Source organism: Equus caballus, chromosome 7, assembly GCF_041296265.1.
Source record: "Equus caballus isolate H_3958 breed thoroughbred chromosome 7, TB-T2T, whole genome shotgun sequence".
NCBI classification, from domain to species: domain Eukaryota; kingdom Metazoa; phylum Chordata; class Mammalia; order Perissodactyla; family Equidae; genus Equus; species Equus caballus.
Window position 1 is genome coordinate 53,881,927 of NC_091690.1, and position 144,179 is coordinate 54,026,105.

The 144,179-nt window shown below is 39.6% G+C and overlaps 8 protein-coding genes and 2 pseudogenes across 9 annotated transcripts in view; 2 read left to right on the forward strand and 8 right to left on the reverse strand.

The window, feature by feature from the left end:
* Positions 1–17,497: 17,497 nt before the first annotated feature.
* Positions 17,498–18,436, reverse strand: OR7D4I (olfactory receptor family 7 subfamily D member 4I). Its single transcript, XM_001493735.3, has one exon. The coding sequence runs from the start codon at positions 18,434–18,436 to the stop codon at positions 17,498–17,500; it is 939 nt and encodes a 312-aa protein (XP_001493785.3).
* A 6,452-nt stretch (positions 18,437–24,888) lies between these two features.
* Positions 24,889–28,238, reverse strand: OR7D4H (olfactory receptor family 7 subfamily D member 4H). The gene has a single exon (XM_070274159.1). It carries the CDS (start codon positions 27,791–27,793, stop codon positions 26,750–26,752), a length of 1,044 nt encoding a protein of 347 aa, XP_070130260.1. The 5' UTR covers positions 27,794–28,238; the 3' UTR covers positions 24,889–26,749.
* Positions 39,849–40,856, reverse strand: OR7D29P (olfactory receptor family 7 subfamily D member 29, pseudogene; annotated as a pseudogene).
* OR7AK1P (olfactory receptor family 7 subfamily AK member 1, pseudogene) lies at positions 52,677–53,305 on the reverse strand (annotated as a pseudogene).
* On the reverse strand, positions 69,844–70,907 carry OR7D2 (olfactory receptor family 7 subfamily D member 2). The gene has a single exon (XM_014741530.3). It carries the CDS (start codon positions 70,821–70,823, stop codon positions 69,882–69,884), a length of 942 nt encoding a protein of 313 aa, XP_014597016.2. The 5' UTR covers positions 70,824–70,907; the 3' UTR covers positions 69,844–69,881.
* A 7,767-nt stretch (positions 70,908–78,674) lies between these two features.
* OR7E228 (olfactory receptor family 7 subfamily E member 228) lies at positions 78,675–79,531 on the reverse strand. The gene is given in 2 exon segments (XM_067053911.2): positions 78,675–79,454; positions 79,457–79,531. Coding segments are annotated over 2 exon segments (855 nt in total).
* Positions 79,532–89,714: 10,183 nt separating this feature from the next.
* Positions 89,715–90,653, forward strand: OR7H3 (olfactory receptor family 7 subfamily H member 3). Its single transcript, NM_001390937.1, has one exon. The coding sequence runs from the start codon at positions 89,715–89,717 to the stop codon at positions 90,651–90,653; it is 939 nt and encodes a 312-aa protein (NP_001377866.1).
* Positions 90,654–107,084: 16,431 nt separating this feature from the next.
* On the reverse strand, positions 107,085–118,048 carry ZNF317 (zinc finger protein 317). 2 transcript variants are annotated; one of them, XM_023645505.2, is made up of 7 exons: positions 117,835–118,048; positions 114,275–114,397; positions 113,571–113,710; positions 112,974–113,100; positions 112,458–112,553; positions 111,275–111,357; positions 107,085–110,467 (listed from the first exon to the last, which is right to left on the reverse strand). In XM_023645505.2, the coding sequence occupies exons 2-7, from the start codon at positions 114,303–114,305 to the stop codon at positions 109,148–109,150; spliced, it is 1,797 nt and encodes a 598-aa protein (XP_023501273.1). In that variant the 5' UTR covers positions 114,306–114,397; positions 117,835–118,048; the 3' UTR covers positions 107,085–109,147. The 2 variants fall into 2 exon arrangements, with proteins under 2 accessions (XP_023501273.1, XP_070130262.1); XM_070274161.1 differs by having other exon boundaries at positions 117,514–118,046.
* A 10,269-nt stretch (positions 118,049–128,317) lies between these two features.
* On the reverse strand, positions 128,318–129,307 carry OR7G60 (olfactory receptor family 7 subfamily G member 60). The gene has a single exon (XM_001493926.7). It carries the CDS (start codon positions 129,305–129,307, stop codon positions 128,318–128,320), a length of 990 nt encoding a protein of 329 aa, XP_001493976.6.
* An 8,767-nt stretch (positions 129,308–138,074) lies between these two features.
* Positions 138,075–144,179, forward strand: part of LOC100062381 (zinc finger protein 431) — a 12,681-nt gene continuing 6,576 nt past the window's right edge. The window contains exons 1-2 of the mRNA XM_070275001.1: positions 138,075–138,317; positions 142,847–142,973. Coding sequence (XP_070131102.1) covers positions 138,075–138,317; positions 142,847–142,973 — 370 coding nt within the window. The remainder of the gene's footprint in view (positions 138,318–142,846; positions 142,974–144,179) is intronic.

Genomic DNA, 144,179 nt, shown 5'->3' on the forward strand with positions numbered 1-144,179 from the left:
ATAGATAAAAATATGTAAGAAGACTGCTAGTTACAGATTCAACTGCAGTCTTACATCAACAACCATCAGAAGAAATCTAAGATTAAAAATAGTTATAATTGCAAAATGATTATAAAATGCTGAAGAGGGGGACCAGCCCAGTGGCACAGCGGTTAAGTTCCAACCTTCCACTTTGGTGGTCCCGGATTCACCAATCCAGATCCTGGGTGTGGACCTATGCACTGCTTGTCAAGCCATGCTGTGGCAGGCATCCTACATATAAAGTAGAGGAAGATGAGCATAGATGTTCGCTTAGGGCCAGTCTTCCACAGCAAAATGAGGAAAATTGACAGCAGATGTTAGCTCAGGTCTAATGTTCCTCAAAAAAATATAAATAAATAAATTTTTAAAGTGCTGAAGAGTAAATCTAACAAAAGTACACAATATTTTTTGAAGATTAGAAAATATTGAATGTCTTTGAAGAAAAACACACGGAAAGATAAACCTTCCTTATGGATTAAAATTCCAATGTATAAAACCTTCTAATTCTCCCTTCCTCAAAATGATTTAGAGATTCACAAATGAAGTGTACGCACTTAGAAAAAAATAAATAGGCCATTTTAATTAGAAAATTCAGGCAACAATAGAATAAGATATTACACACCAATGTTACCAAAAACAACTGCAAAAAAACTTCTCCAAGTTATCAGTAATGGAATAATTCAGGCATTTTAAAAAAGATAATTCAGGAGCCAGCCTTATGGCCTAGTGGTTGACTTCAGTGCTCTCCACTTCAGTGGCTTGGGTTTGCAACTTTGGATCCTGTGTGCAGACCTAAACCACTCATCAGTCCTGCTGTGGCAATGTCCCACATACAAAATAGAGGAAGATTGGCCCAGATGTTAGATCAGGGCTAATCTTTCTCAACCAAAAAATGGGGAAGATTGGAAGTTGGGAGATGTTAGCTCATGGCAAATCTTCTTCAGCAAAAAAAAAAAAAAAAAGAAAAAGTATTATGTCCTAAGTTAGATTTCCAGAATTACAAGGTTGATTCAACATTAGAAAATCAATGCACCATATTTAAAAACACACAGACATGTATATGCAAATCTGACCAGTGACAGAAAAGGCACTGTAGAGAAAAAAATAAAAAATGATCTTTCAATAAATGATCCTGGAAAGTTTTTTATCCATGTGAAAGAAATGATTAGAGATATAGTGACACCCTATTTAAAAGTGCATTCCAGCTGGATTAAGCACATAAATATAAAATTAAAAACAAGGTAACAGAATATATGTAAACAACAACGTAGAAGAAAATGTCTGAAGACATCAGTGAAGTTGAATAAATCTGACTTTCAAAAAATTAAGAATTCTTTTTCCTTAAGACAGCATGACAAATAAAAAGACATTACCTTGACTTCTGGAAATTTTTCTCATAAATATATCACACTGTCATCCACTAACCAACAGAAGTTGGGAGCAAATCTGTTTGATTTCTCTCATACAGTATTTAGTAATGCTATTGCTAGGAGTCCAAGCAGCAGGATGAAGCCAACCTGCAGGATTGACCTCTCCTATGTCCCCTAAGGACTTGGAGTAAGTCAACTGTGAATAAGACTCAGTAGAACTTGTAGGTTTTATTGCAGATAATAAATCATGTCATCTAAACCCAGTCTGTTATACATTGCAGTCCACACGAAGGAGTTAAGACTAACCCCATACCCAAGAGAATCACTTCATAACCCAATTTTCTCCAAATACAAATATAACATAAGTATACCCAGTTCACATCTGATCAGGATTGAACACTATATTTGATTTTGAGTGTAATACAAATCACTATTTTGAGTAAGTTTGAGTAAGCCCTATGGGAAGTGGCACTAAGCAGCAACAACCTCCATGGCCATACATGACATAATCGAAGGCTGCTCAAGTGTGAGAAGGATGTGATTTTTTAATCTTTAAATTGAAACAAGTGAGAGATCTCGTCAAGATGGCAGCATAGATGGGCTCTGAACTCACCTTCTCCGCCAAACACAGCCAGGTTACAACTATTCTTGGAAAAATGACCATGGAGAGAGAACTGAACACTGGATAAAAAGAACCCCCATAACAAGGGAGAGTCCTGACTGAGGCAGAAGAGGCAGAAATTCCTTCTGGAGAGAAAAAAAGCAACCTTCCTGAGCTGTAGAGCTTCACAGCTGAGCAGGAGCCACCCTAAGGTGCACAGCCTTCCCTGGAGAAGCAGAGACCATAGTGGGGGTATGTTACCACTATAAGCACCCTGCAGACTCAGCATAACTGAGATGAGTGTCATAATATCTGGCTTCACTGGCTATTGGCTGCAACAGGGAATACCCCCAGAAAAGCTGTTGGACGTAAGCCAAAAAAAAACTGAGATCTTAAAGGGCCATGCACAAATTCACTCATCTCAGAGAGCAACCTAAAATCACCAGAAAGAAAGGTGAACAGTCCTTTGTGAAGAGACTCACCTGGTAGGCTCTGGGTGCATCTCAGTGAGAGGTGAGACCTCTCTGGAGACTGAGACATTGGCAGCAGCCATTGTTGTGACTGAGTACAGGAATGCTGACACAGATGCTGACAGATGCCATCAGAGCTTTTCCCCTTGCCTCTTAGCCCAGGGTTCTGCCAAACCCACTAGAGCACAGATTTAATCAAGTTGAGCCAGGGCAGGCAACCCACCCTAGGGACAGGCCCCACCCAACAGCAAGCCCTCAGGCTACTTGTCGGCCTGCATAGACTGGGTGCCTCAATCCTCTACAGGCAGGCAAGTGCCTCTGCCTTTGTGTGGCAGGGGCTATGTGAGGAGCAGGTGAACTATGAGGGGCATTGGTGGAAGTGTGGAGGCCTCTGCAGTGGGGCGACTGAGTATATCCCACGGGATGGGGAAGTGTTCACAGGCCAGGACAGTGTTGACAGTTGTGTGTGGGCATGTGGATGGTGAAGCTTATCAGTGGGAGAACATCTGTGCTTCAGAAAAGCCATAAACAGGATTGTCTCCCTTTCCAAAACCTGATTTAATTGAGTGCTCCCATGACTGGGGCCAGCCCCACTCAGATGCAATCCTAAGAGAGCTGACAACAGCCTTGCAGGCCTGAGGCCTACAGCAATTGTAAGCCCCTGAACCTAGCAACCAGCTACACTGGCTGCCTACTCACTTAACCAAAACACTGCAACAGGAGTGTGCTATTAGACCTTGCAGCCAATGGTGCTGGGGCTCCCCAAACCTGATATACAAACAGCCAGCCAGGGAGGAAAGCCTAGACTCCCTTGCTACCAGCAGCGAGAGCAGCCCTGCCACAGCAGAAGAGTACACATGGCCCACACAGGGGTCACTCTTGGAACGTTTGGACTGGTGACTAGAGGAAAGCACACTTCTGGGCCTCAAAAGGCATTACTTACATAAGGCCACTTCTCCAAAGTCAGAAGACATAGCTGACTCATCTAATACACAGTTATAAGCACAGAGAAAGAGGCATAATGAGAAAGCAAAGGAATATATTCCAAGCAAGGGAACAGGACAAAACTCCAGAAGAAAAAATAAGCAATGTACCTGACAAAAAGTCCAAACAAAAACTCACAAGTATGCTCACTGATCCTGGGAAAACACTGGGTGAATACAGTGAGAATGTCAACAAAGAATTGTAAAATATAAAAAAGAACCAACCAGAAATAAAGAATACAATACTGGAAATGAAAAATTCACTAGAGGGACTCAATAGCAGAGTAGAGGATACAGTAGAATGGATCAGTGAGCTGATGACAGAATAGAGGAAATCACCCAAGCTGAACAGATAAAAGAATTAAAAAGAAGGAGAATAGTCTAAGGGAACTCTGGGACAATATCAAGCAAACTAACATTCATATTATAGGTGTCTCCATATAGAAGGAGAAGAGAGAGATAAAGGGACAGAAAATGTATTTGAAGAAATAATAGCTGAAAATTTTCCTAACCTGTGGAAGGAAACAGACATCCAAGTACAGGAAACACAGAGAGCACCAAACAAGATAAACCCAAACAGGCCCACACCAAGACACATTATAATTGAAATGTCCAAAATTAAAGATAAAGAGAGAATCCTAAAAGCTGCAAGAGAAAGGCAACAAGTGACATACAAAGGAAAGCTCATAAGGCTATCAGTGGACTTCTCAGTAAAAACCCTACAGGCTAGAAGACAGTGGCATGACGTATTTAAAGTGCTGAAAGGAAAAACCCTACAGCCAAGAATACTCTATCCTGCAAGGTTATCATTCAGAATGGAAGGAGAGATAAAGAAATTCCCAGACAAGCAAAAATTAAAGTTCATCACCAAGAAACAAGTTCTACAAGAAATGCTGAAAGGACTTATTTAAATGGGAAAGAGAAGACCACAAATAAGCATAATAAAATTATCAAAAAAAAGACAACAAAATCACTGGTAAAGGAAAAAATACAGTAAAGGTAGCTGGTCAACCACCTAGGAATATAATATGAAAGTTAAAGACAAAAGTATTAAAATTAACTATTTCAATCATAAGAGAGTAATGGATAGACACAGAATAAGAGATTAGATATGATTTAAAAAACATAAAATATAGGAGGGGAGTAAAAGAGTAGAGCTTTTAGAAAAAGGTCAAAATAAGAGATTATCAACTCAATATAGATGGCTATATACATAGAATATTATAAATGAACCTCACGGTAATCAGAAACCAGAAACCTATAACAAATAAACAAGTAAGAGAAAGGAAATCAAACATATTACTAAAGAATGCCATCAAACCAGAAGGTAAGAGATGAAGAAGGGAAAAGAGAAGAACTACTAAAACACCCAGAAGAAAAGTAACAAAATGGCAATAAATACATATCTATCAATGGTACTTTAAAAGGAAAAGGGTGGCTGATTGGATAAAAAAACAAGACCCATATATGTGCTTCACACAAGAGACACACTTCAGATCTAAAGACATTCAGAAGCTGAAAGTGAAAGGATGGGAAAATACACTCCATGCAAATGGCAAGGAAAAGAAAGCAGGGGTAGGAATACTTAGATCAGACAAAATAGACTATAAAACAAAAAATTTACTGAGAGACAAAGAATGGCACTAAATAATGATAAAGGGAACAATCCAACAAGAGGATATAACACTTGTCAATAGCTATGTACCAAACATAGAAGCGCCTACATATATAAAGCATTTATTAACAGACATAAAAAGAGAAATAGACAGTAACACAATAATAGTAGGACATCTTAACATTTCATTTACACCAATGGATAGATCATCCAGACAGAAGATCAGTAAGGAAACAATGGCCTTAAATGACACATTAGACCAGATGGACTTAGTAGATATATAGAGAGCATTCCATTCAAAATCTGCAGAATACACATTGTTTTCAAATACACATGGAACATTCTTCAGGATTGATCACGTATTAGGCCACAAAATAAGTCTCAATAAATTTAAGAAGATCGAAATATTAGCAAGCATCATTTCTGACCACAAAGGTATGAAACTAGAAATCAACTACAGGAAGAAACCCAGAAAAGCCACAAAAATCTGAAGATTAAACAAAATGCAACTGAAAAATCATTGGGTTAATGAAGAAATCAAAGAAGAAATAAAAAATTACCTGGAGACAAATGAAAATACAACATGCCAAAATCTATGGGATACAGCAAAAGCAGTATTAAGAAGGACATTTGTAGCAATTTAGGCTTACCTCAACAGACAAGAAAAATCCTAAATGAATAATAAAACAGTGTACCTAAAGTACCTGGGAAAAGAAAAAACAAAGCCCAAAATCAGCAGAAGGAAATAACAATCAGAGCAGAAATAAATGAAATGGAGACTAAAAAGCAATAGAAAAAAAGTCAATGAAACCAAGAGCTGGCTCTTTGAAAAGATGAAAAATAAATAAATAAATAAGGACAAACCTTTGGCTAAACTCACCAAGAAAAAAAGAAAGTTCAAATAAATAAATACAAAAGTTTATAAGAGAATACTATGAAAAGCTGCACGCCAATAAATTGAATAACCTGGAAGAAATAGATAACTTCTTAGAATCACAGAACCTTCCAAAATGGAATCAAGAAGAAGTAAAGAATTTGAATCACCAGTAAGAAGATTGAAATAGTAATCAAATCCTCCCAAAAAATAAAAGTCCAGGACCAGACAGCTTCTCTGGTGAATTCTACCAAACATTCAAAGAAGACTTTTTACTTATCCTTCTCAAAATCTACCAAAAGACTGAAGAGGAGGGGAAGTTTCCTAACTCATTCTACAAAGCCAACATTACCTTGACAACAAAACTAGACAGGGAAAATGCAAAAAAAGAAAATTATAGGCCAATTTCACTGATGAACATTGATGCAAAAATCCTCAACAAAATGCTAGCAAATCGAATGCAACAATACGTTAAAAAGATCACAAACCATGATCAAGTAGGATTTATTCTAGAGATGCAGGGATGGTTCAGCATCCACAAATAAATCAACGTGATACACTACATTAACAAAATGAAGAATAAAAATCATGTGATCATCTTAATAGATGCAGAGAAAGCATTTGACAAGATACAACATCTATTTATGATAAAAAGTCTAAATAAAATGGGTGTAGAAGGAAAATACCTCAACATAATAAAGTCCATATATGACAAACACACAGCTAATATTGTTAACAATGGAGAAAAACTGAAAGCTACCCCTCTAAGGACAGGAACCAGACAACGAAGTCCACTGGCACTATTCTTATTTAACGTAGTATTGGAAGTCCTAGCCACAGCAATCAGGCAAGAAAAAGAAATAAAAGGGATCCAAATTGGAAAAGAAGTGAAACTGTCACTATTTTCAGGCAACATAATTTTATATATAGGAAATCCTAAAGGATCCACTAAAAACTTTTAGAAATAATAAATGAATATAGGCAAGTTGCAGGATACAACATCAACATACAAAAATCAGTTGTGTTTCTATACACTAAAAACGATGTAGCAGAAAGAGAAATTAAGAATACAATCCCATTTACAATTGCAACAAAAAGAATAAAATACCTAGGAATAAACTTAACCAAAGAGGTGAAAGATCTGTACATTGAAAACTATAAAACATTGCCAAAAGAAATTGAAGAAGACACAAAGAAATGGAAAGATATTCTATGCTCTTGGATTGGACGAATTAACATAGTTAAAATGCTCATACTTCCTAAAGCAATCTATAGATTCAGTGCAATCCCTATCAAAGTTCCAACAACAATTTTCACAGAAATAGAAGAAAGAATCCTAAAATTTATATGGAACAATGAAAGACTCCAAATACCCAAAAGAATCCTGAGAAAAAAGAAAAAAACAGGAGGTGTCACACTCCTTGATTTCAAAATGTACCACAAAGCTATAGTAACCAAACATATTTACCATAACATATAGTACCAAAACAGCATGGTACTGGCACAAAAACAGACACACAGATCAATGGAACAGAATTGAGAGCCCAGAAATAAACCCACACATATATGGACAGCTAATATTTGACAAGGGGGCCAAGAACTTACAATGGAGAAGGGAAATTCTCTCCAATAAATGGTGTTGGTAAACTGGACAGCCACATGCAAAAGAATGAAAGCAGACCATTTGCTTACACCATGCACAAAAATCAACTCAAAATGGATTTAAGATTGAATGTAAGACCTGAAACCATGAATCTTCTAGAAGAAAACATAGGCAGTCTGCTCTTTGACGTGAGTTTTAGCAGCATATTTTCAAGTACCAAGTCTGACTGGGCAAGGGAAACAAAAGAAAAAATGAACAAATGGGACTACATCAAACTCAAAAGCTTCTGCACAGCAAAGGAAACTATCAACAAAACAAAAAGACAACCTAGCAGTTGGGAGAAGATACTTGGACTGAGGTCAGCAGGCCTGTTACCTGAGGCATGAATGGACATGACTCCTCCCAGGGTCTTGGTGAGTGCCAGCAGCAATAGCAATGCCAAATGCAGCTGCAGCCAAGTCCACATAGGGACATGGCTGTTTCCAAGTCTGTAGTTGGCATCATGGTCAGTGAGCCTGCCATGTGAGAATAGGTCTGTCTTCTCAAAATGGCCCTTCTTGTTCACGGGCTCTCCTGGAGTTTTGCAATCTTCTACCTGTATCCCAAAACTTCCACATAGCCACTTTTGTCCATAGATGGCTGCCAAATTATTGTTGCTGTGGGAGGATATGAGTGGGGGGCCTTGGACTCTGCCATCTTGCTGACATCCCAGGAATTTAACTGGGTTTCAACTTTAGGAAATCTTTTTACATTAATTTATCAAATTAATTGGCATAAATATATTAAAGCAAAAGAGGGCAAGTCTAATAGAATATATATGTATTTGATGATTTTTAAAGCTATTGCTGCAAATGATGGTGTACATGTGTGTGGTGAGAGAGGGGTGGGATGAAGACCCTCAAATGAGAAAAATAAGTACATATCTTTAAAATCATAAATAATGTTGATTTTTTAAAACATAAGTGATAACATTCAATTGATCAGGGAAGCATTAAGAAATGACAATAAACATGCAAAAAATCGCTGTTATGAACCATAAGTTTTTAATATTATTGTGATAACTCAAACATGCATAAGATGGAAAAATAAAGAAAATATAACCATTGTAAGCTCAAAAACACAATTAATTGTAGATAAGACTTGGGAGGTGGAGAGCCCTGAGATCTCTGAATATGAAGCCCTGTGTGGAGCCTTCATTGTACATTTCAACAAGGCCCCTAGGACAGTTGGTTTCAAATTTTAACCATGCATAAGATCTACCGGGATGGCTTATAAAACACAAATGGCTGAGCCAGACCCTGGAGTTTCTGATTCAGAAGAACTGGGATGAAGGACAATTCGCATATCAAACAAGCTCCCAGGTTACGTTGATGCTGCTCCTCTGGGGACACCTTCAGAGACAGTTGTTCGTGTCCCTAGTACTCTGGCCTAATAAAAGTTTTCCCTCCACTATTTCCATCTCTTCTCTCCCACCCTGCCCTCAGCCTTTAGTAGGTTACATTGGTTCCTTCAGATGTTCAGATAGCATGATGGAGACCCCTGGTGACCCTGTCTCTTTCTCTTACAGTGAAATTTCCCCAGAAAGTTCAGAGAGATGCTTCAGGCAGAGAATTCAAAACCCACATCTCTGAGAGGCCCAAGATGGTTTGCCTTGGGGCATTGGAAACTTATTTAAAGTTTCCAGGACCTTGGGGGCTGAATTCTCAGGCATCCTCATTAAATAAATTGTTCTTTTGTCATTCTACTGTTTAAACAATTAAGCTTCCTTGGAGTGGAAGGAGATTAATAGAAACAAAACTCTCTGCCACTTCTGTTTCCCTGAAGATAGCAGGGAAGATATCTGTATCTCTCTCTCAAGAGTCAAATTTCTTTCTTTCAGTTATTCCTACTTTATCTGGTACATGCAACATTTGCAGTCAACAAGATCATTCTGGAGATGAAAAGTTTCTTTATCTTCCTTCAAAGGAGTCTCCCAGGGCTCCTTGGGATACTGCCCTAATTGTTGCCTCCTCTTCCCATGATTTAATTTCAAAATTAGGTGTTTCTCCCTGAGGGATGTGTTAGAATTACAAGGAGCCCAACAGACTTGACCTTTAGAATTGTCAGAAAAATGAAATGCATGAGAAAGGTCCCTATTTCCAGAAGGAGATTGCAGCCATTAGTGATGTTACTACAGAAAAATCAAGAATTTTTAAAAATGAAAATAACCCTGAGAATTTATTGGGCATATGACAGTCTCGGCAGACCACAGGGAGAACAATTGTGATGGAGGTAGAAAGACTCCAGATGAGATGGTTGAAGAGAGAATGAGCAAAGTAGAAACGGAAGTGGTAAGCATAGACCAAATTCTCCAAAACTTTGGAACAATACCCGAAGGGGAGTATTTTTCCAGGAGAGAGTTTCATTTTTGTTGAAAGAAATGGGAATGTGGAACATTCCCATGACATTGGAAATTACAACCATATATACATAAAATGGAATATACAGAATAAAGAAAGCATAAATTATAGCATAAGTTCCCCCCAGCATTAGGAAGGGATAGAATTCAAAGTTCAGACAGAGGTTTTGAAGAGGTAGTCATTAACAAAATAATTATACGAATAATTATTTAGTTACAATGGTGGCTAATGTTGTAATGGATTATATAGTGTCCAATTCTTACTGAGTCAAAGTGGGTTCAGCTCCTCGTGAGTTAAAATAATGCTTTCCACCAGACATAGTTGTCACACTAAGTATATATGCAGCAAATAGGAGGCTATGTGAAATCATTTCCAAAGTCTTGTCTGTCAGCCAGCACAGGAAAGCAGGGGTTTTGTCATTTTGGGTGAGGAACACATATTCAAAAGGGAGTTGTGGGTATTCACTTGCTTGCACAAGCTCAGTTGGAAAAAATGCTTCCACATACACTGAAGGTTATGATAATAAGGCCTAAGCTTCTCCCTAAGAGGAGATATTAGTGTTAAAATTGAGGTAGAAGACCCAGGCATTGCTCCTGTGGTGGGGCTTGGTCTGGTTCAGGGTGGTTGGTGATTGCATCTCCTAACATAACAAAAAGAAAAAACAATTTGGAGAAACCATTAAGTAGTCTGAAAACTTCCTTGTGTTCCTTGGGGCAATTAGTCACTGACACAATGACAGCATATATCTGGTGATTCTTTATAACTGAGAACTGAAAGATCACGTACAACACTCAGCCCAGCACCAACTTTCTAACTCCTGATTTGCTCAACAAGAACTTCTCCCTCTTTCTGTACAGCTACTTGATTTGTGCTGCCGCCTGCACAGACTGATGGTTGCCAGACCAACACGTTAGACCTCTGAGATCATAGCACCAATGGGGTGTTCTAGACACTCCTCACCTCAACCTTTACAAGATTCAACAGATGTTTTATCCTCCCTAAAATGTTACTCTTTCTGTTATTCTCACATTGTGAAAGTGAACATAATCAACACTGACACCCATGGAATTGTTCTACTACAGTGGGACTCAATCCCACTCATTTTTACCCTTACAGGACAACTGGCAATGTCTGGAGACAATTCTGGTTATTACAACATAGTGTTGGCATCTAGAGGGTAGATGACAGGAATCTGTCAAAAATCTTACCACACACATAATGACTCCTCATGACAAATAATTTTATAGACCAAAATGTTAATATTGTGATGGGTTAGAAATCTTGATAAAGAATGTTGAAGACAAACGTTAAAATTTTACCTAAAAAAAGCAAATGATTCTCTATTACTTTATAAGGATATAGACAATATTAGAAAGATCTCAAAATCTTTCTCCATTGTTTTGTTCTACATCATCTTTGTTATGGTGGTTAAATTTATGTAACATATAATGTACTGTTTTAGCCATTTTTAAGTGTGCAATTTTGTACACTTGTCATTAAGTACATACACATTATTGAGCAACTATCTCCACCCTTGGTCTCCAGAACTTTTTCATTTTGTCAAACTGAACCTCTGTCCCCAGTAAATGCTGTCTCCCTATTTCCTCCATTTCCCATCCCCAGGCACCCACAATTGTACTTCATGTATCTATAAATTGACTACTATTGGTACTTCATATAAGTGGAATCATATAATATTTATCCATTTGGAATATCTCAATTTTGACATTTTAAAACCTGAACTTCTGATATCCCCCTTCCTTGCCAAATTTGCTCCACCCACAGCTCTCCTTGTCTCAATGGATGCAATTCCATTCTTTTAGTTCTCCAGGCTCCAAACCATGGACTCATCCTCTCTTTCTCTCACATCCGTATCCTCACTGGCAACAAATCTTCTTGACTCTACTTCAAAATTATAGACCAACTGACCACTTCCCAACCCTTACACTACTGTCTCCGCTCAGGCCCCAGCTACCTGTATCTCAGCTGGCTTGCTGCATTCAGTGCCAAGCGGGCTTCCTCACACCTTCAAATCCATTCTCAACCCAGCAGCAAGAATGATCTTTTAAAATCCTCATTATGTCACGTGTCTGCTTAAAACTGAGCAACGACTCCCCTTGTCACTCAGAGTAAATGAAAGCAAAAGCCCTTCAATGGTGGAGAAAGTCTCACATGATCAGTCCCTGTTACCTGTCGATCTCTTCTATTGTGCTTCCCCTCTCTCTCTCCGCTGCAGCTACATTCCCCACAGTTATCCTACTGCCCCAGGTTTTTTGTATTAACTTTCCCCTCTGCCTGGGGCACTCAATCCCCAGACATGCACTCACCTAAGTCATTCACTGCCTTTACAAATGTAGCTTTCTCAATGAAGTTTATGAAGACCATCCTTTATAACGTGACAACCAACACTTCCGACACTCCTGACTCTCTTTATCCTCTGGAGTTGAGCCTAAAATACTGACTGACACATAGTAAATACTCAGTATAAGTAGATTTGGTTAATTGAATAAACAAGTGTGGTTCAGAAGGGGCTGCCAGTGTCATTGTCTCCTGAGCACAGTTAATTGGTCCAAGGTGGGAAGAGGACATGACTGTGTCAATTTAAATAGTTTTCTGAGGTATTCCTTTACATACGAGGAGATAAAATAAATGTTTATTAGTGAAGCTATGAGGCGTGAGCTGTGAAAGCTGCTGGTTTCTGTGTCTCTTTCCATGTGGGGGTATCTAGTCTGAGAAAAGAAACTTGATAATCTGACCAGAAATCTTCAAAATGTTTGAGCCCCTCTGTCCAGTGTCCAGCTGAGCTTCTGATGAGCCATGTTCAGAGGGACCAGGAAATTGTCTTTTATCACTTGCCAGCAAAGCAGACCTGTCAGTGCAGCCTTATCTCCACCTGAGCCAGGACTATGAGATGATTATCGTGTAGGGGGATCAGAATTGCCATCCCAAAGTGTATCTCTTTTGCTTGATTATTTTTAAGAACAAAAGTAACAAAAAGAAACTTTGACCTTCCCATAAACTGCCTAAAACAATTTAAGAAAAAAGGCCTGTCCTGATTTTCTGACAGATTGAGCCATCACCATACATAACTCTAAGTGTGGTAAAGTGAGAAGAAACTTGCTAGGCCAATTTTTATCAAAGTTCTCTCTCAGGTCACATTTTCCATAGACGGCCCAGCAAAAATTTGTTTATCAAACATTTTCTTCTCCATTTTCATGTAAATTGCCTTCCTCCTCTTTGAAGTTCCAAGCCACTATTCCCAATATACTCCTCTGTCTTTGACTAAAGATGGTATTTAAGGTGGGGGCTTCAGCCATTTTAGTGACTTACTCAGTTTTCCTAGGTTTCTCCTACATATACAAGCTATTAAACTTTGTTTCATATTCTCTTGTAATTCTGTCTCATGTCAATTTAATTATTTGACCAGCCAGAATAACCTAGAGGGTAGAGAAATAGTTCTTCCTCCTTTTCAATAATGCATAATGGAAATCAGCAAGGAGTGTCCTACTGGACCCTACACTATCTCAGCTCAAGGCCTTACTGATCAATTATTGGCAAATTCTAACTCACACACATCTCTTGTGGTAGGTTGTGTAATAGCCTCCCAAAGATGTTTGAACCTGTGAATATGTTCCTCAGATGGCAAAAGACCCTTGCACATGTGATTAAGTCAAGAATCTGTAGATGGAGAGATTATTCTGAATCTGGGCTCAATGTAATCATAAGCATCCTTGTAAGAGGAAGGCAGGAGGGCTAGAGAGAGTATTGAAGATACTATGCTGTTGACTTTGAAGATGGAAAAAGGGGCCACAAGCCAATGAATGCGGGGGGCTTCTAGAATTCAGAAAAGGCAAAGAAACAGATTCTTCCCCAGAGCCTCCAGAAAGAAAGCATCTCTGCTGACCCATGTTAGATTTCTCACCTCCAGAACTATTAGATAATAAATATATGTCCTTTTAAGCCACTATGCTTAGGGAAAGTTGTTACAGTAGCAACAGGTAACTCATACGTCTTTCTTCCAAACACTTCTCATCTCATTGTAACAGGCTTAAATCAGATCCTTATGATCTCTCCCCTAGACTATTTCCATAGCCTCCTAAATGTTCCCTCTTTCTCCAATTGTTCCCACTCAGGACAATCTTAAATTCCTCATATTATAAGTATGATTACATTATGGCTCTGGTTCTCAATTGCTTATAAAATCCTTAGACTGTCAAATTAGATTCTCAATGATCTGTCCTTCATCTATGTATCCAATCTTATTTCTAATCTCTCAGTCATACATTCCATATATCCTCCTGATAGGCCTAACTTTTTAATGTCTCTTGAATATCACCCAAATATATTTCCCAGTTAAGTTTCTACTCATTTTTTGTTATCCAACATTCAAGCATATTCTCCTTTCAGAAGTTTACCCTGAATACCAAGTGTTTGCCAAGATGTGGAGAAACTGGAACCTTCATGTTTTCCTGGTGGAAATGTAAAGTGGTGAAGCCAATTTGGAAAACAGTTTAGCAGTTTCTTTAAAAGTTAAGCATAAATTTACCATATAGCGCAGTAACTGTACTCCAACATATCTACTCAAGAGAAATGAAAATGCACCTTGACACAGAGACATGTGCACATATGTTTATAGCAGAATTATTCATAATAACATCAAACTGGGTACATCCAAATGTCCATCAACTGGTACCTGGATAAGCAAAATTTGGTATAAACATACAATAGCATTCTATTCTGCAATTAAAAGGAACAAAATATTGATACATACTTCCACATGGATGAGCCTCAAAAACATTGGTAAGTAGGGGCTGGCCCTGTGGCACAGCAGTTAAGTTTGTGCATTCCACTTCTTGGTGGCCTGAGGTATGCCAGTTTGGATCCCTGGTTCGGACATGGCACCACTTGGCAAAAGCCATGCTGTGGTAGGCGTCCCACATATAAAGTAGAGAAAGATGGGCACAGATGTTAGCTCAGGGCCAGTATTCCTTGGCAAAAAGAGGAGTATTGGCAGTAGTTAGCTCAGGGCTAATCCTCCTCTAAAAAAGACATTGGTAAGTAGAAGAAGCCAGCTAAACAAGACCACATATTGTATAATTCCATTTCTATGAAATATTTGAAATGCACATTTATGGAGGCAGAAAGTGATAGATGGTTTCCTAGGGCTGAGGTGGGGGTGTGAATTAACTGCAAACAGACACAAGGGTACTATTTGAGGTGATAGAAATATTCTAAAACTGAATTGTGGTAATGATTGCATAACTGTATAAATTTACTAAAATCCTTGAATTTACATCATAATGGGTGAATTTTAATGCATATAAATTATGCCTCAATAAAAATGTTAAATAGATAAATATCTAAAGGTTTTTTTTCTGAAATTACTCAAGATGAGTTGAAAACTTTTACCTTTGTTTCCCACAGGATCTATTACATACCTATTTTACTATGCTCAAGCCCCTATATTGCAATCATTTGTATCTCTTTGGTCCCCTCTTCAATTTGTACGCATTAGACAACAAATGCACATTGGATTAAACTTAATGGAATCAAAGTGAACTGAAGCCTCATCAAATAAGACTCGTCTCTAACAAATTATAACTTCTGAGTAATTTTGCAGTCCTTACTTTGTCTCCAATAATTACTTTCATTTTTATCTCAAATTCCCTAAATATTTTCATGATATTGTCTTTATACATCACAGTCCTTATTACCTGTGTTAGTTTTTGTTCCCACAGAAAAAGACAATGAGCCAAAGATTGGTGTACAAGCACTTTGTTGGAAGGAGCAGTGAACGGACAGGACAGAGGAGAGGTCGACACAGGAAAAAAATTACGTCCAATAAAGCTTGCATTAAGTCAGCTATGATAAGAAGTAATCAGAGTTTTCACCTGTGTGGAATTTCTGGAAAATGGTACAAAATCCAAAGCTCAGAATTATCTCAGCTAAAGGGTGAAGGAGATGGCATACCCCATACCTCTCCCTCAAGGGCTGTCTCTGATAGGGCATAATTCCTTGTTACTTCTGCCACCACATATTGGGTAAAGTAGGTTACAACTGCTATTGGCCATTGGCAATAGTCAATAGAGATGGTAAGAGGCTCCCAGGGAAAGTGGGAGGAATGTTGACAACATCTGCTTCTCCATCCTTCCCCGAAGACTCAATTCTATCAACATTCTTCTCAAAAGGTAGACTAAGTTCTCAACACCTTCCACATGCATGTGACTATGATTCCTGATGGCACTTCAAGAGAATCCCCCCCCAAAAAATTAAGCCTTGAGGAAAACCAGCTCTAATTCTATTGCATTCAATATTACATGTTTTAGGATCTTATAAGGTGTATCTCAAAAGTGGAATAATGGGAAATAAAGGTCAAAGAAAGGAAGAAAAGAAAGGAAGGATCAAAAAGAATGAAGCAAAATCTCAGAGTTATTCTAGGTGGTATATTTCTATTAATCATCTGAATAAACCAGCTTTAAACCTGTATTCCTACTTTCAAGTTGAAAATCACAACACTGTTCTTATGAAAAGTAGGATAGAAAAGTCACTGTCAGCTATCCAGATTAGAGTCCAACATGATCTCAGTCTCTTCTTTTGAAAAGTAGAATGAATAAGAGAAAATATCTCAGAGAAATATTTTCAAGATGAAATAAAGTCGTACATGCACAATCTTGATTTGATAAGTACTTTGTTGTGATGACTGTGTGATTTTAATTCCATTTCTTGGGGGGAAGACAAGCACACAACCAAATGAAGGTGAAGAATTTCAATGTTTGAGAGGATAATTTTGGGGAAGCAACATCAGCACTTGATATGATAAGTGCTTTGAATATAAGTTAAAAATCTTAAGAATGACTGCAAGAACATTATACACAATAGCCAAGACTTGGAAGCAACCTAGGTGCCCATCAAGGGACAAATGGATAAAGAAGATGTGGTGTGTATACAGAACAGAATACTACTCAGCCACAAGAACTGATGAAATCCAGCCATTTGTGACAACATGGATGGTCCTTGAGGGTATTATGCTAAGCGAAATTAGTCAGAGGGAGAAAGTCAAATACCGTATGATATCTCATAAGTAGAAGATAAACAAACACATAGCAGTGGAGATTGGATTGGTGGTTACCATAGGGGAAGGGGCGGGAAGGGCAAAAGGGGTGATTAGGCTCACATGTGAGGGGATGGACTATAATTAGTTTTTGGGTGGTGAACATGATGTAATCTACACAGAATTTGAAATATGTTACAATGTACACCCGAAAGCTAAAAAAAATAAGAAATAAAAAATAAAAATAAATAAATAAGAATGGCTGCAAGAAAGCTGACCAACTTGGAACTTTATGGACAGGATACAAGCAAGAAAAGTTAAAAAGGAATTACTGAGGTGGTTGTTAAGGAGAAATCAATACACAAACAAATAAAAGTGAAGTCATAGGTGCTTTGGGAATTGAAGAAATCAATCATGTCTTTTAGGTGTGATAAGGAACCAGAATATTTATATTTGCAACAATTGCTTTTGGGGTCACAGTGCCCACTTAGTTCTGAGGCCACTGATCCATCACAGACAGGAGGCTGTTCGCCTGAGCAGCCTTCCCAGGGCCCCTTTCACATCCTTGTTCCTCAGGCTGTAGATGAAGGGGTTCAGCATGGGGGTGACCACGGTGTACATCACTGAGGCAACTGAGCTTCTCTGGGAAGAATGAGTCACAGCAGAACTGAGGTAGACTCCCACACCTGTCCCATAGAACAAGGAGACTGCAGAGAGGTGAGACCCACAGGTGGAAAATGCTTTATACTTGCTCTCAGAGGTGCCCACCCTCATTAAGGAGGAGACAATCTGAGAGTAAGAAAAGAGAATCCCAGTGAGAGGAAACACAAACAGCAGAGCAGTGGCCACATACAAGGAAATGTTATTGATGAGGGTGTCAGAGCAGGCCACCTTGAGAAGCTGAGCCAGTTCACAGAAGAAATGTGGAATTTCAGTGCCTATGCAGAAGGTCAGCTGCACCATCAGTAGAATATGAAACAGGGAGACAGAAAAAATGACCGACCAACACATCAGAACCAAGATGCAGCAGAGTCGTGGGTTCATGATGACCACGTAGTGCAAGGGGTGGCAGATGGCCACAAATCTGTCATAGGCCATCACAGTCAGGAGGAAATCATCCATTCCAGCAAAAACCATAAAAAAATACACCTGACTGAGACATCCTATGTAGGAGATATCTTTGCTCTGTGTCTGGATATTCATTAGCATCTTTGGGATAGTGGTGGAGATGAAGCAGATGTCAACAAAGGACAGGTTTGAGAGGAAGAAATACATGGGGGTGTGGAGGTGTGGGTCAGAGCTGATGGCTACGATGATGAGCAGGTTCCCAAGCACGGTGACCAGGTACATGGACAGGAACACTCCAAAGAGCAAGGGCTGCAGTTCAGGATCCTCTGAGAGACCCAGGAGGAGGAATTCTGATACTTCTGTGTGGTTTCCTGCTTCCATGCAGCTAGTGTGTCTGCCAGGAAAGGAGATAAACGCAATGTTTAATGAGCATCCAACTGGCACCTCAGCTAGTGAGCACCTCATGATTCCACCTTTAGGAAACTTCACACTTTGTTGAGTTTTTCCAATGACAGTGATTCATTCAGCCAAGTGGTAGCCCATTTCCACTTTAAATGTGTGTGATCATTCAGACTTTCCTTAATTTAGCAGAAATCTCTCTCTCTTTTCTCCCATTCCCCAAATTTAACTCTTTTATTCAAATCTACAGACATAAACCGATTTTGTCTTTGATAAAATTATTGTGTTTGGAATTTGGAATTTAGAAGACAATGATTTTGTCTTCCAAAATTATTGAAGACAATGGAGAGCTTTACTTTGGTAATCTTCACAATTCCTTCATTCTAAGAACTCTGTAATAGTGGTTAAGACACAGATTTTCCACTTAAACAACCTGAATTCCGTGACCTGATGGTTCCTATTGATGTCACAGTTAATTCTCATGTGTATCATTTTTTTTTCCCTAAAATTGCGGTTACTGCTATTACCTTCTGTGTAAGGTTTAGAAATGCCTTTGTACATAGTAGGATCTCAAACAGTGATAGCTTTTGTTATCATTATTAATCTGTTCTTTTTTAATCACATATTTTATTTTTTAGTTTTTTGGAGCTTGGCCCTGAGCTAACATCTCTTGCCAATCTTCCTCTTTTTATTTTTCTCCTCAAATCCCCAGCAAATAGGTGTATCCTAGTTGTAAGTTGTTCTATTTCCTCTATGTGGAATGCTGCCGCAGAATGGCATGACCATGCCTAGGATCCAAACCAGCAAACCCCAGGCCACTGAAGTGGAGCATGTGCACTTAACCACTCAGCCACAGGGCCAGCCCCAACTGTTCTTTTTAAGGTAATTATTCGTAATATATAACTCTCCCATAGTACGGTACAGACCATGATTTAGAAAATGGGATCTTGAATCAGACTTTATAGAATTTTCCTCCACCACCTACTATCTCCGTGACCTTGAGGAAGTTATTTAATCTCTCTTAGCTACAGATCCTTTACCTCTACAGTGGGAGTAGTAAACGCGCCCTATATTGTTAAGACTGTTGAGTCAATTAAATGAGATGATGTATGTAATTTTTCTTGTTATTCCTGTGACATACAATGGACACTTGATAAATGTCAGCTTCCATTCTTAACATCACAATAAATCTGTCTTTCATGGCTATCACTTATTAAATTTCCCTTAAACTGGAGCTGCCAATCAAGGATGGAATTCTGATCATTATAAAAACAACAGGGTTGTTACCTCTTTTGACCACCTTGCAGCACTAATTAGTGAAGATACCTCTGGCTTCCTCTTTCCTAGACTGCTGCCAGGCAGATTCTTCCAAGAAGAGGAAAAGGTGTGTGGACTACATATAAGAGGAGGAAACAAAATCTCAAAAGTATTAAAATAAAATACAAGGCGTGTGTGCTCATGTGTACATGTTCAGAAGGGGAGATGTGTTGTATTAACGATCAATGCACTTAAATTTAAAAAGAATATGATTGCTATATTGGACAAAAAATATTTAAAGTGTCTATAAATCATATCATCCAAAAAATTGAAAATTTAAGATTTGAAAATAAATATTTGTATTCTCTGGGGGGGGGAAGGTCAGTGTTAATTCCTAGAGAATGCTAAATAATTAGAGAGAAAATATCATTGAGGACCAATTTATTTCTAGGAAGGTGGGTAGAAAAGACTTCCCTAAAATATGAATATTTGAGCTATGAAAGGAAGGATGGGTAATTTTTAATCAGGGGAAGTAAGGAAAGGACCAGCATTTTGGGCTGAGAGAACAGAATTCCTAGTTGCCCTGTGGGTCAGTGAGCTTGAGAATGGAAGGATTTGAGAGGCTAGTGAGATGGAGAACAGAGAGTGAGGGTCAGGAGGACAGAGTGTGGAGGCCCACAAGCCCAGCATCCTGTACCATTCCTTGATGTACCTCTCATGTTGGTAATTTTACATTTATTTTGGGGTGCGAGGATGTGAGTGCTTTTGCTCACGATTGTCTTTCCAGGGACTTACGTGTTGCATGACACATAGCAGGTGTTCAACACACAAATGTTAGATGTGTAATAAAGACTGAGGTGCAAAATGTCAACTGTAAAAAAGTATACAAAAAATAATCTTCATGCTCACATATACCAGAATACAGACACAAAATTTAATAGTAAAATTAAATGGAGGGCTTTTATATGTATTTTAAGAAAATATTACATCATCAATAAATAATACTTATTCTAGAAATGGGAAGTTGGTTGAATACTGTGATGTTTGTTCACATAACTCATCACTAAAATAGGTCAATGAAGAGAAATCATAATCATAGTTACAATAGAAAATGCATTTGGAAAAGTATAACAGTCATTACTGTAGTTAGCAGCTAGGATAGAGCCTCTCATTAAATGAGGAAACTGAGAACAATTTTTAAACTCAATAAAGAATAGTTATATTAAATCTGCAGCCAACAGGATATTCTACATTAAAACACTAAAATATTTGTGTTAAATTCATAAAGAGACCAAGGCAGTTGACTCTAAATTCAATCACTTCATATTCCTCTGAATATTTCAAGAGACTGGTAAGATCAGTAAAGAAAATTGGCCTGAGTACACAACACCAGGAATAATTATGTTATTTGAGATGATATTACGGTCAGTAAAGTGAAACAACAAGAAGAAGAATCAATACAGAACTATTAAGTGCTAAAAGTGAGTCAAATCTGTTGCAAAAAATGGTCAGGGCACATAGAAGAAAAATACAGTCACATTAGGAGCAAAGTAGAAAATACCTGGTGCATAATAGATCTCCAGTGAGTGGTTAGTGAAGAAATTATTAGACACAAGAAATCCAACAGGAGTCTACAATTACGGGAAAGAGTAGCGAAGAAGTAGAGACTCTCTGGAAAATAACTCTTATTGGAGAATTGCTCTAGATTCCAAAAAGTGTGAGAAGGAAACAGAAAAGATCTGGTTCAGTAGACATAAGATACCTTCAAAATACAGAGACCGCACCTTCATAGACTAAATAAATATGGGACTGTCCCAGTCTCATTACTCTTGAGGGAAAGCCCAGTACCCATATTCTCTCCTCTTTGCCTTCTTCCTCCACCAGCCTTCACTGGGATACACTGACCCTCTCTGACGGTTATCACTGGAGTTTTCTGTTCTCTGAGGTCTGTCCCTAGGAAGCCCAACTGGGTTTGCATTGGGCTGAGATTACATAATTATAGGTAAAGGACAACAGCAAGATGTTTAGAGTTTCCAATGTCTCAAGGGTTGAATTCTCAGAGCCTCTCATTAAAAAAATTGTTCTCTTGACTCTCCTCTCGGCAAACAATTCAGCTCCCTTGGGGTACAAATATAAGAGAATGGACAATTCAGCCAATGAGTCTGGATAGGCAGCAAACGGGGAAACTGAATTTATTTCCTTCAAGGAGAAACTCTTCTTAATTTAATTTGACATAAAAAATACAAGGTGTCTCAGAAGGAAAGTTTAATTTCTGCAAGAACCAAACTCAGGAGACAGCTTTCTGTGATGTTCTTCTCTTGGAGTCTTTGGAGATTTTGTGGCTCACTTGGTGTCCAGAATGTCATGAAGACAAACAGATCCTTTCTGAAGAACAGCAAAGGGGTTAACAGTTTTGGTTTTGTTGAAAGGACTAATCAGATGAGGATGAAAACATCCCTTGATATTTGCTGGTGACATGGAAACTTTTGTTGATATTAGTGAGGGATCCACTTATGACCTCTCAATAGAGGGACATGGTGGAAGTAATCAGGGAGAGTGGGTTGAAGAGTGAGTATTGAGGAAATATGTGTGGCAAACATAAATCATATAGAAAGTTTGTCCAACAAACAGAGGGCAGTGGTAAGACATATCCTGAAGTGAGTATCAAGTACGGGAGAGTTAAAAAACTTGTAATGAAAGATATTTAAGTTCAAAGAGAATGATCGTATTTCAGTGGACATTTGACTACACAGGAGGTGTTGACTACATTATTCACAGGATGCAATGTACACTCCAAATCAAGGACAATCATAATGTGCTGTATCTCCAAATTAGAGAATATATAGGTCCAGAAATCAACCATTGGAAGTAGAAGCAACCCCATCTCACATCTCTCCCAGTGAGCCACTTGGAGAGTTTGTGCTTTAGGTTTTCACAGTTCTGACCTCTGTGTGTTTAGAGGTCATGACTCCTAAAGGGCTATCACTTCCCGAAGTATGACAAAAGTCCCAGTAAACGTCAAGCTATCTTGCTTCTTGGCATTTCAGGTCTCTCATGCCAAGAAGAGGAGTCATTGTCCCTGCAGGTGTAATTGACTCTGGTCATCTGTGTCATTGTGTGACCATGAAAATGGACATGCACTGGTACTCTGCTGTGTTCAGTCAGTGGCTGGGAGCAGCCCAGGAGCAACCTCAGTGCCAACACAGTGGGGGATGCAGATGGCTGTTGGTGAGTTATGCTCCCACAGTAAGACATCTGAGTGGTGCGACCTTGGAAGAAGCAGATTCGTTTAGCTGAGTTCAATTCTCAAAGAGGGCTGAAGGCTGAGGGCTGTCAGATGGGTGCAACCCCTGAACCTGGAATAATAAGCCCTTAATCTGGAAGGAGGATCTGGGCACGGCAGCATGGAATTCACTAGAGTCCATCACATGGGACAACTGAATACCTTTTTTTTAATTGAGATACAGTTGACATACAATATTATATTATTTTTAGGTGTATACGATGAGTCAACATTTTTATATACTGGGAAATGGTCACCACGATAAATCTAGTTAAGATCCATCATCACACAGAGTTACAAATTATTTTCCTTGTCATGAGAACTTTTAAGATCTACTCTCTTTGCAATTTTCCAATATACCATACAGTATTAGAAACTATCATCACATGCTGTATATTACATCCCCATGACTTATTTACTTTATAACTGGAAGCTTGTCCCTTTTTATCACCTTCATCCATTCCTCCCACACTCTGGCAACCACCAGTGTGTTATCTATATCTATAAGTTTGGTTTTTGTTTGTTTTTTCGGCTGTCTTGATCAGTATGTTAAAGAACAAGAGGTCAATAATTCTTACCACAGGAATTTAAATATGTTTCAACTTTAAGAAATTTATTTTCATTAATATATTTCAGAAATATATCAATACAAAAGCTGGCGAGTCCAACTGGAATCAAAATGAATTTGAGAATTTTTAACAGTCATTGCTGCAAATAGTGGTGTGTATGTGTGTGGGCATGGAGAAATGCAAGCTCTCAAAATAGGAAAATAAGGATATATCATCCAAATGAAAAATAATGTAGATTTTTCAATGAGATTTAATGTTCCATTGAACACGGATGCCTTAAGAAATGACAATAAACATGCAAGAATTGCTACTATGAACCATATGTTGTAAACATTATTCTGACCATGGAAACACATGGATAAGATGAAAAAAGGGGACATAAGCATTGTAAAGTAAAAGACAAGTGTATCATTATTAGGAGACAAGACTTTGGAGGTGGAGAGGCCTGAGATCTCTGAAGATGCAGCCCCATGTGGGAGCTTCATCATCCGTTTCAACAAATCCCCTAGGGCACTTGGTTTCAAATTTTAGCCATGTTTATGATCCACCTAGATGGTTTATTAAACACAAATAGCTGGGTGTGAACTTGGAGTTTCTCATTTAGTAGAACTGGGATAAAGGACAAGAATTTGTGTATCTAACAATCTCCCGAGGGTTGCTGGTCCTGCTGGTCTGGAGACACTTCCAGAGACACTTGTGTCCCTAGCACTCTGGTCTAAGAAAAGGTTTTCCTCCACTGTTTCTCTCCCCCTCCTCACCCTGCCCTCAGCCTTTACTGGGAAACACTGGTTCTTTCAGATGGCATCTGAAACCCCTGATGGTCCTGTCTCTTTCTCCTATGGTGGCTTTTCCCCAGAAAGTGCAGGGAAAACCTCCAGGTAGGGAATTCATAACCCATATCTCTGGGAGGCCCAAGATGGTTTGCCTTGGGGACACTGAGACCTTATTTAAAGTTTCCAGGACACTGGGGGCTGAATGATCAGACCTCCTCATTAATAAATTGTTCTATTGTCATTCTACTCTATAAACAATTAAGCTCCCTTCAGGTAGAAGGAGAATAACAGAAACAAAACTTTCTGCCACCTCCCTTTCCCTGAAGATAGCTGCAGAGAGAGATGGGTTTCTTTCTTCCAATTATTCCTTCTTTATCTGATACATGCAACATTTGCAGGCAACAAGATCATCCTCCTGGAGATTAAAAAATTTATCTTCCTTCAAAGAAGTCTCTCAGGTCTCCTTATGTTCCTGCCCTAATTCTTGCCATCTCTTCACAGGATTAATTTCAAAGTTAGGAGTTTCTCCTTGAAGGATGTGTCACTGTTACAAGAAGCCCAATAGACTTGACTCTCAGAATCCCATTGTCACAAAAATGAAATGCTTAAGAAGGGTCCCCTTTCCAGAAGGGACCTCCAATAATTACCTTCTTTTGTATCTCAAAGTACCTAAATATTTTCATGATGCTGTCTTTATACATCAGACTTTATTACCTGTGTTTGTTTTGGTACCCACAGAAGCAGACGCTGAGCCAAAGATTCATGTACAAACACTTTATGGGAAGGAGCAATGAATGGATGAGAGCAGCAGAAGTGGATGCGGGGAAGAAAATACATCCAGTAAAGCTTGCATTATGTCATCTACCACAGGAAATGAGCAGAGTTTTTATCCTGTGAGTAAATTCTGAAAAATGGTACAAACTTCAAACTTCAGAATTATCCCAGCTAAAGGGTGAAGGAGAGGGCATACCCCACAACTCTCCCTCAAGGACTGTCTCTGAGGGAACATAATTCCTTGTTACTTAATCCACAACATACTTGGCAAAGAAGGTTCCAGATGGTGCTTGCACTTGGCAGTCATGCAATGGAGATGTTGAAAGGATCCCAGAAAACATGAGACGACTGTCAACAGCATATACTTCTCCATCCTTTCCCGCAGACTCAATTCTACCAACATTCTTCTCAAAAGCTGAGCTAAGTTCTCAACACCTTCCACATGTGTGTAACTATGATTCCTGATGGCACCTCCAGAAAGTCCCCCAAAATATATACAACTGAATGATAAAGCAACTCTGATTCTATTATATTCATTATTACATTTTTTTAGGATCTTAGAGGGTATATGTCAAAATTGCAATGATGGAAAATAAAGGTCAAATAAAGGAAGTAAGGGATGCAAGGAGGGAAGAAATGAAGGAAGGATGGAAGGAAGAAAGAGAGTAATGAAGGAAGGAAGGGGATGAATGGAAGGAACACAAAGAATGAAGCAACATCTCAGAGTTATTCTAGGTGGTATATTACTATGAATCATCTGAACAAACCAGCTTACAAATGTACATTCCTACTTTGAAGTTGAAAATCTCATCACTATTCTCATGAAAAGTAGTGTAGCAAAGTCATGGTCAGCTAACCAGGTTAGAATCAAACACAATCCCAGTCTCTTCTTTTGAAAAGTGGGGTAAATGAGAGACAATATCTCAAAGAAATGTTTTCCAGATGAAATAAAGTGATACATGTGAAAAGACAAGCGCAATCCTGATGTGGTAAGTGCTTTGTTGTGATGACTGTATTATTTTTATTCCATTTCCTCTGGAGAAAACAAGTGCACAACCAAATGTAGGTGAAGAACCTCAACAGTAGAGAGGATAATTTGGGAAACCACATCAGCACTTGATATGATAAGTGCTTTAAATCTAAAGTTACAAATCTTAAGAACGACTACAAGAAATCTGACCAAATGTGGAACTTTAATGCACAGCATATAGAGAAGAAAAGTCAGAAAGGAATTACTGAGGAGATTGTTGAGGAGAAACTAATACAAAAACAAAACTGGGGGCCGGCACCGTGGTCGAGTGGTTAAGTTTGCGCGCTCTGCTTCCGTGGCCCAGGATTTCGCTGGTTCAGATCCTGTGTGCAGACATGGCACTGCTCATCAGGCCATGCTGAGGCAGCATCACACATGCCACAACTAGAAGGACCTACAACTAAGGATACACAATTATGTCCATGGGTGTTTTGGAGAGAAAAAGGAAAAATTAAAACATCTTTAAAAAAATAACTGAAGTCATAGATGTTCTGGGAATTGAGGAAATCAAACATGTCTTTTAGCGAAGAAAAAGAACCAGGAGATTTAAATTGCAGCACTTGCCTTTGGGGCCCACAGGGTCCACTTAGTTCTGAGGCACGTGACTTATCACACACAAGGGGTTGCTCGATTGAGGAGCCTTCCCAGGGCCCCCTTCACATCCTTATTCCTCAGGCTGTAGATGAAGGGGTTCAGCATGGGGGTGACCACAGTGTACATCACTGAGGTGGCTGAGCTTCTCTGGGAAGAATGGGTCACAGCAGAGCTGAGGTAGACCCCCAGGCTTGTCCCATAAAACAAGGAGACTGCAGAGAGGTGAGACCCACAGGTGGAAAATGCTTTATATTTTCCTCCTGCAGAGGACATCCTCATTAAGGAAGAGACAATCTGAGAGTAAGAAAAGAGGATCCCGGTGAGAGGAAATGCACACAGGAGGGCAGTGGCCACATACAAGGAGATATTATTGATGAGAGTGTCAGAGCAGGCCACCTTGAGAACCTGAGCCAGTTCACAGAAGAAATGTGGAATTTCAGTGCCTATGCAGAAGGTCAGTCGTACCATCAGTAGAATATGAAACAGGGAGACAGATAAAATGATCAACCAACACATCAGAACCAAGATGCAGCAGAGTCGTGGGTTCATGATGACCACGTAGTGCAAGGGGTGGCAGATGGCCACAAATCTGTCATAGGCCATCACAGTCAGGAGGAAATCGTCCATTCCAGCAAAAACCATAAAAAAATACACCTGACTGAGACATCCTATGTAGGAGATATCTTTGTTCTGTTTCTGGTTGTTCACTAGCATCTTTGGGATTGTGGTGGAGATGAAGCAGATGTCAACAAAGGACAGGTTTGAGAGGAAGAAATACATGGGGGTGTGGAGGTGGGAGTCAGAGCTGATGGCCAGGATGATGAGCAGGTTCCCAAGCACGGTGACCAGGTACATGGACAGGAACACTCCAAAGAGCAAGGGCTGCAGTTCAGGATCCTCTGAGAGACCCAGGAGGAGGAATTCTGATACTTCTGTGTGGTTTCCTGCTTCCATGTAGCTAGTATGTCTGCCAGGAAAGGAGATAAAAGCAACATTTAATGAGCATCCAACTGGCACCTCAGCTAGTGAGCACCTCGTGATTCCACCTTTAGGAAGCATCACCCTCTGTTGAGTTTTTCCAATGACAGTGATTCATTCAGCCAAGTGGTAGCCCATTTCCACTTTAAATGTGTGTGATCATTCAGACTTTTCTTAATTTAACAGAAAACTCTCTCTTTTCTCCTACTCACTGATTTTAACTCTCTTATTCAAATCTATGGACATAAGCCAATTTTGTCTTTGATATGACTCTTCCAAAATCATAGAGACAATGAATAACTTTACTTTGGTAATCTCCACAATTCCTTCATTCTAAGCACTCTTTAATAGTGGGTAAGACACAGATTTTCCACTTAAACAACCTGACTTCTGTGACCTGATGGTTTCAATTGATGTCACAGTTAATTCTCATGCGTATCATTTTTTTTCCTAAAACTGTGGTTACTGCTATTACCTTCTGTGTAAGCTTTAGAAATGCCTTTGTACACAGTAGGATCTCAAAAAGTGATAGCTTTTATTATCATTATTAATCTGTTCTTTTTTATCGTATATTTTATTTTTTATTTTTTTGAAGCTTGGTCCTGAACTAACTTGTCTTGACAATCTGCCTCATTTTATTTCTCTCCTCAAATCCCCAGCAAATAGGTGTATCTTAGTTGTAAATCATTCTATCTGCTCTAGGTGGAATGCTGCCATAGATGGCATGACTGTGCCCAGAATCCAAACCAGCAAACCCCAGGCCACTGAACTGGAACATGTGGACCTAACCACTCGCCCATGGGGCCAGCCCCAACTGTTCTTTTTATGACAATTATTTTTGATATATAACTCTCCCATAGTACAATACAGAGCATGATTTAGAAAATGGGATCTTGAGTCAGACTTTATAGAATAGAATTTTCCTCCACCAGCTACTATCTCCATGACCTTGAGGAAGTTATTTAATCTCTCTTAGCTACAGATCCTTTACCTCTACAGTGGGAGTAGTAAACACGCCCTATATTGTTAAGGCTTTTCAGTCAATTAAATGAGATGATGTATGTAATTTTTCTTGTTATTCCTGTGACATACAATGGACACTTGATAAATGTCAGCTTCCATTCTTAACATCACAATAAATCTGTCTTTCATGGCTATCACTTATTAAATTTCCCTTAAACTGGAGCTGCCGATCAAGGATGGAATTCTGATCATTATAAACACAACAGGGTTGTTACCTCTTTTGACCACCTTGCAGCACTAATTAGTGAAGATACCTCTGGCTTCCTCTTTCCTAGACTGCTGCCAGGCAGATTCTTCCAAGAAGAGGAAAAGGCGTGTGGACTACATATAAGAGGAGGAAACAAAATCTCAAAAGTATTAAAATAAAATACAAGGCGTGTGTGCTCATGTGTACATGTTCAGAAGGGGAGATGTGTTGTATTAACGATCAATGCACTTAAATTTAAAAAGAATATGATTGCTATATTGGACAAAAAATATTTAAAGTGTCTATAAATCATATCATCCAAAAAATTGAAAATTTAAGATTTGAAAATAAATATTTGTATTCTCTGGGGGGGGGAAGGTCAGTGTTAATTCCTAGAGAATGCTAATTAATTAGAGAGAAAAATATCATTGAAGACTAATTTAGTGCTGGGAAGGTGGGTAGAAAAGACTTCCCTAAAATATGAATATTTGAGCTATGAAAGGAAGGATGGGTAATTTTTAATCAGGAGAAGTAAGGAAAGGACCAGTATTTTGGGCTGAGAGAACAGAATTCCTAGTTGCCCTGTGGGTCAGTGAGCTTGAGAATGGAAGGATTTGAGAGGCTAGTGAGATGGAGAACAGAGAGTGAGGGTCAGGAGAACAGAGTGCAGGAGGCCCACAAGCCCAGCATCCTCTACTATTCCTTGATGTGCCTCTCATGTTGGTAATTTTACATTTATTTTGGGGTGTGAGGATGTGAGTGCTTTTGCTCATGATTGTCTTTCCAGGGACTTACATGTTGCATGGTACTCAACACACAAATATTAGATGCATAATAAAGACTGAGGTGCCAAATGTGAACTGTAAAAAAGTATACAAAAAATAATCTTCATACTCACAATACCAGAATGCAGACATAAAATTTAATAGTAAAATTAAATCGAGTGCTTTTATATGTATTTTAAGAGAATAGTACATCATCAATAAATAATACCTATTCTAGAAATGGGAAGCTGGTTTAATACTGTGATGTTTGTTCACATAACTCATCACTAAAATAGGTCAATGAAGAGAAATCATAATCATAATTACAATAGAAAATGCATTTGGAAAAGTATAAGAGTCATTCCTATAGCTAGCAGCTAGGATAGAGCCTCTCATTAAATGAGGAAACGAGAACAATTTTTAAACTCAATAAATAGTTATATTAAATCTGCAGCCAACAGGATATTCTATATTAAAACACTAAAATATTTGTGTTAAATTCATAAAGAGACCAAGGCAGTCGACTCTAAATTCAATCACTCCATATTCACCTGAGTATTTCAAGAGACTGGTAAGATCAGTAAAGAAAATTGGCCTGAGTACACAACACCAGGAATGATTATCTTATTTGAGATGATATTATGGTCACTAAAATTAAACAACAACAGCAAAAATCAATACAGAACTGTTAAGTGCTATCAGTGAGTCAAATCTGTTGCTAAAAATGGTCAGGGCATATAAAAGAAAAACACAGTCACGTTAGGAACAAAGCAGACAACACCTGGTGCATAATAGATCTCCAGTGAGTGGTTAGTGAAAAAAATGATTGGACACAGGAAATCCAACAGGAGCCTACAGTTATGGGAAAGAATAGAGAAGAGGTAGAGACTCTCTGGAAAATAACTCTAATCAGAGAAATGCTGTAGATTCCAAAAAGGATGAGAAGGAAACAGAAAAGATCTGGTTCAGTAGATATAAGGTACCTTCAAAATACAGAGACTGCACCTTCATAGACTAAATAAATATGGGACTGTCCCAGTCTCATTACTCTGAGGGAAAGCCCAGTATCCATTTTCTCTTCTCTTTGCCTTCTTCCTCCACCAGCACTCACTGGGATACACTGACCCTCTCTGATGATTATCACTGGAGTTTTCTGTTCTCTGAGGTCTGTCCCTAGGAAGCCCAACTGACTTTGCATTTGGCTGAGATTGCATAATTATAGGTAAAGGACAACAGCAAGATGTTTAAAGTTTCCAGTGTCTCAAGGGTTGAATTCTCAGAGCCTCTCATTAAAAAAATTGTTCTCTTGACTCTCCTCTCAGCAAACAATTCAGCTCCCTTGGGGTACAAATATAAGAGAATGGACAATTCAGCCAATATTGTGTCTGGATAGGCAGCAAAGGGGGAAATTGAATTTATTTCCTTCAAGGAGAAACTCTTCTTAACTTGATTTGACATAAAAATACAAGGTGTCTCAGAAGAAAACTTTAATTTCTGCAAGAACCAAACTCAGGAGACAGCTTTCTGCGATGTTCTTCTCTTGGAGTCTTTGGAGATTTTGTGGCTCACTTGGTGTCCAGAATGTCATGAAGACAAACAGATCCTTTCTGAAGAACAGCAAAGGAGTTAACAGTTTTGGTTTTGTTGAAAGGACTAATCAGATGAGGATGAAAACATCCCTTGATATTTGTTGGTGACATGAAAACTTTTCTTGATATTAGTGAGGGATCAATTTATGACCCCTCAATAGAGGAACAGGGGTGGAAGTAATCAGGGAGAGTGGGTTGAAGAGTGAGTATTGAGGAAATATGTGTGGCAAATATAAATCATATAGAAAGTTTGTCCGACAAACAGAGGGCAGTGGCAAGACATATCCTGAAGTGAGAATCAAGCATGGGAGAGTTAAAAAACTTTTAAGGAAAGATATTTAAGTTCAAAGAGAATGATCGTATTTCAGTGGACATTTGACTACACAGGAGGTGTTGACTACATTATTCACAGGATGCAATGTACACTCCAAATCAAGGACAATCATAATGTGCTGTATCTCCAAATTAGAGAATACATAGTTCCAGAAATCAACCATTGGAAGTAGAAGCAACCCCATCTCACATCTCTCCCAGTGAGCCACTTGGAGAGTTTGTGCTTTAGGTTTTCACAGTTCTGACCTCTGCGTGTTTAGAGGTCATGACTCCTAAAGGGCTATCACTTCCCGAAGTATGACAAAAGTCCCAGTAAACGTCAAACTATGTTGCTTCTTGGCATTTCAGGTCTCTCATGCCAAGAAGAGGAGTCATTGTCCCTGCATGTGTAATTGACTCTGGTCATCCGTGTCATTGTGTGACCATGAAAATGGGCATGCACTGGTACTCTGCTGTGTTCAGTCAGTGGCTGGGAGCAGCCCAGGAGCACCCTCAGTGCCAACACAGTGGGGGATGCAGATGGCTGTTGGTCAGTTATACTCCCACTGTAAGACATCTGAGTGGTGCGACCTTGGAAGAAGCAGATTCGTTTAGCTGAGTTCAATTCTCAAAGAGGGCTGAAGGCTGAGGGCTGTCAGGTGGCTGCCACCCCTGAACCTGGAATAATAAGCCCTTAATTTGGAAGGAGGATCTGAGCACAGCAGCATGGAATTCACTAGAGTCCATCACATGGGACAATTGAATACCTTCTTTTTAATTGAGATATAGTTGACATACAATATTATGTTAGTTTTAGGTGTGCAACATGATGACTCAACATTTTTATGTACTGGGACATGGTCACCACAATGAACCTAGTTAACATCTGTCACCACACAGAGTTGCAAATTATTTTTCTTGTCATGAGAACTTTTAAGATCTACTCTCTTAACAACTTTCCAATTTACAATACAGTATTAGAAACTATCATCACATCCTGTACATAGGATTTAATTTCAAAGTTAGGAGTTTCTACCTGAAGGACGTGTTACTGTTCCAAGAAACCCAATAGACTTGACCCTCAGAATCCCATTGTCACAAAAATGAAATGGTTAAGAAAGGTCCCCTTTCCAGAAGGGAGAATGCAAACACTAACAACTTTGGTACTGAAAATCAAGCATTTTGAAGAATGGAAATATCCTGAGAATTGACTGGGCACATGATGTTACTGCAGAGCTTGAGGAGATCAATTGTGATGGAGGTAGAAAGACACCAGATGAGTTGGTTGAAGAAAGAGTGAGCAGAATAGAAATGGAAGTAACAAGTATAGACCAAATGCTCCAAGAGTTGGGAGCAATACCCAAAGGGGAGTATGGGTCTATAAATGAGTGGCATTGTCGTTGAAAGAAATGGGAATGTGGAACATCCCCATGATATTGGAAATTCTTACATTTCAAGAAGACATTAGTATATACAGGATAAAGGATAAGGGAGAGCTGAAGTTCTGCCCAAAGTTAGGAAGGGAAAGGATTCAAAGTTCAGCCAGACGATTTTAATAGACAGTCATTAATAAAATAATTATCCAAATAACTATTTAATTACAATGGTGGCAAATGTTGTTATGGATGGTGTCGTGTCCAAACAGTTCATATATCTAGGTGGCCCTATAACTGAGAATGGGAGGATGATGGGTAGCACTCAGCCCAGCATCAATTTGTCTAACTCCTGACTTTCTCAACAGGAACTTCTTCTTTCTGTGCAAGTATTAGATTTGTGCTACCACCAGTGCAGACTGATGATTGCCAGACAAATACATTTGATCTCTGAGACAATAGCACCAGCACCACTTCTGTTCCCCCCTCACCTCAACCTTTTCAAGATTCAACTGATGTTTTATCCTCCTCAAAAAGTTGCTCTTTCTGTTCTTCCCATACTGTGAAAGTTAACACCACCAACTGTGGCACCCACGGAACTGTTCTCCTCTCGTGGTTCTCAATCCCACTGATTTTTACCCCTACAGGACAACTGGCAATGTCTGGAGACATTTCTGGTTATCACAACTCAGTGGTGGCATCTAGTGGTTAGATGACAAGTATCTGTCAAAAATCTTACCATACACATAATGGCTCTTCATGATAAATAATTATATATAACAAAATGTTAATATCATCATGGGTTAGCAATCCTGGTAAAGACCATTGAAGACTGATGTTAAAATTTTTCCTAAAAAAACTCAAACGATTCCCTACTATTTTGTAACAATATTGAAAATATTAGAAAAATGTCACAATCTTTCTCCATTGATTTCTGCTACTTCATCTTTTTTACGGTGGTTAAATTTATATAACATACAATGTACTGTTTTAACCATTTTTAAGTGTGCAATTCTGTACACTTGGCATTAAGTACATTCACATTGTTGAGCAATTATCACCACCTTTGATCTCCAGAATTTTTTAATTTTCCCAAACTGAAACTCTGTCCCCATTAAATACTAACTCCCTATTTTTCTCCCTTCCACAACCCCTGGCACCCATAATGGTACTTCATGTATCTATAAACTTGACTGTTATTGATACTTCATGTAAGTGGAATCATATAATATTTATCCATTTGAAATATCTCCATTTGGCATTTCAAAATCTGAACTTCTGATGTCCCCCTTCCTTGCCAAATTTGCTCCACCCACAGCTCTCCGTATCAATGGATGCAATTCTATTCTTTCAGTTCTTCTGGATCCAAACCATGAACTCATTCTTATTTCCTTTTTTCCTATCAGATCCATATCCAGACTGGCAATGAATCTTTTTGACTCTACTTTAAAAATATAGACCAACTGACCAATTATCAACCCTTACACTACTGTTCCCAATCACACCTAGATACCTATATCTCATCTGGCTTGCTACAGTCAGCTCCAAGCTGGCTTCCTTACACCGTCAAATCCATTCTCAACCCAGTAGCCAGAATGATCTTTTAAAATCCTCATTATATCACTTGTCTGCTCAAAACTGGGCAATTAATCCCCTTGTCACTCAGAGTAAATGAAAGCAAAAGCCCTTCAATGGCAGAGAAGGCCTCACGAGATCAGCCCCTGATACCTGTCAGTCTCTTCTACTGTGCTTCCCCTCTCTCCCTCTGCTGCAGCTACATTCCCTCCAGTTAGCCTTTTACTCCAGGGTCCTTGTATTAACCTTACTCTCTGCCTGGGCCCCTCATTCCTCTGATATACACTCCTCTAAGTCATTCACTGTCTTCACAAATGTTGCCTTCTCAATGAAGTTTATGAAGACCATCCTCTACAACATGACAACCAACACTCTCTACACTCCTGACTCTCTTTATCCTGTGGAGTTTAGCCAAAAATTGTGACTGACACGTAGTAAATACTCAGTAAACATAAGTTTGATATATTGAATACATTAGTGTGGTTCTAAAGGGCTGCCAGTGTCGTTGTCTCCTGAGCACAGTTGATTGGTTCAATGTGGGAAGAGGTCATGACTTTCTGAGGTAATTTTTTATACATAAAGAGAAAATAAGTCCCATTCCTCTTTATTAGTGAAGCTATGAGTTATGAGTTGTGAGAGCGGCTGGTTTCCATGTCTCTTTCCATGTGGGAGCAGCTGGTCTGAGAAAATAAACCTGATACTCTGAACAGAAATTTTCATAATGGTTGAGTCCCTCTGTCCAGTGTCCAGCTGGCTTCTGCTTATCTATGTACAAATGGACCAGGAAATTCTCTTCTATCATTTGTCAGCAAAGCAGACCTGTCTTGTGCAGCCTTCTCTTCACCTGAGCCAGGACCATGAGAGGATCATGCTGTGGGAAGATCAGAATTGCCACTCCAAAGTGCATCTCTTTTGCCTGATTTTATTTAAGAACAAGGACTCAGAAAGAATCTTTGACCTTCCCATCAACGGCCTAGCAGAATTTAAGATAGAAGGCTTGTCCCAGGATGGAGCTAGCACTATACATAATTCTAAGTGTGGTAAAGTGAGAGGAACCTTGCTAGACCCTCTTTTATCAAAGTTCACTCTCAGGTCACATTGTCTATAGACGGCCCAGCATATATTTGTTCACTAAATATTTGCTTTTCCATCTCCACGTAAATTGCCTTCCTCTCCTTTGAAGCCCTGAACCACTACACACAATGTCCTCTTTTGCTTTTAACTAAAGGTGGTATTTAAGGTGGCTTCAGTCATTTTGGTGAATTACTCAGTTTTCCTGGGTTTTTCTCCTGTATACATGTTATTAAACTTCATTTCATTCTCTCCTATTATTCTGTCTCATGCCAATTTAATTCTTAGACCAGCTGGAAGAAACCAGATGGTAGTGGAATAGTTTTTCCTCCTTTACAATGCCCAGTGAAAATCAGCAAGGCATGCCATAAGAGACCCTCTACCTTCGTAGCTCAAGGCCTTACTGATCAATTGTTGGCAAATTCTACCTCACACACGTCTTTTGCGGCAGGTTGCCTAATAGCCTCCCAAAGATGTTTGAACCTATGAATACGTTACCTCTGAGGGCAAAAGGCACTTGAAGGTGTGATTAAGTTAAGAATATGGAGATACAGAAATTATCCTGAATCTGAATGGGCTCAATGTAATCACAAGCATTCTTGTAAGAGGAAGGCAGCAGGGATACAAAGAGATTTGAAATGCCTTACTGTTAATTTGAAGATGGAGGAAGGGGACAGAGACCAATGAATTCTGGGAGCCTCTAGAATTTGGAAAAGGCAAGGAAACAGATTCTCCCCTAGTGCTTCCAGAAGGAAAGCATCCTTTCTGGCACATATTAAATTTCTTACCTCCAGAATATTGGTTTAATAATAAATTTGTATCATTTGAAGCCACTAGACTGATAGAAATTTGTTACAGCAGCAGTAGGTAACTAATACGTTTTTCTTCTAAACTCTACTGATCTCATTGCTACTCTTCTTGGTCAGGTCCCCATCATCTCTCCCCTGGACTATTTCCACAGCCTCCTAACTGTTCCCTGTGCCTCCAATTTCTCCCACTCAGGACAATACTAAAGTCCTCATATTACACACATTATTACATTATTGCTCTGGTTTTCAATTGCTTATGAAATCCTTAATATGTCAAATACACTCTCAATGGTCTGTCCTTCATCTACATACCCAATCTTATTTGTAATACCTCAGCCATATGTTCCTTATAGCCTCCTGATATGCCTAACTTTTGAATAGCTCTTGAACACCACTCAAATATACTCTTCAGTTAAGTTTCTACTCATTTTTTATTATTCACCATTTAAGCATATTCTCCTTTTAGAAGTTTTTCCTGAATACCAAGTATTTGCCAAGATGTGGAAAAACTTCAACATTCATGCTTTCCTGGTGGGAATGTAAAATGGTGCAGCCACTTGAGAAAACAGTTTGGCAGTTTCTTAAAAAAATTAAGCATACATTTACCATATAGCCCAGTAATTGCACTCCAAAGTGCCTACCCAAGAGGAATGAAATGTATGTCAACACAGAGACACATACACAAATCTTCATCACAGCGTTATTCATAATAGCCCCATGGGAAATATCCAAATTTCCATCAGCTGGTAACTGGATAAGCAAAATGTGGTATACACATACAATAGAATACTATTCAATTAAAAGGAAAAAAATATTGATGCTTGCTTCACATGGATGAACCTCAAAAATAATTGTAAGTAGAAGAAGCCAGATAAAAAAAGACCACATATTGTATGATTCCATTTATACAAAATATTTGAAAATGCAAAGAGCCAGAAAGTGATAATTGGTTTCCCAGGACTGAGGTAAGAGTGGAAATTAACTGCAAATGGGCACAAGAGTACTATTTGAGGTGATAGAAATATTCTAAAACTGAATTGTGGTAAAGGTTGCATAATTCTACAAATTTACCAAAATAATTGAGTACATTATCATGGGTGAATTTCATGTATGTAAATTATACCTCAATAAAAATGTTAAACAATATATGTCTAAATAGTTTTTTCTGTAATTGCTCGAGATGAGTTGAAAACTTTTACCTTTTTTTCCACAGGATTGCCTACAGATCAGTTTGGTCATGTTCACTCCTCTATATTGCAATCCCTTGCATCTCTTTGGCCCGCTCCTCAATTTCTACACGGCAGATAATAAATACAATCTGGGTTAAAACCTGATTGTATATATGAACTGAAGTCACATCAAATGAGCCTTTTGTCACTAATGAATTATAAGTTTTGAGTAATTTTGCAGTCTTTACTATGTCTCCAATAATTACCTTAGTTTTTCTGCTTTTTCTCCCCAAATCCTCCCAGTACATATCTGTATATTTTAGTTGTGGGTCCTTCTAGTTGTGGCATGTGGGACACAGCCTCAGTATGGCCTAATGAGCATTGCCATGTCTGCATCCAGGATCCTAACAGGGGAAACCCTGGGCCACCAAAGCAGAGTGCATGAAGTTAACCACTCAGCCACAGGGCCAGCCCATCCAATAATTACTTTCTTTTTTTGTCTCAAACTACCTAAATATTTTCATGATGTTGTCTTGATACATCACAGACTTTGTTACCTGTGTTTGTTTTAGTATCCATAGAAGCAGACACTGAGCCAAGGATTCATGTACAAGCACTTTACAGGAAAGAGCAATGAATGGAGGAGAGACAGGAGGAATGGATGCAGGGAAGACAATACATCCAGTAAATCTTGCATTATGTCATCTACCAAAGGAAATGAGCAGAGTTTTTATCCTGTGAGTAAATTCTGAAAAATGGTACAAACTTCAAACTTCAGAATTATCCCAGCTAAAGGGTGAAGGAGAGGGCATACCCCACAACTCTCCCTCAAGGGCTGTCTCTGAGGGGACATACTTCCTTCTCACTTCTTCCACCACATATTTGGCAAAGAAGGTTCCTGATGGTGCTTGCACTTGGCAGTCATGCAATGGAGATGTTGAAAGGATCCCAGAAAACATGACAGGACTGTTGATGGCATCTACTTCTCCATCCTTTCCTGCAGACTCAATTCTACCAACATTCTTCTCAAAAGCTGAGCTAAGTTCTCAACACCTTCCACATGTGTGTAATGTGTGTAACTATGATTCCTGATGGCACCTTGAGAAAGTCTCCCAAAATATATACAAGTGAATGATAAAGAAACCCTGAGTCTATTATATTCATTATTACATTTTTTTTAGGATCTTAGAGAGTCTATCTCAAAATTGTAATGATGGGAAATAAAGGTCAAATAAAGGAAGTAAGGCAAGAAAGGAGGGAATAAATGAAGGAAGGATGGGAGAAAGAAAGGAATGATGGGAGGAAGGAGGATGAATGGAAGGAACACAAAGAATGAAGCAACATCTCAGAGTTATTCTAGATGGTATATTACTATGAATCACCCAAACAAACCAGCTTCCAAAGGTACATTCCTACTTTGAAATTGAAAATCTCATCACTATTCTCATGAAAAGTAGTATAGCAAAGTCATTGTCAGCTAGCCAGGTTAGAATCCAACGCAATCCCAGTCTCTTCTTTTGAAAAGTGGGGTAAATGAGAGACAATATCTCAAAGAAATGTTTTCCAGATGAAATAAAGTGATACATGTGAAAAAACAAGCGCAATCCTGATGTGGTAAGTGCTTTGTTGTGATGACTCTATTATTTTCATTCCATTTCTTCTGGAGAAAACAAGTGCACAACCAAATGTAGGTGAAGAACCTCAACAGTAGAGAGGATAATTTGGGAAAACACATCAGCACTTGATATGATAAGTGCTTTAAATCTAAAGTTACAAATCTTAAGAATGACTGCAAGAAATCTGACCAAACGTGGAACTTTAATGCACAGCATATAGAGAAGAAAAGTCAGAAAGGAATTACTGAGGAGGTTGTTGAGGAGAAACTAATACAAAAACAAAACTGGGGGCCAGCCTCGTGGCCGAGTGGCTAAGTTCACTCGCTCTGCTTCCGTGGCCCAGGATTTCGCTGGTTCAGATCCTGTGTGCAGACATGGCACTGCTCATCAGGCCATGCTGAGGCAGCATCACACATGCCACAACTAGAAGGACCTACAACTAAGGACACACAATTATGTCCATGGGTGTTTTGGAGAGAAAAAGGAAAAATTAAAACATCTTTAAAAAAATAACTGAAGTCATAGATGTTCTGGGAATTGAGGAAATCAAATATGTCTTTTAGCGAAGAAAAAGAACCAGGAGATTTAAATTGCAACACTTGCCTTTGGGGCCCACAGGGTCCACTTAGTTCTGAGGCACGTGACTTATCACACACAAGGGGTTGCTCGATTGAGGAGCCTTCCCAGGGCCCCCTTCACATCCTTATTCCTCAGGCTGTAGATGAAGGAGTTCAGCATGGGGGTGACCACAGTGTACATCACTGAGGTGACTGAACTTCTCTGGGAAGAATGGGTCACTGCAGAGCTGAAGTAGACCCCCAGGCTTGTCCCATAAAACAAAGAGACTGCAGAGAGGTGAGACCCACAGGTGGAAAATGCTTTATATTTTCCTCCTGCAGAGGACATCCTCATTAAGGAAGAGACAATCTGAGAGTAAGAAGAGAGGATCCCGGTGAGAGGAAATGCACACAAGAGGGCAGTGGCCACATACAAGGAGATATTATTGATGAGAGTGTCAGAGCAGGCCACCTTGAGAACCTGAGCCAGTTCACAGAAGAAATGTGGAATTTCAGTGCCTATGCAGAAGGTCAGTCGCACCATCAGTAGAATATTAAACAGGGAGACAGATAAAATGATCAACCAACACATCAGAACCAAGATGCAGCAGAGTCATGGGTTCATGATGACCATGTAGTGCAGGGGGTGGCAGATGGCCACAAATCTGTCATAGGCCATCACAGTCAGGAGGAAATCGTCCATTCCAGCAAAAACCATAAAAAAATACACCTGAGTGAGACATCCTGTGTAGGGGATGTTCTTGCTCTGTGTCTGGATGTTCACTAACATCTTTGGGATGGTTGTGGAGATGAAGCAGATGTCAACAAAGAACATGTTTGAAAGGAAGAAGTACATGGGGGTGTAGAGGTGAGAGTCAGAGCTGATAGTCAGGATGATGAGCAGGTTCCCGAGCACAGTGACCAGGTACATAGACAAGAACACCCCAAAGAGCAAGGGCTACAATTCTGGATCCTCTGAGAGACCCATGAGGAGGAATTCTGATACTTCTGTGTGGTTTCCTGCTTCCATGTAGCTGGTGTGGAAGAAAGCAGAAATAATGTTTAATGAACATGCAACTGACACCTTAGCTAGAAAGCATCACTTGATTCCACGTGTAGCTGGACTAACTTCACCCTTTGTTGAGTCTTTCCAATGAATGATTCCCTCAATCAATTAGTACCCATTTCCATTTTATATGTGTGTAACAATCAGACTTTCTTTAATTAAGCAGAAATCTCTCTCTCTTTACCTCCTACTCACTGGTTCTAATTTTCCTATTCAAATCTGTGGACATAAACCAATTTTGTCTTTGATATGACTCTTCCAACATCATTGAAGACATTGAAGAACTTTTCTTGGGTAATCTCCCTACTTCCTTCATTCTAATAACTGTAATAGTAATTAAGACCTGGGGTTTCGACCCAGACAACCTTAATTCTGTGATCTCATGCTTCCTATTGATGTTACAGTTGACTCTTATATGCCATAATTTTTTCTTTCTAAAAATGTAATTGCTGCATTACCTTCTTTGCCAGGTTAGAAATGCCTTTATGGAGGAGTGACATCAGCATCATGGCAGAGTAAGTTGTTCCCTCTGTCTCTCCCCTCTAAGTTATAACTAAACAGATGTCCATTAACCAAAAGAGGATTCTCTACACAAGACATCAGGATACCTGAGAGATTCATGCAGCTATATATTTGAAGGTGGGTGGACAGGACCTTCAGGAATCAGTGGAACTAAAGGAGTGGGCCCTGCCCCCTTGCCAGCAGCAGTGATCCAGGTCATACAACTTGACACAGTAGCCAGCACAACTGTGAGTGGAAGAGGGCCAGCCCAGGCTGCATGCAAACACTTTTGGAGAGGTAGCCCAGCCTGAGGGTGTACCAACACACTACAGCTGCTGAACCCTTGCAAACATTCCCCATTGAATAGCAGCAGCTCAGCTCACACAAAGGCACCCTGCCCACTGAGCACAGCAGCCCTGCTCACATGAGAAAAACCTGCCAAGTGCCTACAGCTAGCCCTTGTGAACCCAGAGCAGCCCAACAGGCACAACTACCAGCAGATGCCACGAGAAAAAAACCACATCTCCTACCCACCCTGCCATGATAACAGTGGAATCTGCAACCAGATACTATGACTAATGTGCTGGGAGAGGACCAATTCGTCAAAAACACCATGAAGAACTACAGTAACACTACAGAACAGAAGGAAAATGGTAAGACTCCAGAAACCAAGTTTGAAGTCACAGAAGATTACAATCTAAATGACAGAGAATTCAAAATAGCTGTCATAAAGGAACTTGGCGAGTTACAAGAAAATGCAGAGAGATGGTGTCAAGATGGCAACACAGGTGGACTCTGAACTCACTTCTTCCCATAGACACACAAATTTACAACTACTCTTGGAACAATTACCCCTGAGAGAGCTGAAACCTGGATAAAAAGAACCCCCACAACAAGGGATTGTGCTGAGTAAGAAGGAAAAAGCAAAAATACATTTCTGGAGAGAAAAAAAGCCATCTTTGAGCCACAGTGCTTCATGGCAAACTGGGAGCAATGCTTAAGGTATGAAGCCTTCACAGGTGAAGTGGGGGATCTGAGCAGGGGAGCATTACCACTATAAACAGCTTTTGGACTCAGTGCAACTGAGACAAGGGTCATAATATCTGGCTTTGGTGACTATTAACTACAACAGAGAATACCCCCAGAAAAGCTACTGGACATAAGGGAAAAAAGCCTGCTCTTAAATGTCCCACACACAAATTCACTCATTTCAGAAAGCAGCCTAAAATCACCAGAAAGAAATGTGCAGTCTTTTGGTGAAAAGAGACTCTCTTGATAGGTTATCTATGCACTTCAGTGAGAGGTGAGAACTTCCTAGGGACTGAGACATTGGTGGTAGCTGTTATTGTGACCTATTATAGGTATGCTGTCACAGAAACAGCCCAGGGGTCTGCCCCACCCACTAGAGCACTGATTTAATTCAGTTCAGCCAGGGCAGGCAGCCCATGATAGGGACTAGCTCCACCCAACAGCAAGCTCTCAGGCAACTTGTGAGGCCACATAGGTAGCGTGCCTGGAAACTCTTCCATCACGCAAGTGGGTCTGCCTCTGTGGAGCAGGGCATTCACAAGGGTCAGACCTGCATTGGTGGAGTGTGTGGGTCCACTGTAGTAGGGTGACTGGGTCCATCTCAGTTAGTCAGAGCACAGACATGGTGCAGGACTGTGTTGACTGGGTCTGTAGCTCTGTAGGCAGTGGGGTTTGTCAGCTTCAGCAGACTTTTGCTTCTCAAACAACCACATAGGGGATCAGCCCTACCTTCCAAAGCCTGAAAAAATTGTGTGCTTTCATGCCTGGAGCCAGCCCCAAACAGCTACAGGTCTGAGAAAGTTGACAACAGCCTTCCAGGATGGATGCTTTACAGCAATTATAAGCTTCTGAACCTAGTAACCACCTACACTGGGGTCTTACTCACTTAAGAGAAGTACTGCAACAGGAATGTGCTATTAGATTTTGCAGCCAAATGTGCTAGGGCTCCCCACATCCAACAACGTGAGTGAAGGGTTCATAGAAGCAACAAGCAGCTGAGCATTACAACCAGCTGGCCAGGGGGACAGCCTAGGCTCCCCAGGGACCTGACGGAAAGCAACACTGCCACAATATAAGGACACATGTACCCAACACAGGGGACACTCCTGGAACATTTGGAACTAATGACAAGAGGGAAGCACACTGCTGGGCCTCATAAGGGATCTCTTACATAAGGTCACATTTCCAAGATCAGGAGACATGGCTGACCTAGATATACACACAGAGAAAAGAGGAAAATGAGGAGGAGAAAGAATGTATTCCAAGTAAGAGGACAGGACAAAACCTCAGGAAAAGAACTAAATAAAACAGAGGTAAACAATCTACCTGACAATGAGTACAAACTAAGAGTCATAAAGATGCTCACTGATATTGGGAGAAGAATGGATGAACTCAGACAGAACTTCAACAAAGAATTGGAAAATACAAAAAAGAACCAATTAGAAATGAAGAATACAATATAGGAAATGAAAAGTTCATTAGAGGGACACAAAAACAGAGTAAATGATACAGAATAATGGATCAGCAAGCTGGAGAAAAGATTAGAGGAAATCACCCAAGCTGAACAGATTAAAAAAAAGAATTACAAAGAATAAGAACAGTCTAACCTCTGGGACAACATCAATCACACTAAAATCCATATTATAGGTGTCTCAGAAGGAGAAGAGAGAGAGACAAAGTGGCAGAGAACCTATTTGAAGAAATAATAGCTGAAAACTTTCCTAACCTAAGGAAGGAAACAGACATCAACGTACAGGAAGAACAGAGAGCATCAAACAAGATAAACCCAAAGACACCCACACCAAGGCACGTTATAATTAAAATGTCAAGAATTAAAGATAAAGAAAGAATCCAAAAAACTGCAAGAGAAAGGCAACAAGTTACATATAAAGGAACCCCCATAAAGCTATTAGCTGACTTCTAAGCAGAAACCCCAAAGGCTAGGAGGGAGTGGCATGATATATTTAAAGTGCTGAAAGGAAAAAACCTACAGCCAAGAATATCCTACCAGGTAAGGTTATCATTCAGAATAGAAGGAGAGATAAAGAGTTTCCCAGACGAGCAAAAACAAAGAGTTTATCACCAAGAAACCAGCCTTATAAGAAATGCTAAAGGGACTTTTTTAAGTCGAAAAGAAAAGACCACAAACAAGAATAAGAAAGTTATCCAAAAAAGCAATAAAATCAATGGCAAAGCCAAATAAGCAAAAAAGGTAACAGATCAACCACCTATGAAGCTAATATGAAGGTCAAATGACAAAAAGTACTAAGATATCTATTTCCAAGATAGGAGGGTAATGGATATATGTACACACACACAAAGAGGTTATATATGATACCAAAAACAAAATCTGGGAGGAGGGGAGCAAAAGACTAGAGCTTTTAGCAAGAGGTCAAACTAAAGAAACTATCAACTTGATATAGACTGCTACATACAAAGGTTATTATATATGAAATACATGATAATCACAAACCAGAAGCCTATAATAAATACACAAAAAATTAAGAGAAAGGAACCCAAACATAATACTAAAGAAAGCCACCAAACCACAAGGGTGGAGAGCAAGAGAAGAAGAAAGGAACAGAGAACTACTAAAACACCCAGAAAAAAAGTAACAAAATGGCAATAAGTACATTCTTATCAATAGCTACTTTAAATATCAATAGACTAAATACTATTATCAAAAGGCACAGGGTGGGTGATTGGATAAAAAGAACAAGACTCATATATATGCTGCATACAAGAGACACACTTCAGACCTGAAGACACACATAAACTGAAAGTGAAGGGATAGAGAAAGATACTCAATGCAAATGGCAATGAAAAGAAAGCTGGAGTAGCAATACTTATATCAGATAAAACAGACTTTATACGAATAACTGTAGCAAGAGACAAAGAAGTGCACTAAATAATGATAAAGGGAACAATCCTATAAGAGGATATAACAGTTATAAATATGTATGCACCCCACATAGGAGCACCTAAACATATAAGGCAATTATTAGCAGATGTAAAAGGAGAAATAGACAGTAACATAATAATAGTAGGGGACTTTAACACTCTACTTACACCAATGGATAACTCATCCAACAGAAGATCAATAAGGATATATTGGCCTTAAATGACACGTTAGAACAGATGGACTTATAGATATACACAGAACATTCCATCTCAAAACCACAGAATACACAGTCTTTTCAAATGCACGTGGAACATTCTCCAGGATAGAGCACATATTAGGCCACAAAATAAATCTATACAAATTTAAGAAGACTGAAATAATACCAAGCATGTTTCCTGACCACAGCAGTATGAAACTAGAAATCAACTAAAGGAGGAAAATTGGAAAAGCCACAAAAATGTGGAAATTAAATGAGATGCTACTGAACAACAATTGGGCCAATGAAAAAATCAAAGGAGGAATCAAAAAATATCTAGAGACAAATGAAAATGAAAATACAGCAAAGCAAAATTTATGGGATATGGCAAAAGCAGTTCTAAGAGGAAAATTAACAGCAATACAGGACTACGTTAACAAACAAGAAAAATCTCAAACAAACAATCTAACAATGCACCCAAAGGAATGGGTAAAAGAAGAAGAAACAAACCCCAAAATCAGTAGAAGGAAGGAAATAATAAAAATCATAGCAAAAATTTAAAAAAGAGACTAAACAAACAATAGAAAAAAATCAATGAAACTAAGAGCTGGTTCTTTTAAATGACAAACAAAATTGACCAACCTTTAGCTTGACTTACCAAGAAAAACAGAGAAAAGGATCAAATAAATAAAATCAGGAATAACAAGAGGAGAAATTACAACAGACACCACCAAAATGCAAAATATTATAAAAGAACACTACAAAAAGCTATACACCAACAAACTGGATAATCTAGAATAAATGGATAAATTCCTAGAATCATAAAACTTTCCAAAACTGAATCAAGAAGAAATAGTGAATTTGAATACACCAATCACTAGTAAGGAGATCAGAACAGTAAAAACTCTCCCAAAAAATAGGAGTCCAGGGCCAGATGGCTTCACTAGTGAATTCAAAGAAGATTCACTATGTAGCCTTCTTAAACTCTTCCAAAAAAATTGAAGAAGTGAGGAATCTTCCTAATTCTTTCTATGAAGTCGACATCACCCTGATACTAAAAACAGACAAGGACCACACAAAAAAAGGAAATTAAAGGACCATATCACTGATGAACATCTATGTAGTAACCCTTGACAAAACACTAACAAATTGAAGAAACAATACATTAAAATGATCATACACCATGATCAAGTGGGGTTTATTCAAGGGATGCAGGGATGGTTCAACATCCACAAATCAATCAACATGATGCACCACATTAACAAAATGAAGAAGAAAAATCACATGACCATCTCAATAAATGCAGAGAAATCATTTGACAAGATGAAGCATTCATTTAAGATAAAAACTCTGAATAAGATGGGTGTAGAGGGAAAGTATCTCAACATAATAAAGGCCAAAAATGACAAACCCACAGCTAACATCATTCTCAATGGAGAAAACTAAAATCTATTCTTCTAAGAACAGAAACTAGACAAGGATGTCCACTTTCACCAATCTTACTTAACATAGAATTGGAAGTCCTAGCCAGATCGATCAGGCAGGAAAAAGAAATAAAAGGGATCCAGATTGGAAAAGAAAAAGTGAAACTGTCACTATTTGCAGATGACATGATTTTGTATATAGAAAAGTCTAAAGCATCCACCAAAAAACTTTTAGAAATAATAAATGAATACAGTAAAGTTGCAGGATACAAATCAACATACAAAAGTCAGTTGCATTTCTATACACTAACAACGAAGTAGCATAAAGAGAAATTAAGAATGCAATCCCATTTACAATTGCAACAAAAAGAATAAAATACCTAGGAATAAACTTAACCAAAGAGGTGAAAGATCTGTACACCGAAAACTACAAAACATTGTTTAAAGAAATTCAAGACTGAAAGAAATGGAAAGATATTCCATGATTTTTGTTTGGAAGAATTAACATAATTAAAATGTCCATACTTCGCAAAGCCATCTACAGATTCAATGCAATCCCTATAAAAGTTCCAACACTTTTGTCAGAAATAGAAGAAAGAATCCTGAAATTTATATCAGACAACAAAAAGACCTGAATAGCCAAAGGAATCCTAGGAACAAAGAACAAAGCTAGAGGTATCACACTCCCTGATTTCAAAATATACTCCAAAGCTATAGTAACCAAAACGGCATGATACAGGCACAAAAACAGACATGCAGATCAATGGAACAGAATCGAGAGCCAGAAATAAACCCACATGTATATGGACAGCTAATTTTTGACAAGGGAGCCAAGAAAATACAATGGAGAAAGGAGAGTCTCTTCATTAATGGTATTGGGAAAACTGGACAGCCACATGAAAAAGAATGAAAGTAGACCATTATCTTACACCATACACAAAAATCAACTCAAAATGGATTAAAGACTTGAATGTAAGACCAGAAACCATTAAACTACTAGAAGAAAACATAGGCAGTATGCTCTTTGACATCAGTCTTAGCAGTATTTTTTCAAATACCACGTCTGACTGGGCAAGGGGAACAAAAGAAAAAATAAACAAATAAGACTACAGCAAACTAAAAATCTTCTGCACAGCAAAGGAAACCATTGACAAAATGAAAAGACAACCTAACAATTGAGAGAAGACTTTGTAAACCATATATCAGATAATAGAATAATATCTAAAATATACAAAGAACTCATGCATCTCAACATCAAAAAAACTAACAACCCAATTTTAAAAAAGGGCAAAGATCTGAATAGAAGTTTGTGCCAAGAAGGTATACAGATGGCCAATAGGCACATGAACAGATGGTCAACATCATTAACTATCAGAGAAATGCAAATCAAAACTACGAGATATCACCTTGCTCCCATCAGAATGGCTATAATTAACAACGCAGGAAACAGCAAATGTTGGAAAGGATGTGGGGAGAAGGGAACCCCTGTACACTGCTAGTGGGAGTGCAAACTGCTGCAGGCACTATGGAAAACAGTGCAGAGTTTCCTCAGAAAATTAAGAATAGATCTACCATATGGTCCAGCTATTCCACTGGTGGATATTTATCCAAAGAACTTGAAACACAAATGCATAGAGATACATGCACCCCTATGTTCACCACAGCATTATTCACAACAGCCAAGTCTTGGAGGCAACCTAGATGCCCATCAAGGGGTGGATGGATAAAGAAGATGTGGTGTATGTAGACCATGGAACACTACTCAGCCATAAGAAATTATGAGATCTGGCCATCTGTGACAACATGGATGAAACTTGAGGGTATTATGCTAAGTCATAGGGAGAAAGTCAAGTACTGTATGAACTCACTCATAAGTAGAAGATAAAAACAACCACAAGCCAACGCATAACAGCAGAGATTGGATTAGTGGTTATCAGAAGGGAAGGAGGAGGGAGGAGAGCGAAAGGAGCGATTAGGCACATGTGTGTGGTGATGGATTGTAATTATTCTTTGGGTAGTGAACGTGATGTAATCTACCCAGAATTTAAAATATACTATGATGTACACCTGAAAGTTATATAATGTTATACACTAATGTTACTGCAATAAAAAAAAGGGATCATACACCATGATCAAGTGGGATTTATCCAGGGATGCAGGGATGGTTCAACATCCACAGGTCAATCAATGTGATACACCACACTAAAACATGAGGAATGACAATCATATGATCATCTCAATAGACACAGAGATAGCATTTGACAAGATCCAACATCCACTTATAATAAAAACTCTCAATAAAATGGTAATAGAAGGAAAATACCTCAACATAATAAAGGCCATATATGACAAACACAAAGCCCACATCATACCTAATGATGAAAAACTGAAAACCCTTCCTCTGAGAACAGAAAGAAGACAAAGGTGCCCACTTTTGCTACTCCTATTCAACAAAATACTGGAAGTTTCGGCCAGAGCAATTAGGCAAAAAAAAAAAAAAAAGAAAAAAAAAAAGAAAAAGAAAAGAAAAGAAAATAAAAGAAAATGGATCCAAATTGGAAAGGAAGAAGTAAAACTTTCGCCGTTTGTAGATGACATGATTCTATATATAGAAAACCCTAAAGAATCCACCAGACAAGTATTAGGAATAACAACTACAACGAAGCTTCAGGGTACAAAATAAAAAATTACAAAAATCAGTTGCATTTCTCTACACTAATAACAAACTAGCAGAAAGAGAAACTAAGAATACAATCCCATTTAAAATCACAACAAAAAGAATAAAATATCTAGGAATAAATTTATCCAAGGATGTTAAAAATCTATACACCAAAAACTATAACACATTATTGAAAGAAATTGAAGAAGACGTAAAAAATGGAAAGATATTCCATGCTCATGAATTAGAAGAATAAACATAGTTAAAATGTCCGTATTACCTAAAACAATCTACAGATTCAATGCAATCTCAATCAGTATCCCAATGACATTCTTCATGGAAATAGAATAAAGAATCCTAAAATTCATATGGAGCAAAAAAACCCTGAATAGCTAAAACAATCCTCAGAGAAAATAACAAAGCTGGAGGTATCACAATCCTTGACTTCAAAATATACTACGAAACTATAGTAATCAAAACAGCATGGTACTGGTACAAAAACAGACATATAGGTCAGTGGGACAAAACTGAAAGCCCAGAAATAAAACCACACATCTATGGACAGCTAATCTTCCCAAAAGCAGCCAAGAACATACAACAGAGAAAGGAAAGTCTCTTCAATAAATGCTGTTGGGAAAACTGGCAGCCACATGCAAAAGGATGAAGGTAGAACATTATCTTACACCATACACAAAAATTACCTGAAAATGGATTAAAGACTGGAATGAAAGACCTGAAACCATAAAAATCCTACAAGAAAATACAGGCAGTACAATCTTTGACATCAGTCTTTGCAATATCTTTTCAAATACCATATCTACTCAGGCAAGGAAAACAAAAGAAAAAATAAACAAATGGGACTATTTCAGACTATAGAACTTTTGCAAGGCAAAGGAAACTATGAACAAAATGAAAGACAACCCACCAACTGGGATAAAATATTTGCAAATCATATATCTGACAAGGGGTTAATTTCCAAAATATATAAAGAACTCATACAACCCAACAACAACAAAAAAACAAACTAATCAAAAAATTAACAGAGGATGTGAACAGAGATTTTTCCAAAGAATATGTACAGATGGCCAACAGGCACATGAAAAGATGTTCCCCATCACTAATTACGATGGAAATGAAAATCAAAACTACAATGAGATATCACCTTATACCCCGAAGAATGGTTATAATTAACAAGACAAAAAATAACAAATGTTGGAGAGGATGCGGAAAAAAGCAAACCCTCAAACACTGCTGGTGGGAATGCAAACTTGTTCAGCCACTATGGAAAACACTATGGAGATTTCCCCAAAAATTAAAAATAAATACCATATGATTCAGCTATCTCAGTACTCGGTATTTATGCAAAGAACATAAATCAACAATTCCAAGAGATTTATGCATCCCTGTTCATCACAGCATCATTCACGATAGCTAATTCATGGAAGCAAACCAAGTGCCCATCAACTGATGAAAGGATAAAGAAGATGTGGTATATATGCACAATGGAATACTACTTTGCCATAAAAAGGAGAAAATTGTGTCATTTGCAACAACATGGATGGACCTTGAGGGTATAATGCTAAGTGAAATAAGCCAGACAGAGAAAGACAAACACCATAATGATTTCATTCATATGTGGAAGATAAACATACACATGGATAAGGAGAACATATTAATGGTTGTCAGAGGGGAAGGGGATGAGGGGAGGTTGAAAGGGGTAATGGAGCACATATGTATGGCAACGGATAATAACTAGACTATTGGGGGTGAGCATGATGCAGTCTATTAGAAACTGATATATACACAATGTTATAAGCCAATATGACCTCAATAAAATAATTAAATAAAAAAAGAAATGCCTTTATGCACAGTAGGATCTCAATAAATAACTATTATTAATATGTTCCTTTTATGACAATTACTTTTTATATATAACCCTCTTAAAGCACAGCACAGAGCTGTGATTTAGAAAATGGGATTTCGAGTAAGACTTCCTAGAAGAGAATTTTGTTCCACCAACCTACTATCTGTATGATCTTGAGAAAGTTAATCGCTCTTAGCTGCAGATACCTCACCTCTACAATAGGAGTCGTAAATATTCCCTACATTGTAATACTAATGAGTGAATTAAATGAGATGCACGTAATTTTTCTTGTGATTCCTGTGATATACAATTGACACTTGTTAAATGGGAGCTTCTGTTCTTAATTTCACAATAAATCTGTCTCACAAGTCTATCAATTATCAAATTTCTCTTAAACTGGGGCAGTCATTAAAGATGGATTCTGATCATTATAAGCACAACAGGTCTGTTACCTCTTTTGATTACCATGCAGCACTAATTAATGAAGATCCCTATGTCTCCCTCTTTCCGAGATGGCCTGCCAGGCGCGTTCTTCCAAGAAGAGGGAAAAGCATGTGAACTACATAAATAAGAAGAGGGAACAAAATTACAAAACCATTAAAATCAACTACAGATCATGTGAGAGTGTTTGTTCATGTGTACATGCTCAGAAGTGGAGATGGCATTGTATTAAAAATGTGTGCATTTAATTACAAAAAAAGATTGATAGATTTGATAAAAATACTCAAAGATTTTAGGAGTCACATCATCCTAGAAATTGAAAGGCAAAATTAAGATTTGATGATAAATATTTACATTCTTCATGATAGAAGAAATTTGCGTTATTAAGACAATGCTACTAGGGAATGTTAATTAATTGAAGAGAAAAATAATCACTGAGGACCAATTTAGTCTTGGGAAGTGGGTGGAAAAGGCTTCCCTGAAACATGAATATTTGTGCTGTGAGAGGAAGGATGGGTAATTGTTAACCAAAGGAAATAAGGAAAGGGCAAGCACTTGGAGCTGAGAGAACTGAATTCATGTTTTCACTGTGGGTGAGTGAGCTTGGGAATGAAAGGGATTTCAGAGGCCAGTGAGATGGAGAACAGAGCGTGAGGGTCAGGAGGACAAAGTGGATGAGGCCCACAAGTCCAGCATCTTGGACTATTCCTTGATGTGCCTTTCAGGTTGGTAATTTTATGATGTTTTTGGGTCAGAGGATGCGAGTGTTTTTGCTCACCATTGTCCCTTCAGGGACTTACATAGTGCCTGATACATTGTGTTGCTCAATACTTACAAATATATACAGGAAATAACACTCACGAGGTCAGTCACAGAGTATAGCACAATGTAATTGCTGAAAGCATCAGAACAGGCAAAGTTAGCACCTCAGCCAAGTCACAGAAGAAGTGTGGAATATGTGTGTGTGTATAAAACGAGAGACACAACACCATCAGACTGTGGGGGTTGGAGAATAGGACACTGAGGGACCAGGAGATTAGAGCCAGCAGGCCACAAAGGAGTTTGTCATGACTATGTAGGCATGGCAGTTGGCCACAAACCTATCACAGGCCATCTCACAGTCAGGAGAAATTTGTCCAAACACCCCCCAAACCAAGAAAAAACACACCTGCTGATGCAGCCTGCATAGGTGAAGGCTTTGTTCTGTGGATGTTCATCAAAATTTTTGGAACTATTGTAGAATTGAGACAAATATCAGAAAAGGACAGGCGAGAGAGGAAGAAGTACATGGGAGTGTGGAGATGGGAGTCCGAGCTCATGGCCAGGATGATGAGCAGGTTCCCAAGCAAAGGGACCAGGTACATGGACAACAACAGGCCAAAGAGGAAGGACTGCTGTTCCAGATCCACTGAGTGGCCCAGGAGGAGGAGGAATTCTGACACACCTGTTTAGTTTCCAGGACCCATGTAGCTATTAATTCTGCCAGGAAACCAGCAGAGCAATGCTAAATAAAACAACCCAGCAGGAGTCACTAAACATAAAAATCCATTTATCTTATTAATGCCCAAAGGAAAACAGAAAAATCACATCTTTTGAATAACAATCTAATATTCATTGAGAGGGATAAGAAATGTCATTATCTTGTACAGGTATCATTTTGGGGAAAATCTATTCCCTCCTTGTGACCTTTATCACAAATCAGCCATTGCCTTCAAGATCTGTCTCAACAGATCATCACCCTTTGTGGTGTCCAGCTCAGCATCAACCCATTTCAGGTGTAGTACATCAACGACTTGAACATTCTTCCTCCTTTGGGGCTGAATTTTGCCTCTGGGATAATTCTGCCTTTTTCTACATTTCTCTAATATTTTAGCAGATCCGTGCATGTTGGTGGTGCTGAGGCCTCACTTGCTCTGTGGCCATGCCCCCTGATAACGGCTAATTGGATCACAGAGAAGTGTTCAGCTCAAACTGGCCAAATAGTTTCTCCCCTGAGAATAATAAATAAAATTCAGATTTTAGTTAATAATCTGAGGTGGTAGACCTGATGGGACACATCAACCAAGAGTCTGGGTTTTTCAGGCTGGCCATCACTAGGTTTGCAAAGAAAGCAGCCTACGCCCCAGAGACAGTGTAGTGAGCCACTAGGCATGGCGGTAACTATAATAGTCAAAGATGGACCCTGGAGTTTGACTGCTCAGGCATGAATCCCGGCTTTGCAGCTCATTGATCTTGGACAAGTTATTTGATTTCTTGGTGCCTCAGTTTACTACTTGGTGATAGAGGATTATTTATTAATGGTACTTACTCCATAGGATTGTTGAGAGGGTAAAATGAGTTAACGTTTTAAAGAACAGTGCCTGGCACACTATAGAAACCTATAGAAATTATGTTTCAATAAATTTTAAAAGCTAGGAAATATAGTCTGCAGAGAGGAAGGCAGTGAAGCAAATAGTTAGAGAGAATTGGATATCAAAGATCACTTCGTGTGAGAGAATGTGATCCTCTCAGAGAGAGAAAAAGGAAGAGACAGAGATGATCACCTTGGTTCTGAGGCATTCCAGTTTGGGGATCAGATCAGCCCTTTAAGACTTCTGGTTACCTTCTTGCCCTTTGTTCTCCTCAAATATACTTGAATTTTCCTGATAATCTTACCTTTCCTGTGGAAGCTGGTTTTATTGGGTTTCTATAACTTGCATTCAGGAGAGCATTTACAAAGATGTGTGCTTATAGAAAATACATCTTCTTGTTGACATTGCAACCCTCATGTAGTTATTTTAAAATATTCCTTCAGAGAGACAAAGTTGACACTGCAATTAAGAGGATTGTTTTATGAGACAAACAGATATGGATTTGAATTTTGCTCTATCGCGTCTTAGCTTTGTGACTGTGGGGAATTACAGGACCTCTCTGAGCTGTTAGCGAAGAGGATTATAATGATGCAATGCCATAATGAATGCAAAGAACCTGGCACATTGAAGGTTTTCAATAAAAGGTAATTACTATTATTATTTATGGACTTTTCCAATGACATAGTTGTTCATTTTTGCAGCCCATCTGTCATCTCTAGATTCAGTATTCTTTCTTGATATCCTTATTTTAAGGTAGCCAACAATGACTGTAGTAAAACACAATTAATTTGCTAATTACAAAGTAGAAAGGGCACATTACCTTCTTTGATTTACACATGGGATGTCTGTCAATGAAGATGGCTATAACATAGTTTGAACCAAACTAACATCAGTTTACCAACTGGCAGGCTGTTGGCATGACTGTTCACAGTGGTCCAGAATCTTTGAACAATCCCCGTATTGCTCCACTTCATGAACACAAATAAAATGAGATTGAGTACTCTTGTCTAATAGAGATGTAAATGAAGGAAATTAAGGTAGTTGAAAACACTCCACTCTTAATGGGCTGACACAGGCTTTTAAGAGTCGATACTTTCTCATGTAAAAATTTATTCACATGTTTAATCATCTTCCCCAAATCCCACCAGTAGTGAAACCATTTACAGATTTATATTTGCTATCCCCATCTTTTCCTTCTTTTAGAAAATGGTGACAAACTTGGAATATTTCTGGAGGGCCATCCAAACCCTCTCTGTTCATGAAAAGTGTTTCAACAAACTCTTTCAAAAGTTTTTTGAGTGCCCTGGATGATAAATCGGTCAAATCCAAAGTGATTTCAAATTGTGAAGTGCTTATTTGTTTTCTTTTCATCTCTTTTAATTAGTTTGTTTTCATTGATTAAAATAACACTAAATAATATATACTATGGTCCAACCATTTTTTAAAATAAATAAATATCACCAAGTAAAAGTCAAATGTCCACCTCACCTTTCCTTCATCTTTCCTCTGACTTATCTTTAATAAAAAGTGTTACTATTTCAGTGAGCTTCTTTCCAGATTATCATTTTTTAAAACATGTGTTTACGTTTGTATGGCAGTAGAGACAAGGCTGAGTGATATTTATCTGGTGAGGAACAGCACAGTGAAACTGTGGGCCAAAATAGTCTCTTTCTTTTGGCAAATAGGAGCTGCCTGGCATACTCCAAGTGTTCCCAATGAGCACCAAACTAAAGGATTATCACCTGAAACCTCCAGAACCTGAATAAGCCTGTGCTGATGCTAGGTTGTTAACTAGTTTGAATATCATACACTCCCTTAGTTTGGCAGCTTGCTTTCTTGCAATCCACAATGTAAATCTCAGACCACTACCAGTGTGTTAGATACTTGGAAGTCCTGCTTCTCAGGTTCAGCCCTTATAGCAAGTGGCTGGCAGGGTTGAGCAGAGTATGGATCCTAGATCCTAAGAGGAAAAGCACCCCCACAAACACCTGAGTGCTTCTGCCCCTCCCACCCATGGTGAGGGGAGGGATGGAAGGAAAAAGAAAGCTTGGGGGCTGCACTTTCTGAGCTTTGCCAGGAGCAGCCCCTGAGTCTTCCCCTTGACTGTCTCTCTTCAGGGATGCTGTAGGATGCCCCCTCACCCTGTGCCAAACTCCTACCACAGCATTTTTCAGAATTTCAGCACTTCTGGTCTCTAAACAACAGATAACTTACTCTTGCTTAACAACGATGACTATTGCATATCCAATAGCAACAAGTACTGTTTTATGCACTTTACCAATATTAATTTCTTTAATCTTCATGACAACTCGAGGCAGCAGGTACTATTTTAACGTCTACCTTAACTGAGATCCAGGGAGGTCAGATGACTTGTCTAAGCTCATAAACCCAGTAAGATACAGAGTGGAGATTTAGAGCCCAGCACCCTGCCTTGTGCTTCCCATAAGTGGACATTCCAAAGTTCAATAAGTATTAAACTGTACAATTTCACTAAAAATAACATTGAATAGAAACAAAATCAAAGTCCCCTTTTCATCTCTGAAATTACAAATATTTAAAAATATAACTGTCAAATTTATTAATCTAATTTTTGCTGGGAGAACACTTGTTAAACAGCCTGGAGGGGTCCAATCAGGGAATAACATTTTGTATGTAAATATGTAAGTGCACATGGATAGGTGGCCACAGTAGATGCATCAAATTGTAAATTGTGGTTAGACTTTGGGCTTCCTATTATTTCTCTTATTATTTGCATTTTCCAAATTTTCTAGCATCTTTATATTTTTTTTATTATCGGGCACTTAAAGTGTTAAAGAGTTTTAAATATTGAAAAATGACTAAGGAAATAACCTACTGAAAGAAGTAGTAAATATTAAAAATAAAAGCATAAATCAATATATTTTTAAAAATAAGAAATGTTCATATTGATTGATCCAAGAGCTTATTTTTATAAACAATCAAAATTATGTCAAGTCAAATTTAAAAATTGAGAAATCCATACATATAAAATTAAGGAGATAGGGACTATAAAACTAGATACAGAGAAAAAAGTAAAATTTGTAATAGAATATCATATAAAACTTTACATTGACTTGTTAAAATATCAAAGAAATAGATTATTTTCTAAAAAATTGAAGTGCCAAAATTCATTCTGATAAGAAATAAAATACACCAATTAAAAGGAAAAATCATAGTAGAGTGAAAAAATATTTCTTTGGGTCACATGGCCTTTAAAAACTCTTCTGAGCATAGTAAAACTTTTCTATGCATTGATTTTATGATGCTATATGACAATAATACAAAGAGCTGCCAAAGATAGTACAAAAAAGAAAATTCAAATGAATTTTATGTGACCAAGAAGTGCTAATCATCAGAATCAAAGACTCTTTAAGAAATAAGAAATCTATTATAGATGAATAAATGTATACCTTGCATATGCTGAAAAAAAATGATACAAGCATTTACCAAAATTTAATCTTATTTTTAAATTTAAAAGTGCTTCCAAAGTTAGAATGGAGGTTGGAGGGGCTCCTATAGTCCATAAAGAAAGAGGCTATTTCCCTAAATGATAAAGAATTTATTTAGCGCAAATCAATAGGCAATAACATACCATTGAAATGGTAGCTAGATTACCACTAAAGTTCTAAGCAGATAAGCATGTCTGCAGTCATCATTATCATTATTTAATTCACTCCAGAGCCTGGAGTACAGACTAAGCCACAAACCTAAAATCACAAACTTAAAATCTTTAGGAATTTTTAATTAGACTCTCTTAGCTACTACCCATGTCCTTGGTCCTAGAGTTACTGCTGGCAAAAGCCTTTTACACATGCCTAGGTACACACTCTTCTTTCCAAAAACACTTACTAAGCCCAAATGGATCATCCAGATTGTAACAGGGAAGAAGAATCTGGTTGCACTGGTGGACGGAATGATAGATGGCAATAGGTCTTCAGAAATGGTAGAGAAATAAATTTAGTCATGGGATTCAAATAGGCTGGGGGGCAGCAGGACAGCAATATTATTCTTCAATGAGCTGGGAACAAAGAAGCAGAGAAGGAGCATTTATCCTTTCAGAGACATCCAGGGTTGAATTCTCAAAGCTTCTAACTAAATGTGTCCCTACTGTTACTCTATTTTGAACAGCTTAGCCCCTTGGGGGAGAGAGAGAATCATAGTAAACTGGAAATTGTGATGTATAATTCTACTCCCATGTGGGAAATTTGGGGGCAGTCATGTTTTTCTTCACATTGGGAGCTCTCCTCTCCCTATGTGTGATCTCATAGTTCAGGATTCTCAGTAAAAAATATCCCACTAGAGTTTGGCCTACACGTTATTTTACCAATCAAAATATTTAAATAACAATTGTGTAACGCCTGCTAAGTCTCAGACAGCACCCTAAACCAAAGACTTACCCTATCAGATATGAATATAATAACACATAGCACTGTCAATACAACATTAACAAAGACAATAACAGTGAATACCACACTCTTTATCATTATTAATGTGATATTATTAATATATAATAATAATATTAATGTTATTTAAGATACACAGCAATCCCTGACATAAGGGTTATCATACCTATTTTAGAGATGAATAACAGAAGTAGAGAGAAGCTGACCAACTGTCTGTGATCATATGTTGTAAATGGCAGAGTTGGAATTAGATCAGGTATCTGACTTCAAAATGACGGAAAATTGTGGTATGGGAATTTGAAAATAAAAAAGTTGCCCTTATAAGTCAATGGGAAAGGAAGGACTAGTATAAATAGAGTTAGAACAAATTAGTTTTTCATATGGAAAGAATATATTTCTACACCCCACTGAACAAAAATAAATCGTAAGTGCAATAATTTAAGAAATGAAAAAATATATTTTAACTATTAGAAGGAACTGTTGAAAAATTTTTCTTGCAAAACATAGGCAAAGCTTTTAACAAGGTGATGCAAAATCACAATCCACAAAGAGAAAGATTGGTAACTTTGAATGCATAAAAATGGTTGACAAAGTATACCATAAATAAATTTAAAAGATGAGTCACAGATGAAAGAAGACATTGAAACATAGATAGCAGACAAAGGATTAGTGTCCAGAACATAAAAAAAAAAAAAAAGCCCTGATACTCCTAAAAATTGATAAGGAATTGTCAAAGACTCAATTGGAAATTGGGAAGGAGATATGAACATTCAGTTCTCAAATAGAAATACAAATGATCATTTGTATGATCAATGAAACAAGAAGACTGGATTAGAAGGAGTCACAACCAAATCATGATACTAAGAGCTTCAAGGTAGATAGTGAGGTAATTGTGAGTTAAAGAGGACTTTATTTTTATCTCTGACGTTGTAGTGCTTTTTTTTAAGAAAAAGGATATATAGTATAGACACATAGATTATACATACACACACTACCAATGTAACTTCCATGAGGACATAAGTAATAAAAATGACTGGAAGCAAATATCTTCTAATGCTAATATCAGTTATTTCTGAGAGGTGGGGATATTTATACTTTCTATTACTCTATATACTTTCCTGTATTTTAAAGAAAAATCTCAAAATAATAAAAGAACGTGTCACTTCCAGCATGGCAGAAAGATGAGGTGCTTTGAATTCCCATATCAATTTTAGAATCAGCTTATTACTTTCTACAAAAATCCACTGGGAAGTGACATCAGCATCATGGCAGAGTGAGCTGTTCCCCAGCCTCTCCCCACTAAGATATAACAAAAAGGACATTCATTAACCAACAGAGGACATTGACACAACACAATAGACGTCTGAGAGATCCACACAGCCATATGTCTGAAGGTGGAGGTGCTGGATCCCCTGGGAGGCAGTGGAAGGAAGAAAGTGGATCTCCTCTCCCTCCCCAGTGGCAGCAATCTAGGGCACAGGACCTCTCACAGTGGCACCTAACACTGAGAGGAGAAATGGGAAAAGGCAGCCCTCCATGGGAATGCTTTCACTCTGAGTTGCCTCCCCGCCTTTGGGAATGCTGCACACCAAGGCAGCTAAGCAGCTGCAGGGACACCAGTACCAAGGCAAGCAGCCCATGCAGGTAGCCAGTGAGTGCACAATGGGAGCATCGGTGGGAAAGAAGGCACCTCCTCCCCATATCCCTCATGGCACATCAGCATGGCTAGGCAGTCAGGGCAGGGGATCCCTGCCAGAGTGCCTGCACCTACATGTGTGCAGCAATGGTGGCCAGACATAGAGACCCCTATTTCCACAGCTTCTAATAGACTGGCACAACTTCCAGGCATTGCAGTGGGCTCAAAAAACATAGCTCCTGTCACTCCAGTGGTGGCAGGTGGAATCTGGGACCAGATACTACCACCATGCAGTGGTGAAAGTCCACCTCATCAAACGGCATGTAAAAATATATTAACAGTCCAGACCAGAAGGAAATAACAAGTATCCACAAACCAAACCTGAAGTCACAAAAATTTACTATCTAAATAACAGAGAAATCAAAATAGTTATCATAAAGAAACTCAGTGAGTTACAAGAAAACTCAGAAATACAGTTCAATGGACTCAGAAATAAAATTAATGAGCAGAGGGAATTCTTCACAAAAGAGATTGAAACTATTTTTAAAAATCAGAAATTTTGGAAATTAAGAACAAAATGAATGAGATTTTAAAAATCTGGAATCCCTCAAAAACAGAACTGATATTAGGAGGACAGAATTAGTAATTTAGAGGACAGAAATATACAAATGCTTCAGGTGGAGGAGAAGAGAGAGTGAAGACTAAACAGAAATGAAGAAGTTATCTGAGACTTATCTGACTCAGTTAGGAAATACAACATAAGAATTATAGGTATTCAAGAGGGAGAAGATGGGAAGAAAAGAGCAGGGAGCTTGTTCAAAGAAACAATACCTGGGGACTTCCCAAAACTTGGGAAGAAGCTGGAATTACATGTAAATGAAGCTAATAGAACTCCTGATTACATCAATGCAAAAAGACCTTCTCCAAGGCATGCAATTACTAAAACTGGCAAAAGTCAATGACAAAGAAAAAATATTAAGAGTTGCAAGGCAGAAGAAAATAACCTACAAAGGAACCCCTATTAGGCTTTCAGCAGCCTTCTCAGCAGAAATTTTAAAAGCTAAGAGAGAATGGAACACTATATTCAAAATTATGAGTGACAAAAACAATCAGCCAAGAATACTCTGTCCAGTGAAACTATCCTTCAGATACAATGGAGAAATAAAAAGTTTCCCAGATAAACAAAAGCTGAGGGAGTTCATTGCCACAAGTCACCTTCTACAAGAAATGATCAAGAAGCCCCTCATACCTGAAAAAAAGACAGGGTTTACAAAGCCTTGACCAAGGAGATAAATAGACAGACAAAATCAGAAAATTGCAGCTCTCTATCAGAACAGGATAGCAAACAATTATAACATTAAAGATAAAGGGAAGGAAAGCATCAAAAACAACTATAATCACTTCATTTTAATCACAAACTCACACTCAAAACAGAATAAGTGGTGACAACAATAACTTAGACAGGGAAGGGGAAATGGATGGAAATTGCTTAAACTAAGGAGTTAAGAGTCTATCATAAAATGGACTATATCATCTATAAGATCTTTCATATAAACCTCACAGTAGTCACTAAACAAAAAATCAGAACAGACACACAAATGATAAACAAAGAGAAGATGAGAAAACCATCATAGAGAATCACAAAACTGAATTAGCAGTCAGAAACATACAGAAAGAGAAACAAGAGAAACAGAACAACCAGATAACAAGTTATACGATGGCAGTACTAAGCCCTCATCTATCAATATCACTCTAAATGTAAATGGATTGAATTCTCCAATCCAAAGACACAGAGTGGCTGGATGGATTAGAAAACAAGACCCAACAATATGCTGCCTTAAGGAAACACATCTGAGCTCTATAGACAAACACAGGCTCAGAGTGAAGAGATGGAAAATGATACTCCAAATTAATGGCAAACAAAATAAAGCAAGTGTTGCCATACTTATATCAGGCAAAGTAGACTTCAAGATAAAAAAGGCAATGAGAGACAGAGAGTGGAAGTATAAAATGATAAAAGGGACACTCCACCAGAAAGACATAATACTTATATATGCACCAAACACAGGAGCACTAAGTACATAAAGCAACTATTAGCAAACCCAGAAGGAGATATTTAAAACAACACAATAATAGTAAGGACGTTAACACCCCACTTACATCAATGGATAGATCATCCAAACAGAAAGTGAACAAGGAAATAGTGCAATTAAACAAAAAACTAGACCAGAGGGACTTAATAGATATATAGAGAGCATTCCATCCAAAAACCTCAGAATACACATTCTTCTCCAGTGCACATGGAACATTCTCAAAGATAGACCATATGTTGGGAAATAAGGCAAGTTTCAATAAATTTAAGAAGATTGAAATCATACAAAGCATCTTTTCTGAGAATAATGCTATGAAACTAGAAATCAACTACAAGAAAAAAACTGGGAAAGTAACAAATATGTAGATTAAACAACATGCTACTGAACAACCAATGGATCAATGAAGAAATTAAAGGGAAAGTCAAAAAATAGCTGGAGACAAATGAAAACAAAAATACATCATACCAAATCATAGGGGAGGCAACAACAGTGGTCCTAAGAGGGAAACTCATAGCAATACAGGCCCACCTTAATAAACAAGAAAAATCTCAAATAAATAATCTTAAACTACATCAAACAGAAATAGAAAAAGAAGAACAAACAGAGCCCAAAGTTAGCAGAAGGAGGGCGATAATAAAAATTAGAGCAGAAATAAATGGAATTGAAATTAAAAAAAAAAAAGTAGAAAGACTCAATGAAACAAAGAGCTGTTTCTTTGAGAAGATAAATAAAATTGAGAAATCCTTAGCCAGACTCACTAAGAAAAAAAGAGAGAAGGCTCAAATAAATAAAATTAGAAAGAAAAGAGGAGAAATTACAACAGACTTCACAGAAACACAAAGGATTATAAGAGAATATTACAAAAAATTATACACCAACAAATAGGACAATCTAGAAGAAATCAATAAATTCTAAGACTGTTACAACCTCCCAAAATGGAATCAAGAAGAAATAGAGAATCTGAATAGACCAATCACAAGTAAACAGATTGAAACAGTAATCAAAAACTTCCCAAAAAACAAAGGTCCAGGACCAGATGGCTTCTCTGGAGAATTCTACCAAACATTCAAAGAAGATTTAATACCTATCCTTCTCAAAGTATTCCAAAAAATTAAAGAAGATGGAACACTTCCTAACTCATTCTACAAGGCCTTCATTACCCTGATTCCAAAGCCAGAAAAGGACAACACAAAGTAAGAAAAGTACAGGCCAATATCGCTGATGAACAGAGATGGAAATATCTTCAACAAAATATTGAGAAACCAAATACAGCAATACATTAAGAGGATCATACACCATAATCGAGTGGGATTTACTCCAGGAATGAAGGGATGGTTCAACATCCGCAAATCAATCAATGTGATACACCACATTAAAAAAATGGGGAACAAAAACCACGTGATCATCTTGATAGATACAGAGAAAGTATTTGACAAGATCCACATCCATATGATAAAAACTCTCAATAAGATGGGATTAAAAGGAAAATGCCTCAACATAATAAAGGTCATATATGATAAACCCACAGCCACCATCATACTTAACAGTGAAAACCTGAAAACCATTCCTCTGAGGACAGGAACAAGACAAGGGTGCCCACTCTTGCCACTTTATTTAACACAGTACTGGAGGTTTGGGCCAGAGCAATTAGGCAAGAAAAAAAATAAAATATATCCAAATTGGCAAGCAAGAGGTGAAGCTCTTGCTGTTTGCCAATGCCATGAGTCTACATATAGAAAACCCTAAAGAAGCCATGGGTAACTACTAGAAATAATTAACAACTACAGCACAGTTACAAAGGAACAAAATCAACTTACAAAAATCAGTTGCATTTCTATGCTCTAATAATGAACTAACAGAAAAAGAACTCAAGAATACAATCCCATTTACAATCACAACAAAATGAATAAAATACTTAGGAATAAATTTAACCAAGGTGAAAGACCTATACAATGAAAACTGTAAGACATTATTGAAAGAAATCAGTGACAACATAAAGAAATGGAATCATATTCCAGGCACACGGATGGTAAGAATAAACATACTTAACATGTCCATGCTTCCCAAAGCAATCTAGAGATTCAATGCAATCCCAATCAGAATCCCAATGACATTCTTCACAGAAATAGAACAAAGAATCCTAAAACTCATTTGGGGCAACAAAAGACCCTGAATAGCTAAAGTAATCCTGAGAAAAAAGAAGAACCTGGAGGCATCACAATCCCTAATTTCAAAATATACTGCAAAGCTATGGTAATCAAAACATCATGATACTGGCACAAAAACAGACAGATCCATGGAACAGAATTATAGCCCAGAAATAAAAACACACATCTATGGGCAGCTAATATTTGACAAAGGAGCCAAGAGCATAAGATGGAGAAAGGAAAGTCCCTTCAATAAATGATGCTGGGAAAACTGGATGGCCACCTGTAAAAGAATGAAAGTAACCCATTATCTTAGGCCATACACAAAAATAAACTCAAAATGGATTAAAGACCTGAAGATAAGGCGTGAAACTATAAAACTCCTACAAGAAAATATAGGCAGTACACTCTTTCACATTGGTCTTAGCAGTACCTTTTTGAATACCATGTCTACTCAGGCAAGGGAAACAAAAGAAAAAATAAACAAATGGGACTACTTCAGACTAAAAATCTTCTTCAAAGCAAAGGAAATCAGGAACAAAATTTTAAAAACCCACCAATTGGGAGAAAATATTTGTGAATCCTATATCTAACAAGGAGTTACTCACCAAAAGATATAAAGAATTCACACAACGCAACAGCAAGAAGATGAACAATCCAATGAAAAAATGGGCAGAGGATGTGTGAACAGACATTTTCCCAAAGAAGATATACAGATGACCAACAGGCTCATGAAAAGATGTTAAAGATCGCCAATCATTAGGGAAATACAAATCAAAACTATGAGATATCACCTTACATCTAATAGAATGGCTATAATTACCAAGACAAAAAATAAGTGTTGGATAAGTTGTGGAGAAAAACGAACACTCATACACTGGTGATGGAAATGCAAACTGGTGCAATCACTATGGAAAACAGTATGAGGATTTCTCAAAAAATTAAAAATAGAAATACCCACATGACCCAGCTATCCCACTACTGGGTATTGATCCAAATAACTTGAAATCAACAACTCCAAGACTCTTATGCACCCCTGTGTTCATTGCAGCATTATTTACAATAGAAAACCCAAGTGCCCATCAAGCCGTAAATGGATGAAGAAGATGTGGTATATATCTACAATGGAGTACTACTCAGCTGTAATAATGGACAAGCCCATCCCATTTTCAACAACATGGATGGACCTTGAGGGTATTATGTTAAGTGAAATAATCCAGACAGAGAAAGACAAACATCACATAATTTCACTCATATGTGGAAGATAGACAAACACATGGACAAAGAGAACAGAGTAATGGTTACCGGAGGGGAAAGGGTTTGGGGGTGGGCCTAAGGGGTAAAGGGACAAATATATATGGTGACCGACAAATAATAATGTACAACTTAAATTTCACAGTGTTATAAACTATTATGACCTCAGTAAAATAATAAAATAATAATGATGGTGATGATAATAATGAAAGGAAAAAACTACCCAGGAGCAATAATTTTCTACTATCTAGAAAATTAGTGGTTACTTTATAATATGCCAATTATATCGAAGACCTGCAAAATATTGTACTCATGTTCTACTTGTGTCAGGGCATTTGGTAGAATTTTTTCTCATTTTGAATAATAAAATAAGGATGCAAAAAATTTTTTAAAATATACATGTAGAAAGAAAATACTCAAATGTTAATAATACCCACGTGTGTGGGTAATGGAAGCCATCATAATTAATTATTCTTTTTAAAGATTTTGTTTTTCCTTTTTCTCCCCAAAGCCCCCAGGTACATAGTTGTATATTTTTAGTTGTGAGTCCTTATAGTTGTGGCATGTGGGACGCTGCCCCAGCATGACCCGATGAGCTGTGCCATGTCCGCGCCCAGGATTCGAACCAGAGAATCCCTGGGCTGCCGAAGCTGGAGTGCACGAACTTAACCACTCGGCCACGGGGCCGGCCCCCATAATTAATTTTTATTTTCTCTATATTTTCATGAAAGATCATTCTAAAATAAAATACCCATTTTAAATTTTAAAAATTATCAAATAAAATTATAATACATTACCATTACAAGTAAATAAATAAAAAATGTTTTATTGATTAAACTTTTTTTAGATTAAATTTTTATAAAAAGGATGTAAAGTACTACAAAGCCAACTTAAGAAGAACCAACAGAAATAAAAAATAGAATTTGTTGAGTAAAAATAAACAAACAGTGGATCAATAAAATGGAGGGCTAATTCCTGAGGAAAATACTCAAACTTCTGGCAAATCTTATCCAAAAAAATAATAAAGAACAATCAAACATATAAACTAAGATTAACAATAGAAATAGGGGAAATTTTAAAGATGATAAAATGAAAATTAGGAAATATGCTATTGAAGATTTGAAAATCTCATGGAAATCAATAATGTACTAAAATCAACTTACTAATATGTAGAACAAATCTAAACAATAGGAGGAAATTAAATAAAATTTAAAACATTTCTTCAAAACCATATGGTTTTGTCATGTTAGAATCAATCATACTTTTAAGAAACAAGTAAATACCTAGTCAATAAAAAATGGTGAAGTCTATTCTTTTAAAATAGCCACTAAAATAAAGTGGCAGCCAAAGAGGTGTGATTCCTGGATCTCTTCTCAAGAAAGAGCTTGCCATTTAGTTTCAAGGAATATGGTTAGATGGCAGCCTCCAGCTATTACCACTTTCAGGATCTGCCTGAGTTTTCAAGGCCACACTCTTCCTGGAGTAATAGAGCCTGGTCATTGCTGCCCAATGTGGGACTCTTCCAAAGGGCAACCCATGCTCCAGAACACCTCACTGATGGCCCAAAGTTTGTCAGATCTGCATAAGCATCTGTTAGGAACTTCTCCCTTCTGACATTCTAAGGAGATAGTGTTCTGGTGTTCCTAGTATCTTGGGGCTTAACATAGGAATTTTGTCCAAGCTATAACCATTTGGGCTTCTTGAGGAGATAAAAGAAGTTTTATTATCCTTTTGGATAAAAATACCTAGCTTAAAAAATGGCTACAGATTTAATTCTCATATTATATGAAGAGCTATAACGATTCAAAGGATTTGGGGGCTGATCTAGGAAAAGATATGACCATAACGGATAGTTGCATATACCACCTTTACTGGGTGATGCCCTGAAAGGTTTGCATTTGGGGGAAGTCCTTCAGAGCAGGAGTCTGTCCAAAGGCTATAGACAAGAACTCCTGAAGGAGAGGGCGTTTGGAGAGGGGCTTAAGTGTCTAGGTGATGTTGCTCCACAGCACAGGGGAATCACTGGATCAGAGAGCCCCAAAAGACAAAGTAGCAAGGCCCTATCTTATTGATAGGTAACAGCTGTCTGGTGAGGTCTTTTTAGGGTATGCAAAGCAAGTAGGTCCTAAATGGCTAAAACTTTGCTTGTTTTGGCTATTTTTAAAATAACTGGATGTGTGAAAATTTGAGTTTGGTGCTGGTGGGCTTCTGCATTAAAGAGTCTCAACCTGCAGTGAAGAAATATACATCCTAAGGGCCAATACATAGAGGCCATCTTTGTTTAATTCATATAACAAGAACAAAACATTTCTAGTGGGGGTGGAAGCAAATGTTCTCTATCTTTATTTCATATACTTTTCTGTGTCTCGGGAGGTGAGAGATTTTTGCAAAAGCACTGAGAAATCCAGGAAAATTGTATTTCCCCATATTGGGGTAGACAAGCACCGTCCAATAGAACTATTTTGTGATAATGACAATGTTTCACATCTTAACCGTCCAATATGGTAGCCACGAGGAACATGGGTTAGTGAGCGCTTGAAATATGGTTAATATAGATGAGAAATTGAATTTTATTAATTTAATTTTAATTTATTTACATTTACATAGTTACATTTAGCAAGTGGCTACCATATTGGACAGTACTGGTAGACTATGAGACAGCTCCAGAGATGGTGAGCAGCTGATTAAGATCAGGGAATTCACATGAGCTTAGGATCAGCCTAGAAGTGATACATCACTTCCACTCATATTTTATGGGACAGATCAAAACATATTACCACCTTTAACTTCAAGGGAGAAGGGAAATGGAATTCTCTTGGATGTCCAATAGGAAAGGATAACCAGAAATATTATCAATTAGCAGTAAAATCCACGATAGAGGTGTACACAACATCAAAATCCATATGAAAATCTGTGCAGCCTGTTGGGTAAGAATATGAGCTCAGGGACAGAGTTCTGGGTTTGAATCCTGGTTTTGCCACTTGGTCCCTCTGTAATTTGGGGGAATTTTTTTTAACCCTTAGAGTTTCAATTTTCTCACCTCTAAAATGGGGATGGTAATAATTCTTAAGAAGATTACATAAGATATAGAAAGCAGCATAGGCTTTCCATATAATAAGCAATAAAATATCAACTATATTTTGATATGTGTTTTAGTCATACTTTATTCAGTAAAAAAGAAAAACACTGTTGGTGATACACCCACATAAGCAACACACTCCACAGTCAAACACATAGAAATAAATTAAGGGAACAATCAATGGTTTCAGCACTCTATGCCAACATTTGAGATAACAAAGCTATAGCAAATGTTTCAAATCCAAGCTAAAATTCACCTGGGTGCAAGTAGGAAAGAAGACCAAGGACAGACTTTTTGGACAGCAGATAGGGTAGACAGGTCATCATAGAAATTACAGGGAGATTAGTTGTTTAAAATCACGTTGAATAAAAACAACAATGAACAAACACATAGAGACAGAGATTGGATTGGTGGTTACCAGAGGGGAAGGGGGAGGGAGGAGGGCAAAAGGGGTAACTAGGCACAAGTGTATGGTGATGGATTGTAATTAGTCTTTGGGTGGTGAGCATGATGTAATCTACACAGAAATAGAAATATAATGATGAGCATTTGAAATTTATATAATGTTATAAACCAACGTTACCTCAATAAGAAAATAAAAATGTGTTAAAAACTAGCAGAGAGCAAAGCCATAGATCCTTCAGGACTGGATGAAAGAACAAGACAATTTGGGACATTCAAGAGTAAGAACTTCAGGGGTTGGCCCCATAGCCGAGTGGTTAAGTTTGCACTCTGCTTTGGAGGCCCAGAGTTTTGCTGGTTTGGATCCTGGGCACGGACATGGCACTGCTCATCAAGTCATGCTGAGGTGGCGTCCCACATGGCACAACCAGAAGGACCTACAACTAGAATATACAACTATGTACTGAGGGGCTTTGGGAAGAAACAGAAGGAAAAAAAAAATAAAAGAAGATGGCAACAGATATTAGCCCAGGAGGCAATCCTAAAAAAAAAAAAAGAATTAAAACAAATTTCTTTTTAATTTTTTAAAAAAGAACTTCAGAACAAAAAGTTTCTGCCATTGGTACCCACAAAACTTCTTAGGCCGGAGGCCACTGGATCTACCACAGACAAGAGGCTGATCTGCTGAGGAGCCTTCCCAGTGCCCCCTTCACATCCTTGTTCCTCAGACTGTAGATGAAGGGGTTAAGCATGGGGGTGACCACGGTGTACATCACTGAGGCCACTGAGATTTTCTGGGAAGAGTGAGTCACTGCAGAAGTGAAGTAGACAGCAACGCCTGTCCCATAAAATAAAGAAACAACTGAGAGGTGGGACCCACAGGTGGAAAATGCTTTTTGCTTTCCCCCAGATGAGGACATCTTCCTTATGGATGAAGCAATTTGTGAGTAGGAGAAAAGGATCCCAATGAGGGGAAAAACACCCAGCACACCAGTCATAAAATATATCAAAGTGCTGTTCAGGAAGGTATCAGAGCAGGCCAACTTGAGAATGTGTGTCAGCTCACAGAAGAAATGTGGAATTTCAAGATCTCTACAGAAGGTCAGATGCATTATCAGCAAGATATGAAGGAGAGATGTCATAACACCAATGAACCAGGTAATAAAAACCAGCATACCACAGAGGCGGGGGTTCATAACAACTGTGTAGTGTAGGGGGTGACAGATGGCCACGAACCGGTCATAGGCCATCACAGTAAGGAGTAGAGTGTCCAGGATAGGAAAAAACATGGAAAAATATACCTGAGTGAGGCAGTCCATGTAGGAGATGGCTTTGTTCTCTGTATGGATGTTCACCAGTATCCTGGGGACTATGGTGGTACTGAAACAGATGTCAACCAAGGACAGATTGGTAAGGAAGAAGTACATGGGTGTGTGGAGGTGAGAGTCAGAGCTGATGGCCAGGATGATGAGCAGGTTCCCAAGCACAGTGACCAGGTACATGGACAGGAAGAGTCCAAATATGAAGGGCTGCAGTTCTGGTTCCTCAGAGAATCCAAGGAGGATGAACTCTGAAATTCCTGTTTGGTTTTCTGCTTCCATATAGCTGATATATCTATGAAGGAAGAGATAAGAGCAACAGAAATTAGCAGCAAACTGGCATTCTCCACATAATAGAAATGTTGAGCATGCTTTTCCCTCAAGTTATTTATGAAGTCAGTCATTTTGTCTAAGAGTTGGGTCTCCTTTCACTCCTAAGTGGAATCCTATAAAATAGAGTTTCATCTCAACCTCTGATCAAAGTATGACAACAACAAAACCAAAATGGAATCCCTCGAAATGGGGTCTAGAATTCCTGATAGCCTATGTTACGCATCCGTTTAATAAGAATCTTGACAGATGGTCAGGGAGCTTCAAAATGTACCTCCTGGTACATCATCATGTACCTCCTGGTAGGAGGCACTGGAAAGGACACAACGTTGCTTCTGTAGGATTCCTGCCAAAGATGGAGGACTTCAGTCTAAGACTAGGGAGCATCAGAAAAATCCAAATTTAGGGACATTGTACACAATATCTCACCTGTGCCCTTCAAAAATGTCAATGTCATCAAATACAAAGAAAGTCTAGGAACTGTTCCGGATTAAAGGAGGCTAAAGAGATGTGTATGTAATGCATGATCTTGGATTTTCTTTTGCTATAGATGACATTATTGGGATAATTGTCAAAATAGGAATGAATTCTGTAAACTTGAGAACAGTTTTATATCACTGTTAGTTTTCTGATTTTGATCATTGTTCTGTAGTTATTCGAGGAAAAGGTCCTTGTTTTTAGAGAATATTGAAGATTTAGAGGTAAAGAGGAAACATATCTGCAGTGCAACGTACTGTACTCTCAAATGGTTCTGAAAACACACACACACACAAAGAAAAGGAAGAGAGAGAAAAGTGGATAAAGAGAAAAGTAAAGATGGTAAACATTAATATATGGTGGATCTGATAAAGGATACTATTTATGTTGTTCTTTCAAATTTTCTGTAGATCTGAAATGGTGTCAAAACTTGAAGTTAAAAAGTAGCACTTTCACAAAATGCCCAATTGAACAGGCTAGAAAAAAGGAAGACAATTCACACAGGAGATGTTGTCAGAAAAGAGACTTCAAAGAATACTGCACCTGAGGTGACCACTCATAGAATTAGAGCCCACACTCACTCTCACCTAGAAATCCTCTGCCAAAGGCATTTAGCCTAAAGTGGTCCTGGATGAATTGTACCCTAAGTCCAAGGCAGAAGTAAACACAAATCTGCTCTAGAAAATGTTTTCATCTGAGGATTTTTGCCTCAATGTCCATAAAGGAGATCGATCTGCAATTTTTCTTTCATTTAACCTCCTTTCCTGGTTTGCCTGCACATTCTGGTTCCTTCCAACCTCCCAGTCTTTTTAAGCACAACACCAGCCTTTCACTCTGAAGTTCTGACATCTTTTGCTTACTTAGGAGTCCTAAAACTGCTATGATTCTCCACCTAGCAATACTGTGTAAATACTGCCCTCTGTGTCCAGCAAGTACAGGCTCCCAATCCATGCCTTCATAGCCCCCTGTATTTTTATTCACTGCACAAATAATAGTTATATTTTCATGTTAATTTATAGGATTGTTTGATGAATATCTGTCCCCCTCACCACTGAATCATAAACCACATAAATTCAGATCACATGTTATAAAACTTACTTATTCTCATATCCCCATGGTTTGCATTTGAAGAGCACAAAAAGTTGAGTGAAGGATGAAACAAAAAAAATGATCATATATGACACAAACAAGAAATCTACAGGTTAATCTCAAATTGACTATAGATGCACCAAACTGAAAAAGGACTAAGATGAAGTTAGCTGTTTGATAAATATCATACTCCATTACTAATTACTGTTCATCTGAAGAGTACAAAAAATATTTAATATTAGAAAGTCTGATAACAAAGTATTTGCATGAATTGATCAACGCAGAAAATAATGATAGTTTCAACATAAACCAAAATACACTTAACAAAATTTAACAGTCCTTGATGGGAAGGGATCAGAGTAAAATTTCAGCCACATAGAATAGAAGGATACTGCCAAAGGTGATAAAGAACAGTTACATGAAACCAAGTGTTAATCCAAGACCCATCATTCAGCCCTAAAAAGCAAACAAACAAAAATAAAAGGGGAAATCATGTCTGCTGTTATCATCATTATTTAACACTGTTTCTGATAATGTAAAAGAAATACCATAAGACAAGAAAAGCAAATGTGATATAATATTAGGACATCAAAACCAAAATTGGTTGCCATCAGTGGCTGATATGATCACCTGCTTAGAACATGAAAGAAAGTCAATTTAAACACAATTAGAACTAATTGATGTCATCAGCTTTTTTATGTATCTGCAAACAATCATTAGGAAAGAGAAAAGACATTAAAAAGTCCGTTCACAATTGCAATGACAACATAAATAACTTCTGGCACAGAGTGGGCATTCAGAACATATTTGTCAAATGAAAGAGTGCAGGTAATCTAGTAGAAACTAAGCGATGATGGGGGCAGGATGGAGAGGCAGATACCCTGCCAGAGCAGAGGTTCTCCAGTGATACCATACATCAGAATCGCCTACAGTCCTTGGTAAAACAGAGCGTTGGGTCCCATGCCCAGAGTTTCTGTCAGCCGGTCTTGGGTGAGGCTTGAGAATCTGCATTTCTAACAAGCTCCCAGAAGATGCTGATGCTGTGGCTCCAGGAACCCCACTTTGAGAACTACTGTACTAGAGAAGAACAAGGAAGGTATTAGCAGATGGGTTGGCAACTCTTAAGAAAAGGGTACATTTGAGAGAGTGCCAGTTCCTACTGACACTGAGAAAGTCACTAGTTTCCAGACTGAGGGGCCATCAGAGCTGGAGGTGACAGAAGACAGAAGCAGTGGAATCTAAAAAGACATAAATATTTTCTGAGTATACTCCATACTACTTTCCACAGTGGCTGCAAAAGTTTGCACTCCCACCAGCAGTGTACGAGTGTTCCCTTCTCTCCACATCCCCTCCAACACTTGTTCCCTGTCTTCTTAATTATAGCCATTCTGATTGGAGTGAGGTGATATCTCATTGTCATTTTGATTTGCATTTCCCTGATAGCTAATGATGTTGAACATCTTTAGATCTACCATATGATTCGGCTATTCCACTGTTGGGTATTTATCCAAAGAACTCGAAAATACAAATGTGTAAAGATACATGCACCTCTGTGTTCATTGCAGCATTATTCACAATAGCCAAGACTTGGAAGCAACCTAGGTGCCCATCAAGGGACGAATGGATAAAGATGTGGTATATATACATAATGGAATACTACTCAACCATAAGAAATGATGAAATCCAGCTATTTGTGACAACATGGATGGACCTTGAGGGTATTATGCTGAGTGAAATAAGTCAGAGGGAGAAAGTCAAATACCGTATGATCTCACTTATAAGTAGAAAATAAAAATAACGACAAACAAACACATAGCAACAGAGATTGGATTGGTGGTTACCATAGGGGAAGGGGGGAGGGGGAAGGGCAAAAGAGGTTATTAAGCTCACATGTGTGGTGATGGACTATAATTAGTTTTTGGGTAGTGAATATGATGTAATCTACACAGAATTTGAAATATATTATGATGCACATCTGAAAGCTATATAATGTTATAATCCAATGTTACTGCAATAAAAAAATTAAAAAATAACTAAAAAATAAAGAGACATAAATAATGAGGGGAATAAATTCTAGAAATTCCAAAAAATTGTCATGGCTCGTTATCAACTGTGTTACCTCCTTCCCCCACCACAGTTTTAATCCTCATTTTTACGTGCAATACTCACTAGGACAGTGAATTCACTCGGCTGGCATTGCTAAAAGAAATGTTTGTGCAACCTTTTTCTCCTCTGACTGCTAGATACTGAAGACTCTCCCAGGGGATCAGGGGGAGATGGAAGCGGTCACAAAGTCTTGTCTGTGAGAGGCACCAAGTGTGGTCTCCTCTTTGTCAGGCATCACTGAACTATGGGTGAGGATGCTAGGGAAGTATTTACGGTTTCTCAAGTCCCAGAAGAATGATTTCTCATTGTTCCTCATTAAATAAATTGGCCCTACTCTTCAAGTCACTCAGCTCCTTTGGGGTAAAAAGCAAATGGCAGAACGGAACCATGTGTGCTGTTTCCAAGAAGGCACCCTTGGAGCCAGATGGATCTCTCTGCCCCCAAGGGCCTCTTCCTTCTTGGAAGAACTTTCATCACTATTGATTTGGCTTTGAGGAAAAGAGGCTGCCCCTCAGGAACATTTCTCTGCTGCAAAGACCCATCTCCCCATAACCACAGTATTCAGGGTCTTGACGTAACAGATGGAAACAGAGATTCATTTGTCTCAGTGAATCCCTTGTGGCTGTACAAGCTACGTGATGTTGAACATGCTGTTGATAAAGAAAGTCCTGTTTCAAGAGAAAGAGTCAACTGTTTAAAATGACAATGCTAAGTCAAGTAATAAAGGCTGAACAATAGCCCTTGGATTTAGTGACATGGAAACCAGAGAAAGCAATTTTGGTAGAGCAATGGGGAGGAGTCTACTTGTGCAGGCTTGGGAGTGACTTGGCAGTGAGGAAGTTGAGCTCACGAGTGTAGAACACTTTGTCTAGAACTTTGGTTGTGAAGAGAAAGAGAGAATAGTATCATAAGCTGTGTTTTTTCATTTCAGATATGAGGAAATATTTATCGGGGAAGGAAATGCTCCAGTTGACTGTAGGAAATTAAACTGATACTCTACGATTTACCATAAAAACTAGAGTTCTGTGATATGTTTTTAAATGACTGAATAATTTATTTTATAAATTATTCTTAATTCTAAGTGAAATGTATCATCTTTAATTAGTTGAGTAAATTAAAACTAGAGCAGTGAAATCAAACTCGAATGTGTTATTAACACGTTTCATAAGTAACAGTAATTTCCTATCACCAAGTACAACATCATTAAATGAATAGCTTTCTACTACATACACATAACTTGATAAACATTTGTAATCTTAATGGTATAACCCAACAGCCATTGAAACCATAAGTATAAGACTTCAAATATAATATAGGGAATTCTTTCATCCCTTTTAATAAACAGTCTTAGCAACAACTCCATTATGGCAAGATTAAAAAAATCTATGCCATGGGGGCTGGCCTCGTGGTGTAGCAGTTAAGTTTGTACATTCCACTTTGGCATCACGGGGTTCGCCAGTTCGGATCCTGGGTGCTGACCTATGCACTGCTTGTCAAACCATGCTGTGGCAGGCAGGCCACATATAAAGTAGAGGAAGATGGGCACGGATGTTAGCTCAGGGCCAGTCTTCCTCAGTAAAAAGAGGAGGATTGGCAGCAGATGCTACCTCAGGGCTAATCTTCCTCCAAAAAAAAACAACTATGCCATGAATTCACATTTTTGGCTATGAATGAACACATTTCTTAATAAATTTGGAGATCCTTTGAGACAAAGTGTAGCAAAAAATTAATTGGACAGGATCTTTTATACTTCAAGACTCAGTTAAAGAAAAGTACTCATGGCTTTTCAAATTTTGAATCAACTGTTCTCTGATATTTTAAGAAAGGTCTTTATTCTACAGGCAATTGGTCAGTGGCTTAATTGAAGCACTCACATTTAAAAAATATCCTTTTTAGTCTTTTCATGATAATTTCCTAATAAAATTTCCATAACTGAAAAAATAATTTGTTTTATAACCTATAAAAAAATGTTTTTCTTGATTTTGTTGCAAGATTCCAAGACATTTTATAGCTGACCAAAGTTACAAGCTCAGATCTGTAAAAAATGGTTTTAAAACTTCTGTTGGTTGTACATCCATGTTCATCGCAGCATTATTCACAAAAGCCAAAAGGTAGAAGTAACCCAACTATCCACTGACAGATAAAGGGATAAACAAAATGTGGTATATATATATATATAAGGGGATATTATTCAGTCTTAAAAAGGAAGGAAATTTTGAGCCAGCTCTCATGGCCTAGTGGTTAAAGTTTGGCATGCTCCACTTCAGCAGCCCAGGTTCAGTTCCATGGGCATGGAACCACACTACTCATCTATCAGTAGCCATGCCTTGGTGACAGCTCACATAGAAGAACCAGAAGAACTTACAACTATACATAACTACGTACTGGGGCTTTGGGGAGAAAAGAAGAAGGAAGATTGGCAACAGAAGTTAGCTTAGGGTGAAGCTTCTCCTAAAAACAAAAAGGAATGAAATTTTGGCACATGATACAACATGGATGAACCTTGAAGATATTATGCTAAGTGAAATAGGCACTCACAAAAGAACAGATATTGCATGATTCTCTTATATGAAGTTCCTAGGGTAGTCAAATTCATAAAGACAGAAAGTAGAATGGTGGTTTCTGGGACTGGGGGAGGGGAAATGAGGAGTTAGTGTTTAATGGGGACAGAGTTTCAGTTGGGGAAGATGAAAAAGTTCTAGAGATAGATGGTGGTGACAGTTGTACAACAATGTGAATCTACTTAACGCCACAGGTTGTCCATTAAAAAATGGTTAAAATAGTAACTTTTATGTTATATTTTTATATATTATATATATATATATTTCACCACAACACAAAAATAGTAAGTGAAAAGAAAAAGAACATCTGCTGGACACCAGTTACCTGATTTTAGGTGATGAAATTAATCAATTTTTTGACCGTTGACAGGAAATGTCTTATCAAATTCATTTGCTAAAAATATCTCTTAATTTTGTCCACTTCATTGTCTCTGAAAAACTTTTACACAACAAATATCTTTTTTGCTCTGTTGCAGCAAGTTTTAATTGACATCATTATGACATACCTTCTTCCAGTCTCTTTTTTTTAATATTCCAGTCACAGTACTGCTTTCTGCATCTCCACTCAATTCTGCATCACTAGTATGCCTTCATATGAAAGTCAAAAACTTGTCCATACTTATGTTTTTAACTAGGAAAATAATTTAATTGTATTATAATTAAAATAAATGTTTCTACTTAATTACCAATTACAAAGTACCTAGTATCATTGTAACTTGTGCTTTAGATTCATATAAAGATATTATAACATTACACTGGTGCATTAAAAAAAATCATTCAAACCGAATGAATCTACTGTACCAAAGAGATGACCTATCAGACATGCACAGTACAATACAACCCACCATGAAATTGATATGTAATCTCAACAAGATAATAAAGTTGTATTTCAAAGAAGAATATTTTACTCTGCTTCAGTTTGTGTGTGTGTGTACGTATGTGTGTACTGGATAACTTTTTTTAATTGTGGTAAAATACACATAACACAAAATTTACCACCTTTACCACTTTTAAGCGTACAGCCCTGTGGCATTAAAAACATTCACAGTGTTGTACAATCATCCTCACCTTCCAGCATGCCAAACCCCAATCCAATTAAATCTGCATCCCTACTGACAAAATCCAGGCATGAGGATTTTTAAAGCTGACCAGGTGCTTCCAGTATGAAGCCAAGATTGAGGACCAGTGACAGACTCTTTCACATAACCTGTTTCAATAGATTTGATCAATGCCAAAGTGTTTTGACAATAGGCATGGACTGTGGAAAGCTTTGAGAATTGTATGTATATTTAAAAACGAGAGTTGTGCATTTCATAAGTTGTGCCTGCGACATAAGTAACAAATACAGACGATTCCAAAGGTGTTATAGGATTCAAACTTGATGTGGTTTTGAAACATACAGGAACCCAGAATATTTCTCTAATCCTGCTGAAGTACCAAAAAAAGCAATATTCAGATATAAAACATCAAGAGAAATGAAAGCCATGAGAGCTACAAAAATTATGTGACCAGAGAGGCATGCTTGACAATTCCAGATGTTTGGTTTTGCAATTTTTTCTAATCAACAGACCTAAAAAATGGCCAGGCATTGCAAATAGGCTGGTCTACTCAGGAGCCTCTGCGTGGATCTCTTCATGTCCCTGTTTCTTGGAATGTTGATGAAAAGTTTCAACATGGAGGTGACCACAGTATACACCACTGAGGCCACCGCATCATTCCTGGGAAAATGTGAAACAGTTGAACCAAGTCCCACTCCAATGCTTGTTCCATGAAATAAGCAAACAGCTAACAGGTGAGAACCACAGATGGAGAAGGTTTTGTACTTCCCATCTGATGAGGGGACTCTCAGAATGGAGGAAACAATTTTATAGTAAGAGAAAAGGATCCCTGAGATAGGGAGAAAACCAGAGATGGCACCAACTAAATACATGACTATGCTATTGGTGAAAGTATCAGAACAGGCAAGCTTGAGGAGTTGAGAAGGGTCACAGAAGAAATTAGAAATTTCCACATCCTTGAAGCAGGTAAGTTGTAACACAATCAAATTGTGCAGCTGGGATTGCAAAAGGCTAACAAGACAAGACATTAAAACTGAGAAGCCACAGAGACATGGATTCATGATGACCGGGTAGTGCAGAGGATGACAGATGGCCACAAATTGGTCATAGGCCATCATGGTCAGTAGCATATAATCCATACATCCAAAAAGGATCAAAAAAGACATCTGTGTCAGGCAGCCCACAGAGGAGATGATTCTTCTATGGGTTTGGATGTCCATAATCATCTTGGGGATTGTGGTGAAGATGAAACTAATGTCAACCAAGGAAAGGATGGAAAGGAAGAAGTACATGGTGGGGTGTGGACAAGGGAGTCAGAGCTGACCACCAGTATGACGAGCAGATTCTCAAGCACAGTGACCAGGTACATGGACAAGAACAGCCTGAAGAAGAGAGAGCTGCAGTTCTGGATGGATCTTCTGAGAGAACCAAGAGAAGGAATTCTGAGACACGTGTTAGATTGTGTGGTTCTATGTAGCCTGGAAACCTTGAATGTTGTAGATGCTCATAAATGGAAAATAATTGGTCCACCCAATTGTCCATTACATAGAAACAAACAAGCACTATTTTATGTTGTCTCTAGTTCTATGGGACATCCTTGAAAAGGAGGAAAGTACTTAATTTGTGGAAGCCACATTGCCTACATTCTATTAACCAAACAGGGGTGTATTCACCATTTAAAAGAGATTTTCATTTCGTTTTGTTCTCAATGCCTCTTTGGTGCCAACAAAGAATAGGCTCTAGAGAATTGGATATAAACTTGTCTTTTTCTTCAAATACTAAATATCTACTTGAATGAGGACAAAAATAAAATGTCCTTTCAGAGATTGAAAGACACTATAACTTCAGCTCACAGGATGTTTAAATTGAATGACATGAGGAGCAGCCTTATCATTACCAAAAATAATAGTATTTAAAATTTATTTTGCCCTTACTTTATGCACTCATCACAAATGGATTCCATAAGGAGCATCCATCTTCTGTTAGTCATTACTCAATGTAGTTGTATCAACAAGGAGTCAAACCAGATGACAATACTGATGCTCAGAGATACTCTAAGAACTTGCCTCATGTCACAGAGACAATAAGTAGAGCAGACAAGGATTCAAAATTAAATTGTCAGTCTCTGAGTTTGACCGTTCAGATGACACTAAACTTCTTCAGTCTCCTGACGTGAACAAAGTTTTCAGCAGAGTCCAGAGGTCTTAAACATAGGTACATCTGAGAGACATTTAACTGCTTCCAGTTTCTTGAGCAGGAATGGAACCCAAGACTCCGAGTTCATGTCTCCCTTTGAGATTGAGTGGGCGGATTGCACAAATGGAGGAGGGAGTGGACAGCTGGAGGGATATCCAGGAGTGGGGATTTTGTCGTCTATTATCACATGGCAACTGTTTCTGTGCTCTTTGCCTGGGATCTCAGCCATCCTTCCTGTAGTTGATGCAGCAGGTGCACCCACTGCTCTCCACTGTGGTCTACCAGAAACCCCCAAAGAGAAGAACACAGTGAGTAAGTGATCTCTTCCTGAAGTGTCCAGGGAAGTGAAATGGCCACTTGGGTGCACAGGGAGTGGATACCAGCCAGGTGCCCTGTGTCAGGAGTCAGACCGCCCGATTTAAACTTGGTTTCACTCTTTGCTACCTCATGACCCATACAAATTACACAAAAACGTTGTGCTCCTTTCCTCTTCAATAAAGTAATAATAAAGTGTGCACCTAGATTTTGAGGATGATTATGCAGGTGAAATGAAACAAGCTACATGGAATGCACAGTTCAGAGCCTGGCACTTAGGACACACTCCACAAAGGTTCAGATGTTATGGTTATTGTCATCTTCCTCTTCCTCATTCTCTTATTCTAATCTCACATTCATGATCCATTTAGAATTCATAAGGGACACTATAGAGAGACCTATTTCCTGCTCTTGCAGGCGAGATGCCTATGGGAGCTCAAACAGGTGTGGGAGGAAAGCAGAACTCTCGAGGAGATTCCTTGGACCCTCCCCCCCCATCAGAACCAAGAACATAGACTCCACAGTCCTTGGAGCTGAAACTTTGCGTACTTCTGCCCTACCATCTATCTGTCCCAAAGTCCTGTTTGTTCTCATGGTGAGGAAACACTCTTCCTGATAGTCCCTCTCATTCTTCCCACATACCTCAGAACCCCAAGTTAGGAATACGTAGTTGACTCCCAGGCTCATACAGACCCAACAAGTCTCTTTGAAGGTGCAGTGTTCCCATCCTGAAATCCTGATATCAGACCTGGGAGGAAGATGAAGCTACTACTGGGGTAACAGGCACAGGCTGGCTGGCTGGCTGCTCCCATCTTTTTTTCCAGGGGTTTGGCATTTTCCTAGGGCTATTTTCCTAGGGAAATTTGATTGTGTTCCCTAGGAGATGCTCAGGTCAGAGAAAACACACAAGGCAGATGGATGGATCAGAATGAAAACTTCTTATGCATAATGATAATTGTTGCCATCACTCCCCAAGATGATGATGACATCTCCTCATTGGTCTTGCCATCCCCACTCTGGTGCCTTCTACAGCCCACTCTCTATACAGAGGCCACAGGAAACTCAGAAATCAAAAAAAGGACATCACATCACATCGTGTTTGCTACAAAGTCTTTCAATGGCTTCACATCTCCCGCATCTTAAAACCCTAACTCCTCACATGGGTCTATACACCTATGAATGACCAGGGCATTGATTTTTGACCACATCCACCTCACACCTTTTTCAACATTGTCACCATGCTTCCGAAACACAGGCCTGTGACTCAAATATGTCAAATCAGTTTCTGCCTTCAGGGCTTTTGAACATGCTCTTTCCTCTCCCAAGAGTGACCCTAGCCATTCACCTGGTTGGCACTTTCTCATCATTTCCACCTTAGCTCCGAATGTTACCTCCTCTGAGAAGCCCCCAGGCATGCTTCGGCACACAGCCCTATTTTAAATATACTCGTCATTATTTATTTACCTGTTAATTTGTTTATCCTTTGTATCCTTGCATAACTCTGTCCACAATTAGAAGGAAATCCCATGAGGGCAGGGTCCTCATCTATCTTATTGCTCTATCACATATGGAAAGTGTTCAACTATATTTATTTGTTGAAGGTGCTCAAAAAATTTTACCTTGAATGCTGAATGAACAAAGACAGTACCTATTAGGGTGACTGCGAAGCCGACCACAAGGCCTGTGAATGTCCTGACACCCCAGTTATTCAGTGACTCCTGACCTCAGGCTCTCTTTCTCAGAAATACCTGGGTCAAGGTGCCGCATGGCCGTGTGTGACTGGGCGTGGTCAGCATCATTGCCCTGTCACTCGGGTGGCCCTTAGGAAAGCTTGCCCTCCTCTCCGCTCCTCTTCTCTACTGCTTCAATTTTTGTTCCAAAGGGTGGTCCAAGGGCATCCTCAGGGACCTCAGAGAAGACTCTAGGCTCTGAGCAAGACTTGAAGAAAGATGTTTCTTAATCCTTAGACTTGTAAAGAATCTGCAGATGGAATGAGATGTTTCCCCAAGGGAAGGTGGATACCCTGGAGGCCACATCTAAGAGGAGAGGAATTGCTTTAGGAAGAAAAAGGCCCAGTGGGGGCTGAGGTGTGAGGCAGGAGGATGTGAGGGTGGGGAGGGCAGATCCTACATGTGGCTCTAACTCTGCTCCCAGTGGGTAGAATCTGCAGAACCATTTACTCCCCTGACCCTGAGGGAGTGTGGGACTCTCCAGAAACAGAGTCGAAACAGTAATTTATTTAATGAGAAGTGAGGGTATTCAGCCCCAAATAATCCTCCTGTGCTCTTGGCTCAGGCTCACCTATCCTAGGCCAGGAGGAAATGCCCTTGGGCCCACCCATTTAGCTCTTTGTCCCTGCTCCTCCATCCTTATTTGTCCTCCATCAATAGAAGGAAAGATAATAGAACCCAGACTTACAGAAATTCTATTGTGATATCCCAGTGTTGTTCAGAAACTGCTGTGGCAGAGAGGTAAGAGGGAGGTCAGAGCTTTAACTGCATGCTTTCCTGGCACACAGGCAGGGATATAGAGGGAGGAAAGCCCATCAAAATTGAGTAAAAGTCCCTGACTCTGGACAGGTTTCTCCAAGCCCCACTACGCCTTATATTCTCTTACCTCTATCTCTAGTTTCACTGCCTCTCAGTTTCTGGGCATTCCATGCATAATCCTCTCTCCACTCACAGGAAAATCCCCCTCCCTTTTTTAGAGGGGACATTTCCACCTCCATAGAGCATCTCCCCTGTGCCCAACACTAAGCTAGGTACTGCACAAAAGAGGTAACTGTAATGTATTGCTCTCCTGGGAGGATGAAAAATCCAGAAATGAACATATGCATGCAATGTGATAGTTTGCCTCATGTGTAGTCCAGTTTCTACAAGGTACAGAGGAGGTCCAAAGAGACAATGGTCAGTGCTGTGTGGAGGTGTCAGTGATTTCAAGACAGAGTGTGGAAGGAGGGATAGGACATTTCTTGGTGAATACGGGAGAAAGAGGACTCCAGGTAAGGGTAAATGCAAAGGTCTAGAGCTTTGAAACTGCATAGAATCCTCTTAGAATTGCAAGATGTTGAGTATCTAATGTCAAAGCATTATTTTCCAATAGATAAAAACATGCCTCTCATACAAATATATAATGAGCATATGTCAAAGATTTATTTCTTAATGAGGGAGCCAGGAGAGTAAAGCTAGTTTGCAAAGCATTTGAGGAACAGGAATTTATATAGTTAGGAAAGGAATGATGGAATTAGTTTTCCAACTTAGATACAAAAATACAAGAAAATAAAACTATAGCCGTTGGGGTTATCTTTTCCACCAGATAGAGATGTCCCACAGGAAGAAGATAAATGATAATCTCTGGGGTAATCTTTTAGCTGAAGAGAAATAATTTGCATCTCTACTGGACGAAAATCATTTGCAATTTAGTAATCTCCTATGAGTTAGCACTAACTTCACAGAGCCTAGGTCCCAAGCAAACAAAAACACATTCCCCCAGAAAATGAGAGAATTAGGCAGGCCTATTAGGCAATATTTCAGTGTGATAGTGAAAGGAAATGCTGTCATCATTTTGCCTCATTGGGTAATTTCCTTCTTACTACATAGGATGGATCAGAAGACAGGAAGAGGGTGGTGGAATGGGAGATGAAGCTGGAACAATAAGACAGGGAGCAGATCATGGAGGGCATCGGACTTTGGGCTTTCTCCTGGAGAGATATAGAGCCATAGAATGATTTTTAAGATGCACATAATGATGAGATTGGAGCTATTCTGATATTCTCTACAGAATGGTCTAGAAGGGTATCAGTCTATTTTTAGCCCAGATGAGAGGTTATGAGGACCTGAATTACAGCAGCGTTGGTGAGTGAAGAAAGTGTCCAGTGGGAGTTTATATTGCCATCTTGATACTAAGGACAGACTCTTCCTAAATAACAATCTTCATCCATTCATCTAATTTATTAATAAGTATTGTAGCAATAGCCATCTTTACCCATTCCTGACTCCCTATGACCTACTGCATGTCTGAGTCTCAGATGTTTCCACTGGCAAAGTTCTCACTTGTCTCCCTATGAGCCATGGAATCCTGAAATAATAAATCTGCATCTGTCATCTAGGCTGATTATATTCCTCCCCTATCTGAAAAATCTGTCCTACAGCAGATCTTTTATTCCGTATGCCACAAACACATAGATACACCCCCCCCCACCATCAAATATTCAAAATCAAGTATTTTCAATTCTTTGCTGGATTCAGCAGCAATGCCTACCTCCCATCAGGGAGGCCTGAAGGCATTGGATGTTATTCCCAATTCACAATCAGATTATTTATCATTGCAGCCAAGTAGAGACCTTTTTATTTCTGCAGGCTGTTACTTTTGAAGTGAACACACCAATTATGATCTATATGATTCTCTGATGGTAGATATTTGGTCAAACATTACTCTGGGTGTGTCTGTGAGGGTGTTTCTGGATAAGATTAACATTTGAATCTGTAGACTGAGTAAAGCAGATTGTCCTCCTTAATGTGGGTGGGCCTCATCAAATCAGTTGAAGGCATGAATAGAGCAAAAGGGCTGAGTAAGAGAGAATTCGTTCTGCCTGACTGCCTTTGGGCTGGGACATTGGGTTTTTTTGCCCTGCTTTCAGATTGGAATTGAAACACCAGCTTTTCCTGGGTCTCAAGCCTGCTAGCTTTCAGACTAGAAATATACCATCAGCTCTCCTGGTTCTCAGGAGTTTGGACTTGGAGTGCGACTACACATAGGGTCTCCCAAGCCTCCAGCTTGCCAACTGCAGATTTTGGGACATGTCAGCCTCCATAATCACGTGAGCCAATTCCTTATAATAAATCTCTTTATAAACACACACACGCTCATCCTGCTGGTTTTCTTTTTCTGGAGAACCTTGACTATTATGCAGTTTCTTTTCCTTGTTTTCACCTCTAAATTTTTGTTTCTCTTACTCTTGCTTTCCCTTTTCTTTCCTCTTTTAAATACCAGCATAATGGTTCATGATAAGTTATCTTCCATTGAGGGGTTACTCTACACCTGACCTGCCCCAGGGGAACAGGGAGAAGGGAGGAGCCATCCTGAGATCCATTCTAAGATATGAATATATTTCTCTATAAATAACTTTTTTCTGATCACAAAGTAATATGTGCTCATTGTGAGGAATTAAGAAAATGTAGAAAAAGGGGGAAAAAAGAAAGAAAATAGGCACCCATAGTCCCACATCTCAGAAATATAAGCACATGATGTTCTGATGAATTTCTTTCCAGTCGTGGTTCATCTCCAAATTGCTACTGTTCTATATGAATGGCTTTCTCTCCTATTCTTTCCACTTAACATTATAGCATGGACACTTTGTCATGTTGGCTAGTGTTTTTGCACCACCCCATTAGATTGTTCAAAAATTTCCATTACTATAAACATTATACTCCAACAGCAATACTCTAAACAGTATACTCTAATAGCAATACTCTAAGCAGCATACAGTAATGCTCTCCAGTGTATTCTAAAGCACTATAAGCAGTAATGCTATCAAAGTCTCATACCTAAATCCTTTTTGGCCAATCTGATCATCATTTTTCCTAGAATTAAAATAGAAGGATCCTAGTGTATATATACATTTGGAAGGTTCTTAATACTTAGTAACTTGATTTCCAGAATATCTGAGCCAAAAGGAGTCTTTTCATATACCATCATGCCAATTACCCTCATTATTATCAACACTCAATATTCTAATTAAATTTCGTGGGTTATTTTTTCACTATTTCTTTAACTGAAATCAGATTCTTACCATATAATCCAGCAACTGCACTGGTAGTATTGACACAAGTGAGTTGCAAACTTATGGCCACATGAAAACCTGCACACGAATTTCATGTAATTTTATTTATAAATGTCAAAAATTGGAAGCAATCAAGATGTTCTTCAATAGGTGAACAGATAAACTGTGGTACATTCAGACAATGGAGTATTATTTAGAAATAAAAAGAAATAAGCTAGAAAGCCATAAAAAGACATGGAGGAAACTTAAACATATGTTGCTAAGTGAAAGAAGGCTATTTGGAAAGGTTACATGATTCCAACCATATGACATTCTAGAAAAGGCAAAATTATAGTGATAGCAAAAAGACCAGTGGTTGCCAGTGGTTGGAGAGGGGAGGGATGGATAGCACACAGAACTTTTAGGGCAGTCTCTATGATACTGTAATGGTGGATAAATGCTATTATGCATTTGGCAAAACCGACAGAACTGTACAACACAGGGATAACTCTAAACTATGGACGTTAGTTAATAATAATGCATCAATATTTGTTCATCAGTTGTAACAAAGGTATCACACCAACGCAAAATGTTAATAATAGGCAAAACTGAGGGCGAGTCGGGGGTAATATATGAGAGCTCTACTTTCTGCTAAATTTTTCTGTAAACTTAAAACTTCTCTAAAAAATAAAGTCTATAAAAATGGCATATTCTTGTTTTATTTTGATTTTCCTTGATTGTATGGAACTTGAACATTTCTTCATGTGTTGATTCACTTGTATTTAGCCTCATGTTTTTTGGATTTTTTTCTTACTGTTTTTAAGAGCTTTCAAATATATCACTACTGTACTTTGGTTATATTTTCTTATAAATTATAAATTCTCTCTCCCTCCGATTTTAATTTGCCTTTTAATGTCATTTGGTATTATTGATAAACAAATGATACATTGTATGTACTTTGTGATTTCTTCCACTGCTCTTCTGCTTAGGAAGTTTGCACACTTCAAGAAGTATGCAAATATATTATCTATATTCATTTCTAATAGTGTTCTGATTTCAATTTTTCAAGTCACTCTCTTTTCTATTATTCATTGTGAGGTATTTTTTTTAAGTTTTCTGAGCACCATTTATTATGTCATTTTCCTTTTATGGGTTGATTTGTGATACATCTATATTGTGAACTAAATTCTCGTACTGTGTCCAGTTCTTGACTCTCCAATTTGTTCCATTGATCTCTTTATATTTAAGTTGACCACACTGTTTTAAAAGTTGCATGTCCTCATCATCCATCTTCTTTTAAAACTTTCTTGAATTTTTAACTAAGTTCCTTAAGCTTAACCAGTTAATGTTCCTAATCACTTTTCTCAAGTGGATCTTAAGGGTCTAAATCAGAATAATTACTGCAGAGGAGTCAAAGGCAGCGATATTTCCATGGTACTCAAAGCTACAGGAAGGCTGAGCCCATGCCTCTTACTTTTCTATACTTATTCCTACCCAGTGCCTGGTATACTGTAGGTACTCAAATAATTATGGAATAAATGAAAGATGAGAATATACAGTCATTTAGATGTCTACAAAATTTAAAGATCATCGTGGCAAAGAGAAATGACCTTCAGAGAGGCAAACTGAGACCATGTAAGTTATAGACACACTTCAATTCAAAGAAAGGACCTTTTTCTTTTTTTTTTTTTAAAGATTGGCACCTGAGCTAACAATTGTTGCCAATCTTCTTTTTTTTTCTTTCCGCTTGTTCTCCCCAAGTCCCCCCAGTACATAGTTGCTTATTTTAGTTGTGGGTCCTTCTAGTTGTGGCATGTGGGACGCTGCCTCAGCATGGCCTGATGAGGGGTGCCATGTCCGCGCCCAGGATCGGAAGCAGCGAAGCCCTAGGCCACCGCAGCAGAGTGCGGGAAGTTAACCACTCAACCACCGGGTCGGCCCCAAGTACCTTTTTCCCATATGTGTATAAAATTGAAGGCAACTGCCTCTTAATTTAGGAATTGCCTCCTGTTGCAGAGACCTAATATTCAAATAGAAACTAAGGCTTATTTTTTTTCTTTAATGGAGTGAAATGAAAGGTAGAAGGCTCTCTTTCTTTTTACGTTCAGTTGAAGAGACTTCATGATAAATAGTGTCTTTGTTATTGGTTAAAGGGCTTTATGATAGGGAATTGCCTCTAGTATGCCCTTAAAATTTCTTCTAATCTGTCATTCACTCAGTAAACATTTGTAGAGCGTATATTATGTATCAGGTACTGTGCTAAGTGCTTGGGATAGAAATAGAAAAGACATTGTCCACCCAACCTAAAGAAATTTAACAACTACAACACAAACATGTAGGGAGGGCATAAATAGAATGTATGGTGGGGAGGGTCTGATTTGGTCTTTGGGATTGAGGCGTATTACAGCACATTCATCATTATGATGATTCTAGAGGGATAAATTGGGACAGTTATGAGAAGTTACTATAATAATGGAGGAATTATCTGTAAAATCTTTTCCAAGTATCCTCCTCTGAGTCAAACTTGAGACAGAGAACAGTCTATTTCAAGACAGTGGCAAATGGCGCGATGGCAAAAACATCTCATTAAATTCTGCATTTCCTAATGATCGCCCTCTTTCTCTGCATTTCCCTGGGACTCGAAGAGACCACAACTAGAAGGCAGAAGGGAGGTGTTCATGAGGCTGATGATCCTTTCACAGGAATTGTGGAAATATGCGAGTTCCAGGTAGTAGGTACATGAGTGATCTATTTGTATACTTCTCTATATTTTTAAAGTTTGGTACCGCCCCCCCCCCCCTTTAAGAACAGCAGGGCGCTATGGAAATAGTTGTCAAACCCAACTGCTGTTACATGGGGAACTTAAAAAATGTTAGATTCCTGGCCATGCTACACCTGTACTGAGTTCCCAGGAGAGGGATCCAGAAGGCGGCTTTTTAAAAAGTTCCCCGGATAATCCTCATTCAGCCATTCCAGCGCAGCCCTCGGAGCAGCTTTGAAGTCCCACTTCAGCGCAGGTGGAATAGCCATTTGTTGGGGATGATGCATAGGACACCCTTCCATGCTGTGGGACATTCGTCTTAAAGAGGGGTTCCTGGTAGTAGTGGTAGAAGCAAGGAAGGGAGCGTATCATTAAAGAGGTTTTGATCAACAAAACACTTAGTTAAAACAGAACACTTCATGAGTGAAAATTCAGTTTGAAAACATATGGCACATCCCCTTTTGTCATTGTTTTAATTCCATTATTCTTGCTTCTTTCTAGGCAATTTCTATAAGTTATATGGAAGCAGGGAACCAAACAGCTATTTCAAAATTCACCCTTCTGGGACTTTCAGATGATATGGACCTGCAGCCTCTCCTCTTTGGGCTGTTCCTCTACGTGTACCTGATGTGTGTTATAGGGAACCTGCTCATCATCCTAGCTATCATCTCTGACTCCCACCTTCACAATCCCATGTACTTCTTCCTCTCCAACTTGTCCTTCACTGACATCTGTTTCAGCTCCACCACCATCCCCAAGATGTTAGTGAACATCCAGACAAAGAGCAAAGTCATCACGTATGAAGGCTGTCTCACTCAGATGTATTTTTTCATGATTTTTGCTGGCTTAGATAATTTGCTGCTGACCGTGATGGCCTATGACCGGTTTGTGGCCATCTGTCACCCCTTGCACTACACAGTCATCATGAACCCCCGCCTTTGTGGTCTCCTACTTCTGCTTTCTTGGTTAATCTGCCTGACATATTCTTTGTTGCAAAGTTTGATGGTTTTGAGGGTGTCCTTCTGCAAAGAGACAGAAATCCCCCACTTCTTCTGTGAACTTACTCAGATCCTCAAGCTTGCCTGCTCTGACACCCTTGTCAACCACATCGTGCTATATTTTGTAACTGGCCTGCTGGGTGTTATTCCCCTGACTGGGATCCTTTTTTCTTATTCTAGAATTATCTCCTCCATAATGGGAATTCCATCTACTGGGGGGAAGTATAAAGCCTTTTCCACCTGTGGGTCTCACCTCTCAGTCGTCTCCTTGTTCTATGGTGCGGGTCTTGGGGTCTACCTCACTTCTGGAACAGCCCACCCCTCCAGAAAGGGCTCAATAGCCTCGGTGATGTACACAGTGGTCACCCCCATGCTGAATCCCTTCATCTACAGTCTGAGAAACAGGGACATGAATGGGTCTCTGAGTAGACTTTTCAGCAGAGGAGTGTACTCTCAGTGAGATCACGGAAGTTAAGGACAGACAACAGAGATCCAAAGTGCTGTTAACTAGTGTTCCTGAATATGTAATCTGAAGACATAGAAAAGATATACTATTCATGATATACTAGAAGACATTCCTGAACTGAAGACTAATGTGAAGCAGCACACCAAAAGGCTCACCATCTACTAAGGAGAAAGAATGGCCAACCAATAACTAAACTTCTCATGAAAATAAACTATTTCAAGGATACAGACTCCTTCCTTTAATCATCAAGAGAGAAGGCAAGTCAAAAAAATGCAGCAGAGGAGGAGAGAGGACAACAGTGATGAAAATGTTTACACATTGTTGACTCATCTTTAACCTTCTCAGTTATGTTCTAGCTAAAACACAGCACCAAGCCTGCTGGACTATGCTTTTCCCTGGTCTGTCTAGAAATGCCATCTGGATTGCCTCATATTGATCTTCCTTGTCCCGTAAAATTGTACTTATTGTATCTTGCTTTGGTGGTGCCCACTGACCTATACTGAAGACTTTAATAGGAAACATCTTTTTGTAGTGTCAAATTTAAGAGAAAGTAAATCCTGATCTTTGTCAATCCATATGAGCCAGCAGATCTGAAATACAAGTCCAAAGCAATCTACTAGCTGTTTTCCTTGCCTCATCCACACTTCACCAAATCTTCACAGGCCTGCTCCTTCTCACAGGCTAGGGCTCAAATCAAAACTGTCAGAACTTCAGAGGCCTACCCTGGCTACCATCCTCCTATTCATTCCAGTTTTCATAGCACTTATATTTTGAGGTGCAGCAGAGCATAGCACCTAAGAGGGCCCTAGGTTTAAGTATCTCTTCATCATTCACTCATGGTGTGATCTTGTATAAGTTACTTCTCTGTGCCTCCATGCTCTCATCTGTAATAATAAGGCTGACAATACATTTCCTGAAGATTTCTCGTGGGGATTAAATGTTACACATAAGAAAGTCCAGAACAGCATCTGCATAAGTACTCAATAATTGTTAGCCATAATAAGATCCAGGAGAGCACTCGAGATCTATGTTGACCACACACAGGTGCAAAGAGATTGTGAACAGTCAGCCAGGGACTCTTCTGTTGCTTTAACCCTATTAACCATAACAGCTTGCACTGCCATGGGGAGGGGGAATGGGGGGTGGGGAGGGCAGTTCAGGTCCACTATCAGAAGAGTTGGAAAAACTGACTAGAGAGGGTGGATCAGGCTATGGGTTTAGATGGGGCTGAGTGCATCCTCAGAGCTCTAACTCAGAGCACCAAGGAAGCCATGTAGCAGAGAGGGTCCCGGCCAAGGCTCAGCTCTCTGAACAGTCATAAGAGCACCACACACTGGAGGTCAGATCTGCAGAGTCTAGGAGAGAATGTTCCTGTACCTAGAGACTAAAGATTAGGCCAGGAAATGGCCCCAGACAAGGACTGGCTACAACAGGAAGCAGGGAAGACAAAGCATACTTTATACTGGTTCAGCTCCATGCAGAGATTCTCTTGAACTGAGAGTAAAAATTTAACTTTAATACCTGTCTTAGGTTGACCTGAGGACTGTTGAACCCTCTTGGTGATCAATGGATTCGGAAACATGCAGATTCCAATGTCTGAATCCTAATTTTACCACTTATTAGGATATCTACTCTGTCCTTAAGCAGCCTCCAATTCTTCATTTGTAAATAAGTGTTGGGGGTGATTACAGAAAATCAGTGTCTAATGTACAGATTTTCAAAAGGTAGTGGGCACCATATTTATGAACACAGCATTTATTTATTTGTGTCCCCATCTTGTGCCCAAAAGAGGTAATTCTATTGGCAGGATCCTGCACCCCAAAAAGCTCGGCCCAGCTGCATCCTTTTCCAGCAGGTGTCTGAGAGAGATAGAAACTGATTGCTCCTGGGGGAAAAAAAAATCCCTTTATTCAGTGCGGTAAGTTCTTAGCTTCCAACCATTCTATGGAACCCCTGGCCCTGGTGATCAGGGCCATAAGAATTAGATGAAGCCAAAAAGATAGGGCCATCCTAATGAGCCTGGAACAGTATCTGATTGTCTTCCATCTTTCAATTAGTTCCTGGTATAGAAATTATTACTCTACCATGGGGCTTTTCAATCCAGGTACTGCTAACATTTGGTGCCAGATACTTGTGGTGGGGGCTGCCCTGTGCATTGTAGGATATGTGCTGGCATCCATGGCCTTATACACTAGACAACAGTAGCTTCCTTGACCACCATGTCCCAGTCATAAAAATAAAAAATGTCTCCAGACATTGCCAAATGTCCCTTGAGGGAAAAATCACTCCCAAATGTGCACTGATCTACCATGACCCAGGAGAACCAAGGAAAAGAAAAGGCAAGAAAAATGAAGTGAGAGGAAGACCCTGGTTTTCCTAAGGCCCAGAAAAGAATGGACCTAAGATATCAGCCTCTAGCTGAGAGAGTCCTCACATGGAGAGGGCAGCCTCAGGTCTGGAACAGAAGCACCAATTCACATTTGTTGAATAAACAGATGAACAAATTTTAGTGACCTCAAAACTCCATAGGACAAGAACCTTGTCTGTTCACTGGCTGCTGGGGGTTCACCATCTTGATTGTGGTGATAGTTTCACAAGTGTATACATAGGTCAAAACTGACCATACCGTCTATGTTAAGAATGTGCAATTTATTACACATCAATCGTCTCTATAAAAAGTTATTCCCTTTCATTTGGACCCTTCCAACACAAACACTGGCCCTGTGGTGACTGCACAAATAGGTATGATTTCTTCCCTCTCCTATCCCCACACCACTTCTGAGTATCTCCGAGTACTCTTCCACTCTTGGCTCACCCGTTGACTGCACTGGGCAGTGGGGTGCAGGCCAAAATGACACAAGCAGGGACCTGCAGTGGAGCTTATGTTCTCCTGGAAGCCACCAGCATGTGCATAGGCCCCATCTACACTGCTGGAGGATGAGACATGAGTGAAGAGCAAGTAGTTCCCAAGCTAAACTGGCAGCCAGCTGCAGACATGAGTTAAGTCCAGCTAAGCACAGACCAAATTTTCAACCAATAGAATCATAAACTAAATAAATGGTGGCTGTTTTAAACCACTGTTCTTTGGGCAGTTTATTACGCAGCGAATATAAATAGGCCCCTTCATTCCATTCTACTAAAGGGCACAGGTCACCTTTCTAAACTGCAAATCTCACCAAACTCAGTGGATTTCCTTCCAATGAACATTTAAATTGAGATGGATATATAGTGTTGATGTGTTTGTGTGTTATATAATCTGTCCCATGTTACTCCTCCAGCTTTCTCTCCTACTTCAAAGAGTGTCATTTTACATGTCAAAGAATGATATATTTTTTGTGCCTTTGCACTCTGGATTCACATGCTTATTCAAATCTGAGCCTGAATACTGTAAATAAGCCTTCTACACTTAGCTTGCATCCCCTTATATGTAGCTTTCCTTGATTGCTCCAAGTTCAACATCCCCTCCTTGGGATTTTCTGAATAGATTAAGTGGTTACACTAGCTATCTCATTTATTGTTTATCTCTGTCTCTCCTCCTAGACCTTTACTCCTTTAAGGGCAGTTCTGTGTCTTATTGTCTTTCTCCCGGAAGCCTAATTCAGTGTAAGGCACTTAACTGACATTCATTGGTTCTCTAGAGAGGAAAAAGTTCTGAGTGATGGGAGTTACCCAAACATTACACAAGACAGAGCTGTTTCCTGCTGGAGAGGATCCAAGAATTGAAAGCCATAGTCAGACAAGACTCTATGCGAGAATAATTAGAAGTCCCCTCCAGAGAGACCATGTACGGTATCGTGTCTGTCCCAAGAACCAGCAGGGAATTGCAATGAGATGCAAGAGCTCTGGGCCATTTAGGTGGAGATGGGAATTTAGCTTCCTTCTGCCCTGATAATTGATGTGATGGCAGGACTGGGCACAGAGGGAGTAGTTGCGCTGGATTCCCAAAGCTCCTAATTAAAGAAATAGTCCTGTTCTACTCAATGCTGAGAGATAAGTGCTCTCCTTCCCTTGGGCCTGTCCTCTAGGGTACACAGGTTTTTTTTTTTTTTTTTTTTTTCAAATCTAGGCAAGAGCAAGTCAATGATTGCTATTTCTTCACTAATGAGCCTAAGAAAACTTTTGACCAGGGCCTGCAGCACATTCAGCACCTTCACTCATGGATGTGCCAAGCACCTCCACCACTCACCCAAAGACCTGCACGGAAGCACTGCAAGAGGAAAAGGAAGAGGGCAGGGATTCCAGGAAGGCAAATGGAAGACAGAAGTCCTGGAAGAGATGAAGTGAGCTCTGACAGAGTAGGGACTCAACAAATGGGTCCTGTTTCCAGCTGGCAAGCTGACTTTTCGCTGCTGTGTCTTCAGCACGTGAATGACTACCTTACAATGGTGTGTGGAAGGCTGTAGTTAATCTACGGGTAAAGTGTTCAAATCTTCCATCTTCTTGGCTAAGGTAGAGAAACTACTCTTTAAAAAATTATGACAAATATTAAGTCAAAACAATTGTCAAAGACCCAAGGCTGGAACTTGTCTTTAGGAAGCAGATTTATTTATTTATTTAGGTTTTCAAGGAGTAACTGCGTAGGTTATAAAAAGAAAATCAGCTTTGATTCTGAATTCAGAAAAGTAGCAGTGGGCTAAAGACAAATATAAAGAAGTTTGTGTTGCTTAAACCAAAAGGGTCAGAAGGGTTTTCTTGGGCTCCTGTATAACAGGGGACTACAGTTAAAAGAAATGCTAGTCTTGATCCCTGTTTAATGAGTCTCTAGAATAACCCAAGAAAACAGGGGAGACAAAAATAAAGACACTAGAGGAGGCGGGACCAAGATGGCAGAGTGAGTGGTCTTCTTTGTCTCTCCCCCGTCAAATCCACAATTAATTGGACATTCACCGATTAACAAAGGATATCCAGATGGCATCTCAAGACGCCTGAGTCCCGTGCTACTACACATTGGAAGGCGGATGGACTTCCCCCCGGGAGGAGGTGGAAATAGGTGAAAACTCTCCAATCCCTGACCCCCAACTCCTGGACAGCCTAGTTCCTGCAGGAGGCTCTGTTCCAGCAGACTCCCCCATAGCATCTCCACACACCAAGGGTGGGAGTGCGCACTCACCAACAGAGCGATGGTGGAAACAGGTGACAACAGCCCTACCCAAGCCCGCCGTGATTACACCTAAGCCCAGGGGGAATCCCCAGGGTCCCACACCCACCAACAGGGAAGGCCTCTGCTCGCCATTAGCAGGGAGGCCCCATCCAGAATCCAGCACAAAGAAAAGCTCCCGGCGGGCCCAGCACGGCACCAGACTGAAAGCTGTGGCTGGGCTCATGGTCTCCGGTGCATGGGGCGCCCAGACTTCCTGTAGACGTGCTTGGGGACACAGTTGGAGCTCCAGCGCCTGGCTCTGCGGCACAGGGGAAGGCTCCGGGGTCCCGCACCTCCCCGGCAGGGAAAGCCTCTGCTCGCCATTAGCAGGGAGGCCATGCCCAGAATCCAGGACAAAGGGAAGCTCCCGGTGGGAGGAAACCCCAGCACGGCACCAGACCGCAAGCTGCTGCTGGGCTCACGGTCTCTGGCACACGGGTCGGTGCAGGGGCCACCCGGACTTCCCGTGAACGCACTTGGGGACTGGGTGGAGCTCCAACACCTGGCTCTGCGGCCCGAGGGGATGCTCCAGGGTTCCGCAACCCCCCAGCAGGGAGGCCCCACCCAGCATTCGGAACACCAGGAAGCTCCCTAGAGCAGAATTCCCCACAAGGCAGCAGCTTACAAGCCACTGCCAGGCCGACGGACTCTGGCCATGTTCCAGACGAGGCAAGGCGCTCCCAGAGATCCCGTGAGAGTGGAGTGGGGCAGAGTGGAGCTCCAGTGAAATGGCTACGTAGCCCAGGGGGGAACTCCAGGTTCCTACAGCAGCCTCAGCAAAAGCCTCTGCACAGCACTAGTGGAGAGGTCCCGACTGGCAATCGCAAGGCGGGAAGGCCCTGGGGCAAAAGCAGCACAGCTAGGTGAGCTAACGACAGACTGCAGAAGATACCCATAGCTCTGCTGGGACCTATAGTGGACAAGTGTGGTCTGGTGGGCTCTGTTAGGGACAAATCAGAGATTATAGGTGATCCTGCTCCTGGCTGATGGGAAAGCCCACAACACTGCTGCAGACCACAAGGAGGGAGTGCATCTAAGTGGGCTGAAGCAGTAGGCACCAGCAGCCTGAGGCCCCCTTGCGATTGCCCCCACAACCGACAAGGGACCCCACAGGACCACTGTGACACGAGTAGGGGTCCAGGTCCAGTCAGTAACAGTTGAACAGGGTTCCTGGTTGGTGCAGTCTAAACAGCTGTCCCCACCACATCAGTCGCAACAAGTGGAAGCAGCGACTAAACTCTATCTCTATGCAGAGGCACAAATCCATGCCATCAATCAGTATGAAAAAAACATATTAAATCTCCAGAACAGAAGGAAAATGATAAGCACCCAGAAAACAATCCCAAAGACAATGAAATCTATAACCTAAATGACGATGATTTCAAATCTGCCATTATTAAAAAACTCAACGAGCTAAAAGAGAATTCCCATAGACAACTCAATGAATTCAGGAGCTATGTCACAAAAGAGCTTGCTACTATAAAGAAGAACCAATTAGAAATACTGGAGATGAAGAACACAATGGAGGAGATTAAGAAAAATCTGGACTCTCTGAACAGTAGGGTCGATAATATGGAGGGCAGGAATATAGAAATGCTGCAGACAGAGGAGGAGAGAGAACTAAGACTAAAGAGAAATGAAGAAACTCTCCAAGAATTATCAGACTCAATTAGGAGATGTAACATAAGGATTATAGGTATACCAGAGGGAGCAGAGGAAAAGGGGGCAGAAGGCCTGTTCAAAGAAATAATAGCTGAGAACTTTCCAAACTTGGCAAGAGAGATGGAACTTCATGTGACAGAAGCCAGTAGATCTCCAAACTTTATTAACGCAAGAAGACCAACCCCAAGGCATATAGTAGTGAAACCAGCAAAAGTCAACGACAAAGAGAAAATACTAAGGGCAGCCAGGCAGAAGAAAATAACTTACAAAGGAAACCCCATAAGCCTATCAGCAGAATTCTCAGGAGAGACCTTTCAGGCTAGAAGAGATTGGAATGAAATATTCAAAACTCTGAAGGACAAAAACCTGCAGCCAAGAATACTCTACCCAGCGAAAATATCCTTCAAATATGATGGAGAAATAAAAACTTTCCCAGATAAACAAAAGTTAAGGGAGTTCATCGCCACAAAACCTCCTCTTCAAGAAATGCTCAGGAAGAACCTCATTCCTGAAAAATCAAAAAAAGGAAAGGGGTTACAAAATCCAGAACAAAGGAGAGAAGGAGAAGGACAATAACACAAAGTAACAGCTCTCCATCAGGACAAAATGCAAAAGAACCGGAAAACAAGTGATAAAATGGCAACAGTAGGCCCCCACGTTTCAATAATCACTCTAAACGTGAATGGATTGAACTCTCCAATCAAAAGGCACAGAGTGGATGGATCAAAGAACAAGATCCAACAATATGCTGCCTCCAGGAAACACACCTCAGCCCCAAAGACAAACACAGACTCAAAGTGAAGGGATGGAAGACAATACTCCAAGCTAATAATGAACAAAAGAAAGCAGGTGTTGCTATACTTATATCAGACAAAGTAGACTTCAAAGCAAAACAGATAAAGAAAGACAAAGAGGGGCAGTATATAATGATAAAAGGGATGCTCCACCAAGATGACATAACACTTATAAATATATATGCACCTAACACAGGAGCACCAAAATTCATAAAGAAACTATTAACAAAACTAAAAGGAGACAGCAACAGCAATACAATAATAGTAGGGGACCTCAACACCCCATTAACATCAATGGACAGATCATCCAGACAGAAAATCAACAAGGAAATTATAGAATTAAATGAAAAATTAGAGCAGATGGACCTAATAGATATATATAGGACACTTCACACAAAAACAGCAGGTTACACATTCTTCTCAAGCGCACATGGAACATTCTCAAGGATAGACCATATCTTGGGAAACAAAGCAAGCATCAATAAGTTCAAGAGGGTTGAAATAATATCAAGCATCTTTTCTGATCACAATGCTATGAAACTAGAAATCAACTACAAGAATAAAGCTGGGAATGAGCCAAAACTGTGGAGACTAAACAACATGCTACTGAACAAACAATGGATTATTCAAGAAATTAAAGAAGAAATCAAATATTATCTGGAGACAAATGAAAATGAAAACACGCCATACCAAATTATTTGGGACGCAGCAAAGGCAGTCCTAATAGGGAAATTCACTGCAACACAGGCTCACCTCAATAAGCAAGAAAAATCTTACATAAACAATCTCAAACGACACCTAACAGAATTAGAAAAAGAAGAATAAACAAAGCCCAAAGTCAGTGGAAGGAGGGAAATAATAAAAATTAGAGCAGAAATAAATGATATTGAAACAAAAAAGACAGTAGAAAGGATCAATGAAACAAAGAGTTGGTTCTTCAATAAAATTAACACAATTGACAAACCCTTAGCTAGACTCACTAAAAAAAAAAGACAGAAGTCTCAAATAAATAAAAGTAGAAACGAGAGAGAGGAGAAATCACAACAGATACCGAAGAAATACAAAGGATCATAAGAGAATACTATGAAAAACTATGCCAACAAATTGAACAACCTAGAAGAAATGGATAAATTCCTAGACTCATAAAACCTACCCAAATTGAATGAGGAAGAAATAGAGAATCTGAATAGACCAATCACAAGTAAAGAAATAGAAAAAGTGATCAAAAACCTCCCCAAAAATAAGAGTCCAGGACCAGACGGCTTCTCTGGAGAATTCTACCAAATATTCAAAGAAGATTTATTACCTATCCTTCTCAAACTATTCCAGAAAACAGAGGAAGATGGAGCACTCCCAAATACATTCTATGAAGCCAACATCACCCTGATCCCCAAACCTGACACGGACAACACAGAGAAGGAAAACTACAGGCCAACATCACTGATGAACATAGATGCAAAAATCCTCAACAAAATTTTGGCAAACCGAATACAGCAATACATCAAAAAGATTATAGACCATGATCAAGTGGGATTTATACCAGTGACACAAGGATGGTTCAACATCCGCAAGTCAATCAACATGACTCACTACATTAACAAAACGATAAACAAAAACCACATGATCATCTCAATAGATGCAGAGAAAGCATTTGACAAGATCCAACATCTATTTATGATAAAAACCCTCAATAAAATAGGTACAGAAGGAAAGTACCTCAACATAATAAAGGCCATATATGACAAACCCACAGCCAACATCATACTCAATGAACAAAAACTGAAACCCATCCCTCTCAGAACAGGAACAAGACAAGGGTGCCCACTTTCACCACTCTTATTCAACGTAGTACTGGAGGTTCTGGCCAGAGCTATTTGGCAGGAAAAAGAAATAAAAGGAATCTAAATAGGCAATGAAGAAGTAAAACTCTCGCTGTTTGCAGACGACATGATCTTATATATAGAAAACCCCAAAGAATCCACAGAAAAACTATTAGAAACAATCAACAACTACAGCAAAGTTGCAGGGTATAAAATCAACATACATAAATCAGTAGCATTTCTATATGCTAACAATGAACTAACAGAAAAAGATCTCAAGAAGTCAATGCCATTCACAATCGCAACAAAAAGAATAAAATACCTTGGGATAAATTTAACCAAGGAAGTGAAAGATCTATACAACGAAAACTACAAGACCTTCTTGAAAGAAATCGACGACGACATAAAGAGATGGAAAGACATTCCATGCACATGGATTGGAAGAATAAACATAGTTAAAATGTCCATACTACCTAAAGCAATCTACAGATTCAACACTATCCCAATCAGAATCCCAATGACATTCTTTACAGAAATTGAACAGAGAATCCTAAAATTCATATGGGGCAACAAAAGACCCCAAATTGCTAAAGCAATCCTGAGAAAGAAGAACAAAGCTGGAGGCATCACAATCCCTGACTTCAAAACATACTACAAAGCTACAGTAATCAAAACAGCATGGTACTGGTACAAAAACAGATATACAGATCAATGGAACAGAATTGAAAGCCCAGAAATAAAACCACACATCTATGGACAGCTAATCTTCGACAAAGGAGCTGAGGACCTACAATGGAGGAAAGAAAGTCTCTTCAACAAATGGTGCTGGGAAAACTGGACAGCCACATGTAAAAGAATGAAAATTGACCATTCTTTTTCACCACTTACTAAAATAAACTCAAAATGGATCAAAGACCTAAAGATTAGGCCTGAAACAATAAGTCTTCTAGAAGAGAATATCGGCAGTACACTCTTTGACATCAGCTTCAAAAGAATCTTTTCGGATACCATAACCCCACACAAGAGGGAAACAATAGAAAGAATAAACAAATGGGACTTCATCAGACTAAAGGGCTTCTTCAATGCAAGGGAAAACAGGATTGAAACAAACTAACAGCCCACTAATTGGGAAAAAATATTCACAAGTCATTTTTCTGACAAAGGGTTAATCTCCATAATATACAAAGAACTCACACAACTCAACAATAAAAAATCAAACAACCCAATTACAAAATGGGCCGGGGACATGAACAGACATTTCTGCAAAGATATAAAGATGGCCAATAGACGCATGAAAAGATGCTCCTCATCACTAAACATAAGGGAAATGCAAATCAAAACTACACTAAGATATCACCTTACACCTGTTAGAATGGCAAACATATCCAAAACCAAGAGTGACAAATGTTGGAGAGGCTGTGGAGAAAAGGGAACCCTCATACACTGTTGGTGGGAATGCAAACTGGTGCAACCACTATGGAAAACAGTATGGAGATTCCTCAAAAAGTTAAGAATAGAAATACCTTATGACCCAGCCATCCCACTACTGGGTATCTATCCTAAGAACCTGAAAGCAGCAATTCCAAAAGTTCCATGCACCCCTATGTTCATCGCAGCATTACTCACAATAGCCAAGTCATCGAACCAACCTAAGTGCCCAGCAACTGATGATTGGATAAAGAAGATGTGGTATATATATATATATATATATACACACAATGGAATACTACTCAGCCATAAAAAAGGACAAAGTCGTCCCATTCACAACAACATGGATAGACCTTGAGGGTATTCTGTTGAGTGAAATAAGACAGACAAAGACGAACTCTGTATGACTCCACTCATAGGTGGTAGTTAGCATATGGACAAAGAGAACAGATCGTTGGTTGCCAGGGGAAAGGGGGGTGGGGGGAGGGCACTAGGGGTGAAGTGGTGTACCTACAACATGACTAACAATGATGTACAACTGTAATTTCACAAGGATGTTAACTTTCATAACCTTAATAAAAAATAAAAAATAAAATAAAGACACTAGAGAAATACTTTAGCCTCTGACACAACAGCCACAGCCAATAGTAAACACAGGCTAACCTCGAGCCAAAAAACCATAAAACACACAGAAGACCTACCTACTGATGTTCCTTTTACCCAACACATCATGTCAAGTTTTCAACAAAAACTTGCAAGCCATGATAAAAGGCAAGAAAAAATAGTCTAAAATGAGAAAGCAAGCATCAGAGCCAGACTCAGTTATGGCAGAGATTTTGGAATTATCAGACCAGGAATTTAAAGCAACCATGGTTAACATGCTAAACGTTCTAACTGGAAAAGTGAACACGCAAAACAAATGGGTAATGAAAGCAGGGAAACAGAAACTCTAAGAAAGAATCAAAAGGAAATGCTAGAAATAAAAAACTTTATTAACAAAAACAAAAAAAGACTGTTCTACCTGAAAATTTAAAAACCTCACACTAACTTTTTTTTCTTGAGGAAAATCAGCCCTGAGCTAACTACTGCCAATCCTCCTCGTTTTGCTGAGGAAGACTGGTTCTGAGCTAACATCCATGCCCATCTTCCTCTACTTTATACGTGGGACACCTACCACAGCATGGCTTTTTGCCAAGCGGTGCCATGTCCGCACCAGGGTCCAAACTGGCGAGCCCCAGGCCACCGAGAAGCATAACGTGCAAACTTAACTGTTGTGCCACCGGGCTGGCCCCTTGTATTAACTCTTGAGTGAAGGGGAAACTATAAACTAAAGTTACAGAATTTTAAAGAAATAATGATAATCAAGACTACATATTAGAATCTATGGAATGCATTATAAAGTAGTGATCAGGGGAAAATTCACTGCACATAACACTTGTCAATAAAATGAAAGATTAAGAATTAATTATCAGTTAAGAAAAGAGAAACAAACCAAAAGAAAGCATAAGGAAGGAATAGAGATAAAAGCAGGAATTAATGAGGAAAACAGAAAAACAATAGATCTAATTAGTCAAAATTCTATTCTGGGAGGAAAAGCAAACAAATAAATCATCAGCTCATTTGGTCCAGGAAAAGAGACACAGCAAATACACAAAAATAAGTAATGACCATTGAATCAGAAAATATTTCAAAAGTTATGAGATTACTTTGCTAATCTCTAACTACACTAGACAAAATGGACAATTTTCCAGGAAAATACAGATTACTAGTATTGACTCAATATTCAAGTTAGAAAGCATACAGACCAATTTCCATAAAAGAAATAAAGTTCCAAAGGAAATAGCCCACCAAAAAGCATTTGGCCCAGCTGATTCCATAGAGAATTCTACCAAATCTCCCAACACCACATAGTCCTAAGGCTGTATAAATTATTCCAGAGCACTGGAAAGAAAATTCCTAATTCCTCTTATGAGCAAAGATAATACTAATACCTAAGCCAGATAAAGACAGTATAAAGAAAACTACAGACCAATTGTCATTCATGAATACAAATGCAAAATTCTAAACAAATTACTAACAAACAGAATCCAAAATCACATTAAGAAGATAATACACCATGACAAAGTGAAATTCATTCCAGGAATGCAAGATTTGTTGAATACTGAGAAATTTATTAATATCATTACTATATAAATAAACAATAGTAAAGGAACCATGGTCCTCTTCAAAAGATGTTCAAAAAAACTTTGAGGAAATTCAACACCCATTCATGATAAATCATTCAAGAATACAGGATACCCTCTCACTATGATAAAATAAATATATACCTTAGTTCTAAAAAACTACATCTTAATTAATGGAAAACAATAGGGGCATTACCCGTAGAACAAAGCAAAGATGCCCATTATCTCTGCTACTATTTAGCATTGTATTACGGGTATTAGGCAATGCAATTAGACAGGCAAAAACAACTAGAGGTGTAAGAACTTGGAAACAAGTAAAGATACCTCAATTTGTCGAGGATATGGTAGCATGCCTGAAAGACCCCAGAAAAGCAATAATAAAACTCAAAAAATAATTCAGTGAAGTAGCAAGTTACAAAATTAAGATACAAAGTTAGTAGCTTCCATATACAGAAACTGTGAAGAGAAGACATATCAGTAGAGAAAATTTTATTTACAGTAAAAGATTAAATACTTAGGGAAAACTTAACAAGAATGTAGAAAATTCGTATAAGGAAAATTTTTAAACATTCCTGACAAAAACTAAAGTAGACTGGAACAAAGGGAAAGACATTCCCTGTTCTTGCACAAGACAACTTAATATCATAGAGATGTTAGGTCTCCCCAAGTTAACTTTAATTCAAGGTAATGCCAATAAAATACCAACAAGCTAATTTTATGGAACTGAACAAGGTAATAGGAAAGTGCATATTAAAAAAAAAAAAAAGAAAAAGTAGGAAAACCTCGGAAAACACTGAAAAAGAAAAAAACCAAAAGGGGAACTAGACCTCCCAGACATCCAAACTATAAAGCCCGTTTTAATATAAAAGCCCATGGCATGGTACATGAAGAGAAAAACAGACCAGAATAGAATAATGTCCAGAAATAGTATAAATACATAATGGAATCCAGTACATGACAAAGATGACATGTCAAATAATAAAGATTTATTTTTAAAATAAATGATGTTGGGTCAATCTGGAAAAAAATAAATCTTAATCCTACGTCACATAATACACAAAAAAAAATCCATTTCAGATGGACTCTAGATCTAAATGTGTATACCAACACAATAAAACTTGTAAAAGAAAATGTAGTAGCTTCTTGCCTTCATGCTAGGCAAGTACTTCTCACACAGGAACAGACTAGTGCTGTCCATAAAGATTAGATGACATTAAAATTATGAACTCATTTCATCAAAAGATATCAATTAAAACACGAAGAGGAAAGCCACAGAGTGTGAGAAAATATCTGACAAACATATCCATCCATAACGTTCACATCTGGAATATAAACTAAGTAAGAAAAAGGCAGGCAACTTTAGTATCATCTTATCTAACTTCATAAAAGAGCTTGCTGGAAAACCAATTTTCACCACCACTTTGGAAAACTGTCATCACCTACAGAAATGAATATATACATCCCACATGACCCAGCAATTTCAGTCCAGGTTATATAGCCAAGACAAACATATATGCTTGTGCATTATCAGAAATATGAAACTACGCTCAAAGCAGCATTATTCACAATAGCCCCAAACTACAAAGTCAAATGTCATCAGCACAAATGGCTTAATAAATTATGGAATATTCAAACAATGGAAGACAATAAAATGTACCAACTAGAGATACTCAAAACCATATGGACAAACTTCACAAAAATATCAGGCAAGTTAAGACAGACACAAAAGAACAAATACTGAATGGTTCCATCTGTACAGGATTCAAAAACAAAAAACCCAAGGCACGTTGTCAGGGTCAGAATATCAGTTACCTGTGGAGAGTAGAGAAGGATTTGTCATTTGGATGAGGCAAGAAGGGGTATTATCAGAAATGCCTTTTTTTTTTTAGTCAGAAAAGACTAAAATAATAGTCTTTTTCTTGCCTGAGTACATGGATGTGTTCATGTGATAATTTACCTGTACATGAATTAAGCACTTTTCTGCATTTCAGTAAAACCTGTTTTAAATGTTACTACACACACACAAGATCATCATTACACAACCACTGCAGAAACAACTTTCGTGTTATACTGGTAAGTTGAACATGCAGAGACCTCAGAACCCAGCAATTTCACACTCCTGGAACAGCTCACCAACGCTCCAGAAGGCATTTATACAATTTCTTAAAGCAGCATTGTTCATTAACTGGGAAAAATGGGAACAACTGTACATCAGCAGTAGAAAGGGTAAATAAATCGTGGGCTAATACATAGGATAACTTTCTGGAAGTGAAAATGAAACAACAGCTCCCTTCATCAATGTGACTCTTAAACCACATCTGTTGCTAAGAATCTAGGCACCAAGAAATCTGACTTGAGATTTGCAATGGCTTGTTAGCAAGTTTCTGTTTGCACCTTGTCCCTCTTTAGCCTATCAACCCAGAAGCCACTATGAAACTTTCAAAACAGAAATTGAATAACTGTCACTTCTGTGTTGAAAACTCTCCAATGACTTCCTACTACACTGAACGTGAAAGGCAATGTCCTTCCATTTAACCCACAAGACACTCCCAGGATCAAGACCCTGTTACAGCTCTGATTTCATCATTAACTGCAACTTCCAAGATTGCTCCACTTGAGTCACACCAACCCATTTGCTACTGCACGGCTGCCCCAAGCACAATTCTTTTTCATGACCTTCAGACTGCTGAGGCTGCTCTTCCCCCGATTACAATATGGCACACACTTGCAGTTCATTTGCATCTCTGTTCAAATGTCCCCTTAAACAAAAGGCTTTTCTGATTCATCCAATAGCTCTGCTGAACCCCCATATTCCCTATCATCACCTCAGTTAATTTTCCCCCATTGCACTGACCATCATCTGATATACAGTATTTACCCATTTGTTTATCAGGTGCCTCACCTCCAAGTAGAATGTAAGTACCAGGAGGGCAAAAATCCTGATTCACCACTAGACTCAGGACATAGAACTGGGCCTGACATAAAAGGATGGACTCAGACGCAAGCACAACTACTTGTTAATAGGTTAATTTCAGACAAGTAACCTAAACTTGCCTCAGTCTTCAATTCTCCATATGTAAAAGGGAGACACTGATGGTACCCGCTTCTTAGGGCTTTTGTGAAAACTAATATACTTCTTTCAATTCAAGCCAAGAAAATAAGTGTTTAAACGTTTAAGTACATCAGAGATTTGAAATACAATTTAAAAACTTGGTTTACACAATTTAAAAACCCATATCCAACAACTGAAACTATAAGCAGATGATACTCACACATGTAGCAGTTATAAGACCTCACTAATGACAAGTGCATGGGTTACAGACAGCAACCAGCTGGGTATAGCAAAACGACCCCACCACCAATAAAACAATTAGTAAACAGATAATGAAATACTCAAAGCAGCTTAAACCAATAGTTTTATTTTTTCTCATGTTATAGGAAGTCTGGAAATAAATCCAGGGCTAGTGCAGACACTCCAATATGCCACTGTGGGGGCCAGGATCATTGCGATTTTTCTGCAGTATCCTCCTTAGCCTGTGGCTTGTATCCTCTTCGTCACAAGACTGATCTTTTAACACTAAGTGCTGAATCTCCTTGCAAGGTGAGATGTAGGGGGAAGAGCAAAAAAGAAAAAACAGGGGCCGGCCCCGTGGCCGAGTGGTTAAGTTTGCACATTCCACTTCGGCAGCCCTGGGTTTTATTGGTTTGGATCCTGGGTGAGGACATGACACTGCTTGTCAGGGCACGTTGAGGCAGTGTCCCACATGCCACAACTAGAAGGACCCACAACTAAAATATAGAAATATGTACTGGGGGGATTTGGGGAGAAAAAGCAGAAAAAAAAACCCAGAAGATTGGCAACAGTTGTTAGCTCAGGCGCCAATCTAGAAAAAAAAAAAGAAAAAAACCAAACGAATCCAGGTAAGAATAACCCTTTTTCAAGAGCTTTCTCATAGCCCATACAATGACATCTGCTTATTTGTCAAATGATCAGGCTGTGGGACATGGACTGCACAGGCTGCAAGAAAACTTGTAAAAGGTTTTAAAAAGCAGCACACCTTACTAATCTGACAAAACTTGGATTTTCTTGATATGGAAGAAGAGATATTGGGGAAGGAACCAGAAGTGCATGCCACCCTTGGCTGGACAGGAGGCCAAAAACATTCCAAAGAATCCATCTGATGAAGACATCATGCTCTGATCACAATGCATTTGAATTAGATATTCGTAACAAATAGGTACTAAAAATACCCACGTTACACAGTACAAAACACATTCTAAACAGTGTGTTGCCAAGGAAGTTATCCAAAAGGAAATGAATATATATCAAGAATGAAGGTATGGTAAAAATACTATATACAAACCTTTTGTGATGAGGCATAAGGGTTATTTAGAGGAGCATCATATTTACTAGAAAACCCCATTGAGAAGTGAGTTCTCCCATGCACAACTGAGGGGGCAATGGCTGAAACTGTCCTACATATGGACCGTCTGCGGTGTGGGTTCTCATGTGTTGCCTGAAAGAATTACACAGATTATATTTTTGAAGTTTTAATTTCTCCTAGTGTGAGTACTCACACCTTTCAAAACTTGAGGGATTGCTGTAGGCCATGGTTTCTCAACCTCAGCAAGACTAACATTTTGGGGCACATGATTCTTTGTTGTGGTGGGCTCCTGTGCATTGTAGGATATTTAGCAGCATCCCTGATGTCTTCCAACTATATGCCAGTAGCATTGCCCCAGTTATAACAACCAAAAACATCTCCAGACAGTGCCAAACGTCCCCTGGGGACCAAAATCACCCCCAGGTGAGAAATGCTGCTGAAGACAAAAGTTTGGCCAAGTTTTTCTGTTAAGGACCAGATAGTAAGTAATTTTAGGCTTTGTGGACCACTTACATGGTGTCTGTCACACAGTTGTCTTCTTTGAAAATTTAACAACTACTCTTAGCTTGCAAGCTGTAAAAAAAATACCAGACAGCTGGCCATAGTTTGCCAGCCCCTGTTACAGACTTTCCCCCATTCTTACTTTTATATGATTTCTCTCACAAGGAAGACAGTGTGAGAGCAGAAAAGGTTTGCCCAGTCAGTGAATTTAGAGATTCTCCCTACTGTGCTTACTCACGTGCCCAGAATATGAGACACTGTGTTAAAGCCATTTCGACATTAAATACTAGGCTAGAGTTTCTCTCAAGTTCTCATGTTTTTCAAGAGCTGAACGCATAATGACAGCTTCTCCACACCACATAGACATCTTCTTCCCCAGGATGAGCTCTCACGAATCTCCAAAGTGATGAGAAAAAAACTCAAATCTTTCCAACTCATTACACAAACTGGATTTCTCCCAATTTACATGTATTCTTTTGTGCCCAATAAGATAAGTTCATCAAGGCTCTCTTGCCTTCCTGACACCTATGAGGTTTCCTCTCAGTCTGAGCTCTTGCACTTCTCTTAAAGATGTGTCACTGGAGCCTTTTCCACACGGATGATGCAAACAGCTTCTCTCCCCGGTGAGTTTTCACATGACTCCGCAGGGACGAATGATCACTGAAGGCTTTCCCACAGGCCAGGCATTCATAGGGTTTCTCCCCAGTGTGTATCCTCCTGTGCACATTAAGGTTTGAGCCTATGCTGAAGGCTTTCCCACAATGATCACACTCATAGGGCTTCTCTCCTGTGTGACTTCTCATGTGTGTCTTAAGGGTTGACTGGTTTCTGAATGCTTTCCCACACTGTCTACATTCAACGCGTTTCTTTACAAGATGAATACTCATATGCCTCCTCCGGGATAAATAATCGCCAAAGACTTTCCCACAGGCAGCACATTCATAGCGTCTCTCTTGAGTGTGTATTTTCCTGTGTGCGGTTAGGTTTGAGCTTGCGCTGAAAGCTTTTCCACAGAGATCGCACCCGTACGGTTTCTCTCCAGTGTGAGAATTCATATGTGTCTTAAGGATAGACTGGTTTCTGAACGCTTTCCCACACTGTCTACATTCAACAGGTTTCTTTACAATATGAATTCTCATGTGTTTTCTCCGCGATAAGAGATCACCAAAGGATTTCCCACATTCTTTACATTCGTATGTTTTCTCTACCATGTGGTTCTTCTTGTGCAAATTAAAGTTAGACTTCCATCTGAAGGCTTTTCCACACTGTGTGCATTCATAGGGTTTCTCTCCAGTGTGATTCCTGACATGCTCTTTGAGATGTGAGGGATGCTGAAAAGCTTTCCCACAGTCAACGCATTCATAGGGTCTCTCTCCAGTATGTGTTCGTTTGTGTGCAATGAGGTGGCAGCTCCTGCCATACGCCTTCCCACACTCATCACACTTGTAAGGTCTCTCCCCAGTGTGAACTCTCATGTGTATCTTCAGAGAAGATAGGGTTCGGAATGCGTTTCCACACTGACTGCAGTCAAAGGGCTTCTCTGTGAGGTGAGTTCTCGCATGACTCCTAAGGGCTGAGGGATCATTGAAAGCTTTCCCACAGGCACTGCATTCATAGGGTTTCTCCCCTGTGTGTATTCTCCTGTGCCGGGTAAGGGAAGCACTCGTGGTGAAGGCTTTTTGGCACTGATGACATTCATGCATTTTTCTCCCATTGTAAATGCTCACATGTTGAGTTAGATGTGACCTGTTCTTGAGAGCTACCCCACAGTCCCGGCGGTGATAGGGCCTCTTAACAGTGTGTCTCCCCATCTGCTGAGTAAGATGAGCACTCATGGTGAAGACTTCAAACAGGTGAGCATATCCAGTGGATTTCTCTCCAAGATGAGTTCTATCCTGTTGATTAAGAGATGAGTGCTAACTAAGGCATTTCTCATATTGATTACACTCCTACGTTATCCCCAAATAAACTGACACAAATTGAAGCACAAATTTTGGTGTTATAATTTGCAGTGCAAAAGTACTGTTCCTGCCCCATTTTGGCTCTATGAAGTAGAACAGGTGAATGCTAGCCCCTAAGGCTCCCACGTGTATAACTTCTTTCACAAAACTTTTTACATATATTTACCCCAGAGATACTGTAGGTACAGTTCCAGACAACCACAATAAAGCAAATATTGCAATAAAGCAACTCACATGAATTTTTTGGTTTCCCAGTACATATAAAAGTTATGTTTACACTATACTGTAGTCTATTAAGTATGCAATAGCATTATGTCTAAATAAAACAATGTACATACCTTAATGTAAACATACTATATTGCTAAAAATGCTAACCATCACCTGAACCTCCAGTGAGGTGTAATCTTTTTGCTGGTGGAGGGTCTTGCCCTTCACACAGTATCTGCAAAGTGCAATAAAATGAGGTATGCCTACACTTTGTTAACCATTTAAATGTGAACTGAGCCCCAACACTCAATATCTGAGACATAGTTACACAAATATTTACTCACTGGAAGTCTAAGTGGGGAAGCTTGGGGCTAGCTTTAGGACTATCTCCCAAATTAGTAACACTTAAGAGTCTCTGACAGTACTTCCTCTTGAAGACGTCGCTCACCTGGTTCTTGAGCTGCTTCTCTAACTTAGCCTATCTGAGTCTTCTCCCAATACGGAAGATCCAGAATTAACCCAAGGAAATCTTACCATTGTCACACCATTGGTTGTTTCCTTCCCAAAAATATCTTCCACAAGAATTGTCCATTTGGTTTTAGATGGAGTCTCCCAATCTGAAACAAATTGAGAAACTACTAACTTGCTGGAAAAAGAAAATGGTGAGATGACAGTGACAAAGACAGGTGGATTTCTTTGCAAATATTAACCCTAAAGAAGGAAAGCTGATGTGAAAGAAAAGAACACAAACATGAGTAAAAATGACTGAAAAATTTGACTGTAAAAAATTTACCCTTGGCAATGACAGGGGTGGATATTTAAGTCAATTCACTAAGAAGTAATTTTTCAAAGACTGACGTTGATAATGACAGAAGGAATATGATCAGGAATGTTAAGTACAGAGAAATGGGAGAAAGAGACCATGTGGACATGTGACATTTAAAAATGAAGCCTACCAATTCCACTTCTGGGTATTTATCCCAAGAAAACAAAAACAGTAACTCAAAAAGATATCTGCACCCTCACGTTCCTTGTAGCATTATTTACAGTAGCCAAGATATGGAAACAACCTAAGTGTCCTTTGAAAGATAAATGGAAAAAGAAAATGTGGTATATATAAAGAATGGAATATTATTCAGCCGTAAAAAAGAAGGACATCCTGCCATTTCTGACAAAACGGATGGAACTTGAGGGCATATTATGCTAAGTGCAATAAGTCAGACAGAGAAAGACAAGTATTGAATGATCTCACTTATATGTGGAATCTTAAAAAAAACAAAGCAAAACCAAGCTCACAGATACAGAGAACAGACTGATGGTTGTCAGAGGTGGGAGAGAGTGGAGGGTGGGTGAAATTGGTGAAGGGGGTCAAAAGGTAGAAACTTCCAGTTATAAAATGAATAAGTCCTAGGGATATAAAGTACAGCCTGATGGCTATAGTTAATAACATTGTACTGCGTATTTGAAAGTTGCTGAGAGTAAACCTTAAAAATTCTCATCACACACACACAAAATTTTGTAACTATGTGCGGTAATTGACGTTAACTATAGGTAAAGATGAAGGGACATCGAGACCAAAGGACTTGTGAGAGAACGAAGGGGCAGTGAAAGAGAACGAATTTTCAAATTTCCCTGGTGATATTTCCTAATGGATCTCCCTCCACCCCAATCACTAGACAGAGATATTCAGAAACACTCGCATGTGCCTGGTGCTTACCGGGACAAGAGCCTCGGTGAAGTCCTCTCTCCTCTGTCCTCAGCTCCTCTTCTTGCTCCAAGTGGGAGATGAGGCTGGGTTTGCCCACCTGACACCCTACTCATGGAGAAAAACACATGCTAAGGGAGGAGTGTGCAGAAGACACCCCCTTCCCATAGACTGGGGTCAGTGCTTTGGTCTTCAGTGCTCGGAAGATGGACAAGTCTGACGTAGGAGCAGCAAAATGATGGTGCCAAATTTCTAAGGAACACAGTGAAAGGCTTTCATAAAACACAAAAACACAAATACCCACACATTTTGCTGTTTAGAGGAATGAGGACTTAACTCAGAAATCTATGCTCAAGCTCAGACACATTTAACCTCCATGGTCAACGCAATGGACAGGTCATGGGGATATACCATGAGGGTGGGCACCAGCTCAACTTGTTCACAATTGTGTTCCAAATTCCCAGTTTCTGGGTCACAGGAAGTACTCAAAAACATTTGACATGAATGAATAAATGATGCCAGCCTTACCCACTGAGGCGAGGTTGCTATAGTTCTCCAACATTACATCTTTGTACAGTTTTCTCTGAGAAGAATCCAGCAAGGGCCACTCCTTCTCAGTAAAGTCCACAGCAACATCCTGGAAAGTCACTGATTCCTGAAACACCACACACATTTGAGGTCAGTGAGAAACCAGCTTATGTGTTCACAGATGGCTGAGGCTCAGGACTCAGCATAAGAGACTTTAAACACAGCATTTTCAGATGGAGTTCTGGGGTCCCACCATTTACTCTAGAAGTCAGTCTTCAGACTCTAACCTATGATGTGATTGCACCTCATCTCCTTGTCAAATGCAACTGTGACATGGGACCAAAACTCTCTCCACTTCTGGCCTGGGCTGAGCACTCTAAGTGATATTATAAGAGAAACATCTGGTACATTAAGTCATTTCCCCTAACAATCATGAAACCAGGACAGCCTTGTAACATTCTTTGGCTCTTTCTCGTCTGCCCTGATCAGGCATCAATCAGCCTGAATGAAGATCTAAAACAATTCTAACATGTGATATTGGGGGCATCCTAGGGAAGTACCTCTCCCACCCTCAGAGGCTCTGAGATCTTGGTGTACCTGGGAACCAACACTGGTTGGCATATGCGGCTCCAGGCCATTGCAAGCAAACAGGTCCACACCTTGGGGACAGGAACGATCTTTTGAAGGAAGAGGAATTTCTGACTCCTGGAGACAGGCAGGGTCTTGGGTGGACAGAGCTAGAGAAGACAGGATCCATGAAGATTAAAGCCTGCCTGACACTCACAAATCAGCGTGCTCACACTACGAGCATGCAGTGCACATCCTAAATCAATACACACACACACACAGACACACACACACACACACACACACAATGTTTTGTAACAAGCCAGAATATCCCTGTTTCACTTAAGGACAGGAAAAAGGGTGCAGGGCTTACACATCCATAAAGAACATGATACATTTCTTCAATTTATGAGTTAAGTAATTAAAGCTCCAACAAGTAAAGCTGTTAATCTGCTTACATTTATTAAATAAATAGGACAGTGCAGGGTTACCCATTACTTGTGTCTTTTCTTACACACCAAATACACACACTCCCTCTCCTACCCAAACTCACAAAAACCCTGAATCTGATACAGTCACCTGAGGGGCTCCCAGGAGTTCCCATCCACTGCTTTTCAGTTCATCCAACACCCCTGGCAGTCCTCCCTCTGGCTGCGCACACCCTTGACACCTCAGTGAACTGGCAGGCCACATAAGCTTGATTTCTGAGGGCATTCATCAACCCAAGAACTTACCACATGTAGGAGACAGATCAAGAGCTGCCATCCCGTGAGAATGATAGTAAATTTGCCTGAACAACAGGGCACTGGCAGTAGGAAGCTACTCTCTTGCTGTCACGGAAGTCTTCGAGCAGGCATCTATAATAAATGAGAAAAGACTACTAGGCATAGTCAAAGGCTTTCTCTCTCTCCTACTCACAAGACAATTCTGACTTTTGTTTTCCAATATCTTCTCTTTTAAGCAGCAAGTTCCATCTGATCTTGGGCCTTTATCTTACTTAGGTAAAGCCTCCAGGAAATGTGGTGGAGATCCCTGACCTGCCTCAAGTAAGATTCAGATTCACTCTCCCAAGTCGGTCACCAAGAAAAACTCTGTTAAACTCCCCGACTTATTAAACATTCTGGTCCCAGACTTCTGTTCTGCTTTTCAACTTGAAGACAATGATCCTAGTATCCATGAGGATGGTCCATCTAAGACCACATATTCCAGTCTCCAATGCTCTTTGACCCCACACTCTACACCAACACACGTATCCAGAGGCCAAAAGACCAGGCCTTGTCATCATCAGAATCAGCTTCACTTCACAATGATTCAGAAATCTGCTCTGGGGACAAAACTTCCTACACAACATTCTTCACACGTTAACTCTCCCACTTTATAGTTCCAGACCATCCATGCTTCCATCATCTTGTATCTCTTCTCACTACAACACCTATCCAGCTAAGATTCATCACAATCCATCACTTCTACAATTTGTCCAAATTCCCTTACCTTCTGCCTAGTATCACCCCTAATGAGCAAAAGACCAGATCTAGATGATTCCAACCACCTGCCTCCTCCATGAAGGTACTTGGGACCAGCCTACACACAAGTCAGTCACACTGGAAGCTTCTGAAACTCAAAGACACTAACCTTAAACGAGCATCTACACTAACTAACAGCACACTAAGCAATCCAATCTTTCAACCTCCCAAACCATGTAAAAATTTTTCTGAATCAACTGTCTTACTATTAACCTTACTTTCAGGAAACAGCCTTACTTTCATTTCATAGTAACCACAACTGAAATAATGTACACTCAACAAAGAACTAGAAAATGAAACAAAAAAAATAACTCCATTTATGATAGCAGAAAATACATAAAACACCTTGAAATAAGTCAAAAGCTGTACTATAAGACCTTGACAATAAAAACTGTAAAACACTGCTGAAAGAAATTAAAGACCTAAACAAGTGGGGAGGAATATTATTTCCATGAACTGCAAGGGTCGATAATATTAAGCTAGACACTCTCCAAATTCATCTGCAGATACAACACAGTCTGTATCAAAACCCCACCAAGCTGTTTTCTAGAAATTGAAAACCAAATCTAAAATTGTATCAAAATGCAAAAGCTCTAAAAGAGCCAGAACAAAGTTAAGAAAGAAAAACAGAGAATTCATATCTACTAACTTTACCATAGTAATGAACAAGTATTGGAATAAGTATAAACAAATAAGTCAATGGAACAGAACAGAGTTAGAAACAGACCTACAGATGCACAGTCAAATGATCTTCAATAAGGGAACAAAGCAATTCAATAGGGAAAGCAGTCTTTTTAATAAATGGTGTCAAAAGAACTCAATGGAAAAAAAGACACTTTGATCTCTATTATCACGGCATACACAAAAATTAATTTGAAATTTAAAAACCTTTTTGAGATGAATAAGACACCAAAAAATAAAATACAAAGTGACTATTTTCATGACCTAGAGTACACAACAGAATTCTAAGACTGCACACAGGGGCTGGCCCCATGGTCGAGTGGTTAAGTTTGCGTGCTCCGCTGCAGGCGGCCCAGTGTTTCGGCAGTTTGAATCCTGGGCATGGACATGGCACCACTCATTGAGCCACGCTGAGGTGGCATCCCACATGCCACAACTAGAAGGACCCACAACTAAGAATATACAACTATGTACTGGGGGCTTTGGGGAGAAAATGGAAAAAAATAAAATCTTTTAAAAAAAAAAGACTAGACACAAATAGAATTAAACAAACAAAAAAATAAATTAGACTCCACCAAAATTAAAAATCTCTAGTCATCAAATAACATCATTAGAAAAATGAATAGGTTGGCATAAAAACAGACACATAGATTAATGGAACAGAACTGAGAGCCCAGAAATAAACCCAGGCATATACAGTTGATTAATGTATGACAAAGAATACAAATATACAACAGGGGAAAGACAGTCTCTTCAATAAACAGTGTTGGAAAACTGGACAGCCACACGCGAAAGAATGACACTGAACCACTATCTTACTCTATACACAAAAAGTAACTCAAAATGGATTAAAGACTTGAACGTAAGACCTGATATCATAAAACTCCCAGAAGAAAACATAGCAGGTTAGCTCCCTGACATCAGTCTTGGCAATGATTTTTTGGATTTGACAGTAAAAGTCTCAGGAAATGGTGTCAATCTCTGAACACAGTGCAATGAAGTCAGCAAAGGATAACCAGAAAAATGTCACAGGAATGTAAATTAAAAGAAAATGTCCTAAATAATTCTCATGTCAAATAAGTCATAATACTTAAAGGGCCGGCCCGGTGGCACAATGGTTAAGTTCGCACGTTCTGCTTCAGCAACCGGGTTCTCCAGTTGGATCCCAGGTGCAGACATCAGACATGGCACTGCTTGGCAAGCCATGCTGTGGTAGGTGTCCCACATATAAAATAGAGGAAGATGGGCACAGATGTTAGCTCAGGGCCAGTCTGCCTCAGCAAAAAGAGGAGGATTGGCAGAAGTTAGGTCAGGGCTAATCTTCCTCAAAAAAAAAAAAAAAAAAGAAGGAGCATACAGGTTTCTAAGGTTTCATAACCTTTTCTTTCTTGGCCTAGTTTGTGGATTTGCAATTTACTGTTGACCTTTTTTTGCAAATATGTCCTATATCCCAATAAAAATATTTGAAAGGAAAAGGATAAACAGAAAGCACCAAATATGATGGTAAAAATCAATGCAAAATATTACAAAATATTAGTAATCACAGTAAACATTAGTGGACTAACTCAAGTTACATAACAACGTTGCAGTGAATTTCTAAATCTAGTTATAAGCTATTTACACGAAAGTCAACTAAGGTATATAAAAAAAAGATAAGTGCATCGAAAAGTTTAAATACAAAAGGCATTCGACACAACTGCGAACAGAAAGAAAACCAGAGTGCCTCTATTAATGTGACGAAATTGACCAAAAAGCAAAGCGAAGTTTACCTTTGCCGTTTCCAATTCCTGACCCCCTATAATGTCCTGAACTCACGTCAGCCGTGCTTTTCCGTCCCCACCCCAAGGAGTCTGAGTTTTTTTTTTTTTTACCAGATCATCAGTGCCTCCCCCTCGTCGCTAAACACAGCGGTCCTAAATTTCAATCCTCGCGTCATCAGCGTTTCACATCGCTGATCAGAGGGTCTAAAACTCCCCGCCTGGCCGCCTTGCTTCCCGGTCCCAGGTCCCCGTCCCCGCCTTCTGGGCCTCTCCGGTCCTCAGGAAGACGGGGGTGGGGGGAAAGGGTTAACCGAGGCAAGCGGGGCTTACACGGCTGCGGTTAGCACCGGGAGGAGCGGAGGTCACGGAAGCTGCCGCCCAATGAACGAGAAGTTCATACAGAAAGTCCGCTCTGCCGCGGGAAACCGAAGGGTCCCCAACAGCTCGGAAGAAGCCACTGCAGACCTCTCCTCAGCCCATGTGTACAGCGGCAATAGCCTCCCCTGAGTAATGGCTTCCGCTTCACTTCCGCCTTCTAAGTCTCGCGGGACTGCACAGGCTGCCTATAACTCGGAAACGGGATTGCGAAGGCTTCTGGGAAATGTAGTTCTCAAACCTTGGAGCGGTATGGCGGCGGTGCCCAGGTGGAATCTGACGTTCGAGTGCGTTTCCCCAACTTCTAATTGTTCCAATGGCCCAGGACTTAGTTCTCAGGCCTCTTTTCGTCTTAAAGTCATTCTGTGGTGGCAGCGAATCTCGCCGGTTTAAGTTCTATTTACACACTTGACTCAAATTTCCGTCCACAGCCCCACACCTCTACCCTGAATTCCAGATGGAATGAGATATTCTCTCCTCACTAGGATGTTTTATAAACTCTTTAAAATGGCACAAATCAAACGCCAGACTCCACCTTCTCAACCTCAAATAATAGTAATCCCATTTTTCCACTTGTCCACTGTAAACCTTGGTAACACCCTCAAACTTTTTGTCCCATCGATGAATCAGGGAATGTTCAGTCCTTGACCGTCAACCCAGAACCTGATCATTCTGCCAGAAATGTTTTTTCTTGTTACAGAGCCAAGAAAGTTCACGGCAGGACCCAGAAAAGTCGAAGTTAGCATTTTGTGGTCCTTCTTTTACAATACGTGAGCCAGAAAGTTAGGAGGCCCAGCTTCAAGGTGAGGGCGTTTACCTGGGCGAGGTGAGCATGCAGGAGCACAAGAGACATCCACGCCCACCTTGTAACGTGATCTCTAAGCCCGACTCCACCAAAGTAGGCATCTCCAATAAATTGCTACAGCCTGTTTCTCCTTTTGTATAAATAAGCCATCTCCTAAAACTGTTGCCAAGACTCAAGTGGGGAAGCAAGTAACTGATTACTGCGCAGCAGGAACAAGAAGCGGGCAGAACAAACCTACTGCAGAGAGGTGAGCAAAGATGGAAAGATCTGTGGCCTCAGGGGTGCCTCAGGTCCAGGCTGGAGAAACTCCAGAGAGGGAAGGGGTGGGGGGGGGGGGGTGGGGGGGCGGGGAAATGTTCAAGATCTGGAGCTAGCACAAAGGAGGAAGAAAGAAAAAAGATTCAGTTAAAATTCAGGCAGGATCTGGGGGCGTGAAAATAGAAATTGGGGGGCCCCTCCCGTGGCGCAGCAGTTAAGTGCCCACGTTCCGCTTCAGCGGCTGGGGTTCACTGATTTGGATCCTGGGTGCGGACATGGCACCACTTGTAACGCCATGCTGTGGTAGGTGTCCCACATATAAAGTAGAGGAAGATGGGCACAGATGTTAGCTCAGGGCCAGTCTTCCTCAGCAAAAAAAAGAGGAGGATTGGCAGAAGTTAGCTCAGGGCTAATCTTCCTCACCAAAAACAAACAAACAAACAAATTGGGTAGTTAAAATTAGAAAACAGTGCTAAGTCAGGGTTGGAGCTTGTTTTATCAATGCTGAATCCTGGTAAACTCACTAGAAGCATTAATTGACGCGATGAAATGAAGGGGATTCAACGCTTCAAAATTGAGAATAGGGAATTTCTGCAATGCTCCCCAAACAGTAGGAAGCATTATTAAGGTAAACAATACCCCAGAAGGTTGGAAAAACCTCATGCACATCCTGTTTCTATATAAAGATATAATTATTGTGAGGAGATAAAATATAGCTGAGTTGATATCCCCCGCCCTTGTAAATGACTTTTAGCCCATCTTTCACGCTGCCTAGAGAAACTGGAAAGAGAGAGTGAAAGTGGACTTTTATTTGTTTTTTAAAAAGTTATTTGTTGAAGTAAAACACCCATACTGAAAGCCCACAGATCAATATTTAAAGTGAACACACCTATGCGCAAATCATAAAAATGTCCACAAAGTGCACACATCTATGCAATTACTATCCAGGTTATAAAAAAAATTATCAGTAACCGGAAGCCCCCTTCATGGTCCTCCTGGTCACTATATTCTCTCATCCTCCAAAGGAAATCCTGTCGTGACTTAACTGTAACATCTGACGGGGTTCAGAACACAACTACCTTAAAATATGGTATGTTGGCATATTGGATATTTTAAGCTGAAGGAATTTGAGGAATGGCAGGTTCAGGAAGAAGTCTCTAACCGTCCTCTGAAGCAGGTCATGAGACCCTTAAGTGATAGGTGTCCTCCTTACACCAGTGGAAAGGAGTATTCTTATCTCCAAAGATAGAGTGACGTGGGAAGGAATCCAAATAAACAGGATTGCTAAATTTCCCTCAGTTATCTATCCTTAGCTCACATCCTTTTGTCTTATCGCCTTTTCCATGACTTTCCACTCTTCTTCAAACCTAGCATAAAAATGCTGAGGTTTAACAAGTTTTTGTCTTTGTTTCCTCATAAAGTCTCCAGTGCTGCATAAAACTTAAATAAATTTGTATGCTTTTCTCTTGTTAATCTCTTTTGTTACAGAGCCCCAGTCAAGAACTTAGAAGGATAGAAGGAAAGATTTGTTTTCCTCCTCTACATATCCTAGAAGAGTGCTGCCTGTTTGTTGAATTTTATGTAAGTAGAATCAAACTTCTCTCCTTTGGGATTGGGGCAAGAGTAGAAAATTGACCAATGCAAGAGGGCAGAACCACGTACACGGGGCCAGCTAATGTATGACAGGATGACTGCAGGGGGACAAAGGTAGTCTTTTCTTTTTTTTTCCCCCCAGGAAGATTAGCCCTGAGCTAACATCTGCCAATTCTCCTCTTTTTCCTGAGGAAGACTGGCCCTGAGCTAACATTGTACCCATCTTCCTCTACTTTATGTGTGGGACTCCTACCACAGCATGGCTTGCCACACTGTGCTGTGTCTGCACCCGGGATCCGAAGCGGCAAACCCCAGGCCGCCAAAGCGGAATGTGCACACTTGATCGCTGTGCCACAGGGCTGGCCCCTGGTCTTTTCAATAAAGCTGAGTCCGTTGGATATTCACATGGAAAAACTTAAAATTGATCTCTATCTCATACTACATACAAAAATCATTCCAGAATGATTGCAGATTTAAATGTGAAAGGCAAAATACAAAATCTATAGATAAGAACATGACTTCATGGCTTTCGGTAAGGAGAGATTTCTTAAATTAGAGATAAAAGAGAAGAAAGATTTGATGAACTGGAATCCATTAAAATTAAGAACTGCTCGTCAAAAGACATCATTGATAGTGAAAAGGCAACTCATGAACTGGAAGAAACACATATATATCTAGAAAATAATTCATGTTTAGAATATGTAAAGAACTTTATCACTCAATAAGACAAAGACACACAACTCAATTTAAAAATACCTCCCCCACAAAAACTCTGGACACATCACAAAACGGGATATCCAAATGGCCGAGAAACATACGAAAATGTTCTCTACTTCATTAGGGAAATGCTAATTAAATCCTCATTTAAACCACAATGAGATGCCACTGGGACAGATGGCTTAGTGAAATACTGAAAATACCAAGTGTTAGTGAGGATATGGAGGAAGCAGAACTTACAGATGCTGGTGGGAGAGTAATTTGGTATAGTTACATTGGAAAACTGGCAGAATCTACTACAGCTGCCCATATGCACATCCTATAACTCAGAAATTCCACCCCTCAAAAATATTCACTGAAGCAATATTATTAGTAGCCAAAGTTTGGAAACTATCCAAGCACCCATTCATTAACAGTGGAATGAATAAGTAAATTGTAGCATGTTCACACACTGAGAATGAATGAACTGCCTCTATATGTACATTCTGGATGAATATCACAAACCTAGTGAGTTGATTACAATCTAGACAGGAGTGAGGGCATAGCATACAATTCCATTGATACACAAAGTATAAAACAGGCAAAATAATCAGTACTATTGGATATCGGGATGGTCATTACTCAGCGGGCAAGAAGACTTCCTGGATGATCTAGATGGATGCTGATAATGTGGGTGTGACCAGTTTGTGAAAACTCATCAAATTATATGTATCCTTTTCTTTCTTTTTTTTTGGTTGGACTAAGATTAGCCCTGAGCTAACATCTGCTGCCAATCCTCCTCTTTTTGCTGAGGAAGACTGGCCCTGAGCTAACATCCGTGCCCATCTTCCTCTACTTTATATGTGGGACGCCTACCACAGCATGGCTTGCCAAGCGGTGCCATGTCCGCACCTGGCATCCGAACCGGTGAACCCTGGGCCACCAAAGTGGAACGTGCAAACTTAACCGCTGCACCACCTGGCTGGCCCCTCCTTTTCTGAATATATATTATAGTTCAATGAAAAATTAAAACCCAGCTCCATTCTCACTCCCACCCCCTAGGCTTCAGTTTCCTCCTCTCAGAAAATGGCAACTCTTGCCAATTTAAGTCAAAAAACCTTGGAGACATTCTTGACTGCTTTCTTTCTCTCACACCCCATACCTTAGCAAATATTGATGGTCTACTTTAAAAATATATCCAGAATCAGCCCACTTCTCACCATCTACACTGTTACCTCTCTGGTCCTAGCCTCCTTCATCTCTCCAATAAATTGCCTTCTAGCTTCCTATTGGGTTGGGCCAAGGGGGAGGATTAACAAGAGATCAGAGGAAAGAAGAATGAGATTCAGATATTTAACCCCCAGTCACCCACCCTACAGGTCATGAGGACTGACTGCATCCCTCAAACCAAGGTGTCTACCCCTGTAATGCAGCCTTCTCTTAATAACCATAGAGTACTACTCTACTGTTTTTTTTTGTTTTTGAGGAAGATTAGCTCTGAGCTAACATCAGCCACCAATCCTCCTCTTTTTGCTGAGGAAGACTGGCCCTGAGCTAACATCTGTGCCCATCCTCCTCTACTTTATATGTAGGATGCCTACCACAGCATAGCTTGTCATGCGGTGCCGTGTCCACACATGAGATCCGAACTGGCGAACCCCAGGCCGCTGAAGTGAAACGTGGGAACTTAACCGCTGTACCACTGGGCCGGCCCCTACACTACTCTTTCTGATTTCCCTAAACCCTGGCCATACTTTTGAAAATACTGCCTTGTTAAACTCTACTCAAGTTATTCTAAATTGAATGTGTCATCTGAACCCTTTTTGGACTTGATGGATACAATAAAGGGTACTAGAATTGGTCCCAAGAAAGGGACTCTCAAAATAGGAGTCTGAGATATTTGAGGAGCTCAGAGAGGGAAGTTGGGGTGGATAATGCATGGCAAATAGTAGCATCACAATTACTCAAGTTATCATTGGTGATAGCATGGGAACAAGTGCAAGTATAAGCACTGGGAAATTAAGTGGTGTGGCACCCACATCATTGCTGTGACAATAGTGATTATGAAGTTTGTAGAGTCCTCTGCTTCTTAGGATATCCCTAGAGAGAGACATGGGCAAAGGGGGAAATGAAAAGCTGTAAATACACAATTAAGACCATGTATAGAAAGTTAGAAACCTTCGGGGGAAATAAATGGGAATTTGTAGAGTGTGTGTCTAGCCTTATCAAAGGTAATCAGGGGGGTCATCAGCGAGTCTTATCCAAGTCATATGAGGAAGGGAGGCTCTGAGGCTCATTGCAGTAAGGGGTTTCCAGAATGTGAAAGGGTGGGAAGTGGGGGGATTAACTGTCGGGGTTTTCCAGCAGCACAGGTAAAGTTCAATATTGTCTCTCTCCTTTATATATTAGTATTTGAACCATGCATATAAATGACTAGTTTACTCTAAGATACCTTACTTGTCTTCATTTAAAAAATATATATGTTTTGAGCAGTCATTCTTAATGGGGAATGATTTGGCAATACTTGGAGATAGTTTTGGGAGTAACAACTCAGTTTGGGTGGGGTGCTACTGGGATCTAGTGGTGGAAGCCAGGGCTGCAGCTAAACATCTCAATGCACAGGACAGCCTCCCACAGCAAAGAGTTGTTAGGCTGCAAGTGTGATTAGTGCCGACGGGTGTGGGTGGGGGGTAGGCAGGGGGGATGGAGGTGCTGCAGAGGGTTGGGCGGAAAAATTGCTACCCACGTCTCCTTTGAGAACCAGGACTTTAGATGCTGAGCAACAATGTCTGAAAACCCGAATTCCTTCTGAGATGCAGAAAACAAGCAGGATCTAAGGATTTTTAAGTGTCTCTTGATTTTCCCGTGGAGTTACCTATCATTGTTCATTTGTCTGTTCGTTATCTTTTACTTGAAACACAGCAGCTCAGCCTTTTAGGATTTTTATATAAAGTTTGTCAATAAAATTATAAAAACTCAGAAGGAAAGCCCTCAGACTTTAGCTGAGAACCAGGAAAGAGCAGGGGGCAATCTTTTTCCATATGGATCATATAGTAAATATTTTAGGCTTTGTGGGTCTAAAGAAAAAAACTCACTTTCTCCTCTGTTTCTCCTTTAATCTCTCACTACACTCAATACTTCACTTCTCATACCTCTGGCCACCAAATGTGTATGTGTTTGGAAGGGAATTTCCCTCACACTAAATAATTCTCAGACTCTCTGGACATCAGAGGGATGTCCTACAATTTAACTCAATTCTGACACTATCTACCTGGACATAAGGTCAGATCCCACAGGTTAAGGGTTCAGTCCCACAAGACTGCCCCTCTCCCCACTGCAGATGCCATTGCAAGTCACTTGTGCTTCTGACTTGGCTATAAATAGTAGGTTCCCTTGACCCCTTCCCTTAGGGTCAATTAATTTGCTAGAGTAGTTCACAGAACTCAGGAAAACAGGTTACTTACTGGATTACTGCTTTACTTCAAAGGATATTAAAGAATATGAATGAACAGCCAGGTGAAGAGATACATACGGTGGGGTCAGAGGGTCCTGAACACAGCAGCTTCTGACCCCGTGGAGTATGGGGTGCATCGCCCTCCTGGCACATTGACACGTTCTTGTTCACCAAGCAGGAAGCACTCCAAACCTCATCCTTTTAGGTTTTTATGGAGGCTTCATTACATAGGCATGATTGATTAAATCATTGGTCATTGATAATTAGTTCAACCTCCAGCACTTCTCCAGGGAGGTCGGAGGTTGAGGCTAAAACTTCCAACCCTCTAATCACTGTTTGGTCTTTCTGGAACCATCCCTGAGGCTATCCAGGAACCACTCAGTCAAGAGTTATCTCATTAGCATACCAAAGACACTCTTATTACTCAGGAGATTCCAAGAGTTTTGGCATTCTGTGCCAGGAACTGGGGACAAAGACCAAATATTTTTTATTATACCACAGAGACAACAAAGCAGCCCTGGGTTCATACAAGCATTCTCCCCACCACGCTCTCAGAAAACACAGAGAACACACCTCAGAAGATAGGTACTTCTGCTTGAAAAGACTGTTCCCTCCATGAAGTCGGCTTAGTTGGTACAGAAATTTAGCTTCAAAACTAAGATAGCCTTCATTTAATGATTTGTATTCAGGACTTCTGCTGCTGGTAATTGTAGGTTGGGAAATTTGGACCAAGCCTACAGCTGAAGACAACTAAAAGTCTGCGTGTAGTGTTCATTAAAAAAAATATATCTTTGGGGGGCCAGCCCCATGGTGTAGTGGTTAAGTTTGCACACTGTACTCTGGCAGCCTATGTTTGAGGGTTTGGATCCTGGGCACAGACCTACACCACTCATCAGCCATGCTGTGGCAGTAACCCACATATAAAGTGGAGGAAGATTAGCACAGATGTTAGCTCAGGGCTAATCTTCCTCAGCAGAAAAAAATATATATGTGTGTATATATCTTAAAAGCACCGAAGATCTAAATACTAGTAAGAAATCACTGCACTGGAATCTAACAAGGCTGAACCCATAGAAAGAGAGGGTAGAATAGTGGTTTTTAGGGGTTGGGGAGTGGGGGAAATTGAGATGTTGGTCAGAGAGTACAAACTTCCAGTTAGAATATGAATAAGTTCTGGGGATCTAATGTACAGTATGGTGACTGTAGTTAATAATACTGTATTATTTACTTGAAAGTTGCTAAGAGAGTAGATCTTAAATGTTCTTACCACAAAAAAAGAAATGGTGATTATGTAACGTGATGAAGGTGTTAGCCAACACTCTGGTGATGGTCATTTTGCAATATATAAATGTATCAGATCAACAAATTGTACACCTTAAACTTACACAGTGTTATATGTCAATTAGATATCAATAAACCTGGGGAAAAAAACCTGGGAGAGACAAGAAAAGAAAAGAAATCACTGCATGGAGATATTGATGCAAATAATCCATAATCAATCTGTAAATCAAAACTGGGGAGGGGACAGCCCCATGGCTGAGTGGTTAAGTTCACGTGCTCCACTTTGGTGGCCCAGGGTTTTGCCAGTTCAGCATAGACATGGCAATGCTCATCAAGCCATGCTGAGGTGGTGTCCCACATAGCACAACCAGAAGAACCTACAACTAGAGTATACAACTAGGTACTGGGGGGCTTTGGGAAGAAGAAGAAGAGGAAAAAGAAAAAAGAAGTAGATTGGCTACAGATGTTAGCTCAGGTGCCAATCTTTAAAAAAAAAATCTTGGGAGAGTTTATTACGAGCAAGGTTTGAGGACTATTGCCTGAAGGAAGAGCACCAAAGAAGTAGGGTGTATAGAGTGGTTATATACTGTCTTGGAACAAAGAGCATGTATCACGTATGACAGGAATATCTCTTTTACTACTGTCATGAGATGCTTAGCTGGCATAGCAGGTTGATGGTCAGCAGGTCAGTGGTCACAAGGTAAGCACAGCAGGTCAGTAATTAATCCTTAGTTACCAAGAAGAGATACTTATCCTTAAGAAAATGCCAATATGGGGTGAAGCTACATCCCCGTCTTAAAGGGAATCATTCTTGTCTTTGGGACATAGTAAATGTTTAAAGGAAGTGCACAATACATGTTCAACAGGCCACATCAGGTCCTTTGGGAAATAAACAAGATCAGACCAAATTAGTTTTAAACCAAATGGCTTCCTCCTATACTCCAATATTTCCTATTGCTTTTTGTTTATTTATCAGAGACCAGAAGAGGATAGGGCTCCAGAGACATGAGCCAAATATGAGGGCTGGTTTTATTTTCCGCTGAGGTAGACTAGAAGAGGCAGCTGAGGGACCAATGTGAGCTTCAAGTGTCTGCAGGCTCAGGAGTGAAGAGTGAGAGTCAGGGACTCCCTTCTTTGAGCTAGCACCCCAAAGGAAAGTCTTTTAAGAATAGAGGAGACCTGGAAGCAAACCAATCATGGTATGGATTGCAGCTAGGTTTCCCATCACCTGGGAGGCCCAGAAAGAGCTTTTGTAACTACAGTGCATACTATCAGACAAAGTAGACTTTAATGGAAAATCACACTCAGTGAAAACGAAGACAGTTTCATAAAGATAAAAGATTAAATGCATCAGGAAGGTATAAAAATTCTGAATGTGTGCTCAAAAGCCCATCACTTGAACTACAAGCAGAAACAGAGAAATTCAAAATCACACTGGGTAATTTTAACATATATCACTCCATGATTGATAAAACAAGAAGGTAAAAAAGAAATATCAGTCAAAATAAGATTTGAACATGACTAACAAACTTGACCTATTAGGCACATTTAGAAAATGCGCTCAATTATTGTGAAACACACATTTATCTTTCAGCACAAACAGACCATGTACTAAGTTTGAACACAAGTGTTGCATAAGGCAAGTCTTAATAAATGTCAAAGAATTAAAATTTTGCAGATTGTGTTCTCTGGCCACAATGCAACGATACTAGAAACCAGTAACAAAATCATGAACAAATATCCTCCATATATTTGGACATTAAGAAATGTGGTTGTGTATAACTCATGGATTAAATAAGAAATCTTGATTGACTTTATTCAAACATATTTCTCTGTATAGAATCTAGCAGAAATGAGGACAAAATAAAGAGGAAAATGAAGATGAGTCGAAGGGGAGAGGGCAAAATGAAGATTGGTTTATCAATATATTAATGTGAAAGTCAATGAGTGTTCACTGCAAGTTTACTAACACATGGGTTGCACTCTCAATAATTAATATTTTTCGCCCAGCTTTATTGTGATATACCTGACTTTTCTTAATGCCCAATAATTATTCATTTAATTTTACTAGCGCTTAATAAGACAAATTTCTGCACATACATAATTTATTAAATTTTCTTCTATATCCCAATATGTGAGATGTGTTCCCAATATTGCTGTTAAGTGTGTAATGTTACTCTGCCCATCTTACAGATGCCAAACTAAACTCAGAGAGTTAATTGATAAATGATAGGTAGTAAAACACAGGACAGAAGGATTTAATACAAATTTATTTGACTTAAAAGTGATTAACCACTTTGCTAGGAGAATTGAATGATGGAAGAGTCAGGATTTCTGTCATACTCAGTATTTTATTCCCTTTGAGTCATTCTAGAAGCCCATACCCAAGGCAGATGACAGAACCATGAAAAGGAAAATGTTCCAGAGATGAGTTTCCTCAAGGCCCCCTTAATGTCCCTGTTCCTCAGGCTGTAGATGAAGGGGTTCATCATGGAAGTGACCACAGTGTACATCACTGAGGCCACTGCCCTCCTCCTGGAGGAGAAATTAGCTGCAGAACTAAGGTAGACACCAACACAAGTCCCATAGAACAAGGAAACAACAGACAGATGAGACCCACAGGTGGAAAAGGCTTTATACTTTCCACCAGTTGATGGAATTCTCAGGATGGAGGAGACAATTCGAGTATAAGAGAAAATTATCCCTGAGAGGGGACCAACACCCAACAAGCTAGTCACTAAATACACCAGGATGTTATTGATAAGAGTATCAGAACAGGCGAGTTTGAGGATCTCAGCGAGTTCGCAGAAGAAGTGGGGAATTTTCAAGTCTGTGCAGAAGGACAGATGGAACACCATCAGAGTGTGGAGCAAGGCATTCATAATGCTAATGAACAAAGAGAGAAGATTCAGGAGGCCACAGAGGGGAAGGTTCATGATGACTGTGTAATACAGAGGGTGGCAGATGGCCACATAGCGGTCATAAGCCATCACGGTCAGAAGTAAATTGTCCATACATATAAAAACCATAAAAAAATATACCTGAGTGAGGCAGCCTGTGTAGGTGATGGCTTTGTTCTCTGTCTGTATGTTCACCAGCATCTTGGGGACTATAGTGGAAGTGAAAGAGATGTCGACCAAGGAGAGTTGGGAGAGGAAGAAATACATGGGTGTGTGGAGGTGAGAGGCAGAGCTGACAGCTAGGATGATAAGCACGTTTCCAAGCACAGTGACCAAGTACATGGTCAGGAACAGCCCAAAGAGAAGGGGCTGTAGTTCTGGATCTTCTGAGAGACCAAGAAGGAGGAATTCTGGCACACTTGTCTGGTTTCCTGATTCCATGTTGTTGATGAGTCTGCTGGAAAGTAGAGACGTGAGTGACAATAAAACAGACACACAGATATCACTTGTTTGACAGAAATCTTTCATCTATGCCTTCAGTTCTGTAATATTTAAATAAGTCTTCTATTCCAGTTCCTCTTCTCATTCCTTCCTTCCCCAAGTAATTTTTGGGTGACTTCTATGTAACATACATTTTTCTAATGCTGAAATTAAAAAATGAACACAAATTTTTTTTTAAGAGCTATTATGCCTGCATGCCATTTTTAAATCTAGGATTAAATTCTAATAGTTTCTTCATAAAGCATCAAGCCTGGTTAGATGACTTCATTTTCTCAGAGAAGCTTAACTCTGTAGTTAACTTTATACTATCTGAATCTGCTCGTAATTGTAAGTTTCAGGTATCACTGGAAATTATCTCATATTCTCTACTGCCTCAATGTGAAAAATAACAACATTCAACCATTTCTTTAAATATTCCCTATTTCACAATTACATCGAACCACTCTCTTGGGCCCATCTATTTTGGAGGAATTTCTTCAGCCACTAGAATTGTTTTTGAGCAACTGAGATTTGTCATTCGTCATCAGCCTACAGTGAAGGACATCATAAGAAATGGTTGAATGAATCTCCTTTTTGTGTCTATTGTAGAAATGTCACACCCAAAGGGGAAATTCCTCTCTGGTTCTTAAAACAAGAGTAGCTAAAGCTTTTTTCTGAACAACTGTTTTATTTTCTCTTATGATCACGTTTCTTTCATTTCTTTTGCTGCTGGGAAGCATAGAGCCAGATATGTGGACCATATGTAGAAACTCAGAAAGATCCATTTTATAGCATATTTCCTTTGACTAATTTTTCCTTGGTAGCCACTTTCTAGGATATGTCCAAATGGCAATGGTTTTGTAATTATTCTCCACCCTCCAAGCACTCTTGAGTGCATTTAACCCTGTGCATCCTTGAAGAGCAATCTTCCCAAACTTGCCAGTGAAGGTCCGGCACATCCGCGTGGAACATTTCAATGGCATTCTACCCATTAAACCCCCAAGTCCTCACTCTGGCATTGAAGTTCCTCCATCAGCTGGCGCCTGTAATAATTACATATTGGGTGATGAACCAACACTCCACATCATTGTTGATGCAAGAAATCTTCAAGACTGAATAATTCTAAGAGCTGGTGTGTAAGTGCATTATTGAAGAAACTGTGTCACTTCCTGCTCTAATCAAAACTAAACTATTTATCTCAGGATGTGAGTTTTGGAAGGACACATTCATAACAGAAGTGGAGGAGGATGGAATGCATGGTGTCTTGAGAGAGCAAAGGAGATGAATGAGTATCTTTTCCTCTGTCCTCACACTAGCTGGAGTGAGGGAGAGAACTGTTGAAGCAGCCAGAGATAACATTCAGGCCACTTGACAGGATCAGAACTCGTGATGGCTTATGAGGCAAGGGAAGAAGGGCATTAGTCTATTCATAAGAGAGAGAAAAGACATTGAGCAAAATTCAAAGGACATTTGTGTCCTTCAAATGAATAAGACCCTACGTGCATTAAACAAGAAAAGGTCTCAGTGCTAGAGACATAGTGAATACTCTAGAAATATTGGTTAAAATTACTGCTGTTATTATTTTTATTAATAACGATATAGTGTTGTTGTAGTACTCCACATGGAAAAGAAAATATTGAGCTTGGTTTAGGATGTTCCTTTCCCCTCAATTTTCTGATACACAGGCTGTTTTCTGTTTCAACAGTTACTATTCTAGAAACGTGAATGGAGGGTATACATTTGGAAATTTTTTTTTTTTGAGAAAGATTAGCCCTGAGCTAACTGCTGCCAATCTTCCTCTTTCTGCTGAGGAAGATTGTTCCTGACCTAACATCCATGCCCATCTTCCTCTACTTTATATATGGGACGCCTGCCACAGCATGGCTTTTGCCAGGTGGTGCCATTCCGCACCCAGGATCCGAACCAGCGAACCCCAGGCCACCGAGAAGCGGAACATGCGCAGTTAACCACTGTGCCACCGGGCCGGCCCCCATTTGGAAAATTTAAAGATGCAAGAAAGAGACTTTACAATTTTTCTGTGTTAAATGTTGAAAGGTTTCTCAAAAAATTAAAAATAGAGTCACCAAATGATCCAGCAATTCTACTTCTGGGTGTATACCTAAAAGAATTGAAAGCAGGATCTCAAAGAGATATCTGTACACTCATGTTCATAGCAGCATTAGTCACAATAGCCAAAAGGTGAAAACAATCAAGTGTCCATTGACAGATGAATGGATAAGCAAAAGGTGGACTATACATACAATGAAATATTAAATATTACTCAGCCTTAAAAGGAAGGAAATTCTGACACATGCTACAACATGGATGAACCTTGAGGACATCATGCGAAGAGAAATAAGCTGGTCACAAAAAGAGAAATACTATATGATCTGTTTATATGAAGTCCCTAGAGAAGTCGACTTCATAGAAGAGAAAGCAGAAGAGTGGTCACAGGGGCTGGGAGAGGTGGAATGGAGAGTTAACGTTTAATGGGGTGAGAGTTTCAGTTTTGCAAGATCAAAAGAGTCCTGGAGGGGCCATCCCCCGTGGCCGAGTGGTTAAGTTCGCGCTCTCCGCTGCAGGCAGCCCAGTGTTTCGTCGGTTCGATCCTGGGCGCAGACATGGCACCGCTCATCGAGCCACACTGAGGTGGCATCCCACATGCCACAACTAGAAAGACCCACAACTAAGAATATACAACTATGTACCAGGGGGCTTTGGGGAGAAAAAGGAAAAAAAAAAGAACTTTAAAAAAAAAGGAGTCCTGGAGATGGATAATGGTGATGGTCACACGACACTGGAAATGTAGTCAATGCCACTGAACTATACACTTAAAAATGGTTAAAATGGTAAATCTTGTTATGTATATTTTACTATGATTGAAAAATTAATTAATTACTAAAAAATGTTGAAGACATTTGTTTTACTCATGCTCCTGTCCTTCATGGTGCTTTGAGAAATCAGCCACCCCTCATTTCTCATATTTTACGGATGTTCTTAGGGAACTCACTTCTGTCTCATCTTTTTCCCTCAGCCAGGGAATCCTGAAGATCAGGGACAATTTAATACCATTCATGGAGACTCAGACCTTACCTCTTCTTGTTCTTGGTAGGATTACATCCAAGTCCAGCTCAGAAATTACTCAGGGTGAATGTTGTCTCCTGGAAGAATCCACTGCATGTGCAAGTCTTAGATACTTACCAACTTGTCCCTTCAGTCTACTTTGGGATCCTGGAAGGCTGATCCTTGGACCCTTGCAAAGAGACCAGAATGGATTGACTAGGTGGGTCTCTAAGTGTTTAAGTGTTTATCAATTGTTCTTAGGAATGAAGGGGTAGGAACCATCCACAATAAACCTCCACGGTCAGGAGTTAAAAAGATAATGAGAATTACAGAGCTTTCAACACCCAGCCTCCATGCCCCACAAAACAGGGGACAAAACAGAGACAGAGACTGATGGGTTGGTTAGTCTCGAGGAAGACAGCAATTACTGTAGCACTAGGGCTCTCAAACTTTAGTGTGCGTCAGAAATCACCCAAAAGGTTTGTTAAAACTCAGGTCCCGCCCAAAAGTTTCTGACTGACTAGGTCTGAGGTCAGGCCCCAAAATTTGCACTTCTAATAAGTACCCAGGCAATGCTAATACTGTACTGGTGAGGGGAGCACACTTTGAGAACCACTGCTATAGAAATTTCTATAGCATGGTACAGAATCAGCCACAGCTGGATTCAAACCCTGTGGATAGCCAAGGAGGGAAATCTTTGAACTGCTTGAGCTTTTGCTTCTCCTCTGTGTAATGGGAATGAAAACAGAGTACCAACATCCCAGGAAAATACTTGAAAAGGGAAAAAAAATAGTACAATGCAGAGTTTGCATTCATTGTCCATATTGTTACTTTACTAGGACTTGAGAAGAGGTATTGACATGATTCCTTCCTTAGAGAGGTGCATGTTGATGGGGGTAGGAAAGAATGGCAGGAAGATAAAGGAGGAGGAGGAGGGAGAAGAGAAAGGGAACATTCATGGGACAATGCCTGTGAGTTGTGAGGAAGGAGGACCATTTTGAAAATTCTGCTGGGACCCTTCATCACATCAAGGAGAGAGTTGACTGGGGAGCCTGACCTCCTTCCCTTGAATCTCAGTGTCTCCATTAAAGGATGAGATCTAAAACCAGCACTGTAAGGATTCAGCAGCACAGGTCCCTTCCTACCGTTCCTGGTGCATCAGAATAGCCTGGAATCCTTAGAAAATTTTAGAACGTATTGAGTCCTTTGAGTAGGGACTAGGTCCCTGCAATTTTAGGGTGAAAGAAAGGGGTCAGCAGAGCCAGGAGCAATTGCAAATCTAGTGCCAGGAGACTTGGAAATATGCCAAACAGTTAATGAAAACTCGGGGGTGTCTTTAGACAGCCATTTGTAATCTTGACCATGCATCAGAGTCACCTGAGACCACCTGTGTTTCTTTGCTGGATGCCACTCCAGAGTCTCTGATTCGGCGTGTCTAGATGAGCCCTGAGAAAGTGCATTTCTTTCTTTCTTTTTGTTTTTTTGAGGAAGATTAGCCCTCAGCTAACATCTGCTGCCATTCCTCCTCTTTTTTTTTTGGTGAGGAAGACTGGCCCCGAGCTAACATCCGTACCCATCTTCCTCTACTTTATATGTGGGACGCCTACTATAGCATGGCTTACCAAGCAGTGCCATGTCCACACCGGGGATCTGAACTGTGAACCTCAGGCCACCGAAGTGGAACGTGCACACTTAACCACTGTGCCACCAGGGCAGCCTCAGAAAGTGCATTTCAAATAACTTCCCAAGTAATGCTACTGCTGGCAGGGTTGGCTGCCTAATTTTTGGGTCCCAGTGCAAAATGAAAATGTGGGACCCCTTGTTCAAAAATTTTAAGACAGTGACAGCAGAGCATGAAACCAAGAGTGGCAACCTCTGCCACCGTCCAGGTTGCACACCTATGAACCCAGGCCTGGCTGCTGGTCTGGGGACAACATTTTGAGAACCATTGGTTTAGACGTCCTACTTAATTAATCTAGGACTACCACCAGGTGGGCTTAATAATAATAATATTAATAAATTGCCCCTTTTCCTCCTGAACTCACAAGAGATTATATCTCCAGATGGCTCCACAAAAGATCACAGGAACTGAGTTTCTCCCTAGGATGTGGATTTTGAAGACAAACTGACCCTTGTGAATTTCAAGGAGACAGTCCAGTGCGGAGTTTCTGGACAAGACCCATTCTCTAAAAAGGAACAAAGTGTCTTCTTTCTGGTCTGGCAGGGGTGAGATGTTGATAGGGGACAGGCTGACATATTTACATTTTTTTCTGGCCCTGGGGGCCTTATCTCCAAAGCTCTTCATTAGTCAAATTGTTCTCTTCATTCCAATCTGCAGCAGAAGGTAGTAAAGTACTGGTTTGCTAATTATCTGAGTGAGGATAAGCATATGCCTTTTCCTCTCTCCTGCCTCTGTTCTGTCCCAGAGTTGAAGCTCTCAGTCCAGGATCAAGATCCAACAGCAGTGACAGTCACCCTTCACCAAGCACCACTCATTTTTCTAGGAGGCGGTTTCTCAAATATCAGTCATTCCTGATTGTCTTCATGATTGTTACCAATACTCATGGACTTGAAAACAACTCTTAATCAGCTCGCATATTTAACTCAGCCCTCAGCCCAATCCTGAGCAAAGTTGTTTCTTGCTGGTGATATATTTCCTCATACATATAAAAATATGTAGTCTTTAAAATGCTCTCTGCATCCCATTTTGGGAACACTAATGATAGTCTCTCTACAGCTTCTAGATTTTTGCTTCAAGAACACCTGCTGTGGTAACCTCCTCTGATGCTCACCCCAGGGTAGGGTTCTTGGTTTGGAGGTCTCCTTCATTTATTGATGGTACTCACCTACAACTGCACTGAGATCCAGGACTTTGGCAATTATTTGATGAAAGCCCACTTTGCCCTGTAAACTACAAGTCTAAGAGAACAAGGATTTGTCAGTTTTTGCTCACTATGGCTTAACATACTGCTAAACCCAAACAGGAGCTGACTAAATATTCCTGGTATGAGCCAAGAAATTGTTTCAACCTATGAGTTAGGTGCCATTATTATACCCATAATAGAGATGAAGGAACCAAGGATTAGAAGCAATGGTTTGGTGGGAAGCTAGTAAAAGGTCTGATTTGTAGCATTGGCTGATTTCTGTGGTGTAGATTCTCTTACTACAGTCAATTTCAAGCTACCACTGGACAGTAGCTGAAGGCAGAGCTGGGAAGAAGTTGCATGATAGGCTCTGCAGAGTGGATTTCAGCTCACCGCCTAGAGGGATTCTCTATTCTTCAAACTCCCCAAGCTCATTCATGCCTTAAGGGCTTTGTACAGCATTTCTGACATTTTTCTCCTGAAGCTTCTTCTCCCACGTCTTCCCATACTTGGCTCTTGTAATTCAGGTTGTAAAATTTTTTTAAAAAAGCCACTTTGAAAGTTAGTAAGGAAAGACTTTATTAAGGGGGACTACTGCAACAGGAAGTTGTGCAAAGTGTTAGCCAGAAACGTCTCAGGGAAGTTGAGGAACAAAGCTTCAATATGCAGCAGCTGGTGGCTGCAGAGAGAGGAAGGGGCATGCTAAAAACTCCTGTGTGGGTGTGGGTGGGGGATGGTGGCAGTGGTCGGAAGTAGGAGATGGTGGGGGGGGTTGGGTAGAGGGGGCAGAGGGTAGAGGATGGTGGGGGTGGGGTGTGTCTTGAAACTCAACAAACTGCATTAAACATTGCAATAATAGGAAAGGTGAGGCAGGACATGTTCCTTTGTTGATAGGCACATGAGGGAGTGGCGGGGATCTGGGCCTGATGTGGAGCAAACAAGTTACAGTGCTAGAAGTTTGCATAAAATTCAGGGGCTAGCTGTCCTAGTCAATCCAGCCTAAGTTATGTCAAGCACAAAGTTTGATCAGCCTTGTCCGGGTCTCAGCTGGAACATTAACTCCTCAAAGAGTGCCTGTGTTCAACTACCATCCATCATTCATTATCCCATTTCCATTTACTTTTCTTCTGGCATTTGCTGTTTGCTTGAGCTTTCTTCCTTATTTGACTTTTCTGTACATAGTGTTGTTTCTTTTACATTCCTGGCATTTAGAATAGTGCCTGGTATACAGTAGGCACTCAAGAAATATTTATTCAATGAATGATAATTGCCCTGTAAAAAGATGCAACAATTTAGACTTTCCTAGGCAGTGGAACCACTCTACTGAAATTTCCAAATACTTGTATCTTTCTGGATATTTAGGAAATATCAAGAAAGTGGGATTAGGGTAAACAGGGTGTATTTGGTTTATCAATAATCCTACACTTGAATCGTAATTAGTCTTTGGGTGGTGAACATGATGTAATCCACACAGGAATGGAAATAGAATGATGTATACCTGAAATTTATATGTTATAAACCAATGTTACCGCAATAAAAAAAAATCCTACACAAAGTTGACTGTAAATCTAATCAAGAAGAACAGGGTGTGTCTTTTAATCCTTTAGTCCTTTCAATTGTATCAGTAGATAAAAATCAGTGATTGTGCATTTCTCCAGGCAGAAAGCATGCTGTTACTCAGAAGTGTGTGAATATCAGCCTGGCCCAAACTTTTACCTCGCTGACCTGTGGATTTCTGTGTGTTTTCGTGAGTAATGACTAGAACTTGTGGCAGGGGTTCCCAGCTGCCCTTCACTTTGTAAGATTTTGTGTGTGTGTGTGAGGAAGATTGGCCATGAGCTAACATCTGTGCCAATTTTCCTCTATTTTTTGTATGTGGGATGCTGCCACAGTATGGTTTGATGTGCAGTGTGTAGGTCTGTTCCCAGGATCCAAACCTGAGAACCCCGAGCCACTGAAGTGGGGCACGTGAACTTAACCACTACGCCACTGGGCCAGCCCCATGAAAGAGAATTTTTAACCTGCAAAATGTTTGCTCTTGACTATGGGCATCAGGGTGTGCTTTGAGGTTGGCATATCTTGTGAAATGAAATTTTTCAAGTATTTATGTTGGGTAGATTTTGTTCACAAAGTATGAGGATGGGCCGTTTACTATCTTTTAATCATGCATTCCACTATCAAGGTCAGCTTTGTTCTTTTCGAGAGAGCTCAGCTAATATTACAGCCCCCAATGCTTGAAAGTCAAGACATTCTAAAAAAGAGTAATGCAAACGTTATCAAGGTATGTTCTGAAATTAGAGTTGGATTGACTCTATGTGGAACGAATTTTGATCTCATGTTGTATTAATGAAGTAAATATTTACTTCCCCCCAAACCAGATAAAACATAATGAAGGCAAATTCCGTATCCAGTTTGGTTTAAAATGCAGTGAATTTGGTTACGAAAAGGTATTCTCTTGCAGACGTTGATGCCTTGTTTACTTAAATAGGATTTATCTTATTTTAAAAACTCACTAATAAACTTCATTGCTTTTATCTTTTATTATAATATGTTTTAGTATATATATATGCCTTATAATTTGGTGTGTTCACACCAACAAATTGTTGGGGTGAGATTTTGTTGCCTGTCAGTAGTCCACAAATATTTATGACATGCCTACACTGAGCTTGTTACAATTTGCTCAGTCCCATGGGTATAACAGCAAACAAAATTTATAAAGGTCAGGTCCCCTGGAGTTTACAGTTCAGCTATTAAGCCTAGTTGTAAATAATAGCTGATTGTGAGTTATTTTAAATGACAGCATGTCGGAAAGGGCTCCGTCTAAGGGTTCAGAAAGCCTCTTGGAAAGAAAAGCTATTAAAGCGTCAACCTTAGAAATGATTAGGATACAGCCGGGCAGTGGGCTGGGCTGTGATGGGGCCAGGAAGGAGGAGTGGGTGGAGCGCATTTTAGCAGGAGGGCTTTGCACATGCAAAGTCCCTGAAGCAAATAAGTGCCTGGAGTGTTCCTGGAACCGAGCAAGACAGGACATGGCTGAAATCAAGGTGAACTAAATTGCAAGAGCCCTGACCAATTGACTCGGAACCTTGAAAGCAAGTTAAGGACTCAATTCCAAGGCAGGTGGGAAGCCTTTGGGTGCAGGGGTGTAACGTGATTAGATTTGTGTTTAGCAGAGCAAGCTGCACCTTGAGGAGGGAGCTGGGCTGAATGGAGAAAAGATTAAGGATTAGTAGTAAGGTTCAGGAATGAGCGATGGGAATCTAGATTCTGGATGGTTGCAAAGTAGTACAAAATGATGATTTGGGGGACAGATGGAAGGTGGAATTGATGCTTTGGTGACTTGTTAATGTCTTCACCCAGAGTATTGGACACTTACCATGTGGCTAGCAATGTGCTAGTGACTGGGTATAGGGTTTTAATAAAAAAAGACCACGCTGTTGTACTTTTGGACGTTGCAATCTAGAGGAAGAGAAAGAACATGATTAAGCGGAGAACTAAGTATATAGTTACAAATAGTGACGAGGTCTACATAGGAAGAATAGAGAGAGCTCTTAATAAAATAAGAGGCGGCTGGCTTTATATTGGATATGGGGCTCACAATAAAGGTGATTCTGAGGAAATGACATTTAAATGGGCAGAAAAATAACAAAGAGGAAGATTTATCCATGTGGCAGGGGAGGGGGGAGAGTTCAGTAGTTGGGGAGATTTTCTCTGGAGAAAGCAGTTGAATAATTGATTGGATTTGGATGTTGAGAGAAGGGCGTGGTTCGGGTTACTCTGAGTTTCAATAGATTTGTGATGTGGGGTAGAGTAGAGGAGCCTAGCGAGGAATAGTGTTCGTTTCAAGTGATTGCCGCTGCCTTTTGGGAATGGGGGAGAGAATGTGCCTATATTAAAATTTCAATTGCTGCTGTGGGCTGCTGGAGAGAGTCAAGGATTCTATTAGGTTTTAATAGATTGCAGTCCACAGGAGGGGAGAAAGCCTTGTCAAACAATCATCACTTTCGATTAATTATAGCTGTGGGGTGGCAGTGAAGGGAGGGGTGTGATACCAATGATCCCTTCTGCCTGCCTTGAATACCTACAGCACTAATACTCCTTACTGAGAGTGCAAATGTTTGAAATAAACAGTTTTTTGGGAGGAGATGATAAGTTCCCTAAGTTTCATCAGAGGTGCCTATGAAAATTTTAGATGGCTGTCTTTGAAAAGACACCATGATATATGGATCTTACGCTTAAACTTGAGATCCCAAACTGGAGATTTGGGTGTTACAAGCATAGAGATGGGAATTAAGTTCAAGCGAAAGGATAAATATAGAATGCACAAAATAAGGCAAGAAATAGGGGCCAGGACTGAGCCTGGGGGACAGTCAACAGTGGGAGAGGAGCTTTCCAAGGAGCCTGAAAGAGAGTGGCTAGAGAAGTAATATGACAACCCGGAGATGGTGGTCTCAAAAGCCCAGGGAAGAGAATCATTTCTAGAAGACACTAAGGATAAAATTTTCCTGAGAGACCAACTAAGTCAAAGACAGAAATGCATTCACTGGATTAATTCTCTTAAATCCTTGGCAATTTTGGCAGAGTAGTGTCAGTGAAGTGGTGGTGGGATGAAAACCAGGTTGGAATATATTGAGAGGTGAGGAAATGGGGAGAGTGTGAGGGTAGATTACTCTTTGAAGAAGCTGAAGATAAAGAGGCACAGAGATTGAGCAGTAACTGGAGAGCTAAGTGGGGCCCAAGGCATGAATTTGTTTCAAAATGGGAGGTATTCGATTATGTTTTGATGTTAAAGGGATAAGTATAGTGGGGTAGAAGCTGATGGTGATGGAAAGGAAGAACTAATAAAGAGCTAATAAAAGCAAGCTTTTTGAGAAGATAGGAAAGGATTAGACTAGTGGTTCCTAACAGGGGCAACTTTGCCCCCTAGGGGACATTTGGCAATACTTGGAGATGTTTTTTATTTTACACCTAGAGGAGATACTACTGACATCTAGTGGGTAGATTACAAAGATGCTGCACAGGATGGTGCCCCCATAACAAAGAAGTATCCAGCTCCAAATATCAGTAGTGCCAAAGATAGAAAACATTGGCAGAGCAAAGTAGGACATATCGGCTTTAGATAAGAATGCAGACTTCTTGTTTGCAAAGTGAAAGAAAAAAGAAACCATGCTGTTGTGGGATGACTTTTGAATTAGTGGCAAGAGCTAAGAAATCCTTCTCATCATTGTTAATCATTTCTCTGTGAAGGAAGATGGAAGATCATTCGTTATTGAAAAGGGAATGTTGAGACCATACGAGATTCAAAATCCTGGAGAAATTCTGAAAATGTCTTTGGATAACGAGATTAAATTGCCTGGTGAACTTTGCTTTCCTTTTAGTGTTGAGAGCTCATTTAGAGTAGATGGGCTTAAATTTGTAGTGGTTCACATATAACTGGTTGGGTAGGAATTACCCAGGCAGGATAGGCAGATGGTTGGAATTATCCAGGGCAGGTGTTATAATAGGACAGAGAGAGAGAGGAATTTAAGGTTTTGAAAAACATATTGAAATGATGGGCCATGGCATTTTCTATGTAGTGCCAAGGAAATGTGGATTATAAATAGCAATATAGTGGAAGAATGGACAGAATAGAGGCCTCTATGAGGTAAGAGAACAGATATAGTACAGGTTAAAAAGTGAATAGGGTGGAAATATAGCAGTTGTGTTCAGAGTGGGATGTTGGTCTTTTTACCTTGGAGAGGGGAAGAACCTCGGGTGATGATAAGTTCAAAGTATGTGTCTGAAATGAGGAAGCCATGTGATATTTGCTAGTTTATGACCAAGCACATAGAATCATCTTGAATCGAGGCAGGCCTGGGAGTCAAAATGAAGCATGACAGTCGGGTGCCAATGACTTTAATAAGTCAGGTTGTCAGTGTTGGTGTCAATAAGTCGGTGGTGGTGTCAATTCAGATAAGAAGCCAGTGAAGTGCCTCAGTGGAGGTGGGATTTTTGATAAGTGGTGGGTTATGTGGTTTGATATGTGGAGGATATACATTAGGAATGGGGAAGGTAAAGAACGTCTACCATATTTCTTTGAGATTGTACATGCCACGCAAACCAAAGCCCCAGGATGAAAGACAGCTTGAATCTGAAAGGGATACGTACTGGATGCACTACGATGGAATTGTCCTCAACGCAAAGGAGAAATGGAAAGCCTGTGAACTCTCTTGTTAATATGTATTTCAGAGCCCTGCTTGGTGTGGACCATAGTAGCAAGAAAAGGAGCATCCTGGTCCTCCTAGTTGCTGTCTGGGCATATTACTCACAGACTTGCAAAATGGCAGCCACACTTCTGTCTGGTATGTTTGGTGAGTTCCTAAGGTGGATACACTTCACTATGATTAGGTGATCTCTCCACCTTAAAGTGGGCACAAAGGAAGGGAGCTGAATAGCCACAGAGAAGGATGGGAAAGAAGGGCTGAAATGAGAGGAGGTGAGTGTGTAGCTCCATGGACCCTTGGAGCCCCAGAATTTGCTCATGTCTGATTCAAAGCCTTTTGCAATTTTGGAGGAAGCACAAATGTGCATGGCAGAGAGGGGAAAGAAAATTTATGAATGGCATGTCATTATCCAATCGATTTGTTTCATGAAGTTGGGAAAGATAGTAAGTCCACCTTTCTGAATTTCAATGTCATTGCTAAGAAAATTGTGACTATATGTCCATTCACCGTGGGTATCAAGGCAACCTATTTTATGGCTCTGGATGGGGCAGGTTGCTCTGGCTAATATTCATTGTGTGTGTGTATGTGTGACTGAATTGATGTTGGGCAATTTTTTTAGGCTTGTGAATGTTACAGTATTGGATCTGCCTAGACTCTTATGTCACCCTCTCCTCTTAGCTCTGCCTATTAAGGACCCTGGCTGTGCCCATGAGAGGATTACAGAGGTGGAAAACTTCCACTCTGGGTTACAAGTGAGTCAAGATCTTTTTTCTTTCTTCTAAAATACATTCCTGTCCCCTGTGGTGAATGCGTCTCCTTCTAACACCACCCAACCTGCATCTTGAGACTTCCAATGGTGGTTCAGGGACTTCCAACAGAATTCTTCCACCACCCTACTATTTACAATTTTTTTAGGCATCCTTCCTACTTAGTGCTGTTAGGGAAAGTAAAAGAAAGATATAAGATTGTCGGAGCCTCAAAAAATGGATGATCACTCTGTGGGAAATAATTTATTCACTTAGCAAGTATTTCTCTCATGCTTGCAATGTGTTCAGGCCTGTGTTGGATCCTGGAGATAGAAGAAAGTAAAACGGTAAAAGGCCTCAGGCTAGAAGTGGAGAGAGACATTTCATCATATGTTAGAGATGCTTTAAATTCTTGAGACTGGATGAGATCATTTAAAGAGCGAGCAGGAATAGAGAAGGGAAGATTCTGAGAAATGGTTCCTGAGTTAAATGAACAGAGTCCTCAGAATCTTGAAATTACTATGAAACAGGTCTTTCATCCCTAGTGCTATCACCCACGACCCTCTTCCCGGCAGCATTGATGGGTTTGGTTGCTGGTTGAGACAGAATGTGTTGGTATTTTAGAACCTAATAACCTTTGAGGATGTGGCCATGGACTTTACCCAGGAGGAGTGGGCATTGCTGAATCCATCTCAGAGAAAACTGTACAAAGATGTGATGCTGGAGAACTACAAAAACTTGGCTTCCCTGGGTAAGGCTGACACAATCCCTTCCTGTATTTACTGAGCGTGTGTGTGGGTTTCTGGGATGAGTAAGCCCCAGTCACCTAGTGGTACAGACTAGGTTTTTTCGTAGATTTTTACTTTAAAAAATATAGCTGTATTGAGATATAATTCACATATCATAATTTACCCATTTAAATTATACAAAACAATTTTTTTAGTATATTCACAGAGTTGTGCAAGCAACACCACTATCTAATTCCAGAACATTTTCATTGCCTTTCCTCAATTTTCTTTTTTTTTAAGTATTTTATTTTTCCTTTTTCTTCCCCCCCCATACATAGTTGTGTATTTTTAGTTGTGGGTCCTTCTAGTTGTGGCATGCAGGACACCACCTCAGCATGGCCTGACGAGCGGTGCCGTGTCCGCGCCCAGGATTCGAACCAGCAAAACCCTGTGCCGTGGAAGCAGAGCACAAACTTAACCACTTGGCCACAGGGGCTGGCCCCTACTTTCCGTTTCTATAGATTTGCCTGCTCTGAACACTTCTTTTAATGGAATCATATAACGTGGTCTTTTGTGATTGGCTCCTTCCGCTTAGCATAATGCTTTCAAGGTTCATCCATGTTGTAGCACACATCAGTATTTAATTCCTATTTATTGCTGAATCATATTCTCTTAAGTTGGTACCACATTTTGTTTATCCATTCATCAGTTGAAGGACAGTTGGGTTTTTAACACGTTTGCTATTATGAATATTGCTGCTGCAAACATTAACGTACAAGTTTTTGTGTGGACATGTGTTTTCATTACCTTAGGTATATGCCTAGGTGTGGAATTACTGAGTTGTTTGGTAATTCTATGCTTAATATTTTGAGGAACTGCCAAACTGTTTTCCAAACCAACTGTATCATTTTACGTTCCCACCAGCAATGCATGAAATTCCAAATTCTCCACATTCTTACCAACACTTATTGCCTGTCTTTTTTTTGGGGGGGGGGAAGATTATCTCTTTTTGAGGAAGAAAGCTCCTCAAGTGGATGAGCTAAAATCCACTGCCAATCCTCCTCTTTTTGCTGAGGATGATAGGCCCTGAGCTAACATCTGTGCCCATCTTCCTCTATTTTTTTTTTTATATGTGGGATGCCTGCCACAGCATGGCTTGATAAGCAGTGCATAGGTCCACACCCAGGATTTGAACCGGTGAACCCTGGGCCACCAAAGTGGAGCACGGG

Bases quoted from the DNA above. Each gene is read 5' to 3' on its own strand.
- OR7D4I (XM_001493735.3), bottom strand. From the start codon at position 18,436: ATGGAAGCAGGAAACCACACAGAAGTATCAGAATTCCTCCTCCTGGGT.
- OR7D4H (XM_070274159.1), bottom strand. From the start codon at position 27,793: ATGCTTCCTAAAGGTGGAATCACGAGGTGCTCACTAGCTGAGGTGCCA.
- OR7D2 (XM_014741530.3), bottom strand. From the start codon at position 70,823: ATGGAAGCAGAAAACCAAACAGGAATTTCAGAGTTCATCCTCCTTGGA.
- OR7H3 (NM_001390937.1), top strand. From the start codon at position 89,715: ATGGAAGCAGGGAACCAAACAGCTATTTCAAAATTCACCCTTCTGGGA.
- ZNF317 (XM_023645505.2), bottom strand. From the start codon at position 114,305: ATGGCAGCTCTTGATCTGTCTCCTACATGTG. The intron at 113,101-113,570 runs GTACACCAAGAT...GTGGTGTTTCAG, and splicing joins CAACCAGTGTTGGTTCCCAG to GAATCAGTGACTTTCCAGGA. The intron at 110,468-111,274 runs GTAAGATTTCCT...CTTAATCAACAG, and splicing joins CAACCAATGGTGTGACAATG to GATAGAACTCATCTTGGAGA.
- OR7G60 (XM_001493926.7), bottom strand. From the start codon at position 129,307: ATGGAATCAGGAAACCAGACAAGTGTGCCAGAATTCCTCCTTCTTGGT.